The sequence below is a fragment of the Telopea speciosissima genome, chromosome 6 (genome assembly GCF_018873765.1).
Source record: "Telopea speciosissima isolate NSW1024214 ecotype Mountain lineage chromosome 6, Tspe_v1, whole genome shotgun sequence".
NCBI classification, from domain to species: domain Eukaryota; kingdom Viridiplantae; phylum Streptophyta; class Magnoliopsida; order Proteales; family Proteaceae; genus Telopea; species Telopea speciosissima.
Genome location: NC_057921.1, coordinates 67,970,534 through 68,089,074, shown reverse-complemented (window position 1 = coordinate 68,089,074; position 118,541 = coordinate 67,970,534). Strand labels below are relative to the sequence as shown.

Here is a 118,541-nt window from a genome sequence, read left to right as displayed (position 1 = left end):
ATTGAATATTTCGAAGCCGCTCCTCTGAATGTACCACATATGTATCTCATAACATGCTTTGAGAAGAGAGGTTCACACACTAGTAGATGTCAGTTGATATAGGTTGTAGATGCACCAAACGAAGGAAATATGCGAAGAAATCCACACTTGGAGGCCAAACTCCCACTCCGGTGTCGAAACTTGCGACTTCTCCACTGTCTTGATCGAAACTTGTGATATTTAAACTTTGGTTTTGTTTTGACCAAAACTAGTCGAAACCAACTGAAACCTGGAACTTTTTAATCTCCCAATAAATATCGTTTCGGTTTCTTGCAAAACTAAGATGGTTACGATCGATTTCGACCGAGTTTTTTTCCAAAAAAACAATGCCAATACCGAGTCTATCCAGAGTCTATACTTGCCGGATCCAGCAGCTCCCCTTATTTCAAGTGACTGGAAAGGAGCAGCCAATCTTTTAATGTCTTTTTTTTTTAAAAGAAAATTTCTTTTTATTAAGTTTCTAGGGCTGCGGTTGATGATTGAGAAGACAGTGGCAGTAAGTATGTAATGTAGTAGAAGAAGTACTACCTCTCCTCAGTCCTCCGTCCTCCTCCTCTGCTCTGAGTGCTCTCTGCGCCCACAACTTTTAATCATAGTTACACCTCTTAGCGAGCGCGAGATGCATTATTATTGCAAGTGGTTTTAGGGATCGGCTGCAATCCCCAGTGTCTTCTGGCAGTGAACTGTCGCTGTTGTGTCAATGCCCATAAAAATTTAGAGCCCCACTTTTCGTTTCTTGTCTTTTCTTCTTCCTACCATCAGTCTCCGGTCATCTGTCACACAAAAATTGGAAAAAAAGTTACTCACTCGCGCAACCTCATCATAGCCAGCCCTCCCCACCCCCCCCCCCCTCCCTCTTGATGAGTCGATTTCTCTGCAGGGTTATGATCGATGATCGATAAGCTGAGTAGTGAAAAGGGGGTATATATATATTTGTGAGAATCTGGGTCTGAGAGTGAGAGACTAGTTACTTATTTAATTGGCTGGATAGTCATGAAGATGACAACAACCTTGCTACTACTTAACTGTCTTACTGCATTTAACACGCCCCCCCCCCCCCCCCCGCCCTCCCAAAAAAAAAAAAAATTTAAAGTACCAATATATATATATGGCCCTTGTCTCAATTATCTCTACGCAGAGGCATTCATCCATTTCTCTCTCTCTCTCTTATTACTGTTGGTTCTTTCTTTTTTCGTCCTTTTGGTTTTTTCCCCCTCTTTCCCTGCTTTCCTTTGTTTGCTTCTGCTTTGCGTTCTTTCTTCATTTACTGCTCCATTTGTACTTTCTCCTGCTGCTTCCACTACTTCTTCTTCTTCTTCTTCTTGCTCAGCTCTTCTGTTGCTTTCACTAGCTTTGGAGACGAGAGAAAGGGTACCCTATTATATGCTCATCTCTCCTGTTGCTTTCACCAGCTTTGGAGACGAGAGAAAGGGGACCCTACCCTACGCAACCCTACCAGTAAAAGGAAAAAGTACACAAGGCAGGGAAAGGAAAGGAACAAAACCCATATTACAGAATACAGGAATGTGGTGCATTAAATGCATTTCAAGGTGTACAGAGATGGATGGAACTTGGAGGGAAAGGGGAAAGCGATCAGTGTGGTCCATGCGGCCTATATATTCTATTCTGATGAGATTAAATCCAAGTGCCAAGTGGGGTTGTATAAAGGAGGCATTGGATTTGGGATTTGCCCCTCTTCTGAATGCCAAGTGCTTAGTACTGACAATAGCAGATATCGAGTAGTGGTCATGAACCCTAAAAGTTGGTGCTAGTGCTACCTCTCTCGGCTTTTCATATATAGGGTGGGCCTTGGGCCTTAGGCCTTAGGCCCTTAGGGGGGAGGGGGAGGTTTCCTGGATGATGTTGTAAGTTGTTATAGTAGATAGCTCTAGTGAGCTGATTTTGAATGGATGGATGGAGGAATGTAACGAAATTAAACAAATAGCGAACTGAAAATTAGTAATAGGGGGATCGTGATCGTCTACGGAGCACTGCCCGTAGCGGTTATAGCAGCGCACACCCAAGGCGTGGTGTAATGATCGCCTTACTTCTACTCGGATAAGGCATTTGGGAGACGATCATTGTGCCTCACCTTGTGTGTGCACTGCTATGACCGCTACGAGCAGCACGCCGTAGAGGATCTGAATATGTAATTGGGTCTAATTGAAAATGAACTTAATTGGTGTAAAAGATTCATTAATTTTTTTCCTAAGTATTTTAGTGTAATATGGTTATATAACATTTCATAGTAAACACTCTTAGTCTCTTACCCAAAAAAAAACATTTCATAATAAGAACCATGTGCATTTACCTGTAATAATTTGGTTGAATATATCACTACTGCAGTACTGTAACCAAGGATTGGTTGATGTGTGTGTGTGTGTGTGTGAGAGAGAGAGAGAGAGAAGAAAATATTTAAGAAAAGGATATTATTTCTGAATATAGACAGGGTGAACTGGGGTTGTACTATTGTAAGATATATATGGAACAGCGGAGGAAAGGGGGTAAGAAGGATGACATTAATGGGCATATGGAAATTGCAGGAAATTAAATATGCTGAAGAAAGAAAAGAAGCGTATGGGTTTTAATTTGAACTCTAAAGTATTGGAGTTTTTTTGAGGAGAGAGGGAGAGGGAAAGGGGGACAAACCATGAAACCAAACGAAACAGCGCTGAACAACAAATGTCATAATATATATATATATACTCTCTCTCTCTCTCTCGCTATCTCAAAAGTCTCAAAAGTCCACACCACAGTACATGATCCAGAGGATGAAAGCCGCCTGTGATCTCTGCACACTGGACTCTGCATTAATCCTTGGCTCTCTTTCAGTCTGCAAATATTGGCAGGGGACAGATAGATATGTTCACTCTTCATCATCTTATTATTATTATTATGCTGTCAACCAAACACTCCAAAGCAAGCAGCAGGAGGGCAATTAATTACTGGGCGTTTTGTTATGTTACAGGCTTACAGCCAGCACCTCATCTCATGTTTGAGTATCGACGAACGAGGCAGAGAAAGATGTGGGGGACGCAAAGAACGCTACAGGTCGATCTTTAATTCAAAAGCCAGAAATGCAAAGGATGGATGGATCTTACGGGGATCGATGATGGGTCGCAACTCGCAACAACAACAGATCAGAGAAAATAAGAAGAAGAGAAGTTACTGTTCCCCAAATTTCCAACTAACTTCCTTCGATGAAAAAGCACTACTGTCACTCCCTTCCTTGTCCTAACAAACACATACATACCCACACACACTCTAACACACTACTCGTTACGCCTGTTCTTCTGCTCTTCCATCTGCTTCCCTTCTTTCTTTCTTTCTACGTCCCTAATATAATTCTTGGATTGTTCCTCGCCCTTTCCTTCATACATGCCTTATCCGCATCGTACGTACTGCTGCGCCCATCACTTCCCCCCCCCCCCCCCATAATCTTCACCCAAAATTTTTAAAAATAGCTCCAAAAAATTTATAAAAAAAAAAAACATTGCAATGATTAGGAGGGAAGGAGGAAGAGATGAAGAGGTAACAGGCTAACAGCCAAGCTGGGAACTGGCCGGGAAGCCAGAGGAATACTGTATGTCAAGACTCCAGACACGGCATCCATTATGCCAGAGCCATTGGGCACTGTACGGCCACGGCAAAGACTGAGACACGGATTTTCTTTTACTCTTCTTAATTAATTTAATCCTAATACTTAATTATCAAGGACAATTAGGATTTAGGGTTTTAGGTTTTATTAGCATGCACAACATCCATCCATATAGCCATAGGCAATAAAAAAAAAACCCCATATATCCATAGAGCCTGGCATGCCTGGTGGTGAGATAGCCATCCCCGTGCACCCTCTACAGAGTAGACATGTCAGCTAATCAAAGCTGCCATTCCATCACTCTTTCGGCATTAACTAATTAATTCTACCTCCTACCTATAACTACTAGATGTATAACACATGATACATGATAATTATCTTTGTCTAAGCTGCTGCTGCTACCTCTCTAATTGTAGGCAGCACACTTACCTACCTCCCTACCTACCTCTTCCTCCCCCTGTGTGACTCCTTCTCGTGTTAATAGTGTTAACTGTGTACTAATGTGTATCCTTATATGTATCTCTTTTTAATTCCTACTACTACTAGTAATATTCCTAGCTCCTGTACGTATATGTTCCAAACTCCAAACTCAGCTGAAACTCAACCCAAGGTTATCCGAAGAGGAATCTAATTACCCCTTTAAAAACATAATTAGGACATTGTTTGGAAAACGTAATTAAAACATTTGATATAATAAAACATCAAGACATATATATATAATTATTGACACCGTACTGTATGTATCATCACTTAGAGATAAATATGTGAATCTTTCACTCGGAAGAGTTACGGTACCATAAACAGGTCCCCTAATTGCCTTTAACTGCGCGCCTTGAGTTTCTACTTACAAATGCTGACATCCAAATTGTGCTTCAACTAATTAATCTGACTTTTAAATGTGTTCCATCTCTGCCTTAATTTGTGGAATATGAACTTCCTTCCTTCCTTCCTAAGCGATGTTCATGGAATACCAAACTCCTACAATTCTTGTCACAACCATAAACCAAGACACAACTAATTTACTAAAATTTAAAATTCGATCATGGCCATACTATATATATATATATATATTAATTAAGGAATCAAAAGTTTGGACCAAACTGTCATTATGCTTTTATATTTGGTTTTTCTATAGAAATTAACATCTGATCAACTAGCAAAAACACAAAGACATAAAAAATTAACAACCCCCTCCCCAACCAACACACACACACACACACACACACACACACACAAAGAATATAAAAGAAAATCATTAGATTATACACGGATTACAATTAATAATTGCAGCCAGGAGCAGGTTTTTCCTAAGATTTGAGAGTACTATTCGACACAATTGTCAAATAAGAGTTGATTGATGATTCTGCATCAACCGAACCTTACTGTTTCTTGAATAAGAAACACTTTTTTTCATTCTCATGATCGAACAACACTCTACTTTTGATTTAAAAAATTGCATTTTATGATGAAAGTTGGGTTACATATGATTATAAACAATTTCAGAATAACAAACTAATTGTCGAATTCCTTCTCTCATATGGCCTTGACTTCTATGATGTGAGATCCTGCCAACAGAAAATGTTATATGGGTGTAGTTATAGGAAAAGGAGGAAGGGGGAGGGGGAGGGGGACACTCTTCACCATATAAAATTATTCAAAATATCGAAACTTCATCAAAAGCTTGCTTCAAGTAGAAGATTTCAATCTTTACTTAACTACAGATTACAACTAACAACGACAAACAGCATCACATATATGCATGATTCTCTCTTATGCTTCTACTTAAACGTTTGTGTGTGCATTATTTTGACTAATATGTAGTGTGGTAGAAAATGCAGATGAAGAGCTAAAGATCTTCACTTCTACTAAAGCATAGCATGCACAGAATCAAATAAAGACTTGCTTGGTTTTTACTAATTAATATTTTAAATTCCATTAATTTATGTGTGCCTAGACCTCTATAAATTCAATTGAAAAAAAAAATTTAATTAAAGTGAGACAGTAATAGCTTGAATAAAACTTTCATGAGTTGAGAAATGGATCTTCCAATCCACTTGGCACCAGCATTGAATCACTGAGGCTGATTTAGGTCTCTCATCTCCCCTACTTCTCAATCAACAACTAAAACATAAAAAAACCAAGAATCCCACACAATCCAACTAATAAATGGTTTTTGGGATTCAAACCTCAAGGACCCTTTATGCAAGGAAGACCATAACTAAATATTGAGGTTAATGGGTGAATGATGATTCAGATGGAAATTATTAGACTGAGGAACAAGTCTCTCTATTATTTTCATAAGCTAGATTGTCCAACTATTGAAAAAAAAAAAAAGAGAAAGGAATCAGAGACAACAAACTCATGTTGTTTAAGTTGATTTAACATATTTCCTACCCACTTTAGATTTTCTAGAGAACATCAATGGCATAATGTAAACTAGACTACAGTAGTACGTACTTTAAAGGTTTGAGAAAACTCCAGCTAATTAAACAAATTGAAATAAGATTACAGATTATATATATATATATATATATGGCAATCAATGCAATTCCATAATGGTAATGATTTATGGGGCAAGTCAAATAAGCAGAAATTAAATGAATTAGAATACACATTCTATCAAGAAGCAAGTTATATTGTAACTATGTATAGTACTGATCAGTTGAACACTTTCACTTTCAGAATATGAATAATGCCTATGTATCTATTTATATATATATAGAACATCCAAGCAAAAGGTCAACACATGATAAAACATGCACACACACATAGAAGAAAAAGAAAAAAAAAAAACAAGGATAAAAATGTAATATACAAAATAAATATTGCCCCTTCTTATATTATGATGATAAGCGTGTGGACTATTTCATACTGTTATTTGGGTAAGAAAATGTGACGGATACAATTAAGTATCTGTAATGTTTGTTGTGCAAGTAGGTACTTGTAAAGAGATGAAAACCCTAATTCAGCCATCCTGCGAAGATAGATATGAATACAGTGAGTCACACTCATTCATGATCATGTACACATTTGAGGACCCACCACAACAAAAGGTTTCAACTATAAACATTGGAACCCAATATAGTTTGACTAGAACTCCTTGAAGCAATAGTGATACAAAATGTAGGTATATATATATGTTTGGTGTTAGTTAGCTAGCTAGCTAGTTAGTAGTTAATGGCCGGTCCATTTAAAGCCTCACTAAAGCAGGGACGTTTGGGATCTTTATCCTCTCAATTACACTGCCCGTACTCGACGTCAAGTACATCTAACAGAGGAGGCAGAAATGACTATCCTACCCCCTTCCCGAACACACTGCCCGAGGTGGGGTGGTAATTATACACTTCTGCTTCTTCTTCTTCTTCTTTTTTTTTTTTTTTAAATAATGTTCTTACACAAGAATGCATGTTTAATTAGTTGCATCAAAGGAAACAATAGCAGAATAATGCTGGGAGTAAAACACTCTTTTCATTAGATAAAGACATATGTATACATTACAATATTTTAGCATTTTAGATAAGATGAGGTGGAATTGAGAAGTAAACTTGATCATATATATGAGCAGTTTTTGTTTTTAAGGTTAATTTTCTGATTGTATCAGAAGTAAACTTCTGGTATATTTTAGAATTTTTTTATAAATTTTTTGTTTAAATTTAACTACTTAACATTTGAGTCTAGAGTAGAGAGGTAGAGAATCCCCAAAAAACAACAACAGTTAGGAGTTTATGTGGGTATGTTTAGCATGGAATAATTAGAGTTTTATATTCTTAACCTTCATTCTGCAGAATGAGCAGCAGCTTTAATATTAATTAATGCAACATCTTCACATGACTTTTGAAATACGTGAAAATCTTCATCCTCTTGGTTTTTTTTTGTATTGAATATTCAATCTATTACATATATATATATATATATATATATATATATATATATATATATATGCATGCCACAATTACACATGCCTTTTATTAGCAAACAGAAGTAGTCTTTAATTAATTTTAAAAAAAGAATGGCCTATTTCATTTCATTTTGAGTCTTGAAATACGAATTAAAACTGTTGTCCATAAATAATATTGAATTTTCTTTGCATAAATATACCATTCAATTCAATTGTGGAAGGTGATATTTTTTAGAGAAATGGAGGAGAATCTATAAAATCAAGATATATATATAGGAGGAAAAAAGAAGAAGTTAATGAATGAGCTATATATATATATGTTAGGTGTGGGAGAAACAAAAAGGATTTAAGAAGTGGAATATGGATCCTACCTTTTAAAGTTTCTGCAACTTTCTGAGAAACACCTGAGAGCGTGTCCAATGAAGCATCAGTAGCAGCGAGAACAACTGAACAACCATAACAACCTAACACGGCAATAAAGGCAAGAGAGAGAGAGAGAGAAATATAAAGGAAAGTCATGGGGGAGATATAAGATAATGCAATTCCATCAATTACCTCTATACCCAAAAATGGGTTTTGCAAACCCAGTTAGGAGTTAGTACTTAGAAGAGAAGAAGGGTTAGTAAGCCAATAAATAGATAGAGAGATGAGAGTTCGGAAACAAAGAAGATGAAAGTTTCCCACACTATAGAGTGAAGTCGTCCATGGCATATTTGGCTACTACATTTTGGTAATCCAAACTCTCTCTCTCTCTCTCTACAAATGATCGAAGAGCATTATCATCATCATCATCATCATCATCATCTATTATGTTGATAATTAATATTCCATCTCTATAAATGTATTATACACAATTAAATTAAAAAAAAGATAGATAGTTGGATATGGCGGCGCCTCTCAATGCCCCGGCCAGCTAGCTATTTCCTTACAAACCCCCACGACAGGATGGACACCTCAAAATTCCATTGCCCAAACATTTCATTTCATCTAAATCCAAACCTTAATTTGTTTGTACCACCAGAGTTGGAATGTGAGGAATGAAGCTGTATCTTAGTCGACGACCTCTTCTGATGTTCTGCTACAACATTTTCCTGTCTTCCTTCAAAATCCTCCAAATTGTTTTCACACAAACACACAAACACTCTCTCACCCTTTCTGTTTCTCAAATATCCAAATTGAAGGACAGGGACTGCTTAGAATTATTCCTTGGAAGCTCAGCCGGTGCCTGGGGTAGTGGGGCGCCACTGTAAACCCTTAATTCAAGAGGAGGGAATGAAGAAGAGAGAGGAAGGTGATGAGGGGAGAGAGAAGGCGGCATTATTGTTGTTGTTGTATTGGGGAGTGGGGTGGAGGACAACAACTCACATTGATCAGAAGAGTTTGGGTCATCCTCCGGCGTAGGACACTCCAGGTTCACACCAAACAGCCTAACACGCTTGGCTGCAGCCCTGCCATGGACCACTGGCACCGACTGGATAACCATCGGAACATCCCCAACCCCAACCCCTACCCCTACTTCTTGTGGGACTGCGGCTGGCTGTGGTGGTGATGATCTAAGGTAAAAAACCGAACCTGAACCTGAACCTGAACCTGGGTTTACCACGTTGTAGTTGTAACCCCCGTAGCTCCTACTACTTCCACCACCACCACTGTAACTGTACCTGTAACTACTGTAATTGGATGGGTTAAGATGGGGTTGAAGCAGATGATGATGATGATGATGATGATGTTGTTGTTGTTGTTGTTGTTGTTGTTGATCATGGGTAGTACGGTCGTAATTGAGATGATGGTGGAAATGCATGTGGTTGGAGAGGGTTGGGGTTGGGGCTGGGGTTGGGTTGGGCATGAACAATCGGCTCCATGGAAGTGGGACGGGCGGCGGAGCGGCCAGGGAGAGTGGGTGACGGAGTGGTAGACCTAGAGGTTGGAGTGAGGATGTAGAGTGATGGGCATCAGGGCGGTGCCGCCAGTCAATAAAGAGATGGTCCTTGCCCAAGTCTCCCACACCGCGCTCGAAGGACACGATGTCTCCTGCATCAAGCTTCTTCTCCTTCACGAACCGGCTCCAGCCTTTAGTCATCACATAGCTCTGGCTGCTGTTCCAGTAGGAATATCGGAAGCGCCATGGCTTGCCGTTGCGATCTTCGAAGCTCAACAGAAGTCCCTTCTCGTTGATGGTGGAGTCCAGTGGAAAGTACTTCTCGGCGTGCTGTTTTGGTATAACGAGGCGGTTGAGTTTGCCAACGTCGCTGGGTGTGACCACCTTATCGAACATGTGTTCTCTCTCGATGAAGCATCTGCCACCGCCTGGTCTACTGCTACCATCACCACAACCAGCAGAAGCAGAAGCAGCAGCATCGCCGGCATCGGCATCGGAGTTGCTGCTCTGAGTGTGATGAGAAGATAAGTCCATGAGGTCGAGTCTTGGGCTGAAACTGGGGTCCTGTTCCCGCTGAGCTGCCTCTGCCTCCGCCTCAGTCGACCCCAAGACCTCTTCTTCATTCTCAAACGTCCCCAACCAAACCCGATGATGCTGATGTTGCTGATGTTGCTGCTGCTGCTGCTGCTTCAGCTGCTTGTCGTACGCCTGCGATCCCCAACGCAAGTTTTGCTGTGGGATTAGGCCTTTGTGATACTGAGAATAATTAGAAGATGGTGATGGCGAAGAAGAAGAAGAGGAGCAAGACGAGAACATTGGGTTCCTTGCTACATCTCCAATCATCTCCTCCTGATCTTCTTCGTCGTACTGTTGGAGCCCATCTCTTCCCAGCGCCGCAAAGTCCATCTCGTATCACCCCCTTGCTAGCTTCTCCCCCACCACTCTCTCAGATGTCAAATTTTCTTAGCTTCTGCTCCTGCGCTTAAGGAAGGGATCTGGAATCAGAAAAATAAAAAGGAAACCAAGGAACAGTGGATTGAAATTAGAATTAGAATCATATTATTTGGATGCAGGATGGAGTTAGGAGAAATGAAAGATAGAGAAGAAGGGGGGTGGGGGGAATTAAAATTAAAAAACAAAAAAACAAAAAAAGAGGAAAGGAGTAGAAGCTCACACCCTTGTGAATACAAATGTGAAGGGTGAATTATCACTTTTCTTTTTAGGTAGGAGATTGTTTCTTCTGCAAGATCTCTGAGCACCCAGAAAGAAGAACCAAAAGATAGATATATAGGCTCTCACAACAATGAGGGTCGGTGCCTTCTTCCCGTTATTCTTCTTGTTGACCTTACTACCTCAGAGAAGAGAGAGAGAGAGAGTGAGAGAGAAGAGGAGGAGAAGGGAGATAGGGTATAAATATGTGTGTGACTGGTTAAATCCCTGGAAGGAAGATTCTCAGTGGGAGTTAGGCACTAATTTTCCTTTTTCTTTTTATTCCAATATACCTGTAATTTGTATATGTAAAGACTAAAAACTAAAAACCAAGAGTGACTAGTGAGAGAGAGAGAGAGAGAGAAGGTTTATTGTATGTATGACATACGTACGTAGGGGCCCAAGAAATTATCGGGTAGGGCTCCTCATGTGAGCTTGTCCCTTTCATCATTTTCTTCATTAATGGATTATCTAAAATTCCGTTAACCTTACTTCCTTCCCAATAAGATCCAAAGAAAAGGAGCCCCAGCTGTTGTAACTTGTAAAGGGATTATACTGATTTAATTTCTCCAATCTTTTTACTCCCCCCCCCCCCCCCCCAACACAATGATACTGGAATTTATATTTATATATATTGTTAATTTATTTTCTAAATTTTCTTGACATTTAATTTCAATTTCATAAGAAAATTGATATTGATGTGAAATGGAGAGAAGAACAAAGCAGTAATTAGGGTTTGGAGTTTTGACTTTTGGGGGTGGGGGATTTGCCTGTTAAGACTTAATTAAAAAGAGTGTTGTGTTGTTAATATGATGATAATATAGATAAAATTGTACAAACTGAGGAGTGAGGAGGGGGAAGTCGCAAGTGGGTGTTGGTGCCTGGTGGTGGGACAAAAAAAAAAAAACAAAAACAAAAAAAGGCAAAAGTGGTGTGAAGCATACCCACCTGATGCTTTCTCCTTCCTCATTGGGGAAACCATTCAAAGATTCTAGTGAGGCCTATATCATTTGAGTACACATAGGGAAACACCATATAAGCATACGAATACATTAATAAGAGAGAGAGTGAGCATCTTGGAGGTCTGAGATACTAAAAGCAAAGGAAACGTGCCCACCTCTAAATAATATTGTCTTTGTTACTTAATAATATTATTTAATACTCTTATTTATATCTCTTCTTTTTTTTTTTTTGATGGAACTCTTATTTATATTTCTACTGTAAATAATATATTCGCGGGTATTGTAACAATAATTGGAACTGTTACATTATAAAAACAATAAAACAAGTGATGAACCCGGAGATAACGTTTTAGCTTCTAACTTGTGCCCGTGATATTATTAGATTTCCTTTTTTGTTTTTTTTTAAAAACATTGATTTGATTTTCCTTTCTTTCTGTTTTTGGGGTTGTGGCCTGAGGGGGTGGCGTGGGCCGTGGGCCGTGGGGTGGGGGGGCCTTTGAGGCACACGGTATCGATCCAATGTGGAATAAAAAATCTTTTTTTTTTTTTTTTTTTAATATAGAATTTAGGATTTATAACTGTTTCTTCAATACTGTATTGATTCAATATCGATTTAAGTAGAGTGAGTGACTTGTGGTGTGTGTACCATCGAACACCACCACCGCAGTCCACAAATCACAAATGTGTTATTGTTTCCCTCCCAATAGAGAGGTAATAATAATAAGAATAGGTGGGTGGGTCATGGACTCATGGGTGGGATATAAGCCAACAAACCTCATTCAAAATATATTTTTTTCTTTCTTTTTTCTTCTTCTTCTTCTTCTTCTTCTTCTTCATTTTAATTTTTTGTTTGGTTTTGATGAGATGTGGGCCCCCCCTCCAGTGTATTGGGCTTGGTTGGTTTCTAATTAGGGATGTAAATGGATAACCGAAATTCGAATCCGAATTCGCATCCGTATTCGTTTAGGGGCATCCGTATTCGTTTAGAGATATCCGGAAAATAATCCAAATACTCCGATTAAAATCCGTCCGAAAAAAAATCCGAATACTTAATAATAAAAAATTAAGTAAATAATGATTTCAAGGGTTTTTGAAGATTAAATAAGTTCTAGAATATGATGAAAAGAGAATCATGATCTAAGAGATATGGATTGAGAGTGAATTGTATCCGCTAGGGGGAGGAAGGTCCGGGTTACACAAGGTAGAGATGTAAACGGATGGTCGAAAATCCGAATCCGATCCGCATCCGAATCCGTTTAGAGGTATCCGTATTCGACCAGGGAATATCCGGCTCCGATCACATCCGATCCGTATCCGATCCGAATCCGATCCGTTTACATCCCTATTTCTAATACCATGATGTATTTAATGATCCTATCCGTCCAATCATTGCCAAGTGACCCCCGAAATACTCTATTGACAAGACAATTGGGCACATCAGAAAGCTTCTTTCTTAAATCTTAAATCTTAAAATCTTAAATCTTAAATCTTAAATCTTAGGTGGTTGTGTTGTGTTGTGTGATACCATATGGGGGGGGCGGGGCTTGGGTATCCCATCCAATGGATCACTATATATCATTAAGGGTCAACCTATTGGATTGGGATTTGGGAAGGTGAGTACGGGACTAATGGCAGTACGATTCAATAATATTATCAATAATCATAATAATATGATTAGAGAAGAGAAATTAAGAAAATGAATAAAAAGAATAATATGACAGGGCATATCCCCTATTAATTAATTATTAAATGGACAGCGTGAAGAATTTTTCCTTACCTTTGAAACTTTGATGAGAGTGATTGAAAAAGAAAGAAAGAAAGAGATCGAGAAGGAAAACTACAGCTCGATCGATGATGGCCTTGGGCATTTCAGACTTTATACCTTAAGTGCAAGTGGTGGGATTCTCGAAACTTAATTTCTCCATAAAAAATAAAAAAATAGTTGGGGGAGGAATTAGACCACGATATTACTACATCCACCTTTCCAAGAAATGTTTTTCCAAAATTCAAAATGTATTTTATGTTCCCATCTTAATGGTGGATTAATAGGTACGGAGAAGGGTGTAAAATTGTATATATTATATTATGAAAATGTAATATTTTAGTATATATAAATGTGGTGGGGTTACTACTGTTTTTGCTACACCACGAAAATTAAGCTGTGTGTTGTGGCTTTGTGGCCGGTTGTTGTCGGTTGTGTCAGTCTTTGTGTGTTTTTTTTTTATAATTAATAAGTGATTAGTGATATAAAATACAGCAAAAGCTTCCTAGTTTACATATACCATACAACTTAAATTGCCAGGTTTAGTCATCTAATTTTGTTACATGGAAACATGATGTTGACAATTTATATATATATATATATATATATATATATATATATATATATATATAAAAAAAAAAAAAATACAGGACAAGAGGCAACAAGGCTAACTAATAAGGGAAAAGACCCTAACAAATCAACATATACATAGAAAATGATCTGAGTTGTTCAAATTCAACCATCTAACCTCTCATCGATCTCATGTATGCAATGCCATCCTCTTGATATGTTGTGTTGTGTACCCTCTGGGTATTCCACATTTTTTATTAACTACTTAATTGTGCTTTGTTTGGTATGTATTCCAGATCGATTTCGCATCCAAGAATGTGAAGTCGACTTAAAATGCATTTCAAGAATGTATACTAAACTCAACTTTGGTTTGGCTATGCCATAAACTCAATATACCACTAATATACTCATCCCTCTCCCATATATATGAACAGGCACAGGGCTTGGGAACTTGAGGTCTAAATATCAACTAAATTTCAAACTCAGCAAACCAACCAAGTGGCATAAAATGAGGTGCAGACTAGGTGAGTGAATTACATGGTCTCCACATACTAGAAAACTCTTACCCTAGTATAATAAAAGTATGGGAGAGAACACTAGATAGTCATGTTACACCTGTGCCAACATGAGGACCAATGGAAGCTCACGTTCGAACATCCAAAATATAGATGAGGAGGGGTTGGAGTGGTCATTTCACCACTCACCCATGTGTTTACATGTGTTTGGGCAAAGGGGACGCAACCAAGCAACCTTCTTTTTCCTATAAAAGTATATATGTGGTGGAGAGATCAGGTAAGTCCTTGTCATCCAAGGCAAGTAAAGGTAACGTCTGTGTTTGTACCAACCAATACCAATACCAATACCAATACCAATACCAATCAAGATGTATGACGAGAGTAATATTTACTTTATTAGCGTGTGTTATGTATGTAATGCATATAAATGTCAATTATTTTTGACTTTCAATGGGATGGATGAAGGAAGGCAAGTGTCCCTTAAATTTCGAACACAAGTTGCAACCCGCGTCCCAAAACCGCGACAACCCCACTTGTCTTCAACAACAACCATATTTTAATTAACCAACCTTTTTTTTTTATTATTATTATGACAAAAAAGCCTTCTTGTACTATTAATATCAAGTATCATTATAATTAATTAATTAATCAATCAATTAATAAAAGTATTGTAGTTAAAATAAAAAATAAAAAAAAAGGGGTATAGGTAAAAATAAATAATTAAGGTTCTGCAGTTTACATCGTTTGGGAGTTGGGACTGTGGGCGTGGTTCATAAATTGTTGTTGCCTTTGGTGGAAAGTGGAAAAATGCGGATCCAAAGTGGGAACTTCAACTACCTGTGATGACATCCCATCAAATTAAGAATATATATAAATATATAGCTGGGAATACAATACAGAACTACAGATTGGATGGGAGCAAAGCAGAACAAAACAAAGCAAAAGGGTTGAGAATTGAAGGAATCACAAATTAATAAGTACACCATCAAAAACACAAGGACTGTGGCCCGATATATGATGTGATGGTGGCAAAATGACCCTCCCACCTCTCCATAAAATATAGAAATTTTACTCTGTTGATCCTTAAATGTGCATTTTCATTGGCCCTCACATTGGCGCAGGGAAAGAGCTTCCAAACAAAAAATTATTCTTCCCCAATATGTATATTTGGCCAATTGGGGCCTGGGGGAGGACAGGAGGAGTCAGTTAGGTCATCAGAATGCCTTAATTTTATGAGTTAATTAGACAGGTCCAATATTGTTAGCAGTTCGCTACAATAATGAGACCAATGAATCAGAGCACGTGGCATCGTCATCCCCCCAAACCTGGTCTCCTACACCTGCAACAGGGCTTAAACAGTATATATATATATATGGGTAGGGGTTTTTCAGCCGCCAGTGTAACCCTGTACGGTTTTAGAGGTATATATATTTATATATATAGATGGAGAGATAAAAAATAAAAATAAAGAAAATATCTTTGTGAGAGGACGTAAAATATAGATAACCTTTTCATACAAAGCCTTCCCCCATCCTCCACAACCTCACAGTATCACATAGCCTTTGCACTTGCCTGTCTTTAATTACAGTATTTTCTTTATTTCTATACAAACACACACACACACAGAGACAGAGAGAGAGAGAGAGAGAGAGAGAGAGTGCCACAAATTTCGGAAGAAACTAGAGTAATAGTATTGGAAACTCTCGTGTCTAGTGTCCAACCTTTTGTATAAAGCAAGCATGTCTCAGCCCTCTACCTCGACTGAAGGAGAAGAAGGAGAAGACCGACCCGGGCAGCAGCTGGAGGAGAGGAGAGAGAGAGAGAGAGAGAAGGAATATTCAGAAAACAAAAACAGGCATATGCATGGTATCCCAAGTCCATTAGCCTACTAACCCCACAAACAATTAATGCCCGCCCCATGTCAGACCATTGTGATCTACATTAATTGGTTTGGTGCTTCTCTCTTAATTTTCCTTTTAATTAGGAATGAACCAAGGATCGATTATTATTAGTATAAAAACTGTGTGTGTGTTTTACCGTAAGCTCATTCCCCAAAATGAAAATAGAAAACTAACACAAATATACATATATAAATTGATTGAGAGAGAGAGAGAGAGAAAAGCTAACAGATTTTCGAATAAGGATCGAATTATATATATATACTGATCATCGATCAAGGACGATAGACCCTCGATCCAGTGGGTGATACAAAAATCTAAGGGCTGTCTGAGGCCTCAGTATCAAAAGGGGAGGTGAGGGGACCAATATTATTCCAGATTTCCAGATTTTTCAGTACTTACCCCCAAGGTGGTGCACGGGATGCCAAGTATGCAATGCAATGAATTCGTCTTTCTATAAATTAATTTGGGGCCAGATAGATAGATGAATGATACATAAGACATGTTCATATCCCATCCCATCCCAAACAAATTGCGTAGTGCATTGCAAATGCGCATTTGCTTTCATATATCTATCTCTCTTCGATCTCATCTCTTTGATATCTACCCCCTTCTACCTTATATTAAATCTACCCTACTACCCCTTATCTCTATCCTTCCTCTTCTTCCCCATTATATTTTCTACTTCGTATAATAATAGAATATTAATAGGCACTGGAGAGAGAGAGAGAGAGAGAGGCATCCATGGGGGGACCTAGCTCTGGTTTCCATCCTCCAAAACATAGGATAACACAGTAGTACCACACATACGAAAACAAAAGCAGCAAGACGAGTTATGAATGAATCCCGATAAATCGCGGAGAAAACAATCACAAGTTCACATCAAACTCCAACGTACAGAGGTGGTGGAAGTGGGGTGGGGTGGGGTGGTACCCTTTTAAAGTTAAATTCCATCACCTTACTTACATGGGGACCCCTCTCTCTCTCTCTCTCTCATCATTTATTCAGATGAGAGACCCTCTACCCTCCCCAGTAATAATTTTATTAATTTATTTGAACAGTTGAATGCACAGTTATACATAATAATAATAATAATAATAATAATGAATGATGAAAAAGGGTTCGTAAACCCAATATCGTTTTTTCTTTTTTCTTCAATTAATGTGCTTAAAAGTGTAACTTTCTTTTCTTTAAAAGAGACAGCATGGATCGAGTATAGACTCTAGAGAAAAGCAAAAAAAAAAGAAATCAGATAGATAGATCTAGGACCACACAACAAACTCCAAAGTCCAAAACAGTATAGACACTACACACCCAATCTTCACTAGCATCCACTTCGTGGCTATCTCTCTTTGTATAATTCTTCGACTGCACCATTTCTCTCTCTCTCTCTCTCTCTTTTCCCTCCCTCGTCTGACAGTCCATACCTAATCCCCCACATCTCCCCAAATGCCCACAACCCCCTATCTTATTCCTTCCCTTAAACCTCACAATACCACCTCCACCTCCTTAGTCCCTTTTTGTTTTTTTTTTTTTCTTATTTCTTCCTTACTTTGTACTCCTTTCTTGGGTCTTTCATATTATAGATGAAGATGATAGACTCATGTTAAATTCAAAATTTCCATCTATGGTAGCCTAACTATTAGGGGGTCAGGTGACTCATGTGGGGCCATTAATTCATATTGTACAATTAATTTTTTCAGATTTTTTATTTTTTATTTTTTCTAATGGGAGAGGGATCGCTACAATGTTTTCCCACTATTGAGGAAGGTGGGGAATGAATCTTTCAATAAGAGTGTTTAATGAGAAGAGTGAGTGTGGGGTCTATGAGTGGGATGTGAGAAGGTGTGTGTAAGAATTTACACTATATTTCATGAGATTATTTTTCTTTTTTTTGTTTTAAACATTTGTTTGAGGTTTGCATTTTCTTTTCTTTTTTTTATTGAATTACTCATCCGGCAAGCCTTTATTATATTTGAGATCTTTTCTTTTTAATTTAATCTTCATTTTTTTAGGGAAGGGGAATTGAGAAATCATTTTTTATTTTTTCTTTTGGCTTTCCTTATGAATGAACAAACGCATATAAATAAGATCAAACACATTGCTTAATCTAAGAGAGAGGGTTTTCAAAAGCAAGTGATATAGTAAAGCGTACCAACGAAAATAAAGAAATCATTTCATATGAGAGAGAGGGGCGGGGGTGTTAGTGTTTCTTCCATTCTGGCTTAGAGAAACTTTTTCCTTAGGCAAATCTATAAAAATAAAAAATAAATAAAAAAATTGAAGGGTAAGGATTCTTTGAAGTAGCAGTCTACTCCATGCGAGACATTGATTTTTTATTCAATTTTTCCCCCTAATAATGAATAAGAAAATCAAGATTTATGGGAGCGTAGGATACTCTTTGGTTCAGAGAAACATTTCTCAAAAAATAAATAAAAAATAAAGTGGGGGCGATTAGTATTAGTGATCTTTAATCAAAGAATCAAAGAATCAAAGGTGTGTGTGTGTGTGTGTGTATAGAATATAGATAAAAAGATCCTCCCTGGCTGGAATGTCAATTTGTCAATCATGTTAAGTGGTTGTAATAATCAAAGCTATATAGGCCGGATAGACTTTTCCTTTTTCAGACTTTCAGTTGTAAATTCTGGTAGCACATCATCTATCCCTCTTGGGCCTTGGCCCTTACAAATTAATCTTAATTTGGATATGTGCGAATCATAATATCAATACAACATCACCTTTCTACGACATCATTAGCCCCATACCATCCATCCATCCAAGGAGATTGTTGTCAAGTTGTGTATTCCCTACATCATATAGGGGCATTCAATAGGGCTGATATTTTTCATTTCACAGGGGTAGAATGATCATTTTGTCCTTCCAGTATCTCAATGCAGGCCCACACAGCCTGGCAAGCACACTTCTTTTTCTTTTTAATATTAATTTTCCCTTTAGCTAGTTAGTTCTAACATGAACTTATTTCTAAAATGTAAATGGCCGGTTTAGCGGCCCTTGCACCAAAGTGGGGGCCTATGAGACATCAATATAAATTAGATTTTTTATTTCACGAGGGTAAGATGATAAATTTGCATGCTCATGTGTCTTGTATCTGGGTGTAGGGGCCGTGTGTGTGTCTTTTTAAGCATCCACTATGCCTAGTTCAGTTTAACGCTTCATTATTTATCACTTGCAACAAAAATGTGTGAGCCCATGTAATAGAGGACTCCCACATGCATCTCAATGTCTAAATTTTAGTCCAAAATAAACAAGGAAAGTTGTTCGAAATTTGATAAAAGTTTTGGCAAAAGTTTTCATGCATGGTCGTGTAGGTGTACGACTTGCATTAAATGAAGTCAAATTGGCATAAATACTAATCCGAAATGACGTAAAAACCCCTTGTCTCTTTTATTTGATGGAGTTGATGGGAGAATCTCTCGTGTACGAATACTTTCCCCAAAAGTTTTGTTAAAATTATCAAAATGTCATGAAATAGAGATAGGGGTGCAAGTTTGGCCTTGACGGGCCGAACCCACCCTAAGCCCTAATAGAGTTTGGGTTGAGATACATTACCTCTGAGGGTAGGTCAGGATTGAGAATTTTCGATCCTGACTCAAGGTCAGGCCAGGTCAGGGTTGAGGCCTCGGGCTGAGCTCCACCCAGTCCAACCCAACCCTATCTTCTTTTTCATCTTCATCTTCTTTCTTCTTTCTCCCCTCCTTCTTCTTCTTCTTCCCTAGCTTGACCAGTCCATGCATCTCCCTTCCCCTCTAGTTTGGACTAGCCAATTAGGATCAACCAGACTCGACCCTAAGGACGGGTCAAGGTTGGATTTTTTGGCCCTACGTCAGGGCCAAGGCCTAGCTAAGGGGACTTAAGGTTGAGCTAGGTTTTAAAAGGCCCGCCCCAACCCAACCCAACCCAACCCAGCCCTATTGTAGTCCTAAATGGAGATGAATATAAAATACAAAATGACATCTTTTATAATTTTAACTAATTCCTCTATTCATTTTAAGATTAAACTGAACGAATGGGTTTTTTTTTTTTTTTTTTTTAATTTCAAAATAATACCAATGAGATAGTTTGATCCTCTATCACATGAATGTCATGAAGTAACCCATGTACTATTACGTGACAAACAGTGAAACGTTATGCTTTCGTTACGCAGGGTATGGAAAATTGGGGTGTGTTAGAAAACCTAGTTTGCCCTATGTACGTACAGCTAATAGAATAACAGCAGCATAATTGGTGTTAATAATTGTGTCGAGGAGAACATTCACTTGAGGCTTGAACGGGAAGTGTTTAAAAAAAAAAAAAAAAAAAATTAATTAAAGTTACTTGCAGGAAATGCAGGAAACAATATTGGAGGCAGGGTTGGATGGAAAGAGCTCCTTCATCCATCTCTCTAGGCCCAGACTACATTGGCCTGGCCACTTAACTAATGCTCGTTATCTGGTACTTAGTGATAATGTGAGCCGCCCCTGCAGTAACATTTATTTTATGAGAGTATAAAACCATGATTGAGGGAGAAGTGAGAAAAGATATCCCTGATGGCATTGGCATGGAGGGGGGGGGGGGGGTGATGGAATGCCTGAATGATGAACGATGACGGGGTTAAAAGTTAAAACTAAAATGTGAGTTCTCAATTCCAATTCCCTTGCTGGGGAGTGGGGAGTGAGAGGGACAGTCCATCGATCCCATGGCAGCTTTGTAGGGTAGGTAGCTAGATAGATAGATCCAAACGTATCTCCAACTGCCCATCACGGCTGTACGTACTGGAAATATTTTATTAATATGAGTGCGTGAGGATCGATATGGCATTTCTAGAAGAAGAGAATTAAATGGAATATATTTTATTTGGATATATGGATTATGGATGGGAACTAACTAGGAAGACAGAGCAGCATCCCTATATATATATATATATATGGAGGTTCATTAATTAGTGCTCTCACTATAGTTAATTAATACTCTAGTGTTAATTAATAAGATCATTATAATGAAATTAAATTAGAAACTGTTAACAATCAGTAATACAGGGTTATGGCTATGGGGTTGAGATCGAGTGGTACAGTAAGTACAGAGAGGATCTTAAGCCAATATTGTCACAGTTTCCTAAATCCCAAGATTTGGTCATGGGAATCGTTTGTTTGGCTTCTTTCAATATTCTTTTGACACTCCCCCCCCCCCCCCCGGTCCCCAGATGAAAAATGAAATGAAAGTAGATCTGATACAGAATGTCTCCCTGCGTTATGACTAAAAAGCTTTGGTGTGTGTGTGTGAGAGAGAGAGAGAGAGCAGTAATAAGTAATAATAAGTAGTAGTGTGTAGTTATATATATAGTTATATACCCAAAGGGCAGAGGGCAGAGGGCAGAGGGCAGAGGGCAGTAGTAACTAATATATAATATAGTGTAGGTAGGTAGCAATGGTGAGTGGGCGATGGATGAATGGAATTAGATGATATGAACCCCGCCATGGGGTGCCGCCTGAGAAAACCGTTGAGACCTTTTGTTGTTGAGTCGTCGCTTTCTGTCCTCATTGAGTTCTTCAGAGCCCCAAGTAAATAACCACTTTTAAGGATCTCTCCTCCTTTATAAATATATACCCCCACCCCCAATCAATCTCTCTCTCTCTCTCTCTCTCTTACTTATTCATAGGCTCTACCAAGCAAATCAATCACTTATTCATAATTTAGGTACGTTTCGTAGGGACACCCCCCACCCCACCTCTCTCCCTTCACTCTTCTTCAGGACTTACGCCTTTAATAGATACCCAAAGCTGGCAAAGAAGCTGGCGTAAAACACTTAACTCCAATCCCTCCCTCCCCTCCCCCCCCCCCCCCCGGCCCTCCCTTTGTAAATACGGTGTTTTGCTTCTTCTCTTACTCTTTGGTTCTTTTTGGTATGTTTTTTATTTTTTATTTTTGTCTATTTAATAAAAATCATTTTTATTTTTTATCAAAATATAAAAATAGTTTGATAATCACAATACAAAATAGATTGTAGATAGAGAAATATGTTTGGCATTCTTATGTGCATAATAGTTTTTTGAAGTGGGTGAATGAAGAGATGCCACCTTCTTCCCATCTTCCTTCTCAAAACCGAGTTGGGTATCAATCTCTTTGGATTTTCCTTATTTCATTTTGGAATTTTGGGTTTAGATCACTCATACATATGCGATTTAATCCCGTAAGAGTCAGAGCCGAAAATCTTTTATTGGAATGACTCTCTCACGGTTTCTTCTTCTTAGTTTTCAAATTAGACGCATGTTGCAAGGTAGAGATTCAACGGCAGATCAAGGCATTGAGACTCTCCTTCTCTGTAGCTTCCAAAACCGTACTGCCCTGTACCAACCACACCAGCGAAACCCCTTTAAAACCCATTATTTAGTAGGTAGAAGCCAATGACATTTTACCATGGCCTGCTTCAAGGTCCTGAAGTTCAACATTAGAAAAATGGTCTTCACTCACGATTTCCTTCAAGCTTTGTTTTTTTTTTCCAAGTAAAAACCACAGAGAATGAAAAATTTCAAGTACAGTAGGCAATCAAACCTTGTTTTTCTCATAAATTTGTGGGTCCTCCATCCATTGCTAGAAATCTATTGAGCAATGGTTATATTCATTCCAGAAAAAGAAATAACATAAAACCCCCAAATCGTCTACCCAAATGGTGCAAGGTTGAAACGAGGAGAAGAGAAGAGAAGAGGAGTGAGAGATGAGGGACAAGAGAGAAGAGGCGGACAGTGAGTGTTCAGGGTCGGAAGAAAAGAAAAGACGAGTGAGAGAAGATGGACTAGAGAAAAGGGTTTTGGGATGTAATCTTATAAAATCTATTGGCATTTACAATTTTGTCCTCAAAACATATCCATTGCAACCACGTGCACATTAACTCACCGAAAAAATAGTGAAAAACAGTTTTCAACGAAAAACCATAAACGGCTTTCGAGCTATTTTTGGTTTTTGGTTTTTTTCAATCTCTTTTAAATAGAAACAGGTTCCATAAATCACACCAAATGCAACAAAAAACGTTTTTTAAGGTAAAAATAAAAAATAAAAATTATACTACAGACGCCCTTAGTCTTAGTCTTAGTCTTGGTCCTCCATTTTTAATTATTTTCAAATAATTTTTGTAATTATTTATTTATTCATTTGAAAAGCCATCACTAGGAAAAAAAATACCATACGTGACTTGGATGTTGCCTGTTGGGCGCTTTAGCCAACTCCCCCTCCCCCACCCCCACTCCCACCCCCACCCCCCCAACTTTTTTTTTTCTATATATGTAATAATTATTAAATAAGCATGAGTTGTATTCCCTTGGCTGCCAGCCTTGTAACAGGAACATTCCTGCTATGGCCATAACAGTAAAATTTTTTCCCTTTCATTTGGATGAATTGGACTGCTACACTAAAACGTATTTTAAAAACTGGGATCTTAAGGGGTATTTTAGAAAATACTAAAATCTAGGAGGGTATTTATGAATCCAAAGGGAAAGTGAATTATTCCAATTCCTTGGCTGCTAGCCTTGTAGCAGGAACATTCCTGCTTTGGGCATAGCAACAAAAATTTTTCCCTTTCATTTGGACGAAATTGGGCTGCTACACTAAAACATATTTTAGAAAATGGGATCTTAAGGGGTATTTTAGAAAATACTAAAACCTAGGAGGGTATTTATGAACCCAAAGGGGAAGTGAATTATTCCAATTCCTTGCCTGCTAGCCTTGTAGCAGGAACATTCCTGCTATGGGCATAGCAGCAAAAAATTTTCCCTTACGTCTCGCTGTATCTTTGTTCTTCTGTTGCTTTTCCACTCTTACAGGTGTTCCCAATTTATGAATCATGTGAGTTGTGACTACTATTAATTAATTGACCTCAAGATTCTTTCTTTTGAACTTTGCACTTTTTTTTTTTTGGATAAATAGAAATCTATTCATGAAATCGAGCGAAGCTCGTAGTTGCCGAATTACAATATTGTCAACCACGGAGTGGAGATAGGTCAAACCGTCTTGCTCGTAATAGACAAGGGCTTCCTAGCTAAGGAGTCTACAATAGAGTTGCACTCCCTAAGAATAAACTGAAATTACATTTCAAGAAATACGAAGAAATGTGGGTAATATCCTCAATCATTGTCTGAATAAGAAGTAGGGCAAATGCACTACTTTATATAATGTAAGTATAAAGTTCTTTACAATCAGATTCCACCACAACGCAATCACAGCATTCGGAGATTGCTTCTGACATTCCACCATGCATTGCCAATGCCTCACTCATTAAAACTGATTGAAAGCTTAACAGTTCAGAGATTACCACATGGACATGGCCATGATGATCTCTTATAATAAATCCAATACCTCCTTGCTGCCCATCTTTCTTCCAAGACACGTCCAAGTTCAACTTGTAAACTTGAAACGGAGGGGCTGCCCATTCTCTACGAATCTCAAATGAAGAAACTGGATTTATAGGTAAAGAACTTTTGTAATCACATACTTAAAAAAATCTTAGAGTAGATTGAATTTTAATTAGAGCTTTCTATTCGAATGGCTTGAAATAAGTCTATTTATTAGAGACCCACACACAGATACTCGCCTTTGTGTGTGTTTGTGTGCGTGTGTGTTTCCCTAATAATCTAGATTTCAGCTGAGTGATTATATATATATATATATATATATATCATACTATATTATAAAAGTAGGAACTCAAAAGTCATGGCAAATATTTTCATACCAAAAATACCCTTCAATAATATCAATAATGCCAAAAAAAATATCATTCATTAACTAGTAATTATTAATTGTTATAATTTTCAGCTAAATTAAATTCTTTCTCTATTAATAAATCACCATTCAATGTTACATTTATAATAAGATATAAATTCAATAAGAGATAATTATTATTAATTATTAATTAGAAATTAGAGAGAGTAAAATAATCCCATTTTTTCGTTGAATAATCTATAAAACCCCACTTTCCAATCTGAACATGCAAAAGGTGGGACCATTTAACAAGGAGGGAGACCCATGACCCACCACCTGCCACCAACCACGAAAATAGAGTTGTTCCACAGTTCACAAGAGCATTGTGAGGCATCGAAATGTTCAGAGTTAATAGTCATTAACACAGCCCACTAATATAACTCACAGCCAAACACCATCACTCAATGACATACTAACAGCCATTAAAGAAAGAAAAGAAAAACCCAAAAGGCATCCCAAAAGAAAACCCGAAACGTTTGGAATAGCAGTAGTGAAGCAAAAAAGGAAACATACTGTGCTAAATAAACTTTGTGCAAAGGACGAACCCACCACCTAATGAAAAATAACAAGCAAACCCCAAATTTAAACTTCAAAGCAAATTCAGATAAATTCAATAAAAGATAATTATTATTAATTATTAATTATAAATTATAAATTAGAAAGAGAGAGTAAAATAATCCTATTTTTCGGTGAACAATCTATAAAACTCCACTTTTCAATGTATAAAATAATCATGTATTATCTTACCAAAAAATAGATTTACAATATTATCCATTATTCCTTGAACAATCGATAAAAATTAAGGTACCATTCGTTTCACTATTAGTTTGGGCCATTACAATATTATCCCCGATAAACCCTCCCTAATGTTGTATTAATTATTTTTTTATAAAAATTAAGGTACCATTCATTTCACTACTTAGTTTTCTCACGATTTTAAAGCTAAATTCAATTCTTCCGCCATTAATAACATCTTATCTTAAAAAATGTATATATATTACAATATTATCCATGACATTGATAGTGCTTTTGAATTGACAGAAAAAAATGCTAAAGATGTTATGAACAATATTTCAAAAGTGTTATTGTTAGATCTGGATGATACAATTGATTTTAAGCTAGAATTATAGGTTAAATACTGCTCAATGTTTTTACCAAAACACAATCAAAAAAGTATATATTATAAAATGAAAAGAAGTTTTAAAGAAATAAAAAAAAAAATGGATTGCTGTAATGTTTATTTATATAAACAATTTTATTATTTAAGTAAAACATCTAAAATGTTGGGTGTTTATTTCGGTGATTCATACATGAAAAAAAGCAAACACGTGCATTTGCACGTGCAACTTTACTAATATATATATATACATACATGGTTTTGATGTCTTATCTTGTTCATGAATAATGATACGATTACTGATTACCTCCTCCCACTGGTCAGTTTGGAGGGTAGGGCTCCAGATCAGATCGAAGGGTTTGAAAAGACAACGGAACTAGTCAAGTCAAGGAGCCCCACCCCCACTTTCCTTGTGCTGCTGCGGCTACATTACCATACCCTCCATCGAGGATCTGACTCTCCTCCAGCCGTGACGAGAGCTAGACGATCCAACCCAATAAAACAAGGGTCGTTTGATCATTTCACAGGTGGGATCCAAGTTGCTGGGGGAGAGCCAAATGGCTGCATCGGGGAGTTAAGACTTATGATCGAGAAGGGCCACCAAGAAAATAAAAATAAATAAATATTAAAAAAATTAAAATATGGGCCGGGATTGAAGAACCCCCACGTGTAAGTGGGACGATGGTTCGTAAGTACTTGGTAGTTCGTACAGCTATACTTCCAATACGTCCATTCTTTATTATAAAAACCCTAAATGGCGGACAGCGGGGTTGGATTGGGGCAGTTCTTGTCCCATTGGCACCAAACCAGCAGGACATTGGCTGGCTCGACTCCGACAATTCTACACAATCTATGTATCTATGTATCTATTATTAAAATATGGGTAAATTCCATGGATACCCCTTAAGTATATGAAATATCACAGACATACCAACCTTTGGAAAAACATCACATACTACCCTTATTTTATGATTGTATTTCAATTTAATCCACTCTGCTAGGTCTTTAATACAATTTAATCCACTCCGTTAGGTCTGGGCAATTAAATCACTATTAAATTTTTTATAATGGCGAAAATACCCTTATCACTGGGGGAACTTTCCATAATACCCTTAAGGGTAAAACCCCAAATACAAACACCATTGTCTCTCTTTATTGTTTTCGCTGGGCTGAAGGAGGAAGAAGCAAGAACAGGGAACTTCTCCACCTGCAATCGATGCCATTTTTCGTTGGGCTGAAGGAGGAAGAAGCAAGAATAGTTATTTGGACCACAGGCATATAAGATTTTGTATCAATACTATGAAGTGTTTCTTCACATGTCTGATTTCCAATCCCCCAATCGAAAACCACCGGAATCTTCGATCCGTTAAAACTTGAAGCCAAAAGAACTAATGAATCAAAGGTAAATCGAGTTGGATCACCGAAGGTAATGAGGCTGGCTTTTGGCTATAGTAGAAGATAGATTTGGTTATGATGTTTGGAAGTTCATTAATGGCAGATTTGATTTGGTGGCAAAGTTTCAGTTCCTTAAAACCTCTATGCTTCTGGTAAATTATGGCCCTACGACTACTTTATTGGTGTATTGATCGATCTGAACAGTTTCTACTGCCATTGATTTACTATCCTTTAGTTACCTGTTGTGTCGAGGTGCTTGTTGCTTCCATCAAACAGATTCTAAGCTTGATTTAATGGCTGATTGGTTGGTTTACATGTTAAAATAAGCATTTACTCTGGTTGCAGACAAGTTGCAGATTGACTCATAACTCTGTTGGATTGCTGTGGTATCACAGAAGCTTTTATTTTATCTCTATCATTTTATTCTGCTGGCACAGTTGCTAATCAGCTTCTGCTACTCGATGTTGTTTTGGATTTTTGGGAGATTTTAAACTTCGTCAGATGGTGATTTGAGGTTCTTCAATGGAATAATTAGCACCGATGGTCAGTCAGGTTTTGGCTTTTCCGATGGATTTGTTCTTTGTGGCAGGCTAGCAGATGAATTAAAGTGTTTTTTATTTAAACCATGTGGATACCCTAATGAGTTTAAAGTCAGTTCTAGATTGTAGCAGGTTTTTTTTCCGCCTTTTATAAACCCAGACTTCCACTTTCTTTGATTTCGATTTTCCTTTTCAGTTCCAACCCCCCAAAAATTTTTTTTTTCGGAATTCCTCTTTCCTGCACGCACGGCAGAACCGCAATTTGGAGGAAGGTTTAAGCCATGGCGGGTCAAAACCTTAACAGATTGATGAGTTTTGGAGCATCAGACGTGGCTTTAGAACTGGTTATGGCATACATCAATGATCCTCGTGATCGCGATGCTGTGTCTCTGGTTTGCCATAAATGGTTAGAGATCGATGCGCTAACACGGAAGCATATTATTATTGCTCATTGTTACACAGCAAGTCTAGAGCGTCTCAGACAAAGGTTTCGGCGTCTAGAGTCACTCAAACTGAAGGGAAAACCAAGGGAAGACGATGAAATGACAGTTTTTTTATTTAAATAACTGAAGGGTAAAATGAATATTTCACCTTTGGGTACTGACTGTGCTTAACGTTGGGGTGAAGGTTGATATTTTGACCAAATGTGGTAATTCCGTGACATATTGAATACTTAGAGGGGGTGTCTATGAAATTTGCCATTAAAATTTTAAAAATAAATCTTTTATTTTTGATAGAAAATTTAAAAAATTAATTAAACCCTTAAAAATGGTTTTCTTTCTTCCAAGAATGAAGGAACTTAGACGCACAACACATACTTGTTATATAACCTCCGAACCTTTATAAAAATGATCATCCTACCCCATGGTTCTAAGGGGCAAAAATGATCATCCTACCCCATGGTTCTAAGTATCAATATTAATACGTATCGATTTTGCTAGTCATCGATATCAATATTGTGTCGATAGCATGGTACAGACAAGAGATAAAATGATCGAAAAACTCATTTTTCTAAGAAATTTCAGAGATAATTTTATCCAATACAATCGATCCAGGCGGATACCATATCAATATCGTATCGGTTTTGCATGTGCAGCAGAAGGAGAAAGAGAAATCCATTGCATTTATTTAAATCACCACCTTAACTCACTCTACTTATGCCAGCAGCTACAGTATCCAGAACGCCAATAGCAAAACCATGTTATTGACTCCAATAAAGCAAAAGGGTCAAAGAAAGAGGAATCTGGGTGCTCCACAAATTCAAATGCATACAAATTTTAAAAAATTTATACAGATTTACACAACATTATTCACACCCTAGAGTTCCAACCACAAACGGCAAATCCAGACAGACAGAGAGTGCATTGTCACCCCAACCATCACAGAACCTCCCGATGGAATCCTACCTTTTGAAACACCTCAATAAAGCCGTCAGTTTTGCCACTTAAGCTCCTCGTTCAATACATGTTCCCAATCAGACGATGGGCTATCAAATCCACCACCTGGGAACTGATTCCCATCCCTGTTTGATATAAGAGCATTGACCAGCTCATCATACATACAAACCCCAAACTCTTTCATTGTGTCTTGCTGCTCAGGAACATCTGAATCCAATCCAATTATCTGTTCACTGCAACTTGTTCCGTCATACTGCATGTCCGGTCTAATTGTCACTTCCAAAGATCCATCTTCTGATCTGTTTCTTATAAATGGCCAAGGCTTTCGCCTCTCTGAAAAACCCACATCAACTACCTTTATTGGTTGGGTCTTCGTCTTAATATTTTGTATTCCACTGTGACATTGGCTAGACATTGTCTCCACTTTTCCTCCATGGGCTCCAATGCCATTTGAATCTAGCAGATGCCTTTTATTCATTGAACTACAGCTGTTAACCCGGCACTTCAGAATATGAAATCTGGCCATAACAGAAGCTTCGATGTCCTCAGCCTTACTGACAGCAGAAGCTTCAATGTCCTCAGTGTTACTGACAACAAAAGCCTCAATGTCCTCAGCCTTATTGGTAACAGAAGTTTCAATGTCCTCGACCTGAACATCAATACCTGTTGGAGTCTCCTGGGTCACTTTATCTGGAACTGCACCTGCACTCTCCATCTTCTGTATCAACATGTCATCAACCCTTGGATCACGAGAAACCTCAGGGTTCAAATGTACCCCAGTATCAATAGATTTTCCTGCCACAGACAGAACAAGTAAGTGATACCTGACAACCTACCCATAAAGAGCACAGGGAAATCAAGGTTAAGATCCAGGAGCTCACCTTTCTCTTGGTCTCTGTTGGATTTCTCCATCTCTCTTTTCAAGCGGACATAGCGGGCTTTATATTTGATAGAACACAACGCAGCTTCTGCCTCGAGCCATAGATTCTTAAATAATATTGTTTGCGGATGTGTTTCTTCATTGCCCAATTTCTCCTTCATAATTTTCTTAATAGCCTACAGATCATGACAAAAAGGAAATGATCTTTTCCCCCACATCAATAGAAAGAACTAGAAACTTAGCATGAAGTTTGGCGTGTAACAAGAAACCAGAGCATACCTGGGTCATGTCATTATCTATCTCAATGCCTGTCTCATCTTCCATGGAAACAAAATCCTCCAATTTATTACCTTGCTTGCTAGAAACAGTAGAATGCGTTTTCCCCTCGAGGCCATGTTGACTAAGTACATTGACTGCCTCTACACTATTGACCTGGGACCTGCATGTCCCAGAGACCTGAAGAGAATACCGCTCAGCTTTATACAAAAATTGACAATACTCAAATGTATTACATATGAGAAAGATACAACTACCACTCCACAACGTCCCAGCCTTCCAACACTCCAACCTCCAAAAGTAAAATAGAAATTAAAATAAAAAACCAACTACACAATTTCCCAACTAGAATACCTAGAGCATCTTTGAAAGTCTGTAGCCTGTACATATCACAACCAAGAACACAACGTATAGATTACTGAACTGAACCTAAAAATTCATATTTTATAACAGCATGCATGAGCACAAACAATGCCTTTACTTCAAAGCACTTCAACAACTCCAATAAAGTTCTTCCAAGGTATTTTAGAAACGGAAGTGAAGTATATATATATTGAAAATGTCTAGATATGCCGATGAGAATAAAATATGTTACTGCAATCATCTAGATTGAAGCAATTTTTATTTCTGTCAAGAAGGGAAATACAAGATTCTAATCTGTTGGTTCCTAAGAATTTTGAGGTTTTATTACAGTTTGAAGGTTAACCAGAACAGAATCTAGAAACATAGACGACCTATTAATAACAACAAGACTGTGGCTTCTCAGCCAGCAAGTTGATGCTTAAGCAATGAGTGATTATCAATTGACACAAAATGACAATATTTTCACACAGTAAGGTCATGGCCAGTGGTGTCAAACGACTAGTTGTCCTGGGGACAACTTCAACTGCACTGAAACAGTAATGATTTTCACTGTTCGTTCGCTGCAAAGGTTAATTATCAAGGAAGGTGATAATGCATCTATTGTCTCTATTTTCATTTATAAACCCTGGAACATAGGTTCAAAATCTGTTTGACTTTTGAGTTCCTGCCCCAGTAAATATCGATCTCAGTCATAAGGTATCAACATTCAAATAATACTTTTACCATTCCCTATTTCTTCGCTCTTTTTTTTTTCCTTCGAAGAACAAGATCTATTACCAATTTCAGCAGCACAACTGAATAAAAACAAGGCATTATACCTTTTGAGGATCAGTTAGCTTTCTAAGGCAGGAAGTGCTTGACTCCGGAAATTGTAATTGGGGCATCGGTGGTCTCATTAATCCAACCTTCTTTGAGAGACATGCATCAAGATTGTTGATTATGTGTCGAAGAACCTCATGATCTTGTTCCTTCAATGCCTCTACATCTCTAAAACAACTAGAAAGAAGCAATTCTGACAAGTTATACATAGCATTAACCAGCAGCCAAATATTGCTTTTTGCAACTGGATACTCAGTTTCAGTGTCAGATGCTCCATCAACTAGTTTAGCAAGCCCAACAGGAACACTAGCTGCAAAGAAAGGTAAACTTGAGGCATGTTCCACAGCATGGAATTGCACACAAGATGACCCATCCTGTGCCGGATCCTTGGTATCCATCCCAAAATTTACAACTGTTGCCTCTGAGGTAGAAAGTTCTGCCGATGTAATGTTATTCCAATGACTAATTTGCTTCATGTGAGGTGGTTTGAGTTCAGAAATTCTTTTTGAGTAGATCGACGGTCCATGTTCTTTTCTTGGTTGAGTCAGTTCTTGAATGCCATCAGAACATAGTATCTCACTCTCAATGTTCACTTTTGAATGATATGGTGCTGCCTTGACAGAATCTTTTAATCCATCTTCCACAAATGGAAAATTATCCACTGATGACAATCCCTTAGACAAGGATGATAAACAATCTTTACCATGTGCTTTTTCATCGGGTACCAGGTCCCCTCCTTCCTTTTGCGAGGAAACAGCTACAGCTTCATCAGCATTGACAGCAAGAGTACGAGATCCTTCAAGATTTGAACTATTACAACATTCAAAATCCTTTACGGGAAGATATGGAGACATCACTACAGCAACCCCAAATGGAGATTGATGAGATGATAGAGCACCTTTCCAACAGGGGGAATCCACAGCAGGGTTAAACTGATCAAATGTTTCTGAAGACCTGTTAGCAAAATCAGCTGTTCCAGCACCTCCAGATACTATATTGCAAGAATCCGAGAGTTTGAAATGATTGGCTTGGAATTCCGAGTTTCCCTTTAACAGTTCTATGGAATCAACAACAAGATGTTTCTGTTTATATGGCGCATTGTTTTTTAATGGAAAAGAATCAACGACAACATAATCATTTATACCAACACATGTATGACCATAAGCTTCTTTGCCTTTGGAACTTGTCTGGATGAAAGGCTCTTTTATGTTGGAGGTAATACCCCCAGCAGATTCATCATTGTCAAATACATCCCCAGGCTGCTGATTGAAATTCACATTTCTTGATGGACTTGTCAGCAGAGCTGAAGCATTTGTTCCATCGGCCCTTGCTCCAAAGAGTAGGGTTGGGTTAGAATTTGTTACAGGCACATACGAAACCACGGGATCAGTTGTACATGAATCAAGTTGTGTGAAGCATCTCTCATATGAAGCAGTATCAGGAAAAAGGCTACTCCAGGTTTTCATGTCTGAAGCTGGAGATGGTTCTTCAGGGAAATGGGCTTCTTGAAGCATTGAAGCAGGACCCAAGACTCCTGGTCTTGAAAAGTCAGGAGATACTCTAGCAGTACCTTCTGACAGTAGTGAACATCTATCATCTATCCATCCTGTACCTCTCAATCCACTTGAACTTTTCCACGCAGAAATGTCAACACTTTTTGCAGTCAAGCCTTCAGAAGCCAGAGTCCCTGCAGAGAATCAAAAGTAACAAAGAAATTTTCTGAATGGCTGTCGAACCAAAAACAGGTGGCTTCATATGCAAACAGGAAATTCTCTTTCCTCTAACATTGAGCATTCAATTCCCACACTCCAGGAGAGGAGCAAAAGGTCAACATAATGGAAGAAACACATATGGATATACTTTCAGCATCATAGAAGAAAATAAGAAAATAAATTACATTTTAAGCACATATGATCAACTATACCTGCTGTGGTATCACAAGTAATGAAGAAAATTGCAGCAAGGTTGTCCAACTAAAAATGGGTGGTCACCTATCCAAACCGGAAATTCACTTCCCTACTGATCTCTAGTATTTTCATTTGTCAACTCTCACCCCAGGTGGGAAGTATTTCAACATAGATTTGTCAACTATAGAAAGAGCACTGTAACATTGTCATGGACAGCTTGTGTAGTATCTATATATCAATCCAACATGAACAATGGTGGAAAAAGCACAGCAAATACAAAAGTTTAACGGACAAAAATAAGAAACATACTTTAATTTGAAGTGCAAAATGAATCTGACATTCAACTCGGGGGGGGGGGGGAGTTTTTCTAGAGGGAGCAAAACTCTACCAACCATAGTTTAAGTTACATGGGCTCATAGTTGTCAGGCACCTTAGTCAACTTGGTCGCCTAGTTGGTGTTGTCTTGATTTTGGACCCTCTCCATCGCCTTGGGTCGCCTAGACGCCGTGACACCTATAGGTGAACTAAAATCTTGTCTTCACAATTACTATTAATCCTACTACCACTACTTTGCCCTAAGACAGGTAATGCTTTAAAGACACGGCTATATGTTGGACCATTCTAGCTTGACAACTGACAATCGACAATTTAATAGCTTGCATGATCCATGCGTTAAAAAAAGTTTAAACTAACTCTGAAAATTAGTAAACGTAGCATACAGATTCCCTTTTTAACACAAGGACAAATGTTGGGCCAGCAGTCAATTAAGACATCATTCAAATCTCTAGATCTTGAATTTAAAATCTTCAAATGTATATTTGTAAAATAGAAAAGTTTAAACATAAATGGCTAACCACCTCATGGCCCAATGGCTTACCATCTTGTTCAAACAATCCAACTTGTTTGGAGTAGATGATTAGGTGATAAAAAAAAAGTTCTAAAAGTCTCTCTAGTCATAGCAACTGTCAAGTCTAAGGTCGACAGTCCAAACAGTATAATCACCATCTAACTGCCTAATGCAAATAACAGTAAGTTCTAATTCATTAAGAAATCGATATCTCATGCAAAAGTGTGAAGTGTGTAACAGGGCCTGATGTTTGGTGAAAATGCGCTAAGTTTGATTCCATTTTTTCCAGAATTCCAACAAACACTTGCAAGACTGAAACAGACATAATAGGCTGTTAAAACTCCAGCAGAATCGCCTCAGGCCAGCTTGACCTTCCTATGGAACTACCCAAACCAGTATCTCTCATTTGTTTGGCCTACAATCTATTTTCTCACACCCAGAAACCCAAGCAAGGCTTAACAAAAATCAGAAAAAGGAAAACATGATCACAATAAATTGAATCAAACTTCCGACTAATGGTGCCTGTCCTCATCTCAGTATTCCTTGTCAAGGGGGTAGGTACCACACCTTCCCATCTGCAGAGGTCTTGAAATGATCCAGGACTCCTACTCAAACTCGATAACTGAAACAGAACCACTTTCCTACATAGTGTCTAACTTCTCTAATATAAAATGAAAATAAAAATTACATGCTTTGAAGTGTATCGAGCTCATAGGGAGGGTAATCTCGATTAGAATATTCCAATATTCTGATCGAGATTCCCCCCCCCCCCATGTCTCTTCTATTTTTGATTTATAATTCGAGTTACGTAGTCCTAGGTCTAGTTTCTGTTTTATTTCTATTTTCCTATTGTAATTAGGATTCCTAATATGATTAGGAATCCCCACTTTTTGGTTGTAATCTATTTCATATAAATACAGGCAGTGTGAGGGAGGCTGTCAAGTTCAATCCTCCTTGACAGCTCACCTCTCTTCTCCCACTAGCCAAAAAAAAAATTCAGGATGGGAGAGAGAAGGAAGGAGATGGACACCTTTCGTCTCTGATACCAAATTGGTGGAGGGCTGGTTAGGGAAGAAGGGGGAATCTGAGATAGGATCTCATAATTGCAGGGGAAAGAGGGAATCACATAAGAAGAAAGGGGAAAGGGAGGGGGAGGGGGGGGAAGAAGATCGCACAATCACTCTGACCATGCAAGCTCTCCAAACTCAACTTTTCAATTCATTCTCAAATCTGAATTTTCATCCTAATACAAGTTATTTAAAAGAAGAAAACCCAACTAGAAAAGGAAACCTATTAAACTTGGAAAAAAGCTTTAACAAGGAAACTAAGAACAACTGGAAAAGCAAATATCCTACGTACCTAAACTTCTGAAATTAAAAGATTGCATATTTCCTAAAGAAAATAAATATATAATTATCCAACTGGACTAAAACCCAGATTTGGACCAGGTTCTTCTCCGTCCGGGTACCCAAACAGGTTTGGGTCAGTCCAAGGTGGTCCACCTGCATCACATTTTCTGCACCTATTAATGTTATCAGTCTCTCCATCCAGACATGATTGCAGGTAAGATTTTGGGGTTATAATCCAGTGGATGGACCTATATGTTGACCAGAATTTGGCCCTAACCAGATCTGTGGATGGGCTGTTCTTGATTGTTCTTCAAATTTTGGATTTTGATGTTACTTTTCTGAAGTTGCCTCTACAGTACCGCATCCGACCAATCGATTGATGTCAGATTTTGGGGTTATGTTATTGACTATGAACGAGGGCGGACCTTGGTGCAGTGGTAAGGTTGCTCCATTTGTGAACAAGTGGCCACCGGTTTGAGTCTGGAAACAACCCCTCTGCGAAAGCAGCAGGGGTAAGGCTGCATACATTATGATCCTCCCCAAACCCCAGAGTGGCGGGAAGCTCGTGCACTGGGTATGCTGTTTTTGTTATTGACTATGAACCTGTATTGGGTTATTTACACAGAGGGATGGAAAGAATTGCAGAAAACTGAACAATTCTACAATATTTATTCACTGATCAAGGCCTACCTTCAACCCAAATTGTAGGTAGATCTGACGTGGGGATTTGTGCCCATAATGGTTTTATTAAGGTGGCAGCAATCCTGTTTATTGGGGTTCCTTTGTTCACCTGATCTTTGGCATAATCTTGGTCTTTGTTTAGTGGATCAGCATAGTATTTTGAGGTGTATCTTACCTCTATAGACAACAATATTGTTGACCACTATTTGGTCCCCCTTCTTATCTCTCTTGAGTGTGTTGGTTTCTAACTTTTTAATCCCCTTCTAGACAATGGGTGACTCTAAACCTACTATGGACAACGTTAATGTCCAGATTACTTCCATTAAGCTGAATGGTACGCCCAATTATTTGCTATGGACACAAGCTATGAAGATATACATTAATGCCAAAGGTAAATTGGAATATCTAGTGTCGTCTCCGCCATCTACAGATGTTGTAGGATATAAAGAGTGGATGCGGAAGAATGACACTTTGCTTGTATGGCTATGGAATAGCATGGAACCCTCAGTGGCAACCAATGTTATGTTTCAGACCATTGCTAAAGGTGTGTGGGATGACTTAAAACTTAAAAGAGAGCTTTTTCCAAGACAAGAATATGTCTCGCATATATGACCTCTATGAAAAGATCTTTTCCTTCAAACAAAATGGAAAGTCCGTATATGAATATTATAGTGCTCTAAGGGCATGTGGGAAGAGCTGAATGTGTATCAACCACTCTCTATTGGTCTTGAGGCACTAAAATTTCAACGTATAAAATTTCGGTTGCTAAGTTCTTGTCTGGTCTTGATTTTGAATTACAGCCTGTTGAAAGCCAGATGCTTACGGGAGATAAAGCTCCTTCTATAAATAAGGCATTTTGTCGCATCCAACAAATTGTCTCCCCTTCCCTTTCCAAATCTGAAATTTCATCCTTGACCAAGGATAACTCTACTCTTGTTACTAGCAGTGGACGTGGACATGGCCGTGGTTCAGGTTTTACTGGTCCTTGGTCAAGGTCGAGGACAAGGTTCAAGGGAGGGAGAGGATGTGGTGCTGGAGGACGAGGAGGACAACAGTTAAATCAGCCGGTTCGCCAGTGTTCTTACTGTGGTAAGCCCAATCATAATGTTGATAAATTTTGGGCTGAATTTGGCAAACTTCAATGGGCACAACAGTTAGCCAATTCAACAATTACTGAAGGGGTTCTGATGGGGTGCCGTCCAATGACACCAACTGTGCTGCACCTGAAGCATCATCTTCATCAAGTTTTGTGCCCCAAGATGAATATAATCAACTACTTAAATGCCTTCAACATCTTGAGACATCGAGTTCTTCATCCTCTATCACTATAGCCCACACAGGTACTACATCACTTCTTGCTTTCTCCTCTACCATAAGTTGGGTCATTGACTCTGGTGTTTTATTCTTGCAAATGGTTCCTCCACTCAAGTCTCTGGACACATGGTGTGGTCTCTCCCACTCCTTGTTATTAACTTCTGTCCTAATGTATCAATTACCTTTAAATTTATTATCTATAAGCCAAATTACTAAATTACTTAAGTGATCTATTTCTTTTCACCCTTCTTATTGTGTCTTCCCAATATCTTCAGAGCCACCAGTTGAACCTCAATTGATGACATGATCTACCAAGGAGCAACAGCCATCTATCAGAGTTCCACCACATCAGTATACGAAGGTAAACCGGAATGCTTTGAAGTAACAAAGCCAATAAGTGCTGAAACCATGCAAGAGGAGTAGCTGCATGATAAAGTACAAACCTTGATCGTTGCAAAGTTGGTTCCATTCTACAATCAAGAGAAGTTCATTCGAGGGACTAGCACTGCACGGAGTGGCACACAAAGTGTGTGCACAGAATTGCATGAATAGTGGTGTATACAGAATGGTGCATGTAGGGATCCTGGTGCACATAGAATGATATACGCATTGAGAACGCACAAGGTAAAGAATGAGACGAGTAAGCCCTTTGCAGAGGCAAAGGAACCACACTGTAGGATTGGCAAGATGAGGTGGGCACTCCTACAATGTGAGAAGTTCGATCTACATCATGGTGGGAAACTCATACTGTAAAAGACAAACAAATGTTGACATGGCAGATTTAGGAGTTCCTTCCTCATTGACAAGAGGGGAGTTTGTTGGGATCCACACGAATTTCTAGGAGGGGGACCCACCTTTTAATGAGGAGGTGAGAAGTGGAACCAAAGGAGATTGTGATTTGTGAGTTTTTAGAGAACACCTTCTTCCCATATTGTGAGATCTCTTTATGCCTCTAGCTTTTTCAATGAGTGAAAGAGGAGAGAAAAGAAAGAAGAGAAAGTGCTCTCTCCAGTGTTCCTCGTTTTGGGTTGCAACATGACGGCATTCTCTCTATAGGCAGGAATGCAAAATAAAGATGCTCTCTACCAAGGAAAAAAGGGCACTAAAAACTCATTACCAGTACCTATCATTGATAAATTTTATCTCCTATTATTAAAAGTTAGATGGCGATTGTAGCAGTAATTCAGTAGTTCTCCAAAGTGTGAAGACTTGAAGCTCTTGATCTGCTAAGATGGATGAATATTGCTTAATCACTATCAATATGAATACACAAAATCAGCACTCAAACAAAATGCTTAGGTGCAAAAGAAAATTGCAGGCCCTGTTCAAGAAACCACACCAGAAGACAATATTCAGAAAGTTGCTTCCATGGTAAGCAAATTATTAACATGTACGGTGTGAAATCAAGCTTAACACAAAATTCGGAAGAAACAAACAACCAATAACAAGACATTAAGCAGAATTAAGATGAATACACAAAACCAAGAATGGCATGGCAGCAGAACAGGATGAACCATAACCATCATAATAAAATGAGTTAGCTAAATGGAAACTATGTTTTGTTGGGTTCCTACTTGCATGACAAAAAAAAGATATACCTTGCTTCAGAAAACTTTTCTCAGTTATTGAAACGGTTCCATGGTTCCCGCTGACGAACGAATTTCCATCAAGGCCCTTCCTTCTACCCTGCTCCTCATCAGGCAGACCGTCACAAAAGCCACTCCACTGATCCATGTAGCCCACAGAAAAGCTTCCAGTGTAACCGGTATGATAATTCTCATCTAAAGGAGCAAAATTAGAAACTGATAACATATCACAAGCAGACTCATTGAGTACTACAGGGGAAGTCTCATCATGAATAGCTGCTGATGGGTACTGGGGATAATATGGCTTTGCTTCAACAAAAGTAGTTCTTATGCTATCTGATTGCTGCTGATCATAAGGGAAAGAAACAACAGAAGAAGTTGCAGTCTTGGGCTTCATATGTGTACCAAATGAGGTGATAGACTGAGAACCATAGTGCCCATGATTGCTCACGCGGGACAGATTGGGGACATGGATTGAGTCTGACTCAGAATAGGAATTAGGACTGGAAAATGAATCGGGTAGGGAAGTATGAGGGTGCAAATGGAGCCAATTGTCGAAAGCAGGCCGATAGGAATATGAGTAAGGGTCCTCACCTAAAGGTACGAGTGGGTTTAGGTTGGGTTTGGGAAGGGATCGATCAACAGTGAAAGGCTGTGCTAAGGGCGACAAGTTTGACGATGATGCTGAACTCCCGTGACCGAAAGAACCAAAACCCATCATTCTTCTTTTGCCTGTTCCACAAAATGCAGGTCAAAAAGAGCCAACTGATCAAAAACACAAAACAATCAAACAACAGCATGAATAGTCTCTCCTCTCCCCCCCCCCCCCCCACCAAAAAAACAAAGATCAAACAGCATGAATATATTAGGAAAGAAAATAACCTGAAATGTACTGTTGCAATAAAACGGCCGGACAGCAGTCAGAACAAATATTTTGAGGGGGGGGGGGGGGGGAAGAAAAGGCACGACGCTTACGGATTGAAATGATTTAAGCATGAAATCAAAACATACCAGTAAAAGTGAGGGAGACGAGGAGAGACCGATCGTTCGTGTGTCTGCTTCTCTCTCTCTCCCCACCGGGAAAACTGGGAATTGAACAAGAGAAGAGGGAGTCCGGAGTTGGGAGTCGCTCGGTCTCTACAGTTCAGAGTTCCGTTTCCGCAGGATTCGGCTACGAGGGCAACAAGGGAATCAGCACCAACACCAGACGAGTAGACGAATTTCATAGATTATCTCAGCCTGGCCTTTTTGATTTTTCGGGTAAAATGTGCTTCGGACTGCGAGGCGTCGACCCAAATAGAATTAGAAAGGTCTTTGGCATTTGGCCCAATCCAATAAAATAAATTGAAAACACATACGAACCATTGATCAAGGTCCGAATTTCAATGGATGGTTTGGATGATTTCAGTATTTCACAAAAGAAAATTTAAATCCGTGCCTTATCGTCGAAGAAACGAAAAATTTACATTTTTCACGAAGAACCAAAACAAAAGGTAAAATTCTTCTGTTCTGATCCAACAGCCAATGACTAACGAAAATAACGAGTCAATGTGTAATGTAGAAGTGTAGAGACGAGTCAAAACTCAGAAGACTGGAGCAGAAGATTGCTCACTTTTTTTTTTTTGGGTTATTTCCAAATGCCCTCCTGAATATGGTCAAACTTATAGTTACCCCCCTAAACTTTCACTAATTTCATGTGCACCCCTATTTTCCAAGCTAAGTACCACTGTAGTCCCTGCCATTAGACAGAGACGTTATAACATAACGGATCCCAATTTTTGAACTTTGATGGACCATTCTGCCCTAGATAGGGTAAAATGACCTTACCTGAAGAAAAAAAAAAAAACCTGCAACTCATCTTCCCCAAATCATTTGGGGAAGATGAGTTCTTGAATTAGAAATCATGGAAGCGGCAGGAGAGTGGTGGTACTTGGTCTCCTCAAGATGTTGCAGTAGGGTAACGAAATCACGGGGAATGATGTGACCAAGTTCTTGGCCATGTCCAATTTATCTCGATCGGAACTGAAGCAATTATGAATAAAACCCATCTTTGGGTTGAGCACTCAGTGCAATTCAGTATTCAGTGTTTCAGGGGGCAAAAAAATCCACAGATTCTAAACATGGATTGATCACAGAGACTAAAATGACACCACTATGGGAAATTATAATTTCTTAAGGGAATATACCAACATAGATGAAATTATGAAACAAAAGTCCAAGAAAGAAATCGATATTAGCCTAACAGTAGTTGAAGCTATTCGCTTTTACTCCCATCTCTGGACACGAAATCAGTTAAACGACTCCAACAACAATCAGAAGACAATACGAGTTAAAGTTGAACACCCAGTTCCAGCAATCCATGCATAGAAAATACCAAAAGCGCCCAATTACAAAATTCTTCAAACATTTCTAACAACAGAAAAATAAAGACAATAAAGGAAAATCGAAGAAGGTTCTGTACCTTCCATTCGAATCCTTCATCATCTTCTCCCACTCGTCTCATCTGTCGATGAGAAAACCTCAACAATGACTTCAAAATTTTCCTCCATGATGCCCTCGACGATTCCGGAATCGATACCAAACATACCAGGGTGAGCTTCTTTTTTTTTTTGTCCTATTCTCTCACTCTCTCTTTCTCTGTGTGAGAATTGTTTGATTGATGATTTGGTGGGTTTGATTAGCAGAAGGCGAGAGGGCTTCTGCTCTCAAATTCAGAGGTTATCGAATGTGGAGAGGGAGGCGAGCATTTGCATCAATAGAAGGGTTGATTTGGCGAAAACAGCTCTACTCGTTCATGCGCACTTTAGATTGAATTTATATCGGGAAGGGACTTCCATTCTTGATTTCTGATTCAAGAACTCATCTTCCCCAAACCCTAAACGAATTGGGAAGATGAGTTGTAGGTTTTTTTTTTTTTTTTTTTTTTTCCAGGTAAGGTCATTTTGGTCATTTTACCCTATTCAAGGGCAGAATGGTCCATCGAAGTTCAAAAACTTGGATCTGTTATGTTATAACGTCTCTGTCTAACGGCAGGGACTATAGTGGTATTTAGTTTGGAAAGCAGGGGTGCACATGGAATTAGTGAAAGTTCAAGGGGCCAACTATAAGTTTGATCATTTTCAAGGGGGCATTTGGAAATAACCCTTTTTGGGGGGGGGGGAGGGAGGGCATGGTTTTAGACTTTTAGTGCACAGTATCAGAACGGGTATCGATAACTTGTAAAATCGAAACGATATCTATACGATATCAGCCTGGATTGGCTGTATCGAACAATTTTACCCCTGATTCTGTTTTAAAAATGAATTTTTTTTTTTAATACTTTTACCTCTTGTTCGTACTGTGCTATCGATATGATATCGACACGATATCAGTATCGAAGACTAGCAATATCGGTATGTATCACCCATATACCGATACCAATACCTCAAACCATTTGGAGGGGTTGAGTCTTACAAAAATAACTTGTAATCGGACATTATGATCTCCCATTAAAGAGATTGTTGCCTCAGCCTCTAGAGTCTGAACGTGCATTGATCAATCATCAATGGCAGCATGTGCAAGCATTGCCCTAGGTGAGATTTCCACTTTTTCATAGGGGCAAAGTAGTACTTTCATGCATTTCTATGTCTAGGCATAGGAGCCAAGGGACCAAGGAGCGTTCTTTTCCCCGCCGAACAATTAACATGACACTTTAATAGAAAGACTAAAAATGTGATTTCACCAAAGAGAGAAGGATAGTGTGGGATCTAGATCCTCTACTGCCGAGCTGTCCGGCTGGACCGTGCTGCCCAGACACGGCGGTGCTACGTGCAATGATTGCCTTACCCCCACTTGGGCAAGGCATTTGGGCAGGGGTAAGGCAGACATTATGCGCGACACCGTGTCTAGGCAGCACGGTCCTGCCGGGCAGAATCCAATGTGTAGGGGAGGGTTTTTGGTCGCCGACGCTCTACTCCGGTGGTTATCTACACCACCAAACCTGAGCCACCTCTCTCTTGCTGATTCCATCTAACTCACTCATTAAGCCCCCTCTGGTTGTTTTTGCAATGAAGACAAAAATAAAATAGCCTTTTAGCTTACTAGCTTGCTCACCGTGGAGTACGATCAAATAGTCGATTGGAATCGTTGTAGCGATCATCTTCAAGAGGCACCCAACGAAGATGAAGCTCTTTGGTAGGAGAACGAAGAAGAATTGTGAATAGGGATTTGACCAACTGATTGTGCCGCTTCATCCCCTCTAGCTTCCCTTCTCCAAGCAACGACATTAATAATTTCCGTCATCTCTGTTTTGGAGAAAACCGAATTACCAGTCGCGTATTTGGTGAACTTCTGGATTCGAGTCCAACGAGAGATATAGGAAATAATCCATTCAAGAGAAGGAACTTGGACCAAGTTTTGTTATTGTAGAGCATTTCAATTAGTTCCAGTAATTGCCTGAAGATTATCAACCAAGTAGGAGCAATGGAGCTCTCTCTCTCTCTCTCTCTCTCTCTCTCTCTCTCTCTGTGTCTCTCCGACCATTCCATATGGCTTTTTGAAAACTGCAAAGACGACCCAGAACGATCAGCGTAACCAATTTGGACATTGACCCTAGACGCACATCATCTCCATGTCCTGCCCTCTCGTTAACAAATTGGCAGCTTTGCTTCAGAAGGCCCACCATCATCAACTATTTGGACGAGATGGGTTTAGGGAAATACTGAAGAGGAGGCATGACCAAACCTGGCGATGTATGGGAAGGAAGAGGGAGAACCGGAGATGGATGGGTGTCAAAGAATTGAATCTTCATGCAAGTACATTGTTGCCCATCAGATGGGGAGGAAAGGATTTCAATTGTTTGGTCCACCATCGTTGCATCACCCATGATCCATCATCATTGCGTTGCACCCCTCCACAACCAACCCATGTCATGAGCTCCACATGCATTCCCGCACCACCTCACCACCATCCACATCCCAGCCTATATCACGTGTTGCCCCCTGGTTGGTTGACCTTGTAATCCCTCTACCCCTCACGCACCCTTGCATCTCCCCACTCTATCTTCCCTAGCATAAAGAACATCTACAAGTACAAGTATTCCTGTTCCTCGTCCATTTTGTACACCGTCATTCCCTGGAAGCGGTGAATCTGTTGAATTATAGCCTCATGCAAGCCCTATTTAACAACGAGCAAGCCCAACCGGTGTGCATTGACCACCATTCAAGAAGCCTAGAAACTTTGCTGAAGACGTCTGCTCAAATTCCTTCTGACCTAAGGGGTCGTTTTCACCACCACCAGATCTTCTGGTAATTGCGTTGTTCCCAGTTTTCCCTAAAATTGAAGCAGAAGGGCTAGAACTATTGCTTGCAGTGGTCAACCCACTAGGAGTAAGGTCACCTCCACCCGACCTACAAATCCTCAATGACAAACTTTCGATCGAGTTCCTTAAAAACAAGTTTGTTGTTTCCACAACTCAAAGAGCCATAAAACCGGTCAACAACAAGGAGATCATTACTGGTGGGATACGAAGTTATGATGATTGGGTGTTCAGCATGAGGAGATCCATAGAATCTGCAACAATTCCTTCATGTCTTATGATTAATTACTCAGTCAATGTGTGATAAAGACTCTTCCCCTCCTTATAGCCTCTTGATTCTACTTTTGATCTACTTCGTCTCTCTACATCCCCAGCTCTCCCTCTTTCTACATCTTTCGATCAAAGGTGTGTAAACACCTCATCTTGTCATCCCAAAGGCTGCTCTAACGATGATGAGTATCTCTTGTGGTGTGGTGGTCTTGTATTTGTAGATTTGGCAATTTTCCCACAGTCCCTAAAACGTTCGTAAACAACCTATAAAAATGACTGAAATGCCCCTAAGGGGGAAATTTGATAATAAATTTTTTTTTGGCTCAACTCAATGAGTTGTCGACATGTCTAATTGACAAATTATTTCGTCATATCCAAGTTTGGTATGGAATTATGTCCATTTCCCCCTTACTAGGTAAAAGCTTTCACTTCAATGACTAGGGTGTGCATTGGGGATCCAGATCCTCTACTGCCGAGCTGCTCAGACACGGTGTTGCACGCAATGACCGCCTTACCCCCACTCGGGCAAGGCGTTTGGGCAGGGGTAAGGCGGACATTGCGCGCAACACCGTGTCTGGGCAGCACGGTCCTGCTGGGCAGCTCGGTAGTAGAGGATCCAAATTGGTGCATTGGAAGCAGTCTTTGTTAGCCAATACAACTCTCGATTCTCATACCAAAGGAAAGTATGTAAAATATGTGAAAAATGTCTTTTGCATCGTCTGATTCAGACATGTGTAGCATAAATTATAGACACTCCAAGGTCTTAGACATATACTGGACATGCCCAGTCACACTCGGAATCGGTCCGGTTCAAAGATTAACCAGCCAAAGCGGCACTAATAGCATACAGAGGAGAATCTACAAAAAGGCCTCGAGTCGACATCTATCTTATGTTGGTCAACAGATTGATTTGTCAACTAGCTTCAGGGAAAGTGTCAAATAGTGCTTTTAATATGTCAATTTGTCAGGGCATTCCATCGACAGAATGCAGATTTTGTTCAACAGATACAAGGATGTAATCAACATCGATGCTTGTAATGCTCGATGTCGACACGAGCCTTCTCAATGTCGATTTTTTAGATTTTCCCAAATAAATATGAACTCTTGTTTTCTTCGGGATTGATCACTTTGACGCATCCTAATCCGTTCTTAGAGGCCATAAACCCTTCTAGGTTCATTCCTTGACCCCCAAGGTGACTCTAATACGTGATATACATGGTTACTTGCTCAAATCCTATTGGTTGTGAATGTTGGCACTCATTGACAAAATAGATGAGCAACCAACCCACATGGATGGTTGGGATGGGTTGTGGAATCCTACAACGTGTTAAAGGAGTGGAAGACCTCCTAAAGTCTACAAATACAAGTCCTCTCACGTTGAGAGGGATTTTTGGTTGATTTTTTAACATCCTTTAATGAGTTGAGAGTTTTGAAATCCTAGATGTGTAGGCAAGTTGGAAACTGGGTTGAAGTTTCTCTACTGAGTCAAGAGTAGCCTCCAACCTTGTCTTTTCGTGGTTCTTTAATAAGATAAGATCCAAGTTTCTTCTTTTGATTATTTACATCATTTTCTCCCTCTTCTTTGCTTGTTTTGTATGTCCAAGGGTTGTGTGATCCTATCTTTCTAGGTAGTGGTCATACATCCATATTTTATTGATTTTTAGCATGTAGTTTAGGTTTTAGTGATTCCTTAATCATGCTCTATCTTACTTTTGTATAGTTTAGTAAAGATTTTTACATTTGTTTCTTATGTTCTTGTGCACTTTAGGCTTTATCGCGTTTTTTCCCTTATTTCATGATGATTTTTATGGTAGATATTTGACTATGTGTTTTACGATAACATGTTGGTTAGCAATAATCTTTCCATGAATAATTTTCTTGTTTAAATATAGATTCTTGCATATTTTTTTGTGCTTTCATATGGTAGAGATTGTTTATTATTCTCCTTGTGTTCCATCTGATTCATGATTGTTCTCTTGTTTATATTTTGACATGTTACAAGATAGACCTAGGATTTCATTCTCTTTAAGTCACATGTGTTTAGGAATATCTCATACATCATCATTGGTTTTCATGTTGTTTTCTTCATGGTATGTACCTTGTGTTTGCTTTGTTTAAATTTAGTATATTAACATTTGTTTTGTAACCGAATCTTTGGGTATGTGGTTTCCAAACCCTAGGTCTTTACTTGACATGCACTTTTTTTCCATTGTATAGTAGTTTGTACAAATTATACAATTTAGCCAAGTATTATGGAGATCAGTTTTCACCGGCCAGACTGAGGTGCCCAACACCTTCCCCAGATTGTTACTTAAACCCGTTCTCAAACCGATGGTTCGACCAATTCCCCATCGGATAGGTTATGAAGTCAACTTTTTGTTTGTATGGATCCTAAAACTTAATCTAGATGAGGACTCTCTCTATGTTTCGATTCATCTCATCCTGCTTTGATGAGGTGGAGGATGACGTGGTGATCCTGCGATTCGCCTATGGTATTCACAATGGTAACTCCGTTGGGGATAGTTTTAGGTTAGACTCTTGATGTGCTTGACATATATGTTGTATTGTATAACACATGATTTTTATTGTATAATTTTGTATGCTAACTTTGGTTAACATGGCATCACATATTTTGTATACACTATCACATACTGTTGGTACGCCAATTACTGTAAAGTTTAACCCCAAAAATAACCCCATGGCATAGCCCTGGGCCTAGTGCGAAGGCACACAACTGACCCTTGATGAAACCATAGTCCCTTAGCCTTGTACCTTTGGGTATATCAAAAAGATTGTGTCATTGTACCGTTTGATCATCTTACACAAGGATGTGATGAGAAGTATATAGGTTCACCGTGCTAAGGAGAACCTTTTATATCCAATTAACCTAACTAGCATGCATCATATATGGATATAGAGCCTCGACATTATAGGAACGCTACACTGACAATAATGTGTATGATAACCGATCACACACTTTGTTGGCCTGGTTCTCTTAGAATTGATGTTGTGTACCACACTATCGACCCTGCTCTGGTGTTGTTCAAAACGATGAGTTAGACTAGAATTTGGTCAACCTCGTGTCTACACTTACTAACTTTGTGTGCATTTTGTTTGGTCTATTGATTGTATGATTGGTTTTACATCATGTGCATTCATTATCCTTTAAGGAAAGCAATTCAAAAGAGAACACGACCCATTAGATGCTTAGGATTCTTAGTGGATGAAAGGTTGATCTAATCGTGGTCCTATTTTACCAGGCACCATTCCTATTTTCATTTCTTATCGTGTCTAATTTTTTAGATTAAGTTTTCCTTCTATTGTTCATGGTCCAAAATATTCTTCTCCAAGCCAAATAGGGCGTCAAATGTGATTGATGACTTCATCAAGGATGAAAAGAATCTGATCTTCATTTTTTTAATAATTATTTTGCAAATCAATCTTTACTTTTCTATAACACAATCATGTTTGCCAATGCTATTTGATTGGTCCACCATGTAATTATAGGGCAAATATAAGGAATTGATAGAAATCAGTCGAAAGAAAAAGAAAAAAGGTGTGGTTGTAAAGTAATCCATTGTATTTGTCTAATATATATAGGTAAAAGATCTGTACAATGTAAACCTAATTTCAAAATTACATGCTGACACCTCCTCATAAGAATTAGATTGATGTAGCACCCCCTATAAAATGTCTAATATGCATCTCTATTTTTAATGTTTTTCCATAATACCCTTTCTCCAAGGCATGAAACTGCCTGTGTAGCACACAATCTCCCTATATATATGGTAAAAAAAAAAAGAAAAACCATGATTTTTTTTTTTAAACCCGAATATTCACTGGGACCTGGGCCATCCCCTAGAAATTTTATTAGAAAATAATGCAAAAATTGATTACACCGGGGGGGGGGGGGGGACATAACCCACTTGAACCCAAACCTACAAGAAGAACAATATAATTCTCTCACATAAGGCACCCTGAAAAACCCATACACAAAACCAAAAACCAAGAATTATTTTCTATACACTAGCAAGCCAGCTTTATCCTCACGAATAATGCGTCGAAGGTCCGCCGATAAATTCTGCTCAGAAAAATAAATTTTATTATTAGTCTCTGCACAGGCTAAGTTAACTAACCAGTCTGGTACCCGATTACTCTCTCTGTACGAAAAAGATATAACCGCTCAAAAACCATGACACCCTGAAATGACAAAAATAGGCCAAAGTCAATCAGGGTTATTCAAGTCGGAATTGGGTTAGGTTAAGCAAGTACGGTAGAGCTGGGCCTGAGATGAGATGTCGAAGCCGGACCTGTGGGCCTAGATTGAGCATAGGGTACCTAGCTAGGGTTAATCCAACCCAGCCCCGTTGGTCCTTTAATTATGACACCTGTCTTCTAACATACTCAATGTAGTGCTATAAGTTATGGCATAAAAATGGGGTTTTTTACAATTACCACCCCCAAATCTTTTATATCTACTATTACCCCCCCCAAAAACTTTTAAATAACTGTTATCCTCCCCTATTATATACTAATAACAAAATGACCCCCACCGTTACAGACTCGTAACGGAAGGGGTTAGTAGTGATATTGTGCTGTTGTCACGAATTTTATATGACCAAAATACCCTTCTTCCAAATCCTTCCTCTTCACTTCATCACTTGCAGGAAATGGGAGGAACAAGAACATCGCTTCCTTCTCCAGCGAACACCTCCTTGTTCTGTGACGACTTCTTTCTCCGGCGAACAAGAACATCGTCTTCCTTCAAGCAGATTTGGATTCAGAATTAAAGATGATTGAGTACTAAAGAGAAATAAACCGAAAAAAAACCAATGAAAGTTACCAACCGGGTGCCAGGATTCATCGTTCTCGACATGCCCATGGTTCTGGTGATCTGTTCTGTGGCTAATTCTCCTGCAGCATTCATCAAAATGTAATACCATCAAATGTCAGACCTCATGAAGCCATTAAGTCTCTGCTACTACGTCAAATACACAAATCTATATTCTTACATATCAAAAGAAGATAGTGGGGGAAAAAAGAGAATCTTAAACAGAACATACCATCCATGGTAGGATACACTATTTAACCGAGGGTTGTTGGAAAAGCTTCCATGGCCAGTGTACCATCAACATTCCAAACACAAATTGCATCAAGAGCGTGAAAATTAAAAGCAGGGGATGGATAAAAAACCCACTACACAAAAAACTGAGAAGAAATGGGGTTTAATTTACCAATCATGGCCAAGAACAAAGAGAGCCCAGAACATGGTTCCCTGCGCAACCCAATAGAGAGGCCAAACAAGCCAATTGTTGAGATAAGCGGCAGCAGCAGCTAACCCAAGAACCACAACCACATCTCTAACAACATAGCTCATTGAGCGCCATGGATCCTTAACCCAACAATGTTTAGGCATGGCTGTTCGAATGTCAGCCAAAAGGAACGGAGGGGGATTACTTGGATCGAAATCGTCTTCTTCGCCGATCCCATTAAACCCATTCAAGCCCATCTTCTCTTCTTCTTTGTCCTCTCCATCAATGGCTGGAACCTTCAAGGGAGCGCTCACCTTCAACCTCCACTCTCTACCTCTGGAACCACCACCAGAGACGGGGGAGGGGTCTGACACCACATTCTGACAAGACCCAGCTCGCCATTACCGACCCAGATGAAGAAAAACAAAGATATTTAATTCAGTGCCTACTACTTGTTTGTGAGAAGTCCACAAAATAAATGGTAGAGAACCAGAGACTCGCAGAGCGTACGTGAAACCCAACAAATTTGTTTAACTAAACAGATGAGAAAAGATTCTAACTAAATATAATTGATAATCAGAAAACAAACAAACAAAACAAGTTGTAAAGGATTTGGGATAAGATAAGGAGATGGGTTTCTCTCTTCTCTTCTCTTTTGATTTCCTTCAACAAGAACCTCACGTTTTGGGTTTCGTCGATGAATTGTGAGTATGGTGAGATCGAGTGAAGAAACGCGTCCGTCGGGAGAGCAGTTGACACCGTTCCAGGTGCAAGGATTGTGAGAATTAGGAATCCAATCGGTCAAGAAGCCAATGGGATCAGTGTGAACAGACAAGTTCTGGAAGGATATCAGGGCCACATCCTCGTCGTCTTTATGAGGAGCAGAGAAGAAGTTATATGCACAGATGGTCGCTGCCGGAGCAAGAGGTGTTCGCCGGAAAAAGAAGTCGTCAAGGAACAAGGAGGTGTTCGTCGGAAAAGGAAGCGATGCTCTTGTTCCTCTGGTTTGCTGCAAGTGATGAAGTGAAGAGAGGAAGTGACGAGGAAGGATTTGGACGAAGGGTATTTTGGTCATATATAATTCGTGACAATAGCATAATATCACTACTAACCCCCTCCGTTACAGGTTTGTAACGGTGGGGGTCATTTTGTTATTAATATTCAACAGGGGAAGGTAACAGTTATTTGAAAGTTTTTGGGAGGATAATAGTAGATATGAAAGATTTGGGGGTGATAATTGTAAAAAACCCTATAAAAATGTGGTGTGTTTGCGTAGACTTGTAAGCCATGCTTCAATATTTTCTTTGATAAACAAAGAGACTTAATCTAGTGAAAGAAGAAAGCGAAGAACCCCACCAAACCCAAGGAGATGATATGGTGAGGAAATCATCTCTGGTCAATTTCCCGGCCACCAGCGTACAATATTAATGTACATACATGCATAAAAATATGCCTACATAAATATGCAAATACGAAATAAATAAATAAATATATATATATATGATTATCATTTAGGCCCGGATGAGTATCTTTATGTTCCCAGGTCCCTATCTCAGCATAGCTAGTGATCATAATTAAACAAGATTAAATAAATAATAAAAAAAAAAGGGCGAGTGATTGCGGGAATAAACTCTACTGCTACTTGTGCCTTTTGGATGGAGACTGGAGAGGAACAATCTTAGTGCTTTTTTTGGATGGAGAGGAACAATCCAGTGTTTGAAATCAATATGACAAGTAAATTCTAAAATACTTTATTAGGATCTAATATTTAATTTTTTAAGCCAACAAAGGTGTTCTCGATCATATTGAGGACATTTCCTCTATTAATCACCTTGACGGAGGATTAAAAAGGACGTGCCCAATGAATGAGGCTCGAAGCACTGCAAAGTCTGGGGAGGATCATAATTAGGAAGTCCGTTCAAGTTCATGTATGAGAGAATCGACATTGTGAACCCCCACTTTGTGGATTCCATCAGATCAACTCAGGGGAGTGTGAGATGGTTCTCGTACGTGAACCAGAGCCGCACTCCATAATATATAATTACCTTGATGGAGGATTGTGGAAGAATAATTAGAGATTGGTTGTTCTCTCATAGGCTTGGATTTGCTTCCCTCCAATTCCTCCAATTCCTCTAATAGGGGGGAGTGGACCCCACCTTGGGCAGTGTTTTCGAGCAGGGGATAGGGTGGTCATTTCTGCCCCATGTGAGGGATTGGAGGAATTGGAGGGGGCAGCGAATTGGAGGGGATGGAGGGGATAATGATTCGATGCAGAATCGTTGTCTCCTCCAATTCCTCCAATTCCTCACATGGGGGGCGGGGGGCGCAAAAATGACCACCCTATCCCCTGCCTAAAAACACTACCCAAGGTGGGGTCCACTCCCCCTATTAGAGGAATTGGAAAAATTGGAGGTGATCATTATTCGATTAATGCAGGACCTTTTGGTCCTCCTATTTTTCTCTCCCCTCAAATAAAAAGAAAAAGAAAAAGAAATAAAATAAAAAAATAAAATGAAAGGGAAAACAAAGGAAGTAACCATATATAGCTTTACACACAACTCTTCTTAATTAAGATAGGTGTTGTAATTAAGCACACAACTGTAATTAATTTACATGGAATTAAGAAGAAGAAGAAGAAGAGGGTAGGATTGGGAAGGTGGGTGGGTAGAATTAATTACATGAGACAGCAGGCGTTGACGTTGTCGTCATTGAACATGTTGCTAACCTTGTCATCGCCTCTGGAAGTGGGAGGAATAAGACCATGCCTGTCAGCAACATTGTAACCATGGCGCCAGTAGTTGTAGCTCTCTTTATAGTCATGGGTGGTGTCTTTGAAGTAATAGTTGGCGGAAGTGAAGTACAAAGGTGGGTCTGGGTATGGCCAGAACTCTGCCCTTTTCCCGCTCCTCCTTACTGCTTTCAAGACCTTATTACGGTCCACATACCCTGTCACCGTCACCTTCTCCATCTCTAAGTCCACCTCCACTGAATCAACCCCTGCATGCATGCATGCATCCTTCTTAATTTAATTTAATTGCTCTCCTCTTAATTTTTTTAGATTAATTAATTTGTTTGTGCCATCAATTTAATTAAAGGCCAGAATATATATAATTAAATATAACAGATCCATCCATCCATCTTCCATTACTTACCTCTAAGCTTATGTATGGCATTTTTCACAACCCTCTCGCAGCCGTCGCAACACATCCTCACTTTAAGCTCCACGGTCTTGAATTTATTTTTTGTTTCCCCGGGATTTGGGGAGAGACAGAGAGGGAGAGAGGAAGAACAAGTTAAAGATCCATGGATCAATCAAATAAATAAAAAGGGGAAAGAAGAAGAACATGAAAATATGCATATCCTTCAATCATCGTTGTGGGATTTGATGACTCATATATATATATAGTGTTAAACATTCATGACGTTGGCACATATTGACAGTAAAATTAAGGGCAGGCGGCCTTTAATTATGATAGATTTGGCCAAGGATTAAACTCTCATGCATGATGCAGCTGCAGGCTAGGGATCAATCAATATTATACGGGACCTATAACGTACTATTCTATTGTTTTATTTTATTTTATTTTATTTTATAGCTTTCTCTGGTTCTACCAGAAAATTTTTAGTTTTTTTCAAGCAGGATAATAGAATAGAGGTAGAAGCAGTACATGGGTGATTTGGAAATAATTAAGAAAAAAAACCTTACTGATTGAAGCTCAAACCAATTAACCATATGTGATACCATAATAATTAAAAAGAAACAGAAACTAATAAATAAATAAATAAATAAATTTTAATAATGTTGTTAGCTAGGTTAGGGATGAAGAAAACAAACCTGCAACGATAGCGGACGAGCCTTAGGCATATCCTTCTTTTGATGATGATGGATGTAGGGTGTGTTTGTTTGATAGGATGATTTGTGGTGGTTGTTTCGATAAAGAAAGTAACTACAAAAATAGTATTGGATGGTGGAGACGAAGGAGACGAATGTCCTCTGCAATATTGTTGTAGCCATTGGTAATAGGGAACTCCACCCCCACTATTTAAAAGAGATCGAAAGCAAGGCCAGGTCGGTCGTGGTGGGATGAAGTATGACTGAAGATCGATGTACAATTAACGAACCCCTCTCAGCTCATCCTTAGCTAATGCTATGAGATGAGATCAGATAATATTCCTTCAATAAGGCATCGCTTCCTTTTAAGTTCTAATTCTCTAGCTAGCTTGGGAAAGAAATATATTCCAATGTTCTCTCTGTACACAATTCTATTTCTACGAGAGCAGGCTTTCGTTCGTTGTTGCATGAGTAGTAAGTAATTAAGTACTACTCCAATTTTATTAATAGATGATCGATCGATCGATTTTGATCAGATGGATGGTGATGTGGGTCATCCATCAAAACACTCCATATTAATAAAACAAAAAAAAAAATCTAATTTAATATATAAAAACCCCTTTAGACAGGGAATGGTATCTAACTAAAACCTCCCCACCTCACCTTAATAATGCTTGAAAAAAAAATATATATATATATGGGTATCATGCATGCATCCATGCATGCCAACAAGGCTAAGCTAAACTGCTGACATCGGACGATGGAGAATAATATTTATCCCCAGCATACATTAATTATTATCTCTTCCAATGTTTTTTTTCAAGGGATGGACCGATGCTCCGATCGCTTAGGGTGGGGGTTAGTTGAAGCTAGAGAGAGAGAGGACTTGGGAACTCCTTAAAAGGAAAAAGATGGGTTGAATTGGATGCAAAGGGAGCAAATATTCCTAAAAATATCTCCTTTTTATCTCGTCCTTTTCTAACCCGATCGACCACTTCTAGCTGTTAGGCTTACAAAGTTATATTCCCACGTTGCGATACTATACTATTAAGATAGGGTCCGTATCTTATCTATTTTATTAAGCTTTTAATTATTAAAATTTAATAATAAATAATGGGGTACACAAATTACAGAGAAAGGGAGAACGTCAGGATTAATTTTCTTCAAAATTCTGCTCCACAAGTTGCACGTACGCAATTACGATATATATATATCCTCCTCGTATAATATATATAATATATATCAGTTTAAGGTTCGTATCGATCGATGCTGTCTTCCACCACTTCAGTCTAAGTCTTCACAACAACCCTTTGCTCCAACCATCATACTTTTCCTACGTTTGGGGACAGTATATCGATTGGGAGACAGTTTCCTGAATGCCAGAGTGGTTTCAATATTGATGGGAACATACATGGAAGCATCATTATGGATAGAATTTCCATCTTTCATGAGAGTGGGATTATCATTTCGTACTTCCTCCGTGTCTAGGGACAGGGACAATATACATATCACATATTGTATTATTATGTAATAACTAAGAAAAAAAGATGGCACTACACAAGTTGAGACTAATTAATTGGCACGCATAATCACGTGGACCTAGATCTTTAATTCCTGTGTATGACTTTTGATGTCCCTGGAAAATGGAACTTACGAGCAACTCCTTAGCCTCAGCTTCAGCCCCATCCCCATCCTCATCCTCATTTCAAGGGCTGTCTATATATGTGTAAATAAACTAGGTGCGCCAATTTCCTTGCATCCCTGGTCCACCCTAATCACGTCAAAACACTAATAAAATGAATAAAGCTTCTTTAGAGACTCGGAATCATTTGTTTTTTTTGAGTGTTCTTCGGAAATCCAGATTTGGGAGGATGTGCTTAGGTAGGTTGTAGGTTGTCTTCCTCCTCTCAATCCCTAAATAATAACATTATGTTGGTTGCTCCTTGGGTAGGCAGAGCTAGGAGGGTAATATTGGTGACATTGGTAAGCATGCGTTTTGCGTTTCTGTGTATCACATTTGGAGGGAGCAAAATGATAGACTGATTCGTAATATGACAAGACCGAGGCCGGCCATTGTCCGAGACATCAAATCTCACGACATTTTCGACAAATGTCATTCAATCACCTTCAAAATGAAACCACCTCCCCTTAATAGCTGACTTATGGATCAATGGGGTGTTTCTATGATACATATGACACATTCAATTACCTTTTGTTTGTATTTTGGGATGTTCCCTTTTATGTTTTTTGTTGTATGTCCTATCTCTTAGGGCCCCTGTTTGTAAGACCCTTTCCTTCCTTAGGCTAGGGCCCCTATATATATACTTTCTTGTACAGTTTTCTTTTCTTTTCTTAATAAATTAATATGATATATCAAAAGACAAAGAAAAAAATGCTTCTTCAGAAGTTAGAAGCCGGAAAATCCTCCCATGGACGTTAACAAATTGGCCAGTTCTGCAAGCAAAGTCTCGAGATCAGCCTGATCCAATCTGGTCACCAATATTTCTGGATAAGATTGACCCCATGGAACTGATTGCTTGTTATTTTCCGAGAGATTTCATGGTGCCTTTTATATTTATACTCAAGAATTATCGACGAGAAAGGATCATCTGCACGTACAAGTAGGTGAATGTACAATTGAGAGGTAACCACTTGTTTTTTTTTTTTTTTTTTTTTTGTTTGTTTCTATTAATACCCTTTCTCCCCTTGTAAATGATAAAAATGGGACTCACGCAATGGTCTTACTAGCAAAAGATTGAACCAGCCGATGCATATATAGCTCAGTACGAGAAACCCAATGTTGAATTCGTACCCCTCCTCTATCTCTCTCAAGTTGGTTGTTGGACAGCTGGGGTGATGTCCTTGGGTGCGTGCTGCCCGCCCAGCGTCCGATGCGCGGGGGAGGATCCGGTTCCCTCCAAATTAGCGTATCTAGTACTTCAAATAAGCTTGACAGGTCCAGGGCCCAGGCTGGGTCATACTTTGGGTGGGCTGGAGCTTGAATATAAGGCTCTAAGTCGAAGCCCATGAAGGCCTTTAATTCTGGAATATTGTGTCTTGTCAACTATGTGCTTATCGCGTTCGTATGAATGAATTGACTTTTGTGCAATTGACACCCACCATCAAACATCGGGCATGGTCATGAAAATTAATTGTTATGAGTAGGGGTGCAAGTTTGGCTGTGTGAGCCCAGACATGCCCTGCACCAGAACGGGCCTGGGTTGGATTTTTAAACCCTAAAGTTGTTGGATTTTTCAGGTCGAAGACTAGGATCAGGCAGGGTCAGGGTTGAGGCCTTAGGTTGAGCTCGACTTGGCCCTGTTTTAAAATTAGATGTTCTACTAAGATTAGATGTTTTATTTGTGAATAATTATGTGCTTAAACATGTGTTGAGTATATTTGACACGTGGCAAATGGATTTGTGTATTGATTTTTTTTCTACTTTTAGTAGTAGTGTAAATTGACTTGCGATAGGCATAATTCTAAAAACCCGACCCAATTGTGACCCTGGTTATGACTTATGAAGTCAGGGTATGGGTGAGGAAAGAGACACACGAGGATGAGAATCATATCTCATGCATGGAGGGTCCGGATATGTCCCCATTCGTCTCATGTGGGGAGATGCAAACTTTGGGTCCTGGGATGGGCATGAACGAAATTTTGCTGCTACACCTGTCGCAGGAATGTTCCTGTTACAAGACTGACAGCCAAGAAAAAGTAGAAATTAATTTACGAATAATTTTTTCCGATGAGCATGAGGAACATTCCTGTAGCAGCAAAAATTTTTCCGATGGGCATGGGGTGGAACTCAGTAAGTAATAGAAGGACGGGAGAAAGGAGTTCCCAAGGCCGTGAATGAAAATATTAACAATGCGCGCCGTTCCAAAATAAACGTGCCATACAGGAAGGATCTTTGGGCATTTTTTAGTATTGCATTTAACAGAAAGTGAGCTAGAAAGTACTAGGAATCCTTTGCTTTCATCTTACTTGATGAATTGGCAGAGGTCCTTAGGCCTGGAGGGGGAGATCCCCTTTAATTGAATATTCTCATAGAAGATTTAGCTCTCGATCCTATCCTTTTTTTTTTTTTTTTTTTTTTTCTGGAGAATTTTTGCCAAGAAAAAAGAAATTTTCATGGAGAAATGCTAAGACAAGAGTCGTCTGTGTCTATCCTAAGAAGAATTAAAGGAAGCACAGAATTTAAAATAAAAGCAATTCTACATAGTAGTAATTTGTACATTATTCTTGTGTTTTTCGGACGTACTCTCATCATACTCTGCATGCAGTAGTTGGAGTCTGGATCTACGTAGAATGTAGTCTAATCTAGTGTAATAATAATAAAAATGAAGGTGTGAGAAGAAGGATCGAGAAGGAAGAAAGGGATCGATCTGATATCGAGGAGGGTGCAGGGTTGGTGATCGGACTCATCGGTGGTCCTGATGAAAGTCGCAGTAATTTTAATTAATCCAGCTGGGCTGGGCCACGGCACTAATGCTTACGATAGTAGGATCTTAGTAAGTCACCCTTCTTATTCTTCCATGTTCTCCAGTAGAGACTGAGAGAGCAGAGCTTGTTGGGGATGATGCTCATCATGGTTGTTGTCGCAGCAGTAGCAGGAGGAGGAGGAGGGGGAGGAGGCGGCGGCGGCAGAGAAGAAGAAGAAGAAGAACATGTGGGTTCATCTTGGTGATGATGGTAAGAGGGTAGCTGGTCGATGTCCCAGAAACGAGCTTCCTTTCTCTTCCTCCTGATGGTGGCTAGGACATCGTATTTGTTGCAGATACCCCACACCGTCACCTTCTGTAGTTTGTAATCCACTGTTACCGAATATATCCCTGCAGTTAGTTAGATAACCCAGGTACGTACAATATCATCAATATCATCATCAATTATCATCATGATCATCAAGTAGAGATCTCTTGCCCTAAAACAATATACATCCATCTCTCTATTATGGTTGCAAAAACCTGTAAACGTGGAGTATGGTAATTAATTATTATATGATACTACGTACGTACGTACGTACGTACCTCTGAAATGGGAGAGGAGAGCCTTCTTTATTTTTCTGCCGCAACCGTAAGAGTATAGAGGCACCATCATTTCTACATGCTGTGGCTCCACACTTTTGCCACTCAGGGCCTGAACAATTTGCAAGTTCGCCATTCAATCAATTACCTACCTCTATATGGGATGGGGATTGAAGAAGGAAATTAAGGTCTGTCGATCAGCAGCTATAATAGCATGCATGCATGCATGACTTGTATTGCCAAACTACTAACTAACTAAGAGATGGCCTCCTCGATCGCTGCATATTTGGTAGGTAGTCTGTTTGGAAACCTACTACTCTATATTTATTTATAGACTGCTACTGCGTACTCCTTCAACATCAGCAGGCATACTACTATAGATCATATAGAACAGTTTAGGGCCCTTTTCTGGATTAAAATTAGAATAAGAAATGAAAAAGAAACGAGAGAAAGAAGAGCGGTGACTCAATTACATGCTTTTGTCATATTACGCCTACGTACTCCATCTTCAAATTACCTTTTTATCCTTGCTTTTGTGCTTTTTTCAACTGTTCGTGGCCGACTGCTGAGGAGAACAAAAGTTAGTTTCTTTTTTTTTTTTTTTTTTTTTGGTTTGGTAAAACCAAAAGTTAGTTTCTAGGTTTGGGTTTTGAGGAGGGTTCTCTCTCTGGATTCTTCCTAGGATAACAAGGATTTCTTAATTTCCCCCTTCTTTATTTACTAATAATAATAATATTATTACAGAAGAAGCATAGAAGAGGGAATACTGCACAGACAAAGAGACTGAAGAGAGGTGGGAGAGCAGTGGGGGCTCGACTGGGAGTGCGTTGTGATGACTGGAACAAATGCAAGTATGTGTCACATGCATGTCGCCTCCGGACTCCGGAGCCATGTATTAAAACTTTTATCCTAAATTTTAATACTGATCAAAACAAACTCTAAAGTGATAATCAATCAATCAATTTTGTTGGTGTTGGTTTGTGTGGACCCTTTCTTTTGGTACTTTTTTGGTGGTGGTGGTGGAGGACAGAGAGGATAGAGAAAAATATAAGATTAAAAAAATAAAAAGTTGTTTCTCTAATTTTTGTATCTCCCATGTGACGTTCACATTGTGTAGATCATTAACTACGGATATCATTCAATTTCCTTTTTGGCAAAAGACGGAAAGAAAGAACGAAGGGTTTAAAGTTACTCCACGTACAAGTCCGCCATGTGAGGGGTTGAAGCAGAGTTCATTGTCAACCGTGATTATTTATGGCTAATTAAAGGGGATCGTGATTCTCTACGGCGTGTTGCCCGTAGCGGTCAGAGTGGTGCATTAATAAAATGAAACGTAATGATCGTCTTATCTCGCTCAAATAAAACGCTCAGATCGGGATAAAATGATCATTACACCGCACTTCATCAATGCGCTACTCTAACTGCTACGGGCATGCGCCGTAGAAGATTAGGTTAAATAAAAAGAGTCTTCCTTCTTGGTAAGGTGAAAAATCCAGTCCAGATTCCAGAACGATACTAGCGTACTCCTATTGACCAGTCTGTGCTGCAGCAGGCTCTAGACAAATTTAGAGGCTGAGAACCCGATCGAGCTTCTTCTTAAGAGTTAAGACACTTTAAAAGAGTGGAGAAAATTAATCTATCTCAGACTTGTTGGCTGCTGTAGTAAATAGTAAATAGTAAATAGTAAATACTACGAGAGAATATTGCGATTTGCATGACTGAGTTTTTAAGATTTAGCCATTTGGCTTTTTGAAAAGTGAGATTTAAAAAGCCTTTTCATCGGATTCATTACTTATCCTCCACCAGTATTTTTTTTTTTTTTTCAAAAGAGGGGGTTTCTTTAACTCATTCCCAAACGAATTCTAAATCTCAATTAATAAAGTGAAGTGTACACCACTCGAACTAGAAAGTAACATGTCAAAAAGTTAACTATTCCCAATACAACAATTTGGAGAAAGGGGGGGGGTGATGGATGGGTTTGGTTTAAGCCTTAAGGTTAGCTTGCTTGTTAAAACATTGGAGGTTGTTCCTTTATCAATTAGTGATAGTATACACTATACGCACTATATGGGGTGTATATGACTATATGTATGTGATAATGTATGGTCTCCACTCTCGACCTTAACAAAGAGACCACGTACGTTTTCTTTCACCCATAGTATCTCATTCACCGCGGTTGGGAAGAACGGGAAGGAACATCAGGTGAGAATTTTGAGACGATACTAGGGACATACCCTTAGCTATAAGAATTTGAGAACCTACTATATACAGTGGATGTCCCACGGACGGGTGGAGGGACGGAGGATAACTTTCCCCTTAACAATTAACACCCATAACGTGGAGGATCCATCCAAGAAGGCAAGCACAAATAAAAAGGAATAAAAGAGCGGAATCCGAATAAAACCTGGAAAATCTATTGTTTAGGTGATGGGGGTGTCTGCGCCTGCGGCAGAAAAGCAGATCCACGAGACAGACATGCCCACGCCGCCATGTTCAAGTTAACACGTGGGGGGTCAGACTCGCTTTCGGCCGCCACTAGGCCCACCACCGTCCACCACCAACCAGGACCTGCTTCAGCCGTGTCACAAGGCTGAGTCAGATATCTTGTGAAGGTAAGGGCCCACCACGTGCAACCCACGTCCTCTTTCTCTAACTTAGGAAGTTTCCCTCGAACTGTGATCTAAGGAAACAATTTCAATCTTTTCTTAAGTAATCCATCCATAGAAAAGAAAAAAATTAATTAATTAAAAATATGAAAACCTAATCTAAATGGGGAACAATGGATTTTCACCCTTTCAAGTGCAATGCAACATGAGTAGTGACGTCTTTTTATCCTCTTAAGTGTGGATTCGGTTCGTCTCTAGGGTGCCTAGAGGCACATCCAAGGGCTGGGGTGTGCAGTGCCACGGACATCCCGGTGCACACCCAATCAACCATCAGAATGTGTTCGACACAACCCAATGGTTAGATGCCTTTCGGGCACTCCTTGGTTGCTGAGCTTCTTGAAGAGGAACTCAATCTTTTAAGTGTTGGGTGCATAGTACTTGAGAGGATAAATTTCCAAGGAACAATATATATATATATATATCTACATGGTTTTGAGGTATTGTTATTGCATGGCCAGATACAAGTAAGTGTATTGGCATTGCTAGCCATCAATTCGATATCGTGTCAATACTGTATTAATGAAATGATACAAATCAACGGTAAAAGAGTTTAAAAAAAAAAAAAGATTTTAAAAATCAAAGGTGAACTTGTCCAATAAAGTTCAATTTCTCTACATGTACTTGTCGGAGGAAGACATTTGTCCATTTTTTGCCATTTTTGCAAACAAAAGGGACATGTGATCTATTCTTTATTTGATACTGGTCGATCCGTGCCAATTGATATTGTTAATATAGATTTTGAAGATGGACCAATATCGTGCATTAAAACCATATATATACATACATACATATATATAAATTGGATAATGCTGAAACGCTTTTTCGATGGAATGTTGAACCAATCCTACTTTAATTCTCTCGTCTTACTCATGCATTTGGAATTTTAAAGAAGATGATGAATAAGAAGAAATCAACTTATCTGGTGGACGATTTTTCAATCGTGAGTTATTTTTAGCAATACACTAATTGAGAGAGAGAGAGAGAGAGAGAGAGAGATTATTCTATTTGTATAGGTAAATTGTTTTGTACGTTCACCCACCGCTAATATTTCTGAAAACAATCCAATCCCCGGAGAGAATGACGATGTGATAATGGGGATGATAGACATTTTAGAATTGACATCATGATAGATGAGGGCATGGAGTTTTGAGGAACTAATGGAAAGGTTTCGATTTTTAAAAGCTTTAATTTAATTTAAGGAAAAAGAAATGCTAACCGGTGGCACAGTGCGGGAGTACCGCATTTAGACAATCACCTGCATTTTGCGTGCAGCTTTGCTTGGACGCAGGTACAAACCGCACGTGACCGTTAATGTCCTTTTTCCCTTAATTTAATTGGCTCTTTATCCCAAATGGCATGGAGTAATAATGTGCAATGGAGAATTGAGATTCAATTGCATAAATTTTTATCCTCTCAATTTGCCTGTCCGTCCTTGACGTCAAGTACATTTAATAGAGGGAGGTGGACTCCACTTCAGGCAGTATGTTCTGACAAGGGTAGAAAATGATTATCATACCCCCTGCCCGAACATACAGTCCGAAATGGAATCCTCATGGGGTCCACCTCCCTCTATTAGATGTACTTGATGTCAAGTACAGATAGGCAAATTGAGAGGATAAAGATCCTAATTGCATATGCAGGTTGCTTTTTTTTTTTTTTTTTTAGGTTGGAGGGGATGTTAAGGTGAAAAATTATCGTCTTCATTTATCTGTCCCTCCATTTCTTCAATTTCATCTAATAGGGGGGAGTGGATCCCACCCGGGTAATTTGTTCGGGCAGAGGGTAGGATAGTCCTTTCCACCTCCTATGAGATGAAATGGAAAAAATGAAAAGACAGATAAATGGAGACGATAAAGATCTGGAGTAAGAATAGGATGCTCATGTTTACTTGTTGGTTACGGAGGCTATTTAATTAAACAGACCGTGTGAAGATCTCTGGAATTGGGACGTTACCCCGTACTCACTCACTCCTCTTTTATCTGAATTTGGATCCCTTCCCCTTCCCATGCAGGTAACCCAAATGATATACTATGGAATTAATTGGTGGAATGAATATTCCATATGTCCTTCCTGCTCCACCAGGATATCCCACCATTCGCACTCTCAAATATTTATTTTAGTAATAATTTGTATGTCTATCAGCCTCATAGAATTCACTTGCTTGTTGCTCTATTTGTTTTTTTTTTTTTTTCTTCTTTTTTTGAGTAAAAATGGAGAAGAACGCTAGATACATATAAGCAGAGCTACCATACACCAGCACATGTTTTATTTCATCATAAATAAGGAGAATGTACATTCAGTAAATACCTGCCCAACAAGATAGAAGAAGAAGAAGGGGGTAAAGAAAGAAAATAAATTCTTTTCTTTGTTTTTTTTTTTTTTTGATGAGAGAAAATAAATTCATAGAATCACCATGCAGTCAGTGCTACTATCTATCAATTAATTTTATAAATCAGAGATTCGAGTCCATTAATCCAAGTTTCTATTGGTATATACACTGCTACTTACATTCTTTCCAATTAGGGGAAATAAAAAACCAGAAACAAAAAACAAAAAAGCAAAGGGGAGTATGATGAGCTCCCATGAGAGGAGGGGGTGTGCACACCCATGAGAGTTGGGCTGTGCGAGAATGGCTCACAGTTCGTTCAGATGGAATTCACTTTGTATGGGTTCCACATAGTAGATTTTATGTGAATGGCTATAAGTGGTTCACATACATAAACGTGATACTGACTCCACCCATGATTTGGAAGTCGGGAGACTCGGGACTCGGGATACATATGAGCTTTTTTTTTTTTTGGCAAAACATAAGAGCATAATAATTAACTAAAATACTTTTATTATTGTCTGGTTTCATAATAATATAATAAAAAGAAAATTTCACGGACACCCCCTAAAAGTATCCAATATAGCTGAAACTTACCGTATTTCGTCAAAAAGGCACAGACAACCCTTATTTTATGAAGAAATATAAACTTAGTCCACTCTGCTAGGCTCTTGGCGTTAAGTTGCTGTTAATTTTCTCTTAATGGCCAAATTACCCTTAGAAAGATTAAAAATACCATAATACCCCTTAAGGGTTTTATCCTCTTTTACCCAAAAAAAACAAAACACTTCATCGTTTTACCATAGCTGGGCTGAAGGAAGAAGACGATAGAACTCTGTACACAGTGAGCTTCGACACCATTGCTGGGAAGACGAAGAAGACGAAGAAGGATGAAAAACTGAGTGAAACCCTATTCAGCCAAATGCATTTTCCATTTTGGATGGAATTAATGTATCCGGAATTCCAGATGCAAAAGAAAAATTGAGTGAAATGAACCCAAAAATGAAGAACTAAACAAAATTAAAATAGAGGAATTAAGGAACCTGTCCTGCTAGTTATGGAGAGGATCTGGGCAAGTGGAAACTGTTCTATTGCTTTCTTCAAAAACATTTTGGGTTTTGTTAAAACCCATTACTCTTCTATCACTGAAGAACTTATTGAACAAATCTTCATTCATGCTTTTCTTCTTCTTCTCATTCATGTAGGGGGTGAACGATTCTTTTAACTATTGTAAGGTACGGGCCAAATCCAAAACGATTCTTTTAACTATATTATTACTTTTAACGGAAACCTCCTGCAACCCAAAACCCATCTCCGTGAGCCCCACCTGAAGCACTCCCCTGTAAACCCATTCTCTGCAAGCCCAGAGAGAACCAATTTACACAACCCAAAAAAAAAAGAAATTCTAAAAGAGACGCTCCCAAAGAGATCTCGGACGAAGAACTGTGAGATCTCGAACAAACGGGAGGCGGTTGGGGAAAACTTGAACAAAAGGGCTGAGTTGCAGCGGAAATGTTCGATTATTCGATTAGATATTTTTTGGAGCGTCTAAACTCAGCCCTAGGGCGGTTTGAGATCGCGAACAAAAGGACTGAGTTTCATAGATCTCTTCCACCTGTGTTGGTTGTCCTGCAATGAAATCTAAGAGAACTTCTCCGGTTTTCTCTACTGAAGCTTCTGGTTCAATCGGAGATATCAAAGCAAAGATGACGACAGTGGTTTCTCCCCCAAATCACCTGAAGCACTCCCCTGCAACGAAGAACAGGAAAGAGCAGGTTTATGGCTTTTTTTTATTCAACGGCTACGATTAAAAGGTCAAAAAAATAAATCGTTCAGATTAAATTGTTGCGTTTAACGAAAATACCCTACTCATTCTTTCTAAATAACTAAGAGGATAAAATCGATATTTTATCTTTGGGGGTGTCAATCTGCTTAACTATTTTGACGAAATATGGTATGCTATACTTTTAGGGGGTGTCCATGAAATTTTCCCTATAATAAATATACATATTCGATTTTATTAATTCAAGGAAATATTATTTTCCAATATTACACTGCAGATGTCGTTGGTAGGCGATGGAAGAGAGAGAGAGATCATGAGATGCAACAGGCGTTGGGATTTTCATCGCTGAAGAGCTGAGGGGGTGGGACCCGCTCCATGACGTAGACAGGAGGGTAGTAGTACTGATACATTCTCTTCCTCCTCATCATTTCCTCGGCGGCGGCGGCGGCGGCGGCGGCATTAATGCTGTAGTAGTAGTATTCATCGTAGTCTACTCCACCTTCCATCTTGGCCGGTGCTGCAGTGGTGGTGGTGGCCTCTTCTTTCTCCTTGGCGTCCTTGCTTTCCTCCGTATTTTCATTCCCTTCATCTCTTTTCTCCTTCTTCTTATCTGCTTCTGCTTCCGCTGCCGCTGCCGCTGCTGCTGCTGCTTTGTCTGCTTCTTCCTTCACCTTCTCTGCGTTCTCTTGCTTAGGATCATTAATATCCATCTTCTTTGCTGCTTCCTCTTCTTTGTTGGGCTTTTCTCCAGCAATGTTGTCTTCCTTCTTCTCTGCAACTGTGACGGGCTCCTCCGGCTGTGGGACTATCCGCGCTTGCTTCTTTGTCCTTCTGTACACATAGTCCACCAGCCGTTTCTCGTCCATGGTTCCAGTTACCTTCACTTTCCCACTCGCCATCTCTGTCTCCGCCGTTTGCACTCCTGCATATACTTATATAACACATGTAATTAATTTATAAATTAGGGTATTACAACTTCTCGATTATTTCATCTATCATCTCAATTCCATCCAATCCATGACAGAGGAGAAGAGGAGAGCCAAATCCCCCGAACATACGGACTCATTCAAAGACTAATAACTAACTACTAATACCTCTCATCTTCAGTATTTTCCTCTTGAGCTGCTCAGCGCAAGCCTCACAATGCATGTTCACGTTCAGTTCCACTGTCGTTGGTCCACTCACCTGATTAATCCACGACCAAATACACCCCCCCCCCCAAAAAAAAAAAAAAACAAGAACAAGAAGAAACATGAGAATTTCGTATATCAAAAGAAAAAGGAGGATGGAACTGGAACCGGAACCGGAACCGGATACAACAACTGAAACGGGAAAAAAAAAAAAAAAAAAAAAAAAAACAAAGCGGGAGGAAGATGGATGGATTGATGGGGATAGGCAGAAGACCTGTGAAGTGACAAATTGTGGTAGGGGATCTCCCTCAGCTGGTAGTGGGGACAAAATTTTGGCTTTTCTCTTGGTCTTTTTCTGTATTCTCTTGCATAGAGCTTGAGGTTCCACTATTCCCTTTATGGTTATATGATTTTGTGCCATGTCCATCACTACTCCTTCAACTCCTGTTATGAAACTCATCATCCAATGTTCCCAAATGTTACTCATCACCATTTTATATTAATTAAAGTTATATGAATCATCCACTTAACTGTCCGCGTGTGCTCGTGTGTGTTTGTGTGTTTGAAAGAGAGAGAGAGACAGACCGAACCTCTGACTTTCATGAGGGACCTCTCTATCTTCTTTGCGCATCCTACACAATGCAATTCAACAAACAGGACAACCGGAGACGGTGGCTTTGGCTCTTCCTTCTTCTCTTCCGGACCTTCCACTTTCTTTTCTTCTTTCTTCTCTTCTGCCTTGCTTTCTGTCTTGGATTCCTGCGCAATTAAAAAAACAGTAAAAAGAGAAGAACAGAAACCCATATAAACTATCTCTGTCACATACCACTACAGGGAACAAAAATTTATAGTTGATTACATATCAGAAATGCGAATACCTGCTTAGCTTCTTCACCCATTGGCCCACTCAAGCCCCAGTTGCAGTGAGAGAAAGAGAAACTAACCCGAATCCACTCAAGCCCTTTAAAGTTATAGAGGAGAAGGAGAAAGGGAGGAGACGAAGACAAAGCAAGAAAATAGACGGGAAGACACAACAAAGAAGAGTGAGTACTCCTGTTAATATATACAAGTGAAGAGCACTGGTTTTGTATTCCCAAACTAATAAATTATTAGTTCTGTGCTTCCAAAGCACATGCAGAAGGGGAGGGAACCAATGGTGGGGAGGCTACGCAGATTTATAGAGAGGAGAGGAAGAAGATGGATGGGGAAAGAGGAAAGAATCGATGGTTTTGATGGCAAAGTCATATTTTATTTTATTTCATTTCATACTTTCAATTTATTGTATTGGGTAGGCTACCAAGTTTAGGTGTTTAGGGAAATGTAAGGAGTCGTGAAAGTTAACAATTTGGATGCGCTGCTGCCGCTGCCCGTGCGGCCGGCTCGCAGTCTCACACAGACAGGGGCAAAATGACAGTTCTATCCACTGCCCGAGCACCCTGCCCAGGTGGGATAGGGTGGTCATTTTGCCTCTGAATGTCTGATGTTGCACCCCGGCCACACGGGTAGGCAGCTGCAGAGGAACATGATCCAAAAGTTTGGGATTCGGCTAAGCTTGAGTCCAGTTTTGCTATATGTACATGCGAGGTGTAACAAGGGGGAGGAGGGGTGTTAATGGAAACAAAAAGGACAAATGGTTACATCTCACATGTATGTTCACCTGCACGTATATGCAGATGATCCATTCTAGCTCAGGTTCATGTACGATAACCATCTCGTACACCCTGAGCCAACCTGACGGAATCCACTATGTGGACCAGAACTCTTGCACATAGGTAATCACATGTCCCTTCAGTTTCCATAAATACCCTTCCTCATCTTGTAAATGTCAATAATGAGATAAGTGGGTGCCTCTAACGTATATGTGCACCTACGTGTAGAGGAACTGGACTCTTACTATACAAACATTTTTTATATAAAAAAAAGAAAACAAAAAAAAGGAGCCTGTCTGAGAGCGTCTCTTGTGCCCAGACACAGGCTCCATGAAATGACTTTTCCGACCTCATGAAAAGCAGGAATCCCACCCCTGTTGATGCTTCTACGTGTGCTCCCATGGCTCCCGCAGTGCACGAGGACCATGCTCCTAGACGGAAAACTCTCCCCCCTCAAAAAAATAAAAATGTTTTCTTATATCATGTGGTGAAGTCAAGGGTGTCAATGTTGGACAAGAACCGGCAATAAGAACCGACCCACCCAATAGCTTTGGTCTGGTTATGGATCTACCAATTTTGCTATTGGTCTGATTTTGGATCTATTGATTAAGTTATTGGTCTGGTTCTAGAATCGATAAACTAACTAGGGACCGGTACAAATCCACATCCTAATTCTATATATTATATAATTCTTAAGACTTAAGGTTATGATAGGTAAGTTCAAGCCCTTTATTTTTTACAATGGCTTGTAGTAGAGAAGTATGAATAGACATGGCTTCTCCAACTAAAATAGATCAAAAATTTGTTGATTCAGAAGCAGTAGCCAAAATAGGTCATCCTACATGATCACGAAAGACGAAGCTCAATCCACTGATGAGGCTATTTGGTAGCAAAGATGCATCAACAATTCACTTTCAACGAACCACGCGGTGGAAGAGTCCAATGAGTGGTTGCCGGGGGAGAAAACAATGAAGCCCTTTGAGAATGATTCAGTTGGGATGGTACCAGAATAGCAGTGATGATCAACTCAGTGGAGTCCTTTATAGCACATTGAATAACATCACCCAAAATCAAACTTTACATTTAAGAATATGATCATTTTCCTTTGGTTGCAAGGGGAATTAAAGGGAAGGGAAGGGAAAATTTTCAAACTTAAAAAAAAAACTTTTGTAATCATTACCCCATGTGAATGTATAAACTAATTAAATTTCTAACCATATTTAGTAATGATACATTTTACATGTAATATTTATTTTACATTTTAACGAAGAAAATTGGATGCAAAATAAAGTGGAATTTAATGACCAAATATGGAATGATTTGGAGTTCGTGATGTTATCACATGGGATAATGATTACAAAAAATTCTTTTTTAAATATAAAAATTTTACTTCCCTTCTTTTTAATTCCCCTTGCAACCAAACGGAACAAGTAACCATGCAATGAAGTTATAAAGAGTTAAAGTTTCACTCTGCACTACTTAGTTCCATAAACTCCCAATGAAGACCAATTTCAAATCCAGGTTGAAGAAGATGGCGAAGTGGCACTAGGATGATGAGCATGCAATATTAAGAAAGGATGCTTCCAACCCAAATTAACTACCCATGCGAACAGGCAGGCTAGGATATATGATCTGTGGTCTCCAAGATTTCTCCCCAATGTGAACAAGATGGGTCTATCGGAGCCTGGCGTTTCCATAGAGCCGCACCCGAGGCTAGACCATCTGCGCAACCACATCTGCTTCCATAAGTGCATGCATAACCATATCAGCTTCCACACCCACCACCTTGGGAATTGGATGCCTAGATGTAGTAGATGTCGACGTACGGCTTGAGCATAGCTTTCCTAAGCCTCTTGAGCGCAAGGGACTTAATTAATATGTAACTTTAACGGTAGGAAAATGTTGTGTGTGTGTGGTCTGTGGGGAGGAGGAGAGGGAGGGGGGGGGATTTATCTCCTCCAGTTCCCTACTTCGTTCAGTTCCTCTAATAGGGGGTGATGGACTTCACCCAAGCATAGTATTCGGGCAGGGGTAGGGTTGTCATTTTAGTCTCCCTTGTTAGAGAAACTGGGAATTATGCCAGATAGGAACTTGGAGGGATAAAGATCCGGTGCAGGGGGAGGTTAAACCGAAACACATCGGAGGTAAAATGACCACCTTACCCCTCTCCCACTAATGAAAGGTGAAAATTACACCTCAGATATCCTAATGTGAAAATCACTTAATTTCGATGACTTCCAAATTAACCCCTCTATGGCAAAAGGTGTTGTTTTATTACCCTTTTTCTGGTTAAAAGTCTTGTGAAAGAAAGAAACACTAGAAGCATGGAGTTCCGTCCGACAGATGAGTTAGTGCATACGATGATGCTATGGAGCTAGTAGGCTACGTCAGGTGACCTAAAATATATGACTCCAAGAAAGTTACACGCAAACCACCCCACCCACCTCCTTTAATTAATTTGCGATTTTTAATTACACAAGTTATCCATGCAGATGCAATACATACATATATATATATATATATATATATATATATATACATATTTTTTTTATCTTTTTCTATTCTTGCTCAAAAGAAAAATAAAGAAAGATTGATTGGTTGATTTATGAGTCAAATTAAGACTTTTAGTGATGAGTAGCAGTGGGAATTTGCTGAATTCCAAGTTAGTTGTCCCCACCTTCACAGCATGATGAATTGAAGCACCTATCTAGCTATGTTACTAGCATCTATTTACATATCATGCACCCACGACACCCTATTTACATATCAAGCCACACGGCACCCTTCATCAGAAAACAACGCCCAGCCAAAACTAGCTACAAAATTATTCCATTCGCCCCCCCCAAAAGAAAAAAGCCAAAAAGATGCGAAAACCCAAAACCCCACTTAATCTTTGTGTTGTAAAGTCTCACCGCTCTGATTATCTTTTCATTTCCCAGCAAGCTAGTAATGGAAAAGGGACTTACGTACAGGGCGTCGCAAACTCACTTATTAGACACTCTGAGTCATTGGGTGGGTGGGCGGTTAAAGCATCTTTGACTCTAATTAGCTTATTACTTAGATTAATTAGTGTCTGTCTATTGACATTTGACACTACTGCTGCTCTAACTTTGTTCTTTTTTTTTTTTTTGAAAAAAAAAAAAAACAATAGAGGTGGCCTACTGGCCTGGGGTGGGGTGGTTTGGTTTGAAATTAAAGAAAATTACTAATCTGGAAGGAATGGAAAACGCAGTCTGTTCCTCGACCACCTTCTTCTCTCTCCTTTCTACTATCTTCCCCAATATTTGAGCTCAATGTATATTTGCTTTCCTAGCTTGTTTAATTTCTTGATTATTTGAAGAAAAAGAATGCATAATGGATCACAATAATATATCCATCTATCTATCTATGAAGATATATATAGTATAGTATTAAGATTCACACTTGCATTCATTTACTATATATAGACGTACGATTCTCCACATATTATGTTGAATTCCTGAATCTTTGAGGCCTATGATGATCTTTTATTAATTCATACTTACTTGTACTGCTACCTACCTTAATTACCTTCCTTAGGACTTTCCCAATTCATATTCCATTCCATTTACCAAAACAAAACAAAACAAAAACCCATTACGTTATCCCTACTACATCCTTCTCTGCTTTGGACGGTCAAAAGTGAAAAACTGAAACAAATGGGAAGCCCAAGTCCCGACAAGAAGAGGGACTTGCGAGGGGAGGATTGTTATATATATCCTCCTTGTATACGCCAATGTTAATTTTTCGATTAAAAAAATAATAAAAAAAGCTTTAATCTAAAATGTCTTCTTTTTTTTTCTTTTTTTTCTTTTTTTTTCTTTTTTTTTTTTAATTTATAAAAAAAATGGCCGGGAGGTTGAGAATGTCCATTACTTGAGAAATAAAAGGAGGAAGAAACATAGTCCAGTTCGTGGTCCAGAATTGTTTTTTTTTTTTTGTTTTTTTGGTAGAAAGAGTAGATGATATTATTTATCGTGTAGAACCACACAGGTTGTGAAGTAAAAACAAACTCCACAAACCATGGATCGGAATTAGGCTAAACTGTCAAACATAGTCCAGTTCGCGATCTAGAATTGTTATGACTTATGACCAAAGAGTAAACAAAAAGGCCAATGCCATCAACATCAATCAATCATAATATATATATATTTTTGGAACAGGGAGAAGCTTATATTAATAATAATAATAAGAGGAAAGAAGGATTCCAATCTGTAATAGATTTTCCCTCTGGCATCGTCCCTCGCAAGGGAGATCAACTCATCGGGAAGATTGCTCGCATAGAACCAAATTTCATTAGGAGCAAGGAGCAAGCCAGCCAAGAAGTCAGCACAGGAGTTCAATTCGCGAACATGATGAACGAATGAGCAGCAAGAGAAGGAATCTCTTAAATCACAAATCTTTTCAACCATTCCAATCGCAAACCAAGGGACGTTGAAGTTATCAAGGATTGCCTCAATCGCAACCAAGGAATCAGAATGGACCTGAACCTGAGTAAACCCCATGTTTTGAGCCATAACAAGACCACGATAGATTGCCATCAGCTCCATTCGAACAATGTTATTGTCTTCAAGCGCACCAGCAATCGCAAAGAGCACATTCCCCTTGTCGTCACGGCCTAGGGAGCCAAAACCGCCGAGGTTCCCCTTGGCAGAACCGTCGCAGTTGATTGCAACCCATCGATTAGGAGGGTAAGGCTAGATAAGAGGACGAGGTCAAGGAAGGGAGAAAGGAATTTGGATCTGCCATCTGATGAAGAAAGCCCTATTACTACTAGAGTCAGGAATGGAAGAATTCCAATCTGAGAACCTAGAGCGGGTGTCACGAAGAACCTGAATTAAAGTGGTATTTGGGCTGCAGGCAGAATCATTAAGAAGCTTCTCATTCCTCGCCAACCATATTCGGTAGATGGCTGCAATCATGCTGAACTTACGGACCTGGCTGCTTACAGAGTTATCAGAGAAGTGATGCAAGGTCCAAGTAACCTCTTCAGACCAACTTCCAAGAGGTTCTCTAACATACCAATTGGTCTTCAAGATACCCTTCCAAATAGTCGAGGAAAACTGGCAAGTGAAAAAGAGATGATCCCTGGATTCAACATCCTCCTTACATAAGGGGCACAATGTATCGAGCACACACCCCCCCCCCCCCCATGTTGCAAGCCGATCAAAAGTAGGGAGGCGGTTCTTAAATAGCAACCAAGTAATAAAAGAAACATGAGGGTGGGCTTTAGGGAACCAAACCAACTTGTGCCAGTCCATATGATTACCCGGTTGCTGAATAGATTCCCAAGCAGATTTGAGGGAGAAAGAACCATTTGAAGTGAGAGTCCAGATAGCGCGATCCTCCAACAGCTTTGGGACGGATTTAATGTTGAGGATTTCCTGGGTTATGTCTGCGATGACAGTGTCATTAAAGGGGGTGTCCCAATCCCCATCTTCATCAATTCTTCAAAGGGAACTCACAACCTCAAAGGGATGGCGACCGATGGCTTCTGCCACAAGGATTCCAGATTGAAATAAGGGGCCATTAGGGAGCCAAGGATCGAACCATAAGAGAGTTTGGTCACCATTCTTCAAGAGGATTTGAGAACCCACTGGTCTACCACCCAATTTTTTCGCTGGGGCTTTGATTGAATTGAAATCACCAAGGAGCAGCCAGGGAAGAGAAACCGATTGCCGAAGATTAGTTATGTTATTCCAAAGATCCATTAGCAAAATTGGCACCATAGACAAAGGTGACATTGATCAGCTGTTGGGTTTGTTTGAGAAGGACTTGAGTGTGAATCAACTGGGATGTGATAAGAATTGGGAGAACATCCACCCGATCGACATCCCAAAGCACTCGGATTCTTCTAGAGTCCAAATAATCATAGTTATTAATGCATTTCCACCGATTAGCGAAGGGTCAAAGAGTTTTTTCGAAGTTCCTCAGCTAAACACGGGTTTCCACCAAACTGAACAAAGCTAACTGATTTCGCATAGCCCAATCCATAACAACGCGACGCTTTCCAGGGTTATTGATACCCCTGGTATTCCAAGATCCCACTTTAACCATTGAGAAGGGGAGGGGGTGGAGCGATGCACGGGGTTGCTCTACCTTGGACTACGTTCTCGCACACGGCCATCCACCATGATGTTGGCCGTAGCACCATCATTATTCCCAATAGAACCCTCTGCCAACTAAAGAATGTTGAACCGGTTCCCTTTGCTGAAGGGGGTGGAAGCAGATCCTTGACGATCCTTACTATTCTCAATAGTTCTAGCTAAGGATTTCAAGGAGCTTTTGGATGATCTCTTCGTTTCCATGGATGTGTTCTGTTTCTGTATGGACCTGTTGGTATCACTTGACCCAACGTCAGCATTTTTTTTTGTCACGGTTGAGGAGAGATGGGCTGAGCTGGCACTATCACCCAAAATGGAGGACGTGTTCCCATGCACGTGGGAAGTATTAGAATCTAAGTGGATCGGCTTTCCATTGAGAGGCGTGGGATTATCTGAGACATTGTCCTCAAATAAGGGATTAGATTGAGGAATGGCGGGAAAACCTTCCTTAATGGGAAGGAGAGAATCCTCTTTTTCCATTTCCATTTCAATAGCAGAAGATTGCGCAATCATAGGAACCTCATCAATGCGCATTATCGGGTCACTAGGAATGGAAACTCCCACCTACCAAGAAGATGAAGCAACGGCCGGAGCTGGCGTGCCGATGTCAGCACCAGGGGCCCGGTGTTTCCCTCTGTTACGTCTATGAGGAGCACCCTGCCATGGGCCGTCCGCCATATGAGTGTCCTTGATCTTCTCTTGGGCCTGAGCAGTCGAAGACCTAGGGCAGGACTTGTCGCTATGGCCAAAAACTTTGCAAGAATTATAAATAGAAGGGGCCCAATCGTACTCTACCCGCTGCTCCAAAGAGGATCCATCATCAAGGTTGATGGTAATGGTGGAGGGGAGACCATCTGCAGCGTTAACCAACACACTGAATCTGGCAAAAGAGAGTCTCTCCCGATGTGAAGTACGTTTGTCCATACAGATAGGCTTTCCAATAACACTGGCAATACCACCTAGAGTACGACTCCCTCAAAGATGAAGGTTGAGGCCGTAAAGTCTAACCCAAAGAGGGAGCTCGTTTTCTTCCTTCTTCGTAAGGGAGACATTAGTAGACCAAGGCCGGAGGATTAAGGGTCGAGCCCCTATCGACCATGGTCCTTCTTCAAGAGCTTTCCTGCTAAGATCCGTCTCTTGAGAGGAGGGAAAAGGGATCAATCAGTTACTTGATACCTTCACACCATTTTTGGGAATCATTCTCGAGTCGACCAGGGGCCCAGTGTTTCCCTCTGTTATGTCTGTGAGGAGCACCCTTCCATGAGCCGTCCGCCATATGAGTGTCCTTGATCTTCTCTTGGGCCTGAGCAGTCAAAGACCTAGGGCATGACTTGTTGCCATGGCCAAAAACTTTGCAAAAATTACAAATAGAAGGGGCCCAATCGTACTCTACCCGCTACTCCAAAGAGGATCCATCATCAAGGTTGATGGTAATGGTGGAGGGGAGACCATCTGCAGCGTTAACCAACACACTGAATCTGGCAAAAGAGAGTCTCTCTCGATGTGTAGTACATTTGTCCATGCAGATAGGCTTTCCAATAACACTGGCAATACCACCTAGAGTACGACTCCCCCAAAGATGAAGGTTGAGGCCGTAAAGTCTGACCCAAAGAGGGAGCTCATTTTCTTCCTTCTTCGTAAGGGAGACATCAGTAGACCAAGGCTGGAGGATTAAGGGCCGAGCCCCTATCGACCATGGTCCTTCTTCAAGAGCTTTCCTGCTAAGATCTGTCTCTTGAGAGGAGGGAAAAGGGATCGATCAGTTACTTGATACCTTCACGCCATTTTTGAGAATCATTCTCGAGCCGAGCTCACTTTCACGTACGAGAACAGCTCACAGCTATTCAGAAGGAATCTACTCTGTGGGACCTACATGGACTGGATTCCATCTGAATGGCTGTGAGCTGTTCTCGTACGTGAAAGTGAGCCCAACTCATCATTCTCCAAGAGAAACATAGAAATGATGACATATCACTTCTCACATGAATAGTGATATCTAAGAGGGTGTGGAATTTCACTTTTGAGCTGGCATTGTGGCATTCTTTTACTCTAAATCGATATAAATGTCTTGTGAAACATGGATTTTCCTAGTTTCAACCTAACATTTTTAATTTTCAAGGTCATGTGAAACCGATACTAAAATTAGGTGGTTTAAACCTAAGATGTTCAATTTTCAAGGTCTGCTCACAAATTTCTTATCAACAAATGGTGACCTAAGAAATGAAATCTTTTCTTGTAAAACTCCGCCTTACCTGATTTTGATGTCATTAGATTTTCCTTTCAAAATGAGGTGGTTCAGACCTAGGATTTCAAAATTTCAAGTGGTTGAGATCTTGGTTGAGGTAAACTAGTTTAGGCGTTAGGGTTTTGTTTCAAGGGTTTAGGTTGATTCTTGTTAAATCTGATTATTCACCATTTTTTAAATACACATTATGAAGAAAAAAAAATTTGTATTGTGTTTCCAATTTAATTCGATGGTGTACGGGTTTTTCTAAAGATTTTTCACAAACTTATTATAATAAACATTGCATTTCGTACTCCGATGAAAATGTCTATTATTATAGTGTTATTTTATGTAAAAGTGATAACTTTCTCCCTGACCAGCCCAACTCAGTTCAGTTCATGTATCTCTCCCTTTCCCCACTCTATGACCAGGTCCAATCAAGGTTAGCCCGGCCAGACCCTGAGGGTGGATCAGGATTGGATTTTCCAGGCCCTGAGTTAGGGTTGGGCAGGGCCTGGACCCAGCTAAGGGGAGTCATGGTTGGGCTGGGGTTTTAAGTAGCCCGGCCCAACCCGACTCTTCTACAACTCTACTTGAAATTGTTTCTAAGTATTTTCATGTAATCCTATTTAAGGTGCATAATCACTAGTTATAATGATTACATCTTTTCCTAATGCAAGATTGAAGGGTAGGAAGTCTTTTGACATCTACACCATTATTTTTTAAATATTTATCTACTATATTCACACCACATTTAATTTTTATCCCCAATATATCAAAGTTTACAGTCATCTAATTTCTTAGCTTTCTTCTTACAAAAAATATATATATATATATATATATATATATCTTAGCTTTCTCATCCTTTCATTTATGCTGCTTTGAAATGCATTATTAGAATGCATTCTAGGTCGAGAACACATTGTAAGACAACAGGAATGTCATTTGGTATCTCTTCTCATTCTTAAATCCCAAAATGCAGTAGAGAATGAGGTCCATTCTGGAATGCACTATTTGACGCATTCCACGTTCTCATTTTGTCTTCGCAACTCGCCTCTTTCTTGTTTTCTCGTCTAAGGTTAAACTTCGAAGAATCCCAGCTGTGATGGAGTGAATTAAGAGTTTGGATGGCATCTTTTTCTCTTCATCGATTCTCTCGATAGTTGGTACCATCTCCACCAGAGTGGAACAAAGATAGTGCCCTCGCTTAAGCCTTCCGTCGGTTCATCCTCCGCTCTACCCTGAACAATGATGTTTTGTTTCTTTGGAGCTAGATGCACCTTCATCGCTTCAATTCTCTCAGTGGATTTACAAAACCAGCAAAGAGAAATTCCTAACCAGAACAATATTAAGGATGCTTCAATTCGATTCTCTCAGTGGATTTACAAAATCAGCAAAAAGAAATTCCTAACCAGAACAATATCAAGGACGTTCTAATAAACAAAATCATCCAAATTGGACACTGACGAACCGCAAATTTCAGTGATCCAAAACAGAATGAAAGGGTAAAATTTCCTTCAACTTTGATAAGATTCCTTTTATACTTCCCAAAAAAGAAATCCCCTTTGGGGAGAACCAAAGAGAAACCCTAATAAAAAAATCGGAGCAATCCAACACTTGAAGGCTGAAACCTCTAATGGAGACACGAATCCAAGCACTAACAATGGAAAGTAGCAAAAGAAGAAAGAGATTCATCTCTTCGCCTGTGAAATGTGAACAATTCTTACAAGGACGATGAGATAAAGCTTGAAGCGACTGGTTTTGGTGGTGGTATATGGCCTTATTCACCAACAGTTGTAGTCGCTACAAGAAAGAGAAGTTTCATGGGAGGAGTAGGTGAGATTCGCTGGTTTTTGTTAGGCCCCTTGATTTATTTTCTCATGGGAGCCCAAAAACCCCAACTCTGAGGTTAATCCGGAGGAGAAAAATACAGCGATTGTAGAGAGAGAATGTGCATGTATTCTCCCAAAATGCATTTTTGTTATAGAGTTACTAAACAACATTCTCCATCTTGAGAAAATATGCATTATGTAATTTGAGAATGGGAATGTGCATTCTAGAATGAGAATGCATGCCAACCACAGCCTAGTCTTGTGTAAAGGCTATGTAATTCGTTTTCTTTTCATTATATCTATGTTAGAAACTCTTTCCTTGGTCTAAGATGCTGACTTAATTCTATGCTATTAGACTAGCTTCTTTACCCACATCCAGTTTATGATGTTAATCCTTACCCATTTTTTCATTTGAAAAAAAAATAAATCCTGTTAGGTTCTTGATCGATACACCAACAGCTCTGAAGCTGATGGAACACATTAAATCAAGCCCTTTAACCTATCTCATACTAGGTTGACCCAATCTAGCATCCATACACTAGAGTGGGCCCCATTAGTGTTGGACAAGTGTGTGTCCATCAAACCCGGTTCGGTCCGGTTCAACCCGGTTCACCTTTGTATTGAACATTTATACATTTTAGTTTAATATTGTCACATGCGATATAAACTTTTTGAGCATTATGTGTCCGTAAGTTATACTTAAAATGGTAGTCACGACTAGGGTTTGGGCTAGGCACCCTTATCATATGGTCGTCGCATTGGGTATGCCTAGACATGTGATGTCAAGGTACGAATACGAGTGCTCACATGTTTGATGTGTGCATTGGCGAAGAATCTACTTTGTCGATTCCCTCATGTATTCTGCCGATGTAGGAAGGGATAGACATGTGTCACCGACACCACGACTGAGGGAACCTTGTCACCGCAAAGTGTGATCGTATTCTTTGGTTCATCAATGACCGAGACTCAAGCGAGTCAAAGCCGGTGTTCGGGAATGCGTGAACACTTTGTGAGTGAAGGAGTTATCCAACACGGTCACCACGCCCGATTGGGGAACACCAAGATAGAGACTGCATGTGCATGGTCGGATCGAATCTGGATCCAGATCTGTTTTGGAAATGGTTTTGCAAAATTTATTTTACATAAAATGATACATTATTTATAGTTATTTCAAATAAAGTGTTTTATCGAGTTTTACGGGACCCGGTCGGATGCACAGACTCTCTTATATGGACATGTACTATGGATTGGGGTTTGGCAGTACATGTGTACATGCCCTAGATTCCATAATGATGGTGTTGATTAGTGGGGGGGTTGTATATGATAAATTGTTATCATATAGGGAGTTATTTGGAATTTGCTAATTTAATTGGCTCTTTATTTAATTAATGGATTTTATGCTAATTGTAATTATCCATTAATAATTAAATAAAGAATCTAATTAATACTTTTCCTATTAGATTCTGCTTCTTCACCTGTGTAGCACTTTGAGTTTAAACAGAACTGCCAGACTGAGAGAGAGAGAGTCAGACTCTCACTAGGGCTCTATTAAATCTATCTAGGATTTAATTAAACCCTATTATTATAAATAGGGGACCAAAAATACGCAGAAGAGGAGCTCTCCACGTTTTTGGAGCAGACACTCTCTCTCCTGCATTTTTGGTTTCTCTCTCTCCCTCTTGTGATCTCTCTTCTTCTTCTTGCTTCTCTCACTGTGTTTGAGAGTTAGGGTTTGTGAAACCCTAGATCTGTCTTGAGGAGTTTGAGGGCATCTGGGATTGGCGTGTAGAATCTTGGTAGCACCATTGGAGGTTCAGATCTGTTTGCTTGGAGCGCTCATTGGAGGAAGAACCACTGTCTATTGGAGGAGCAACACTTGAGGCTCACCAGGTTAGCAGTTCTTTATTAATTCCTTCTGTTCATTGATTATTAATATTTATGGGATGCGAAAGAAACTCGAATCGATTATTTTTCGCTGCGCATTCGAGTATGGGATGGATCCCTCTTACCATGTGATGGACTAGAGACGAGTTTCTCCGTCCCTATTGTGATAATTAATTTTATGGAATGCAATAGGGAAACCCTAAAATTAAAATGGGGCACCCATGGGACACCATAGGCTAACCTAGGGCATGCAAAACCCTAAAGATAAATATCTTGGTCTCCCTAGGGAACCATGGTTTGATCCCTGGACCGTTATTTGGCCAACAGTGTGGTATCAGAGCCACCTTTCCCACCCATGAATATTAGATAATTAATGGTTAATATGATTATCATGAGTGGGATGCAAGTTGGCACATGGGTGGTTAGGATATGGTTGTTGTAACAACCTTCCCATGTGCACATGGGTAGTTACAAGGTTGTTAGTGTAACAACCTACCCATGTGATGATGGATTTGGTTTGTTTTGTTTATTCCAATTATTGAAGCATGTATCCAATCAGGTTGTGATTACTAATTTTTATTTTAAAATTTTTTAATCATGTTCTATATGTTGGGGGGGGGGGGGGAGCGCACGCTGCCAAGCCTCTGTGCACGTCCTTCCCCATGAACCTACCCTTGTGCGCATCCCCTTGTGGGCTGCTGCCTGCGGGCAGCAAGCTTGCGGGCTGCGGGCCTGCAGGCTGCTGTCCGTGGGCTTTAGCCTACGGGCAGCAGGCCTGCGGCCTGCAGCCCAAGGCTGTTGTCCATGGGCCCTGTGCCTATGGGCTGCGCAGGGAGTGCCTGCAGCCTGCGCAAGTGGGCTGAATGCACCCCCCTTGTTTTCCCTCCAGTTTAACAAAAAAAAAAAAAAAAAACAGATTTTTCAAAACAGAATTTTATTATTTTGTTTTGTTTTTTGGAGGATGATGATGGGTGAAGAGATTCCCTCTTTACCCACTTGCAATTAAAATGCGATTTTAATTTTATGGGCTTGGATACATGATATCACATGCGATGTGGTGGTTCAATAATTGAAGGAATCCATGTTTTAATTTTTGGTTCACTTGCTTTAATGCCCATGCATGAAATTATATTATGATGTGATTATGGGAATGACATTCTAATAAATGAATGGATTGTTTATGTATGTGATACATGGGGTTATGGGTGGATGTGATGCTTCTCTCTCTTTCTCTCTCTCCCCCTTTCTTTTTTATAAACAAATGTACTCCACCCCATGGGCAAGCCAAATGGTGGGTTGGTTTCTCCATGTGGGGTTTCTTTATTATTATGGAAAGGAAAGTGTATAGAATTTTTCTAGGTTTCCATTGTAATTTTAGAGGAGTTAGGACTCCCAGGGCATGTAGATGGTGATCCACATGTGGTGCTCAAAGCTTATGGAGATGCAAGTCACCTACTTTGAAGACATGATCGGGCGGAGGAGATGATCAAGGCGTGGCATCCATGGCATGATAAATGCACCCAAAGTTATTAGTTTTATTTTTATCGGGAGGGTTCTTTAATTGCTTCTGATAAAAATACCGCCATCCCATAATCACTTTTAATTAATGTTGATTAATTATGTTGTTTAAATCTATCCATGTATGTGAGAGTTAATTAATCCCTCTTTATTCACAATACATGTATGATATGGACTAGTCTTAATCGGTAGACATGTCCATGGCCTCCTATTGAAGATAAATGTAGAAAATATGTGACATGACCCCGCATAAGCCGACAGGACATTGTCAGGACCTCTGTCACGCATTTATCTATATTTACCTCCATCTAGACACGTTAGGGTATGGATAGTGAGAGGGCACTGCGACAGTGGGCCATCTTTCATGATTCCATGATTCTAACTAATGCGATAGGTAAGTACATGACTTGGGTGTATGTCACCGACAGGATCTGGACATGACACCCGGTGGCCAAAAATATTGGAAGCCCATGAGGTGGACAGCTTAGTCCACACTACCATGGTGTGTATAATGACTCCCGACAGGGTAAGTTATGCATGCAAGGGTTGTAGGTATCCAATTCATCTTTTGGGTTATGAGGGAAACCCAAATCATGAAAGACCATTGATGTGTGTGTGCTCAATTTATTATTTTCAATGGTCATTAATTAACATGTGGTTATTTACTTGTGCATGTGTAGATTAATATACGATGGCTGCCGTTAATTCCAACTCGTTAACACTCATTAGCGAATACAAACTTAATGGTACAAACTATGTCGATTGGTACCGGAGCATTAAGTTGCTCCGATCCAAGGATCGTATACGCTTTAGATGAACAAGTTCCTCCTCAACCCGACCGAACGATTTTGAGGCAAATGAAGAGATGCAAGGGTTCCTTATGAGGGATTCCAAGGTATCACTCTATATCCTAGGATCGTTGGAAAAATCAGTTGTAGACTCAGTCAAGGATATACGCACTGCTGGGGATAAAATGGATAAGCTTGCTGAATTGTTCAACAGGCAATTGACACACGCACATTCTGATGCGGTGAGTCAAATCCATAACTCCAAGATGTCTCAGGGGACTCCAGTGATGGATCATGTAATGAAAATGATCAATCTGTTTGAAAAATTAGAATCCATGGGGACTGATTTTAGCCTGCGATACAAGACTGATGTGATCTTAGCGTCACTCACTTCTGCCTACGCACCTTTTAGGATGTCCTACAAGATCTCCGAGAAGGAGATGGAGCTCACCGAGCTTGTTAATGCACTCGTAGAGGCTGAAGCGTCCTTGAAAAAGGACAAGGCTGAGGTCAATGCAACTGAGGCAAAACCTTCTTCAAATGGAAAGAAGAAGAAAAAGGGAAGTAAGGGCAAGACCCTGAAAGCCAAGGGTGGGAAGTCTGGCAATAAAGGCAAAGGCAAGTGCTTCTATTACAAGAAGGAGGGTCACTGGAAAAGAAACGCGTGTGCTTACCTGGCAACTTTGAAAGACAAGAAGCCGGATGAAACAGAGGTGCTAAAGAAGGTACATGTGATGTTCACGTTCTTTATGAGTCTAATTTGTCTTTTGAACCGACCAATTCTTGGTTGGTGGATAGTGGATCCACTGCTCACATTTGCAATGATTTGCGGGGTTCAAGGAGACAAGGAACCTGGAAAGAAATGAAGTGCGTCTTCGGATGGGCACTCGGAGCTGAGACCATGGCGTTGGTGTGGGAACTTTTATTTTAAATTTTAGTTCTGCTAGTTTAGTTTTAAAGGATTGCTATTATGTACCCTCTTTCAAGAGGAAGATAATTTCAGTTTCAAAACTTGTTTTTGACGGATATAGTTTTTCCTTTAATTCTAAATTGATTATTCGTTTTAATAATTCCTTTGTGGCATCCGGATATATGCAAAGTGGTTTGTATTTTCTAGATTGCCCTATTAGAACGAATGTTGTTTCAAATGTTGATTTGAAACGGAAAGCAGCTCCAGTGAACTCAACATATCTATGGCATCTAAGATTGGGTCACATTAATGTGGACCGAATCAGTAGATTGGTGAGGGATGGGTCCTTAGAGAGTCTGAGGGTGGAACCATTCCCCACTTGTGAGTCATGCCTTCAGGGCAAAATGACCAAGAAATCCTTTAGCAATAAAGGTGCTAGAGCCACAGATCTATTGGAGTTGATACACACTGACGTGTGTGGACCTATAAACATACAAGCAAGATATGGGTATGAGTACTTTATCACGTTCACCGATTTTTACTCTAGATATGGTTACATATACTTGATGCGTAGGAAATAGGAAGCCTTTGATACATTCAAAGAATTTCAAGCCGAGGTCAAAAGACAACTCGATAAACGCATCAAGTCCTTACGATCAGATCGTGGAGGGGAGTATCTATCGGATGAGTTTAAAGAACATCTCATAACCCAGGGGATAGTTAGTCAGCTAACTAATCCAGGCACACCACAACAAAATGGTGTATCCGAACGACACAATCGGACCCTATTGGATATGGTCAGGACGATGCTCACTTATAGTGAGCTGCCTCTTTCTTTATGGGGGTACGCTTTAGAGACGGCGATATATATCTTGAATAGGGTTCCATCTAAGTCTGTAGCCAAGACACCCTTTGAGTTGTGGAAAGGGCGAAAGCCCAGTATTCAACACCTTAGGGTATGGGGTTACATAGCACATGTGCGAAAGCAACAGACAGACAAGCTAGAATCCAGGACTTCAAGATGCTATTTCTTAGGCTACCCCAAAGGCACGATAGGCTATTATTTCTATGACCCAGTTGACCAAAAGGTCATTGTAAGTAAACATGTCACATTTTTGGAGGAAGAAATGATGACCCGAGGTCCGAACCAAGAGTCATAAAAGAGCTATCAAATGGCTCGAAACGTCACTTCCGAGTGAGACCAATCGACATACCCATGAAATACCAACACCGAGGAACCTCGACGCAGGGGAGGACTGTTAGACCACCCACCAGGCTAACTCTTCTAACCGAAGAGGAAACAGTGGAAGAGTTCCACATGGTATCGGTTGAACCGGATGATGATCCGATGACATACTCTGAGGCTCTAAAGGATGTTGATACCACTAGGTGGCTGGAAGCAATGCACTCTAAAATCGATTCGATGCATTCCAACAAGGTCTGGACTCTAGTCGATCCACCACTTGGCGTCAAGCCGATTGGATGTAAATGGATCTTCAAGAGGAAGAAGGGCGCAGATGGAAAGGTCGAGAGATTCAAAGCGAGACTGGTGGCAAAGGGTTATACCTAGAAAGAGGGTATAGACTATGAGGAAACCTTTTCACCAGTAGCGATGATGAAATCCATCAGGATTTTATTGGCTATCGCAACACACTTTGATTATGAGATCTGGTAGATGGATGTGCAGACTGCATTTCTAAATGGGTTCCTTCAAGAGGAAATCTACATGGAACAGCCAGAGGGGTTCTCTTCCTTGGAGGAAGAAAGGTGTACAAATTGCAGAGGTCCATTTATGGGCTGAAGCAGGCTTCCAGGAGCTGGAACATCAGGTTTGATCAATCAATCAAATCATTTGGTTTTGATCAAAACATAGATAAACCATGCGTTTACAAGAAGATCAGTGGGAGGGCAGTATGTTTTCTTGTTTTATACGTAGATGACATATTGCGATTGATAACGATGTAGGATTCCTTTCATCAAGAAACAGGTTATCCACAACGCTTTCGATGAAAGACCTTGGTGAAGCTAGCTATATCCTTGGGATCAAACTCGTAAGAGATCGCGAAAAGGATGCTAGGCTTGTCACAGCTACCTATATAGACAAAGTCCTGGCCGATTTAGTATGGAGAACTCCAAGAGGGGAAGTGTTCCCTTCGGACATGGAGTCGTCTTTCCGATCTCAATGTCCTCAGTCTCAGACAGACATTGAAGAGATGAAGAGGATTCCCTATGCCTCAAGAGAGGGAGTCTTATGTACGCCATGTTGTGTACGAGGCCGGATATTTTCTATGCAGAGGCATGGTAAGTCGTTATCAATCTAACCCTGGACGCGAGCATTGGAGTGTTATTAAGAATATCCTCAAGTACTTGAGAAGGACTAAGGAATATTTCTTGGTTTTGGATCGATCGTTGTCGATTGGGATACACGATTCGATTTCCAAACCGACAAGGATGACAGAAAATCCAGTCCGGATGGTATATCTAATGGGTGGAAGTGCCATTGTGTGGCGGAGTGCGAAACAAAAGTCTACAACCGATTCTACTACCGAAGCGAGAATACCTTGCGACTTGTGATGCGGAAAAGAAGGTGTTTGGTGAGAAAATTCCTATCGATTTGGAGGTAGTCCCCGATCTTGTCAAGGGCTCTATTCTCCTGTTATGTGACAACAGAGGGGCCATTGCACAAGCTAAGGAGCCTAGGGCTCATCGGAGGAACAAGCACGTGCAGTGAAGTATCACCTCATCGGAGAGATTATCCAGCAGGGTGACGTGAGTATCTCCAAAGTGGACACAATCGAAAATGTGTCTCGATGCCATGACAAAGGGTTTGTCACCGAGTGTTTGAGAAACACATGGAGGGCATGGGTTTAAAATGTATGGGGAATTGGCTTTGATGTACAAGTGGGAGATTGTTGGACAAGTGTGTGTCCATCAAACCCGGTTCGGTCCGGTTCAACCCGGTTCACCTTTGTATTGAACATTTATACATTTTAGTTTAATATTGTCACATGCGATATAAACTTTTTGAGCATTATGTGTCCGTAAGTTATACTTAAAATGGTAGTCACGACTAGGGTTTGGCTGGGCACCCTTATCATATGGTCGTCGCATTGGGTATGCCTAGACATGTGATGTCAGGGTACGAATGCGAGTGCTCACATGTTTGATGTGTGCATTGGCGAAGAATCTACTTTGTCGATTCCCTCATGTATTACTCGCCGGATGTAGGAAGGGATAGACATGTGTCACCGACACCGCACTGAGGGAACCCCCACCGCAAAGTGTGATCGCAGCTTTGGTTCATCAATGACCGAGACTCAAGCGAGTCAAAGCCGGTGTTCGGGAATGCGTGAACACTTTGTGAGTGAAGGAGTTATCCAACACGGTCACCATGCCCGATTGGGGAACACCAAGATAGAGACTGCTGTCATGGTCTGGATCGATTGGGGTTGGAAATGGTTTTGCAAAATTTATTTTACATAAAATGATACATTATTTATAGTTATTTCAAATAAAGTGTTTTATCGAGTTTTGCGGGACCCGATCGGATGCATAGACGCTCTTATATGGACATGTACTATGGATTGGGGTTTGGCAGTACATGTGTACATGCCCTAGATTCCATAATGATGGTGTTGATTAGTGGGGGGTTGTATATGATAAATTGTTATCATATAGGGAGTTATTTGGAATTTGCTAATTTAATTGGCTCTTTATTTAATTAATGGATTTTGTGCTAATTGTAATTATCCATTAATAATTAAATAAAGAATCTAATTAATACTTTCCCTATTAGATTCTGCTTCTTCACCTATGTAGCACTTTGAGTTTAAACAGAACTGCCAGACTGAGAGAGAGAGAGTCAGACTCTCACTAGGGCTCTATTAAATCTATCTAGGATTTAATTAAACCCTATTATTATAAATAGGGGACCAAAAATACGCAGAAGAGGAGCTCTCCACGTTTTTGGAGCAGACACTCTCTCTCCTGCATTTTTGGTTTCTCTCTCTCTCCCTCTTGTGATCTCTCTTCTTCTTCTTGCTTCTCTCACCTGTGTTTGAGAGTTAGGGTTTGTGAAACCCTAGACCCATGCTGAGGAGTTTGAGGGCATCTGGGATTGGCGTGTAGAACCTTGGTAGCACCATTGGAGGTTCAGATCTGTTTGCTTGGAGCGCTCATTGGAGGAAGAACCACTATCTATTGGAGGAGCAACACTTGAGGCTCACCAGGTTAGCAGTTCTTTATTAATTCCTTCTGTTCATTGATTATTAATATTTATGGGATGCGAAAGAAACTCGAATCGATTATTTTTCGCTGCGCATTCGAGTATGGGATGGATCCCTCTTGCCATGTGATGGACTAGAGATGAGTTTCTCCGTCCCTATTGTGATAATTAATTTTATGGAATGTAATAGGGAAGGAGAAACCCTAATAGGGATGCACCAGGGTTCCCATGGGCGAGCATGGGAAACCCTAAAATTAAAATGGGGCACCCATGGGACACCATGGGCTAACCCAGGGCGTGCAAAACCCTAAAGATAAATATCTTGGTCTCCCTAGGGAACCATGGTTTGATCCCTGGACCGTTATTTGGCCAACAATTAGGCATATAACAGACTACCACACTTCCGCAAGTGTTGTCCTCGGCGGCTTCTCACTCTAGGCAGCTTTCACTCTGGAGGTGGGTAGCCATTTCCAAGCGGCTTCACTTTGTTCCAAGATTTTTGTCTAGCGGCAAGTAGCCATTTCTTGACGGTTTTCACTCTACTCCAGATAATCCTTTCCGTGATTCGAACCCGTGACGTGATGCCCAGCTCTGATACCAAAAGTTAGGTACTTGACCAATACACCAACAGCTCTGAAGTTGATTGAACGCGTTAAATCAAGCTTGTTAACCTATCCAATACTAAGCTGGCCCAATCTAGCGCCCATTTACTAGAGTGGATCCCATTAGGCATATAACAAATCCTTACCTATTTATCATCATAATCCAAAAATGGTACAATGTTTACAAAAGATGCCTAATTAACTTTTACTCACCATACAGAGAATCTGGCTCCTCTCCACGAAGCCTAGCACCAAGGGAGCACCCAAGGGGCATCCAAGGGTTGGCCTGTGCCACACACATCTCGATGCACACCTAGGGATGTGTGCAACACAACCCAACAATTGAATGCCCCATGGGCGTACTGGGCTCCCTGGAGAGGAGCTCAATCCCCATACACAATACTCAGGTCATAATGTAGGATCCAGATCCTCTACGGCGCACTGCCTATAGCGGCCTGAGCGGCATAGGCTGAGCTGTGTGCGCAAAGACCACCTTACCCCTACCCAAATGCTTTGCCCGAACTAAAGTAAGGCAATTATTACTTGTACAGCCCAGTCTACGCGGCACAGGCCGCTACGGGCAGCTGCGCCGTAGACAATCTGTGTTGCATAAAGTAACGCGTTGCTCGAGGGAGTGGCCTAGCATAAAATTAAACATATAGAACTCTAGAATTCATGCTAAAAGCTTTGCAAAAGTATTTACAATTATGACAACCGACTAGATGCAACAACCCTCCTCTTACCTCTTTTATGCGGCCTTGGGAACTGACAATATAAAACACTAACGGAGTTAAATGACAAGAACTCCGTCTCTTCTTTGTAGAGTTTACTACACGGCTCAAAATGGATGGAACGATGCGGTCTGCCAGGACTCAGGATTGGTGCCAACTGCCGAGTAGCGGAGAGGATAAGGGAAAGCGACAAAGGAGGAGGAACTGAGACAGCACCTACCACCACTGAACCAATGAAAACATTAGGTGTTGGTGAGCAGAGAATGAGTGGCGCCATTACATAGCGCTGATGTACTCTTGCATTTATTTTGAAACTTTCAAGCGCCGAGGGCCTGTTTGCTTGGAATATTGAAGTAAATATGATGTTCATGAAGTGACGGTTTATATGGTCAACCAAAGACTTTAAAACTTTGAATCAAGCATTGGATCAGTCGGTCAATCTCCACTGATTTTCATGTGAAGTCATTGATAATTGATTAAAATCTGCCAGAACATAGAAAAGCAGATTCCTAGAGGAAGATAAATCTCTTCATATCTTAAGAGTTTTTGTCCACAAACGTGTAGATTACTAAATTTGGACAACATAGCGAGTTTTCTTCAAAATTCTTGGACAAATTTCCTGCAACCCATAATCGCAGGCACCGAAATGGAGAACAGAATTAAGTGGAAGCAAAGATGGACAACGTGAGTGAGATGGACTCAATGCTAAACAGAACGAAATAGATATGATCTACCCCGTCAATGCGGGTGGTGGGCAGTTGCCTATGCCAGCACATAGAGGTCGAGAGTCCAAACCTGTTTCACCCAAATATTACCCCAACCATACTTTTTTATCAGGAGAAGTTTTGCTCTTCCTTTTTGGGCCATTGAATCTCACGTTTAGTTGATTGTAGGCTGTACCTCTCTCTATTATTTATTTAAGAGTTGGTTCAGGGTATTTCTGAAACAAATAGACGGGCTAAGTGTCATAAAATGGAAATGACATTGGATTCATCTTTCAAATGAGGGGAAAAAATCCAATAATGTGGAATGCCTCTGATATTCACGGAAAATGATATAAGAATTATCAAGCTGATGGGATCTTATAATAGCCCAGATAGATAGATCATTAGTGCCAAAACAAACTAACTCGCACCCACCCAACTGAAGTCTGAAGACAAACAACACACAACAAACCCCAACCCCCCCCCCCCCCCCCCCAACAAAAGGCAACAGATGCCGACTGTCCCACCCATTCAAACAAATAGGCTTAAGAAAGCCGTACTTGCCTGCCTAGTGGCCGCTGTTTATCTAGCACAGTTCACTTTACCCTTCCCTCATTTGGCGGCTTCCATCACTCAACCGGACTTGAAGAAGAAAGAAGAGGTGAACCACCAATATACAGGACAAGGAGGCCAGACCAACAACAACAAAAATAAATAAATTTCGTAAAGACGAACAAGAAAGAGGAAGAGGGGGAGGTTTTCTTTTGGTTACAGACTTCTTCTAAGAGCTCAGCACTCCATGTAAAAAGGTCCAATTAAATACACACCTATGCCCAAATTATACATATCAGTGAGAGTTGTGTTTACATAAATGTACAAAAAAGGGACCTACCTATCCCTACTCCCAAATCATATTTAAGTACAAAAACAGAAGCCGATAATATAGAGTACGTTCTGAATGCAAACATCAAGATGTTAACCGTCCCCATACTGAAATACAGACTATAACAAGGAATGTAAGTACAGCTACACAAACAATATAAACAGATGACGAATTTGAATGACGACGCACTGGAAGCAACCCCCATTGGTCACCAACCTTTACAGTGTCGCCTCTTGACCTCAAACGGAGCTTTGCATTAAGTTCTTCAGCAATGCCAGAATGATCCAATATTTCCCCTCTCTTCAGCTCATCCATTGTAGAAGGTTTCAGACCATCACTAGCCTGCACACAACAATTTTCATTGAATTCATAAACCCTCAACCCAGAATAAAAACACAATCAGATTTTCCACAGTAGCTTTGCTCAAAAGGCCCTCACCTCAACAACTTTTGGCTTAACTTCATGTTCCTCCTCACAACTTGACACCATTGGCTTGCTGCACGATGTCCCTCTGCGGGAAAGCTGTGTCTGTAAACGGATCCTCCTCGGAGCAGTGCCCTGTGTTAAAGAGTTGAGGGGGACTGATTGATATTGTGTTTGACGAGTCCTTAACTTGATTCCAGTCCCACTAGGACCACCACCATTTTTAACAGAGTTCTTCTGACTGGTTGACTCAATGCTGTTGTTGACTGAACCATTAAAGCACTGCATAGCAGAGGCAGGAAGCACAAAAGAATCATCCTGGAGGAAACCTTTCAAAGCTTCAGTCTGTGGATCATGCTGAAATGCACAAAACAATTACAAAATGTTAATATTCTGAAACTCTAAACTACAAAATTTAACAGTCAATACAAGAAATGACTAACAATCAACAATACATAGACAAACATTTCATAATTTTGATTTAAAAATACATGCACAGGTGCTATTGAGACTTTCAACTATATGATTGGAATCTGACCATTCATATAGCCTCCATTGCACCTACCCACGTCCATTCTGATTAGCTACTCTTCAATTTTTTCTGTGTTGGGGGGCCTGGGGCAACCGCCAACAGACACTGCCAGTTGCAATATATTTCAACATAATTTAAAGCAGGAGCAGCTGTGTCAGACACTGGCACCCAGTCCATGTCCTAAATAACCCATGTCCTAAATAACAAGTGGCAAGCCTCCCAAAACAATGGACCTTGAAACCACTGTTTTGGGTGCATGACCAAAACAATAGTTCATTTTCTTTGCCTGTGCCAACCCTCACAATCCAAGGGTAGGCTCTGAGAATGCATGAAAAAACACATATATTATTTGAAATTTTCCTATTCACCTGGACTTGAGCTACTTCAGTATCTGTATCACTGCTAGATCCACTTTCCTTGCCAAAGGAAGGTTGCCATCCACTAGCTGAGAGCACAGAAACTCTACCAGAGTCATCATCATATTTAGGCTGCAGAATTACAGTGCTAACAGTAGCCTCACTCTTCGAATTCTTTAGACTGGCTGATTCTTCAAAGGAGTATTCATCTTGGTCATTGATGACTGCATCCAAGAATTCTGAGATAGAAACATCCTGCTCACTAGTGCCATCTTGAAAAACCAGACCATTATTATTATTGCCAAAGTCATCAGCAAAAGCCAAATTCATTTGGGGAAGTCCCAGGCTGGAGCACATCTCTGACTGAGATGGGGAGAAAATCTTCCAATCTAACGGCTCAAAAGTGGTTGGGTCATAAAACAACCTCAAATCCTCTTCAAGCTGCAGATCCACCTGTAAGTAAAAACAGCAGCAACAACCTAGCTTCAGTCTTTGAGTTCACTAACCTTCCAGTCGATGAAAGGAAAAAAGAAAAAAGAAAAAGAAATCAAATATTAATTATCTCCTCCTACCTCCGTAGTGGCACCATCTTGGTCATGGTCTTCCATATCGGATGCCATATTGCTAGTGCAATTGCTCTCTGCAGGTACCAAAGCTTCAGAGGTAATGTTGTCAGCATTATCAGCCAGCCACCTCTCAATACCTGCTGGTTGTTTTCCAACCTGCATATCTGACTCTGAAGTTGCTTGAATCAATGCTAGTGATGATGGTGTTTCATCAGGAGAAGACTTGGTTGCGGTGGGAGATGAACCAGTAGGTTCAATTTCATCACAGTTTGAAATTTCAACCCGGTCATCATGCTTCCGGAATAAACGACAGAGGACAAAAGCACCCTGCCAAATGTTGAAGACAGAATAAATTGAGGATGAGAAGAAACTCAGAAATTAGGCGTGGGGACAACATTAGTAGTGGTGGAAGTTTGAACCCTGGCAGCTTATTTCACTATTGAATTATAACGAATGTTCCTGAAAAATGTTAATTCACAAATTTATTATCAGGTGCCCAAGAAATTAAAGAAGCAATGCCTACAAAATCTAAGGAGGAGGATACATATGCAAGTGGATCCATTATGACCTAGAAGGATGAATGAAGAAGACACACACACCTGTTTTTAGTCCATTAAAGCCGGATTCCACCACACTGCTAGGTTCCTATGCAGTCACTAATAGCATATTATTTAACATACTTCCAACCTAAACACCAAATAAGAGAGATTTCTCCAAGAAAGAAATCATATGATTTTTTCTTCAACCATTCTCTTCCCCAAAAAAAAAAAAAAAGAGAGGAAATAATGTGATTAAATAGCAATAAAGAACATGAAAACACATCAAAAATTAATTTCGTACTTCAAGAAACCACAAACAAACATATTGCATAAGCCAATGCAGAGCATACATTTAGAAAAATGCGAAAACTAAAACTTTTTTAAGCCCAAAAGACCAAAAAAAGACATAAGCCCACAGACACCAGAGCACATGAACACTACGAATTTCCACTGGAAGCAATGTTGCACTAACTAATAAAGGGGAGAGTAGATTTCCAAACCTCAAAAGGAAAGAAAAAGCATACCTGGCCAGGGTTGGTGCCATCAAGGTTCTTCTCAGTGGGTCGGTACTCGTGCATTATCCAGTTGGTCCTCTCACCTTTAGGAGCACGGCCCTTGTAGAAAACCAAAGTCTTTTTCATACCGATCAAGTTCATGCGAGACTTGATGGTGCGATCCTTACCAGTAGCCTTCCAGTAGCCGGCTTCGGTGGCTCTGTTGGAACGACTACCGTTGGGATACTTTCTATCACGAGGACAGAAGAAGAACCACTCAGGATCATCCGTCTTAATAACCGATAAATCTGCATAAAATTGGCAAGGAAATGAGGAAAGCACCAAAAAGGGGGCAGCGACCAAAATCGGAGGAAACAAGCCCTAGGAAATGAATCCAACATGGATAGAATCCATCGTATTAAAAATTAAAGGATAATCGAAAAGGAAAAGGCAAATAAAGGAGATGGATCGATAGATCGCTGTAAATAATATACAGAAGAGCAAGGCAAATCGTCTCAGCGTAGTAGAAAGGAAATCAAACCAAACGAAACTAGAAAATGGGAAAGGATGTAAAAACCCTAAGTTGGGAAGTTGAGACTTACCAGGCAAATCCCAAGGTTCCCACTTACAAACATCGATTTCAGGAATCACTTCAACATCGGAATCCCTCCCGTTAATTTTCAGACGTAAATAGTGATTCACAAGTTCTTCGTCTGTTGGACGGAAACGGAATCCTAATGGCAGAGATTCCAACGACAGGACAGCCATCTTCCTCTGAGATCCTCTCCCGTCTCCCCACCTCCCCACACAAAAAATATATATTTAAATAAACCAATAAGGTGAAAGCACTCTCAGTGTATTCTCCAAATCGCACAGAATTACAAAAGCTCAAGCGAAGGAAGAACAAAAAATAAGAAATTTGAAGATCATTTTCTAGTCCCTTCCTTCCTAAAGAGCGCCTCTCTATTTCTTTCCCTCTCTGTAGGCAGGCGTATGTGAGAAGTTTCAAGGAAGGCGTCCAAAAAGTAAGTAATAAAAGTGCCTAAAAGATTAAAAAAATACAAAAAAAAAATCCCCCGAAAACGCGTTTTGAGTCACGAATCACAGACATACTCCTCTCTGAGTCTCTGGTCTATACCGTAACCGGCTAACCGCGTGGCAGAAAGGGAATTTAACAGGGAATGCAAAAAAACCGATAAAATAGTTTATAATTATTTCATTAAATAATTAAATGTCCATTCATTGATTCATTCATTTGATAATTCGGTGAAAAGGGATATTATTGGAGCATTACTTTGGTAAACGGATATTATTGGAGCTTAGCGTGGAAAAAGGCCAAACGAGATAGTTTATAACTTTATATTCGTTATTTGTAGTTTTAATTTAACTAAAAAGAATGGCAAGGAAAGGTGAATATATATTTCACTGAACCAGTAGAAAAGCGACATGAAGGATATTATGTTGTCATCAGTCCGTACTCGGACTTACGTGATTCGTGCCGCGGTCGTGAGTGGCACTAGAATCTTCCTGGAAGGAGATGTCTGACCGTCCCAGCCATCTGATGAGGGCCAGAGGCCCGAGGTGGTGTCAGGAGACTCAGGACTCAGGACGACTTGGGCGGTCGTGCGGTAGGGGGACGACTCGGGACTCAGCCACTCAGTAGAGAAGAGAAGGTAGTAGTGGGACCCCCTTCGAGGTTTGACGTAGTGCCACGCCACACAAGCCACAGCCTTGCTTGAGCCTTTCCTTTGTTCATTTTTAGTATTTTTAGCATTTTGATTTGATGATATGATACATTATGACCATGGTTCAAGCAAGAAGCAAGAAGCAAGAAGCAAGCAGCAAGCAGCGAGCGTTAAAATGGATCACGGAATTGGGTCTCTCTGCCTGGATTTTAATTCTGATTCAGCCAGAATCTGGCTCAACCCTAAAATTAAGTACGTAAATCTCCATCCATTCGAATCGGCCGCAATTATATAGTTTGATAGGATTTAGGAATCCGCCAATTGATTCGGATTCTTCAAACTAATTTTTTTTGGAAAAAAGAAAAGAATAAAATAAATTAAATATAGAAGGGTAGAAGGTTACATTTTAATATAAGGCTGTGTTTGGTTGTCACGACATGGATAGATAAGAAAAGAAAAATCAGCATATTCTGTCCGAATTTCTTCTCCAACAAAATTTCTGCACGTTTGGTTTGCTCTAGTGGATGGAAGATTCAATTTTTGAATTTCAATTTCTGTTTCGGATAAAACAAAATTTTCTTACATGAGTTAGGGTTGCAACAGAGTTGGGATGGATCAAACATTTAAAAACCCTAGCTCAATCTTGGGTCCCCTTAGCTGAGCCCTAGCTCGACCTGACCTGGACTCAGAGCTAGAAAAATCCAATCTTGGCTTGCCTTTAGGGTTAGGCCAGGCTAACCCTGATTGGCCTGACCATGGAGGGGGGGGGGGGAAAGTAGATGCATGGGTTGGCTAGGTTGGGAAGGAAGAAAGAAGAACGAAGGGGAAAAGGAAGAAGAAGAAGAAGAAGGAAATAATAATAATAAAATAAGAAAGAACACGAAGAAGAATACATGGTCGGGTTAGGTCGGTGATGCAGGCCCATCTCACATCTTGAAGACCCTATCACAAAACTAACCCTAACAAGGCAGGTTCTTTGTTAAGAACCAACTCAAGTCCAAGAACACCAGACCAAAAGAGAACCAGTCTAAGATTAGCCTTATTAATGGAAAATCTCTACAGTGTCTCTTGATGTACCTTAGTAGATGATGATGTGGTACCCACTTTCTTAAAGACAACATGAAGACTCTTGAAGATAGCATCAAGATTCCTCAAAACAATAACTAAGAAACCTTGAAGAAGTTTCTCTCCTTTCTTGAAGAATAGAAGTTTTATTCTTCACCTACATCCTAGAAGAGTTGTAAGCCACTATTAGAGTTGATTTGCGTCCTAGAAGAGAAGTAAGTCATTTTACCTTTCACCTCATCCAAATTACTTCCATGTCCTTGCAATTGCCTGCACTTCTAGCATAATTTCGGATATCTTGCATTGTGAATCCGAAGAAACTTTCTTCATAAAGGTTGTAGCCCCTTCTGTTTTCTTGACTTTCCAACTTGAATCACCCTAAATCAAGTTGAGAGTTATCACCATTTTATTGACAAAGCATGAATCTATCTTGTTTAGCCTTTTGTAAGTGTTTATTCTATCACTCTCCCGATCCGTTTGTTCAAGTAGCCTCGTCAAGATTGCATTAGCTGGGGCGGACTCAGCCCAAGACCTCAACCCTAGCCAGGCTCGATATCTCAACCCAGGCCCTATTCGGGGTCATGGCAAACCAGGGTGGGCTCAGGTCGTCAAGGCCAAACTTGCACCCCTACTTGAGATTGCTATGCTCAGACTCACTCTTCGAATCCTTTAACCACGCGCTTCTCCAAAGTAATAAAATAAAAATTTGAAAGGTTACCAAACCTGTTATGCACATTCAGGAGCAAAAGCTAGAGCTCAGGCAAACCAACAATTACAACACATGTTAGGATACTAAAACGGGACAACATAGAGGTGGAGGCCTAGAGGTAGGGGTGTCAATTGGTCCAGTTCTAGGCTATGGTCTGGTTCTCTAGTGGTTCCGGTTATAAGATGTCAAGGCCAGATCTGGACCAATAAGGTCATCGATTCCAAAACTGAGATCCAGGAGCATTAAGTAATGAGTGGTTCGATTCCAGTGCCTAATCGGGTCCAAACATTATTATAATATAGAACCCAAAACAAGGACAATAGGAGTTGCTCTAGAAAAATGGCAGACCAGATCATGTTCTAATGTGTCAATGTATATATTATCATCTCATGCGAATAGATATGTTAGACTTGAACTAATTTTGATGTCTACTACATTCACATAATTCCTCATATTTAGACTTTGTTTATGCAAAGAGAGAGAAAATTAGTTTATAAATAACAAACTATTATAATAATTCGCCATCTGTCATCACCAATTTGGTGGTTCGTGAATAAAGATATTCATTGAAATAATAATCTATACATTGCAATTGTTAAGTATGAGTGGAGATAATACCAAAAACATAGTTTCTAAAATTGTTTTCTTTTGTTTGACATCATTCGTCAGATTTTATTAGACTTGAGAGAGAGAGAGAGAGAGAGAGAGAGAATTGACTAAGCAACTATTATAATAATAATTCTCTAGCTGCCATATCTGTTCACATGAGATGATAATGCTACCATATCTATTCACATGAGATGATAATCCAGTCCTGGTCATTTCTTTCGGTTCTAATGGTTCTTTAACGGTTCTTGGGACCAGACCAGATCCGGACCAATAACCTATTAGGTGGATCGGTTTCGATCTGATTACCAGTTCCGGTCCAAAATTGACACCCCTACCTGGAGGGTAAGGAGCGGCTGAGGCCAAGGGAATTAAAACAAAACAGATGGCAACGGTAGATTACACTATACCTTTACACTTGATTTAAGAAACACTCACAACAGCCATTTACAGCTACTAGAGGCAATAGTAGGATTTCCAAACAATTTGAATAAAAAAAAAAAAAAAGGTCAATAGTAAGTAATGCTATATCCACTATTTTTAAGTTTTTTACATTATAATACAAGATTACACATACTACCATTCACGACTCAGGATTTTTTTTTTATGGCCCGGGGGAGGGAGCAAATAGTAAAAGAGTAGTCTTTTACCTTAGGGCCAAGTGCAAATAAGAAGACATTTTTACCAGAAATAAATAAGAAGACAAAAGAACAATAATAAAAGACCGAATAATTCTTAATTCTTAATTTTTTTTTTTCTAGGAAGGATTCCCATGCCGCCAGTTGGGGGTATCTCTAATGCCATACCAATGTCAACGTGAGGAAGATATCATCTACATGGGACTCACACGGTTGGGGTTGGGGAAACCATGTGCAAAGACATACAATACACTTGACTGTATGGGAAAACTTTTTCCCATTTTTTTATTTACAAATTTGGTTACACAGCAACTGCATGATGGTAGCCGACGTCAACATTTGTTTCCACCCTTTGCACAAGTCTTCTCAAACTCCACTCATGGCAGCACTCCAGTGCAAGCCGAAGCGCGGTTCCAAGTCCTAGTACGATGAGAACACCTGCAAGGTACTCCTCAAGTCCATATCAGACAGACACCATCTCTTTTCATTTTTTTTTTTTGAAAGGGGGGGGGGGGGGTTGTAAAAACACGTACGGTATGACAGATATGCACAAATTATGGGAAAGGATGGAACCACTACCAATAATAATATTCACAGGCAGTGCAGAGACACCAAGGGAAATGGATATCAACACATCTAATAGGAGACCGCCAATAAGTATTGAGAAAGCCACCCATAATGGATTGAAGCAACCCTATTGAAAAAAGAATGAAAAGGAGCAAACTAAATTTAATAGAAAATTCCAGGAATTCCATATCCAGAGAGAAAGAAGACACAGAAAATGGCAAAGTGGCTGACAACAAGAGCTATAATAGCTTTGCCACTGTAACATGGATACATACCCTTTCACGTCCTTGTGCAACACTAGACCCCCTATAGGCTGGGTCAACCCTCCAAACCCAATAATTTGTCTGCTGAAACAAAACAATAAGGTTAATAATCGCAATCTATAACAAATTAAAAGATCATTTTGCTTCTATTTCATGTGTTACAGATTCTCCTGGCTTTGCAATCTTACATCCTCAGATTCAGATTACAGATCGTAACGATCAGTGCAGACACTGGATGTTGGTATGAATTACATTCTCCTGTATCTAATTTTTGTGATATATACATGTATGAGAATAATACTTGAGTTGTGAATAAGATTCATCAAACACAACTCATATCCATAAGCATGTTGATTCAATTTAAAATGGGTATGTATTCAAATAGCAAAAGATTGCATTGACATAGGGAAAAATGCTTTATTCAATTTTCTATGCAAAGTTCAGAATGCTTAGAAGATGCCCACACTTGCCTGGGACTCCGGAGGTGGCACATTCACAGCTACCTGCCTGCATAAAATGTTAAAGAACCCATTGATATGATGTTTGGATTTAGACTAAATGTAACTAATGGTGAAAGTGGCTTACTGGCATATCTCGCATTTATTTGAACCTTTAGTGCGAAACCAAATTTCTATGCAGGACAGGTGTGCATTTGCAAGCCCACCTCGACATCGACATCCAAGATTTATCAAAGCCTCATCTGTTTGTTGCTGACAGACTCTGTTAATTAACACACAAATCAAGGAAGTCATTCTCATCACAGCCATATGTATAGATGTTTTGAGTTCTGTTTGGTACCCAAAAAAATAGGGGTGGCAGCGTGGAGCATAGGGTCAGGTAATGGTCTTACCCTTACCATCCAAAGGGTGGGGGGGTTCTTTATCCTCACCCTCAAAGATCCCTTTACCTAATGGGTGAACAGGCAAGGCAGGTAAAGCCTCAATAATGTTCTCTCAACTATTCAGGTTGGGGATTCCAAAGGGGCTACAGGCTCAAGACTTGAGTGTATCCGGGTAGATTAGGGTGGGTGTGTGTGTGTGTGTGTGTGGAGTAAAATTAATTTGCCCCATCTGGATGGGTATATGGATATACAGGGAGTGTAAGAATTTCATACCATAACCTTCCAGTTTTCTTATAGGGAATGAAATTCTTAGCCATCCTGCCATTTTAGGGACAGGTAAGGCAAGGAAATGGGTGCCCACTGCCACCCCTACCAAAGAGCAGATAAGAACATATAATCCTTCCATAGCATGCATACTTTGGATTACATCCTGACCAGAGCCAGACCACAACATTGAGAGAAATGGTTATTTACACATGGAATTTGTGAGACACCAGGAGGGGATTCACCTTCAAACCTATGTTATTCACAGGCAAGCAACAAGGTATGATATCTCCTACATAAATGTAAGAAAGGATGCATGGAGTAGAACAAGCAAGAACAATTTAATCCACCAAAAACAAGAGGAAAACAAAGAAGTCAGTGACAATTAGAGACAAACACTCAATGAAGAAGCCAGAATTCTCCATTGAGCACTATATTTAATTTTGACTTGGAAATGTAGGTGACTTGAACTTATAATTTATGCAACTAGGAAAGAGAAAGGTGTAGGAATTTAGAACACAAAAAACTCAATTAAACTCAAATAAGCCTTAAGCCAATTACTAGGGAACAGCTGTAGGAACCTGTTCTGCCTTTCGGCTTTATAGGGTCAATATTTCTCTTAAATCATAAGTAGTCATGCATTTTCTCATAAACGAAATCATTTTTATGTTTTGCCTTGTTCTTTCAACACCCTCAACTTCATTTTATGCCTTCCAACTGCTTTATAAATTGTTCTTGGCCAGTTCAGTTTTCCTTTCAATTATAAAGGTTTGGGCCAAATTAGATGGGTTCTGGATCGGAAGAGTACAAACCAAAATGTGGGAAGTTTCAGCTATTGGAAAAGAGGTCCTCAAAAATCTGTGCCATTCTTGTATTAAGGTTGATTAAATAGTGCATTAGTTGTGCAATCAGCAGTGATAGAGCGAGAAGTCATTAATTGTCTCGTTATCAAATATTTCTCCTGGTTGCAAAAAACATAATAGGAAAATAGAATATAGAGAAAAGGTGGAAGTCAGGTCCTCAACCCAATGTTTCAAAGTTAATTTGGGGATAATTTTCCTACACAGTCCATTTAGGAAGCCTTTCCTAAACAGCCTTAAAAATTTGCCACATGGAAAATCAGAAGGGGTCCAAATTTTGAGAACAGGTAGACCCTAGTTCCCTTGCTCACATGTCAAGTTTCAGCGGCCAAGAGGCAAAGTAGAGCTTTGAAAAATCCAAGACCATGTGAGTGTGCGCAATAGTGGTCAGAGTACTGTAGACGTGCATGGACATACATGAATTCAAACTCACCAAGCCATATTCCAACAACTTGGGGATGCCACATAAATACTATTCCACCATTCCAGAACTCAACTTTCTCACCATAGTACATAACTTTGGCTTCCCCTCGCCCTTTTATTCCTCAAACATTCTGCACCATATCACTCCTTACTGCTGCGTTTGTTGTAGTTCACCACATATGATCAAATTTGGCCTCATCTTATCATCTATTGCTATTCCTATTTTCATCAAAACAATCATTTCTGATTCTATCCTTCCTGGAATCGTTACCTGCTATCTTAACATCCTACCATTACTACAACCATTTTTTGCATATATAAATTTTTTTTTTCTCACATTCAAATCTTATAGCCATCTAATTAGAGTTTCCTATAGTTTAATGTATTGTGTCAGTCATTGAATACTCAAGAAGCTACTGTCCAGTCTCGTCTACTTCCCACGAGCTCTGATTTGAGCAACATCCTCTTTATTATCTCTTGTCCTCATCCTTATTTCTGATTGAACCAAGATAATGAAAATAATCACATGGGGATATTCTTTTTTATTTTGAGAGTGGGGGGTATCCTTGGTAATCAGTCTAAAGCAACCTATTTTCTAATTTCATTTGCACTAAAATCACAATCCATATATTTTGTTCTAGTCCAGCTTATTTTAAAACCATCTGATTTAAAAGCTTTCTACACATCTAACTTGACCCTTACCCTTTTCTAGTCTCATCAACCGGAACCATTTCATCAGGAACACATACACAATTGGACTTCGTCCTGTAGAAATATGTATATCTTAATTCACTCCATGGATAACATTGGCCTTGCAGGTAACTTAAGAGAAGAATTTGGAACCTTCTAACCAACCACTGGTACCATGGTTCTTAATCTCGGATCGGATTGGCAGCGGGCATGACTTATCCCAAGACTTATCCCAAGATTAGACCAATCTGGCAAGGTATTCCTGGATCGGCTGATCCGATCCGATACTTTTCATTTTTGGGGGGTTTTTTGACTGATCCGTACAAATTTTTAGTACTAACCCAGTGCACGAGACTCCCGCCGCTGCGGGTCTGGGGAGGGTCGTAATGTACAATTTTTTAGTATTTTATCAATATTTTTGACCGATCCAAGCCTGATCTAGTAAAACCTGGAATTTTTGTCTTTTTTGACTGATCCAAGCTGATTTTGACCGATCCGGATCGGTATCAGATCCCGAGTCAGATCCAAGGGCCTACATCTGCAAGCATAAGAAGAAGAAGCAGCCCTAGGAGTAGGGCCAAGTGTTTGGAGCTTTAGTTTATTTTTGCATTAGTAATTTCCATACTTTGTTTATTTTTAATCTATTTGTAAACTTAAATTGAACCGGTTCAAACCATGGTCCAATTTAAGTGATTTTATTCTTTTATAGCTTAGGGAATATTCTTTTATTTTAAATTGTTTTTTTTAGTCCCCACACCCCTCCACGATTTCTAAAGAGGGAGTGATTTGTATTTGTATTAGGAATCGGCCTGGTGATTCAAACTCCTATGTTGAATAGGAATTAGGCCATTGGCCAGGTTATAAATAAAACAATTCGTGGGAGGCTCCCCCACAATTCAGAATTCAAAAATCAATCTCTTGCTTACTGCCTTGCTCTGTTGCGCTGCTGCCTTGTGAGTAATATCAAGGTGAAGGGACTGGTGGATCTCTAGTTGCCTCCTTGCATCTTGTAGATCGGGAGGACCTGCTACTTGTCTTCAAGCTACTGCCATTGAAGACCTGCAATTCCAAGTAAGTGGTTATTGTAATTAGCCATTCTTCTTCTTCTTCTATTCCTCTAAACCTAGCCCCATTGATCCCCCTTGTCATCCACCGTTAAAACCCATCAATGCATTAAACCCTAGAGTCCTAGACCTTAACAAATCTGTCCAGCATTATTCCACAATCAGAATCATTTCAAATTCAAACCACAGCATCCCTAGTACATCTCCTCCACTCGATCCTAACCTCAGGCCCATCCCAACATCTAAACCCTAATTCCCCTCATCTCCCTTAAATTTCCCAAAACCCTAAAATCCACCTAGACTATTCCAGCCATCCAAATACCTCCATACCTTGGCCGAGTTATCCCCTCTACCCCTAGAGGACTCGACCTGAAGCCCTTGCCCTAATTCCACCTCTAAACCCTAGATTCCATCACTTACATCTTTTCCAAAACCCAAAACCCTAACCCTAATTGCAGCCCAGATCCATCTAACCTACTTCTAACCATCCAAAACCTATAAAACCTATTTCATTAGACTCCCCTACACCTGCCTAGCTTTACCATATAAGAAACACCCTCATTGACCTAACCCTAACCCTAAAATTGACATAAGACCTCAATTCTGCCCATAGTTGTCATGGCGTCGCCATGGCGTCCTGGCGCTGGGTGAAGTCACATATCGAGCTACGCCATGGTGAATGTAAAAATATCGTCCGATATGGCTTCCATGGCGTCGCCACGGATGCCATACCACGATATATTGGCATATCGGTCAATATTTGTACATTTGAATGTAACTTAAATTTTTTTTTTTTTAAACCATTTAATAGCTTAAATGCTTTTTTGTTAATGTCTATTGGAGGTGTAACTTGAAAATATGCACCTGGAATACACATTATCAATTTATCATAAAAATTAAAAACATCAAACTTATTACCCTAATTAGGGGGAAATAGATATCGCAAAAGGCAAAAAAAGTTCGAGAGTCGAGACAGAGGATCGAGATTCCGGCAAGCGGCGACTTTGGCTTTAGTTCCTGGCTTCCTGCAACTCTCGGCAAAGAGAGTTCTTCACTCCTTCGAAGTTCGAAATTGCGAACACCTCCGGCAACCTCCAAGACTCCAGGCAAGTAAGTTTTTATTATTTTGTTTAATTTGGTTCTTCTTCCTCCTCCCAGTCCTCCTGCAACTCAATCTTTCAGTTCAGTTCTTCTGTTCTTCTCCTCCCAGGCAGTCCTCTTCTTCTTCTTAACTTCTTCTTCTTCAGTTCTTCTCCTCCCAGCCTCCGCCCTCCGGTGATGATTAGTGATTACAGCCAGTACTAGTAGTATCCTTTTTTTTTTTTTTTTTTCTTCTTGTCTTGCACAGCCACACATACGCAGTTACACACACAGAGACAGGGAGAGAGTCGAGAGAGAAGGGGGGGGATTTATTTCAGTTAGTAGTCCTCTCGGTTTTTTTTTTGTTTTTTTTCTCTTTTCTTCTTCGCAACTGCTTGTACAGTCACAGAGAGGGAGATAGTCGAGAGACAGAGGGGGGCCACTTGGGTTTTTTTTTTCCTTCTTCGCAACTGCTTGTACAGTCACAGAGACAGGGAGATAGTCGAGAGACAGAGGGGGGGGGGGAGGGATTTATTCCAGTTACAGCCATAGTACTCTCTGTTTTTTTTTTCTTTTTTCTTCTTCTTGCCTTGCAGTTGCAGGCTTGCTTACAGTCACAGACCTCAGTTTTTTTTTTTTTCCCTTTTTTCTTCTTGTTGCCTTGCACTTGCAGCCTTGCAGGCTTGCACACAACCTCTCGGTTTTCTGTTTCTGCTTCTTGCCTTGCAGTTGCAGGCTTCTTAGCCTATCATTTGATTTTTACTATTGCTTTCAATTATTTGATAGGCTAATCTATATTTTCATACTTGCATATACACTAATGGATATTACACTTTCATGAATTAAACCATAGTATATTAGTAGTACACTTTCATGTGAATTTTTGATGTTATAGGACATATATTATAGCATACTAAATGACATTAAAAATAGAGAAAATAAAAAATAAAACATGGTCGACATGCTCGCCATGGCGTTATGTCGATATATCGACGTGACACCCCTCCACCGACTTGGATCGCCGTGACGCCGTGACAACTATATTTCTGCCCCCATCGATCCAGCAGCTCAACAGGTCCTGGTTGCTTGGCTCCTAGTAGGTCTCCTACCTATCTAGGACTACATTATCTAGATTACGAACCTTGACTGGTACCGTTGTTGATAATAAGTTGTACAGAAGTCTTAAAAGAACACAGGAAGATCCATTTTACCACAACATATACAAGCCTTGCTAAGTTGGTAATGTAAATGAATGTAGACCACTGTTTCAAGTCAGAATCTGTTTTACCCACTAACCACTGTGTCTACTTACACATGAAGAATGTGAACCTTGTAAAGAATATCTTTTGAATAAGAGAAGGTGAGGCCTATTAGTTGGCGATGGTGCTAATTGCAGAATCTATGAACCCTTGAGATCTCATAACAGATAACCCATTCAAAATTTCCAACCAGGGAGCCGCAGGGTGGGAGGTGGGGGGGGGAAAGAAGGGAATAACAAATCACATTCAAGTGCAAAGAACGGAATCCTGGGTTTGCTACTAGCTTATTTACATGAATCTATAAATCCCCCTTAAAAAACCTATAATTTGCAGTGGCAGAAAATCTCTTTAAGATACAAATTTCTAGAAGACATGAGCATCTACTCAACTCAGTTTTATCCCAACTAAATGGGATCGGCTACATGGATCCTGTTTCTACAATCAGCTCTATTCAAAACCATACAAGATTCCAGTCCTAAATTACACGTCTTTCCTCACCACTACTTCTATGGTTATTTTAGGTTTTGCTCCTTCAATTTGAAATATATCACTTCTCCGTACTTGGGCATTCAAAGGTAATGTAGACCAGTCACAAGTGATAACCAGTCAACAAGAGGATCGCAAACTTCAGGTCCAGCAACAGTAAATACTTCGATAAGTTCTCAGATTTGCATGGAATTTCAGAACAATAAAATAAAAAACAAGAAATTGAAGAAGGTATAGGGTAGTCTCTCTCAGACTCGGGTCTCTCACTCACGGCCTCTCACCGTATTTTGGTCACTCACTAATGGCATCTCACCATACTATCTCACAGAGCAAAGCACAAAGCTATGTTTTTTTTCTCCCTCAATCTCATTAATCAAATCTGAGTACAAGGCTGCAGCCCCTTACAAGCTTATATAGAAGACTAAAAAACTCACTCAAACACTAAAAAGGTAAGGCCTAACCCAATCTTTAACTAATAAGGTAACACAAACTGACTAGGAAACTATAATAATGTGAGAAACTGACTCAAAACAGGACTCAAACTAAACTAGTAAAGTAAATCCTGTTTTCCTACTTTCTACCCATATTTTAGGCCCATCAAAGTGGCTCATTATAAAGAAAACCCATGGGATCGAAGGCCCAACACCTATATAACCCAACCCAAAGCTTATTTCCAATAAAATAAGCACTCTAGGTGACTTATTTGTATCAAAAACCCTCCATTGCACATGTCCATGCCATCTTAGACGAGTTTCTTGCAACTTATCATGAATAGGGGTAACCCCCAGGTTTAACTTGTTCATTCTTTATTTTATCTTTTCTAGTTTTACCACTTATCCACAACAGCATCCTCATTTCATCCACATTAAGTTTGTTTAAATATTTTTTCTTCACTGCCCAACATTCAGCCCCACATGTCATTGTTGGTCGTATAACTGTTCTATAAATTTCCTTGTGAGTTTTAAAGGGATACGTCAATCCCACAACAGTATGGATGCACTCCTCCATTTCATCAATCCTATTCTAATTCTATGTATAATATCATCCTCACTTTCTCCTTCTTTATTCATAATTGAACCTACGTATCTAAAGTTATCACTTTGTGGTAACGTCCAATCATCAATTTTCACCACCCCACTCTCAATCCTGTTGTTACCAAATTACACATCATATACTCTGTTTTTGTTCTACTTATCTTAAAACCTTTTGACTCCAAGGTTGATCTCCATAAATCCACCTTTGCATTTATATCAATATTTGTTTCATCCACCAAAACAAAATCATCTGCAAAAAGCATGCACCAAGGGATCTGATCTTGAATGTCTCCAGTCACCTCATCCATGATTAGTGCTAACAAATACAAGCTTAAAGCTGAACCTTGGTGTTGAACATCAAATATTCAGAATCACTCGGTCCACTGGCTCCTAAACTGGATCATTGAGCAAGAATTATTCAAATGTTTCTAAAGTTTTGAAATAAGATGTGCATCAACAAACGATAAATACTAATTTCTGATCATTTAACTAAAGAATTAAAAGGGCAAGGCAACATAAGTTGGTCATGGGCCTATGAATGACTTTATGAGTAATATGCGTGTATATTTGTTATTCATGTAAAGATTAAGAAAAAGCAAAAGTTCATAAGAGATGATCCATCTTGATAAGCTTAGCAGGATGGTCCACCTGCTTCTAGCCACATGGACAGTTGGTTTTGACCAACTGACCATTGGATAAATTGTACACCTTATGAATTAACCATGTATCAAATTTCAGACTCAAATTCAATTAAATACCTGCCCATGTATGTCCAAGCATCCTTGTTTTTCTAGCCATTCATATGTGTCCACTCTTCTAGTCTCTAATGTTTGGACAAAAACTTGACATGTAGGCAGGGGACCTTGGAGTCTACCCATCCACAAATTTGGGGTTCCATTCAATCTACCACATGACCGTTCTGACAAGCTTATCAGGACAGCCCTCCTGTGTAACTTTGGCCCACAAAAATGTTTATATGTGGGGGAGAGGGGATAGTGGCAAATGTTACACCTCTACAGAGACCAGTACAGTGTCCCCAGTAGAAAGGGGCAACACTGAACCTTAGTCAAAAACAACTCAGGATCGGAGGAAAAAAAGGCAAAGAACCAGTAACCACACCTTACTCTATAGCTATCAAGGCGAGAAAACAGGTCCCCATGGGTTTCCATTCACATCCTTTTGTGGTGTAACTTGGCATGTGAGGTTTTATATATGGAATAAGCATTCCCTTGTTGGCCCGAAGGTTCCTTCATTGTTTTGCTCTTGTTGTGCAGTAAGTGGAATTTGTTGTTTGGTGAATGTGCACAAAATGGCACATGACCAATATGTCAACATATGTACCACAAGGGTAATAATGTCCTGCAGTAAAATAGTCATTAGTCACGATAGGGGGAGTGTCCCTATCGTGGTAGTTAGCTTAGTAGTTCATTGTTAATTTAAATCTTACTTTTATTCCTCTTGTAATTAGACATTGACTCTTAGTAGGATTTCTACTAACAGTTTAATAGCTAAGTTATAAATAAGCTGCAGGGTACCACGATAGAATAAGCTGAGGCTATCGTGGTTCAGCAATCTTCTCCCATCGTATCTTCTTCTTCGCTAGTCTTCAAGTTTGGTTATGGTCTGCTTGTTGATCTATTCTCTGTTGCATGGTATCAGAGTTCCATCAATAATCAGTCTCTACATTTGATTCTGGTTTAGAAAGTTTAATAGTCTTTGTGCATGGGTTGCAGCAACCTATGCTGCCTAATATAGTAATATCTATTTCAGATCCTAGTTGATGGTGATAGATGATAAACTAGGGTCTCTACTACCTATTCCATGCTTTCCATGGAGTGATCGATCGACTGGATTCAAATTATTTGCACATACAAGCTTGTGGTAAGTTCTTTTTTTTTTTTAATGGCTATCGAGATCTCAAATTAATTTCTATCAGGCCAGCAGATTCTTCTCAGTTTTTCAGGGTTGACTGACCCTTTTTCGAGGTACATTCAATCTGGATTTGGTGCTGATCAACCTTGTTGATATATGTAATTTCGGTTCACCTATCAGTCTCACTCCATGCGATACCCTGTTTTGAGGTAATTTTTCAGATATTCTAATCCTGAAATTACTTTGGATCTGAGCAGCAGATCTCTTGGCTATTTTAAGGCATTTTTGCCCTTCTGTAATAGCTCGCTCGATCCAGGTTTGGAGCCAATCAGAGCTCCTATTTTTGGTAATTTATTTTCTCCGTTTCAGACTGCGATACTCTGCTTTTGGACTATTCTTTCATAGAATTGACTCCTGCAATAACTACAGTGTCCACCAGATCATTCTATTTTCCAGGGCATTGTTCCCTAGTTTTTGTAGATCCTTCGATCCAAATCTGGTGGTCATCTGACACCAGATCCTGCTACTATTAAATATCACACAAAATTCTGGGCTGATTCAAGGTTTTCCTTGCTAGTTGGTACTGCTGTTTGGTGAGTTCTTATCAGATCAGGTGCAGCCTTGTGGGGTTTGTATTCCCTCCTATTATATTATATCAGACTAGGTGGTGTTATTGGTATTGTTTCAGTTTGTTGCATGAAGGCTGATCCCAAATCTACCCCTGACAATGTGAATATCTAGATCACAATATCAAACTCAATGCAGTTGCTAATTATGTACTATGGGCTCAGGCAGTTAAGGTTTATATTAATACGAAAAGGAAGTTGAAGTACTTCCAATTTGAACCTCCTCCTACTGATTCCAAAGAACATTCTAATATGAAAGCTAATGAGGAGAGGATGCTTGGGAATGACACCCTTCTCATATGGTTATGGAACAATATGGATCCTACTATTGCCGCCAATGTCATGTTCTACACCACTGCAAAAAGAGTGTGGGATGATTTGAAGCAAACCTTCTCCCAATAGAAGAATATATCAAGCATTTAGGATTTCTATAATAAAAATTTTAACTTCAAGCAGGGGACAAGTCTTTGAACGAGTACTTCAATGCTTTTAAGGGTATGACAGAGGAGCTCAATATTCATCAGCCTCTTACTACTAATCTAGAACACTAAAAATTCAGAGGAAGGAATTTCACATTGCAAAGTTTATGGCCAGAATAAATTCAGATTATTAGTCTGTTAAGAGCCAGTTGCTTGTTGGGAAGAAGGTGCCTTCCCTTAATGAGTCATCAACGCATAGTTACTCTTTCCAAAGCTGACAACTCACCCTCTTTTAAGGACAGTTCTGCATTTGTCGCTGGCCATGGCCGAGGATCAACTTTCTCTAGGAGAGGGTGTGGTTCATAGGGAGGTCGTGGCCGTGGTGGTCTTAATACAGGTGGACAGCAGGGTGACCAACCCGCCAGACAATGTTCATTTTGTGGGAAGCCCAATCATATAGTTGATACCTGTTGGGCTAAACATGGTCCACCAGAGTGGGCTCCACAATTACCTGATACCACTGTGTCTGATGGTAATAGTGCAAAAGTGTCTTCTAGCAATACCAATATTGCATCCTCATTTGGAGTTTCTCACTCCTTGCTAGCCTAAATTCGGTTCGTGTGCTTATCTCCATAACTGTGAATTTAGACTAGCCTTTATATCAATTGGATATCAAGAATGCATTCTTATATGGTGACTTACATGAGGTGTATATGGAGAGACGTCCATGGTATGTTGCTCAGGGGGAGATTTCTCAGAGTTTGAAAGCTATACAAGGCAATTAATGGGTTGAAACAGTCACCTAGAGCCTGATTCGACAAGTTCAGCTCTATTATTACTCGGTGCGAGTTTTCACAATGTTATTTTGATCACTTTGTATTTGTTTGACGTCGAGGTTCTAGAATGGTTGTATTGGTTGTTTATGTTGATGGCATTATTGTATCTGGGGATGATGCTTCCGAGATTACAGAGGTAAAAACTTATTTACATCAACATTTTCAGATGAAAGACTTGGGTGTCCTCAGGTATTTTCTTAGTATTGATAAGAAAGGGATTAGTTTGTCACAAAGAAAATATGTGCTAAATGTCTTGTCTAAGACCCGTATGCTTGCTTCTAAACTAGTTGATACCCCTACGGATCCGCACCAGAAGTTTGGGACACATGATGACAAGCACCGGTACAGGAGGTTAATTGGGAAACTTATTTACCTTACCATTACCATACCTGATAGATCTTTTGCTATTGGAGTTATTAGTCAATTCATGGAGTCACCTAAGAAGACTCACTAGGAGGCAGTAAGTTAGATATTAAGATATCTAAAGGGAGCTCCAAGGACCCCATCATCGTGTTGATCCAGTCGGAAACTCTGATGCAGACTGGGTTGGAACTGATGGTGATAGGAGGTCTACCATATGTTATTGTACAATTATTGATGGCAACCTTATCACTTGAAGAAGCAAGAAGCAAACAACGATGGCGAGATCCAGAACTGAGGCTGAGTATCGGACTATAGCTCATACAACAACCGAGTTGATGTGGTTAAAATCACTGATGCAAGAGTTGGGGTTTCCGGTTATCAAGCCTAAAATGATGTTTTGTGATAATCAATCAGCTATCTACATTGCTAATAATCTTGTGTTTCATGACAGAACCAAGCACATTGAAGTTGATTGTCATTTTATGAGGAATATTGTTATGAAGAAGTTGATTGAAACTCTATTTGTTTCTTTTACTGATAAGCTGAGAGACATGTTTACCAAGGCTCTTTTTAGTCCAATTGGTGGAGGGGTAGGTAGGAACAACTCTAAAACCCTCCCGGACAGGATCCCAAGTCAAAACCCCACTCAAATAGAAACCCGAAAATTGATTGAAAATTCAAACCTCTCAAAATAACACCAAACACTAGGAAATGATAGTTAATAGGAAGGATAAGAACCCTTGGGAATGATCCAATGAGCGGTTTGTAAGTAATTTAGGAAATGGTGATCTCATGGGCGGAGATCTCAAAAGCAGTAGAACTGAAATTTATTTCAATCCAACCAACAGATTGGCCTGAAATTTGGATCAGACCTCAATCTCAGTAATTTACATCAAAGCCCTAAGGCTTCTTAACAATCCAAAAGATGGATTGAAATTAACTTTGAAAACCAAAATTCTGGAATCCTAAATTTGCAGGTTTGGGAGATTTTAAAAAACAGCCTACAGACTGATCCAATAGGCTCCAAGGCCAGGTTGAGTATGGGTCCTAGGTAGGGCTTTATGCTTCCAAAGTTTCACAGCAAACAGCCCAGGGGTTTGGATTTAATTGAGGATCTACTATGGGCTGAAAATAAACCAAAACAGAGTATGCCGCAGGCTGCTTTAGATTGAAATTAAGCTCCGATTAACACTTACCTGCGACTAGGAATTAAACACCAAGTGAAGGACAGTGTACTCTCTAGAAATCAGATAATAAACACCAGCAGAAGTTGAGATTTTCGAACAGAGATCTACCACAAACAAGAGCTGGCGGTAGAGCAGGGGAGAAGGGGAAAGAAGCCTATCACAGGCCTGGGTATCTCATCCAATCTGACTCTCACAGATTCTCCATGCTAACAGCACTCAAAAGCTTTATTTCATTCAAACATGAGAGGCTGAACAGCCCTTACATTGTATTTATAAGTTTCAAAGTAATTCCTAATCAAACTAGGAAAACTGAGAAAACAAACTCCTATCATAAGTAGGAGTATTACATTGCTGAAATTAAAAACTACTAATAACCACAATTCCTAGCGACTACTAAGCCTAATCCCGTATGCCTACATTGTACCCACATTTTAGGCCCATTAAAATGGCCTATTAAAAAGAAAACACATGTACTTAAAGGCCCATTACGTACATAACCCATCCCAAGGCTTATTTCCAATAAAATAAGCCTTTTAGGTGACTTATCTACATCACCTGCCTTCCAAAAGGGCTGTTCCAATCTGGGCATGAGTGATTTATATGCTCCAGCTTGAGGGGGAATGTTAAGATATGTACCATAGGGGTAATAATGTCCTGCAATACATTAGTTGTTTAGTTGTTAGTCACGATAGGGGGAGTGCCCCTATCATGGTATAGGTTAGCTTAGTTAGTAGGTTATTGTTAGTTTAAGTCTTACTTTTATTCCTCTTGTAATTAGACATTGATTCTTAGTAGGATTTCCACTAAGAGTCTAATTACTAAGTTATAAATAAGCAGCAGGGAACCATGACAGACTAAGCAGAGTCTATTGTGGTTCAGCAATTTCCTCCCATTGTCTCTTCTGCTTCTCTAGTCGTCTTCAAGTTTGGTTATTGGCTGGTTATTGATCTATTCTGCGATACACAATATAATGAACAGCATAATCTGTCATACATTGTTTTATACTCTGCACAACGTAGCCCATGTATGAGGCTCCTTGGATATTTGTCAAGATTACACAAGAATAATGCCACAAGCATACTCCAGACAGTTAATAGAAGCACACAGTAATGCGTAGGAGACTAGGAGTGGGCAGCTAGGGCCTTCCTTACAGGTTTTGGGCCATACAAAAGTTCAAAGTGGAATGGTGCCAGTATGATATGTGCTAATAATTAATGAAAGCTCAGAAGCTACGATTTGCTATATGACCTCTGTGCATCCCACCCGTATGGACTATATGGGCTATCTCAAGTGCTCATACTATCCTTACCATAAGGGCTTAAGGAATGGTGTTTGACATATTGTTGCCTAGTAATGCAGGGTCAGTCTAACTGCTTGCCTTAGCTAAATGGGGTTGGCTGAGAGCTGTACAAATAGTCAGTTGCACCAATATTTGACCTGACACACCCTTTGAAACCTCAAAGTACGTGAATCTGAGGAAGAAGGCACCTCAAGATGACAAGAGAAGCAAAATGGAAGAAGAATAAGAAGGTTTTGATGTAATAAGAAAAAATAAATTGCGAGAAACAGAAGGAGACTCCAAAACACCTCTTCTACAATTAAAGGTCCTAAGTCTCCAAGAAATTATCTTGATAGTCTTAGAAGTATTTGCTGATTGCCCAGAGATCAGGGTGAATATTCTTCCCTTTTGGTAGGGATCTCTCGGAAAATTGGAGGAAGTTTGCCTTGGTAAAGGGGCAGACAAGGAGCAGGGAGTACTTTAGCATTTAGTCAGCATAAGCAAGGTCTCAAATATACTTCTTCTGGTTGGGTTAGATTCTGTAGAACCTAGAGAAATGTGACACACTGGACTCTGGGTCAAGGGTCCAACTCAGCTTAGAGTTTCAACTAACCTCCACCTAGACAACACATCATTTAATTCAAACTAGAGATAGAAGAGGAGGGCTCTAAGATGAAATTCGACTTCAAAATATTTCATAAGAGAAGGCAAGAATAGTTCAAGTGAAACTGCTATTGACCAACAAATGAGTCCCAAAAACTGGTGGGATCATTTAAACCCCCAACCCCCAAGACAAGGAAACTAAATAAATCGTTGGCAGGTATAATGAATTGCAACTGCAACAGATCGTCGCATGAGAAGTGACCACGAGGGGGAAGAAAAAGTTGAGGGAGGGTTGGGGAGGAATAATAGGTTTGAATGATAGCGCTGCAGATAAACACCAGAATCCCATCAAATAACACCATGTGCCTTAGCAACAGAAAGGCTAAATACCTGCATTGTTCGTGAGAACTTTCGCATCTTGTCAAGCAACCTTTCCTAGAAGTGGCCACATCAGTTATTTCATCCATGTCGGTGCCCGTGGTCTTCAAGCCATGGGTCTTGAGCTCCGGAAACACCGGGACCTGAGCATGCGATTCCTCACTGGAGATCACAACGGTAAGCATCGTCGGATCACCGTTGCCCGCAGACGCTCCCAATGAACTCTGGGCTCCTCCTCCCTCCTGCTGAGCCTGAGCTGTATTCTGCTTGTTCTCTTGTTTCTCGAGGTGAGCTGGACCAGTTGGACTTGGGTGAGCGCCAAGCGCGATATCACTTCCATCCGAACCATCACTTTGCATTTGAAAACTAAATTGATGTTGTCACAACCCTTTGGGTCTCTTCTAGGCTTGTACTCACGAAATCGTAACTGCAAAGTCCACAAAAATTTTCCAATTTATTCAAAGGGGGAAGGAGAACCCCATTCAGAGGTCTTCTTTGTGGAGTTAAGCCACAACTGATTGAATAAAGTCGAAGTAAAAAAAAATCGCTTCTTGAGTCCACCGCACATAGCATAGGAACAAACAGCAAGCAGAAACCAGTACCTGTAAAGCAGCTGTGCAGAAACGAAGCGAATCGTGTGAAGGGAATTCAATTGGCAGGTACTTTGGTACGCTTTTAGTACCCGACGCCAAAATTTGCTCTTGGAAACCACGAATTTCACAGAAGCAATATCCAAATCTGTAACCTATAAGGAAAATGTAAGTAAATGATCAAGGAGAAGTTACAGAACCGTCATCAAGGGCGATGGAGACTGAAGACGGAGAGAGAGAGAGAGAGGAAAATTATAAAATGTCATGTACAGATCTCCTTCTACACCTGAGAGAATCAAAACTCAAATCATCGACATAAATGGTTCAAGAAAACCTGAAATGGATCGGAATTCTGTACCTGGAGTCCTGGAGTCGAGAATACTTCAGATAAGATGAATGATATTTATTAAACAACAAGAGAAAATGCGATTCACAGTTTCACACTACTATGCCGTTTGGCTTCAACCATAAATATGAGGAAATACTGTGAGAGAGAGAGACAGAGTATAATTTATAAGCCATAAGGCGTATGTATTGCGTGCGTACGGCTGAGAGTTTTGAAACCTTTTTTTATTATAAGAATAATTAGTTGGAGGAGTTGGTCCCATTACTGAAAGACTCTCTCAACTCTCAACACAGGACGAGTCGACGACGGTATCGTCGTTCCTAAAATTAATAAATTAAAAAAAAAGTAAACATACCGTATAAGTCCAGGGGAAAAAGAGGACAGTGTCATTGCTCCTACGCCAGACACAGGATGGGGTGAAATCATCGTTCTACCCTTAATAAAAGTCAAAATCTCACCCCCTTATGCTTTTAGATCACCCTCCCCATAGAAAAAAAACTCTGATAGAAATCGAAGGAATCCCAAAATGTAAAAAAAGGGCAACCAATGATAGCGCACACTCTGGCATCTAAGGGCGGAGCTTTCATATCTTGATGTGGCTGGCACCATCCCCATAGAGAACATTTTCCCATTAAAAAAATTGCTAGTTTAGTGGGTTTTGAATAAATTGATTAATAGATTTTAATAGACTACTAATAAATGATCAACAATCTCGTTATTAGAGTTGTTAGCATATCAGGAGGTTGTGTTTTTAGGGTACTTGGTGGTTGACTTTGGATGAGAGCATGAGTGGATGAGTGATAGGGACATTTATCCCTTCAAGTCCGGTGCATCCGATAGGTGCACATGCACTTGAGGGAGTATTTTAAACAAACCCATTTCAAAGTGCACCGCTTGATGTCGGGCTTGAGGTGATAAAAATTCTGTGTGATAGAGGTTGTTGCTGCACTCCTGTCTCAACGATCAATTCAACATGAAACATACACAACACTGTTAGATGTTGAACAAAAGTCAATTTAAATTTACATTTTAAGTGATTCAAAAATAAAAAATTATAATAATATGTAATGTTATACTTTTATTTTTTTTTTTTATTACTTTGAATTCAACAAATTAAAGTATGGGCGGCAATTTTCATAGGAAAATAAGGACAGAAAAAAAAATTTAAAGGTATGGATAGCAACAAATTAATAGGGTAAGATTGATAATGACCTTATCCATATCGCCTAAATAAATACACCTAAGCTTTTTTCTTTTCCTTTTCTATTTTTTATGAAATAAATACACCTAAGCTGCTAAGCAGGTAAAGCACAAGAGTGAAAACGAAAGTGAAACCCTTTGAGCGTTTTGTTTTTTTTTTGGTAAACAACCCTTTAAGCAAATTTGGGTATTGCTTAACATCGTGGAGGGGAAAGGGTCTGAATGCAGTTTTGGGCAAAAATGGAATCCCTATGGAATCTGACAAAAGGAAAAAATGTATTAATAACATGAAAAGTGATACGTGAGGATATGCAATTTTATTTTTGAGCTGACTTTATATCAAATCTTTTCTCTATTGTGTTTGAAATCACATTTATTTTTCATTAACTAGCAACATGATTATTTTTCTCTATTAATTATTTTTTTTTTTTGGTAATGAAGAACTTTATTCACTAAAAGAGGACCAGCGCTCAACGTCTTGAGTACATAGCTCAGTTGGCCAAGGAGAGGAGATAGGCCGCGAAGTTCTACACATAACGGACTTGGCTCTCTGGGCCAAGGAGTCAGCACTGCTGTTAATCTCCTTAGGAACAAAGTTGAAGGAACAATTTACAAAATAAGGGGCTAGCTGCCTAATATCCAAAACAAGGTTCAAAACCTCAGCCTTAGGAAGATTAGGAGCTTTGATGTAGTCTATGATCTACTAATTATATATTTAATTATTGGGTCTATGTTCTTCTAAAATGAAAATGCCTTTTGTGTACGAAACTTACAAAAGACAATGCATATGGAATAATGAAGTATCTCAACTTAGCATTTTCGTTTCAACATTATGCCTTTTTATTTTTGGGTTATTTTTAGATGTCCCCCTGAAAATGGTCAAATTTATAGTTATCCTCCTGAACTTTCATTAATTCTACGTGCACCCCTGCTTTCTAAACTAAGTACCATTATAGTCCCTGCCGAGAGATCGGATCCCAGTTTTTGAACTTCGATGGACCATTCTACCCCTAGATAGGGTAAAATGACCAAAATGATCTTACCTGGAAAAGAAAAAAAAAAAAAACCTACAACTCATCTTCTCCAAATCGTTTAGGGTTTGGGGAAGATGAGTTTTTGAATCGTTTCAGGTTTTGGCCATACTTTCGGCCACTAGTGTATTCGGTGGTCTATGGGTATCGTTTCTGAACAACAAT

At 39.7% G+C, this 118,541-nt stretch overlaps 7 protein-coding genes and 2 long non-coding RNA genes across 14 annotated transcripts; 1 reads left to right on the top strand and 8 right to left on the bottom strand.

Moving 5' to 3' along the window:
- Positions 1-8,688: 8,688 nt before the first annotated feature.
- LOC122664053 (B3 domain-containing protein Os03g0120900-like) lies at positions 8,689-10,861 on the bottom strand. 2 transcript variants are annotated; one of them, XM_043859739.1, is made up of 3 exons: positions 10,591-10,861; positions 9,294-10,409; positions 8,689-9,260 (listed from the first exon to the last, which is right to left on the bottom strand). In XM_043859739.1, exons 2-3 carry the CDS (start codon positions 10,318-10,320, stop codon positions 8,698-8,700), a joined length of 1,590 nt encoding a protein of 529 aa, XP_043715674.1. In that variant the 5' UTR covers positions 10,321-10,409; positions 10,591-10,861; the 3' UTR covers positions 8,689-8,697. The 2 variants fall into 2 exon arrangements, with proteins under 2 accessions (XP_043715674.1, XP_043715675.1); XM_043859740.1 differs by lacking the exon at positions 10,591-10,861 and having other exon boundaries at positions 9,294-10,498.
- Positions 10,862-18,216: 7,355 nt separating this feature from the next.
- Positions 18,217-40,304, bottom strand: LOC122664051. 2 transcript variants are annotated; one of them, XM_043859734.1, is made up of 6 exons: positions 39,561-40,304; positions 31,864-33,551; positions 30,686-30,862; positions 30,408-30,582; positions 29,557-30,321; positions 18,217-18,251 (listed from the first exon to the last, which is right to left on the bottom strand). In XM_043859734.1, the coding sequence occupies exons 1-5, from the start codon at positions 40,267-40,269 to the stop codon at positions 29,561-29,563; spliced, it is 3,510 nt and encodes a 1,169-aa protein (XP_043715669.1). In that variant the 5' UTR covers positions 40,270-40,304; the 3' UTR covers positions 18,217-18,251; positions 29,557-29,560. The 2 variants fall into 2 exon arrangements, with proteins under 2 accessions (XP_043715669.1, XP_043715670.1); XM_043859735.1 differs by lacking the exon at positions 18,217-18,251 and having other exon boundaries at positions 29,533-30,094; positions 30,128-30,321.
- Positions 40,305-52,987: 12,683 nt separating this feature from the next.
- LOC122664057 (heavy metal-associated isoprenylated plant protein 30) lies at positions 52,988-54,376 on the bottom strand. Its single transcript, XM_043859744.1, has 3 exons — positions 54,202-54,376; positions 53,519-53,594; positions 52,988-53,363 (listed from the first exon to the last, which is right to left on the bottom strand). The coding sequence occupies exons 1-3, from the start codon at positions 54,229-54,231 to the stop codon at positions 53,041-53,043; spliced, it is 429 nt and encodes a 142-aa protein (XP_043715679.1). The 5' UTR covers positions 54,232-54,376; the 3' UTR covers positions 52,988-53,040.
- A 4,310-nt stretch (positions 54,377-58,686) lies between these two features.
- On the bottom strand, positions 58,687-59,366 carry LOC122666090 (heavy metal-associated isoprenylated plant protein 6). Its single transcript, XM_043862200.1, has 2 exons — positions 59,229-59,366; positions 58,687-59,033 (listed from the first exon to the last, which is right to left on the bottom strand). The coding sequence occupies exons 1-2, from the start codon at positions 59,359-59,361 to the stop codon at positions 58,687-58,689; spliced, it is 480 nt and encodes a 159-aa protein (XP_043718135.1). The 5' UTR covers positions 59,362-59,366.
- A 6,945-nt stretch (positions 59,367-66,311) lies between these two features.
- LOC122664059 (heavy metal-associated isoprenylated plant protein 9) lies at positions 66,312-68,207 on the bottom strand. The gene is made up of 6 exons (XM_043859747.1): positions 68,008-68,207; positions 67,721-67,891; positions 67,405-67,574; positions 67,095-67,185; positions 66,555-66,922; positions 66,312-66,413 (listed from the first exon to the last, which is right to left on the bottom strand). Exons 1-6 carry the CDS (start codon positions 68,027-68,029, stop codon positions 66,312-66,314), a joined length of 924 nt encoding a protein of 307 aa, XP_043715682.1. The 5' UTR covers positions 68,030-68,207.
- Positions 66,326-73,686, top strand: LOC122664060. Its single transcript, XR_006333273.1, has 3 exons — positions 66,326-66,485; positions 68,682-68,686; positions 73,675-73,686. It is a non-coding gene; the product is annotated as an uncharacterized LOC122664060 (long non-coding RNA).
- LOC122664061 lies at positions 68,388-86,857 on the bottom strand. The gene is made up of 4 exons (XR_006333274.1): positions 86,848-86,857; positions 79,022-79,026; positions 78,366-78,482; positions 68,388-68,398 (listed from the first exon to the last, which is right to left on the bottom strand). It is a non-coding gene; the product is annotated as an uncharacterized LOC122664061 (long non-coding RNA).
- Positions 86,858-91,124: 4,267 nt separating this feature from the next.
- Positions 91,125-94,917, bottom strand: LOC122664052 (protein NTM1-like 9). 3 transcript variants are annotated; one of them, XM_043859736.1, is made up of 7 exons: positions 94,715-94,917; positions 94,143-94,420; positions 93,086-93,406; positions 92,526-92,966; positions 91,922-91,982; positions 91,641-91,885; positions 91,125-91,544 (listed from the first exon to the last, which is right to left on the bottom strand). In XM_043859736.1, exons 1-7 carry the CDS (start codon positions 94,878-94,880, stop codon positions 91,287-91,289), a joined length of 1,770 nt encoding a protein of 589 aa, XP_043715671.1. In that variant the 5' UTR covers positions 94,881-94,917; the 3' UTR covers positions 91,125-91,286. The 3 variants fall into 3 exon arrangements, with proteins under 3 accessions (XP_043715671.1, XP_043715672.1, XP_043715673.1); XM_043859737.1 differs by having other exon boundaries at positions 91,922-91,970; XM_043859738.1 differs by lacking the exon at positions 91,922-91,982 and having other exon boundaries at positions 91,641-91,883; positions 94,715-94,916.
- A 4,140-nt stretch (positions 94,918-99,057) lies between these two features.
- Positions 99,058-115,640, bottom strand: LOC122664054. 2 transcript variants are annotated; one of them, XM_043859741.1, is made up of 6 exons: positions 115,222-115,640; positions 100,231-100,365; positions 100,110-100,152; positions 99,658-99,726; positions 99,395-99,509; positions 99,058-99,253 (listed from the first exon to the last, which is right to left on the bottom strand). In XM_043859741.1, exons 1-6 carry the CDS (start codon positions 115,566-115,568, stop codon positions 99,117-99,119), a joined length of 846 nt encoding a protein of 281 aa, XP_043715676.1. In that variant the 5' UTR covers positions 115,569-115,640; the 3' UTR covers positions 99,058-99,116. The 2 variants fall into 2 exon arrangements, with proteins under 2 accessions (XP_043715676.1, XP_043715677.1); XM_043859742.1 differs by having other exon boundaries at positions 100,116-100,152.
- Between the last annotated feature and the right edge of the window lie 2,901 nt (positions 115,641-118,541).

What these genes read in the sequence shown, in the direction of transcription:
- LOC122664054 (XM_043859741.1), bottom strand. Translation starts at nt 115,568, where the DNA reads ATGCAAAGTGATGGTTCGGATGGAAGTGATATCGCGCTTGGCGCTCAC. An exon ending in CTCCGGAGTCCCAGGCAAGT is followed by an intron (nt 99,727 to 100,109) that starts GTGGGCATCTTC and finishes TTGTTTCAGCAG; the next exon opens with ACAAATTATTGGGTTTGGAG. An exon ending in TTGCACAAGGACGTGAAAGG is followed by an intron (nt 99,510 to 99,657) that starts GTATGTATCCAT and finishes TTTTTTCAATAG; the next exon opens with GGTTGCTTCAATCCATTATG.
- LOC122664052 (XM_043859736.1), bottom strand. Translation starts at nt 94,880, where the DNA reads ATGGCTGTCCTGTCGTTGGAATCTCTGCCATTAGGATTCCGTTTCCGT. An exon ending in ATGGCACCAACCCTGGCCAG is followed by an intron (nt 93,407 to 94,142) that starts GTATGCTTTTTC and finishes AACATTTGGCAG; the next exon opens with GGTGCTTTTGTCCTCTGTCG. An exon ending in TGATTCTTTTGTGCTTCCTG is followed by an intron (nt 91,886 to 91,921) that starts CCTCTGCTATGC and finishes GTTCAGTCAACA; the next exon opens with ACAGCATTGAGTCAACCAGT.
- LOC122664057 (XM_043859744.1), bottom strand. Translation starts at nt 54,231, where the DNA reads ATGCCTAAGGCTCGTCCGCTATCGTTGCAG. An exon ending in CTCGTCCGCTATCGTTGCAG is followed by an intron (nt 53,595 to 54,201) that starts GTTTGTTTTCTT and finishes AATAAATTCAAG; the next exon opens with ACCGTGGAGCTTAAAGTGAG. An exon ending in TGCCATACATAAGCTTAGAG is followed by an intron (nt 53,364 to 53,518) that starts GTAAGTAATGGA and finishes GCATGCATGCAG; the next exon opens with GGGTTGATTCAGTGGAGGTG.
- LOC122664053 (XM_043859739.1), bottom strand. Translation starts at nt 10,320, where the DNA reads ATGGACTTTGCGGCGCTGGGAAGAGATGGGCTCCAACAGTACGACGAA. An exon ending in TTACGACCGTACTACCCATG is followed by an intron (nt 9,261 to 9,293) that starts ATCAACAACAAC and finishes AACAACAACATC; the next exon opens with ATCATCATCATCATCATCAT.
- LOC122666090 (XM_043862200.1), bottom strand. Translation starts at nt 59,361, where the DNA reads ATGGCGAACTTGCAAATTGTTCAGGCCCTGAGTGGCAAAAGTGTGGAG. An exon ending in TCTCCTCTCCCATTTCAGAG is followed by an intron (nt 59,034 to 59,228) that starts GTACGTACGTAC and finishes AACTAACTGCAG; the next exon opens with GGATATATTCGGTAACAGTG.
- LOC122664051 (XM_043859734.1), bottom strand. Translation starts at nt 40,269, where the DNA reads ATGATGGGTTTTGGTTCTTTCGGTCACGGGAGTTCAGCATCATCGTCA. An exon ending in GAAAAGTTTTCTGAAGCAAG is followed by an intron (nt 33,552 to 39,560) that starts GTATATCTTTTT and finishes GATTCTCTGCAG; the next exon opens with GGACTCTGGCTTCTGAAGGC. An exon ending in AGCTAACTGATCCTCAAAAG is followed by an intron (nt 30,863 to 31,863) that starts GTATAATGCCTT and finishes TATTCTCTTCAG; the next exon opens with GTCTCTGGGACATGCAGGTC.
- LOC122664059 (XM_043859747.1), bottom strand. Translation starts at nt 68,029, where the DNA reads ATGGGTGAAGAAGCTAAGCAGG. An exon ending in GAAAATACTGAAGATGAGAG is followed by an intron (nt 66,923 to 67,094) that starts GTATTAGTAGTT and finishes AAGTATATGCAG; the next exon opens with GAGTGCAAACGGCGGAGACA. An exon ending in ATACGGAGGAAAGCAAGGAC is followed by an intron (nt 66,414 to 66,554) that starts GCCAAGGAGAAA and finishes ATGAGGAGGAAG; the next exon opens with AGAATGTATCAGTACTACTA.